At 53.7% G+C, this 131,205-nt stretch overlaps 3 protein-coding genes across 3 annotated transcripts in view; 2 read left to right on the forward strand and 1 right to left on the reverse strand.

Annotated features, from left to right (window-relative positions):
* The first annotated feature begins 38,739 nt into the window (after positions 1–38,739).
* On the forward strand, positions 38,740–39,915 carry LOC139240100 (relaxin-3 receptor 1-like). The gene has a single exon (XM_070868476.1). The coding sequence runs from the start codon at positions 38,740–38,742 to the stop codon at positions 39,913–39,915; it is 1,176 nt and encodes a 391-aa protein (XP_070724577.1).
* Positions 39,916–41,391: 1,476 nt separating this feature from the next.
* LOC139240101 (ankyrin repeat domain-containing protein 35-like) lies at positions 41,392–111,815 on the forward strand. Its single transcript, XM_070868477.1, has 14 exons — positions 41,392–41,542; positions 57,807–57,826; positions 71,431–71,561; positions 72,515–72,726; positions 76,553–76,617; positions 80,959–81,016; positions 83,728–83,798; positions 86,085–86,191; positions 89,398–89,579; positions 96,297–96,328; positions 97,922–100,351; positions 103,304–103,393; positions 105,576–105,641; positions 111,648–111,815. Exons 1-14 carry the CDS (start codon positions 41,392–41,394, stop codon positions 111,813–111,815), a joined length of 3,783 nt encoding a protein of 1,260 aa, XP_070724578.1.
* Positions 111,816–123,359: 11,544 nt separating this feature from the next.
* smg5 (SMG5 nonsense mediated mRNA decay factor) overlaps positions 123,360–131,205 on the reverse strand; it is a 62,103-nt gene continuing 54,257 nt past the window's right edge. The window contains exons 16-20 of the mRNA XM_070868478.1: positions 130,855–131,020; positions 129,997–130,087; positions 126,269–126,343; positions 125,422–125,560; positions 123,360–123,639 (exon numbers count right to left, since the gene is read on the reverse strand). Coding sequence (XP_070724579.1) covers positions 123,556–123,639; positions 125,422–125,560; positions 126,269–126,343; positions 129,997–130,087; positions 130,855–131,020 — 555 coding nt within the window. The 3' untranslated portion in view covers positions 123,360–123,555. The remainder of the gene's footprint in view (positions 123,640–125,421; positions 125,561–126,268; positions 126,344–129,996; positions 130,088–130,854; positions 131,021–131,205) is intronic.

Raw genomic sequence — 131,205 nt, forward strand, 5'->3', positions numbered from 1 at the left:
GTAATGACCTCTGCGATCGTTGAGCGTGTCAACGTGGGCGCCACTGGTCAGCAGATTGACGCACGTTCACCGACCGAGCCCACGCCCCGCCCACCCATTGCTATTACAAAAACAGAAAGTGCTGGTACGTCGGAGGAGGAGGCCCATTCAGCCCCTCGAGCCTGTTACACAGGAACAGGAGGAGGCCCATTCAGCCCCCTCGAGCCTGTTACACAGGAACAGGAGGAGGCCCGTTCAGCCCCTCGAGCCTGTTACACAGGAACAGGAGGAGGCCCATTCAGCCCCTCGAGCCTGTTACACAGGAACAGGAGGAGGCCCATTCAGCCCCTCGAGCCTGTTACACAGGAACAGGAGGAGGCCCATTCAGCCCCTCGAGCCTGTTACACAGGAACAGGAGGAGGCCCCTTCAGCCCCTCGAGCCTGTTACACAGGAACAGGAGGAGGCCCGTTCAGCCCCTCGAGCCTGTTACACAGGAACAGGAGGAGGCCCGTTCAGCCCCTCGAGCCTGTTACACAGGAACAGGAGGAGGCCCATTCAGCCCCTCGAGCCTGTTACACAGGAACAGGAGGAGGCCCATTCAGCCCCTCGAGCCTGTTACACAGGAACAGGAGGAGGCCCATTCAGCCCCTCGAGCCTGTTACACAGGGACAGGAAGAGGCCCATTCAGCCCCCTCGAGCCTGTTACACAGGAACAGGAGGAGGCCCATTCAGCCCCCTCGAGCCTGTTACACAGGAACACGTGGCCATTCAGCCCCTCGAGCCTGTTACACAGGAACAGGAGGCCATTCATTCCCTCGAGCCTGTTACACAGGAACAGGAGGCCATTCATTCCCTCGAGCCTGTTACACAGGAACAGGAGGCCATTCATTCCCTCAAGCCTGTTACACAGGAACAGGAGGAGGCCCATTCAGCCCCTCGAGCCTGTTACACAGGAACAGGAGGAGGCCCATTCAGCCCCTCGAGCCTGTTACACAGGAACAGGAGGAGGCCCATTCAGCCCCTCGAGCCTGTTACACAGGAACAGGAGGAGGCCCATTCAGCCCCTCGAGCCTGTTACACAGGAACAGGAGGAGGCCCATTCAGCCCCTCGAGCCTGTTACACAGGGACAGGAAGAGGCCCATTCAGCCCCCTCGAGCCTGTTACACAGGAACAGGAGGAGGCCCATTCAGCCCCCTCGAGCCTGTTACACAGGAACACGTGGCCATTCAGCCCCTCGAGCCTGTTACACAGGAACAGGAGGCCATTCATTCCCTCGAGCCTGTTACACAGGAACAGGAGGCCATTCATTCCCTCGAGCCTGTTACACAGGAACAGGAGGCCATTCATTCCCTCAAGCCTGTTACACAGGAACAGGAGGAGGCCCATTCAGCCCCTCGAGCCTGTTACACAGGAACAGGAGGAGGCCCATTCAGCCCCTCGAGCCTGTTACACAGGAACAGGAGGAGGCCCATTCAACCCCCTCGAGCCTGTTACACAGGAACAGGAGGCCATTCATTCCCTCGAGCCTGTTACACAGGAACAGGAGGCCATTCATTCCCTCGAGCATGTTACACAGGAACAGGAGGAGGCCCATTCAGCCCCTCGAGCCTGTTACACAGGAACAGGAGGAGGCCCATTCAGCCCCTCGAGCCTGTTACACAGGAACAGGAGGAGGCCCATTCAGCCCCTCGAGCCTGTTACACAGGAACAGGAGGAGGCCCATTCAGCCCCTCGAGCCTGTTACACAGGAACAGGAGGAGGCCATTCATTCCCTCGAGCCTGTTACACAGGAACAGGAGGAGGCCCATTCAGCCCCTCGAGCCTGATCTGCCATTCAGTGAGATCACAGCCGATCTGTATCCTAACCCCATTCACCCGCCTTGGCTCCCTGTCCCTAAATACCCTCGTCAAGCATAGCGCGTGGTACTGGACTCGGTAACCCAGAGGCCTGGACAAATCTCGGATACCCGAGTTCAAATCCCACTGCGGAATTTATTTTCAATTCATTAAATAAATCTGGATTTAAAGAGCGAGTGACTGTCAAACTACCGGTTTGTTGTTAAATACCCAACTGGTTTGCTCGTGTCCCTGAGGGAAGGAAATCTGCCCCCTTTACCCGGTCTGGCCGATTGGTGACTCCACAGACCCACAGCTACGTGGTTGACTCTTAACTGCCCTCTGAAATGGCCCAGCGAGACACTCGGTTGTACTAAAACAGCCACGACAAAGTCAGCGTTGTGTCTGGGAGCACCTTCGCCACACGGGACTGCAGCGGTTCAAGAAGGCGGCTCACCACCACCTTCTCAAGGGGCAATTAGGGATGGGCAGTACGGCGCCCCCTCAGTACTGCCCCTCCGACAGCGCAGTACGGCGCTCCCTCAGCACACCCCCTCCGACAGCGCAGTGCGGCGCTCCCTCAGCACCGCCCCTCCGACAGCGCAGTGCGGCGCTCCCTCAGCACCGCCCCTCCGACAGCGCAGTGCGGCGCTCCCTCAGCACCGCCCCTCCGACAGCGCAGTGCGGCGCTCCCTCAGCACACCCCCTCCGACAGCGCAGTGCGGCGCTCCCTCAGCACCGCCCCTCCGACAGCGCAGTGCGGCGCTCCCTCAGCACCGCCCCTCCGACAGCGCAGTGCGGCGCTCCCTCAGTACCGCCCCTTCTCGAGCAGCAATTCGGGGATGGGCAATAAAGGCCGGCCAACAACGCTCACATCCCATGAACGGATTTAAAAAATGATTATCTATCTGCAATGCGGAGTTACTCGTCGAGCTCGCGGCGGCTGTTATTTTGCGGGCCGCTGTGACTGCCCCAACCTCTTTGCGTTTCCCAATTCTTCTCCTGAATGGCCTCGGCTCTGAGTTTAATGTGTACAGCACCCCGCCCCCCTCTTTTTCCCCCCCCCCCCCCCGACCCACCAGGCCCCTTCCTCCCGCCCTTGTCCTCGACTTCCGCACTCTCCCGGTGGACAGCGGGACTTAGCGGGTCAGGAAACGTCTGTGGAGCGAGAAACCAAGTTGGCGTTTCGGGCCAGCATCCCTTTGACGGGTGGCTGGCTTGACCGGCTGAGTGTCTGTCCAGCATTTTCTGTCTTCATTTCTGATTTCCAGCATCTCCCCCCCCCCCCCGCCCCAGTTCTGTCCATTTGCTCCCTTTTCGATCCGCTGTGTTTGTATATTTTATAACGTGTCCTTTACTTGCTGTATACGGTTCTAAAATGTAGCCTGTTGTGTTGTAGCCATTGACTGTAAACCTGTATAACTCTGTATCCGCTACTTAAAGTGGCTTGTCCTTTTTTTTAAAAAAAAAACACACTGTTTTTTCTTTTTCTCGCCTGTTTTCACCCGTGGCTTTCTGAAACGCAGACTCTTCGTGGGGGGGAGGGTGGGCTGGGGAACGGGGTGGGGAGGGTGGGGTGTGGTGGAGGAAGGGGGGGGGCACCGCCGCCTCCGGTTACCCCGACCGGCCGTCGCGCGAGCCCAGACGGTGAACGGCGGCCGGCTATTCGACTGCATGAGGCGCACCGGAGCCGAGTCCCTCAGCCCTGCCCGTAACCCCCTGGCGTCCGCCCGCGTGCATTTTCCAGCAAGAGGAGAGGGGGTCGGTGGTTTGCGGCGGGTCGGGGGGGAGGGAGGGCGGGCGAATGCTGTAGCCGGTCTCGGTGCTCCTCCGCGCACACACCCACCCCTCCCCCCCCCCCAGGTTGAAGAGCACCGGGGCCAGTTGTAGCGTTTCCCCTCCTTTCCCCCACCACCGCTCCACTCCGACTTCCGGCCTCAGCTGAGACCCAGCGAACTCGGCCCAGATCAGGCTTCAAACACACAAGACGTTGGACTCCGTGCCTCTGTATCGAGCCATCCAGAGACCTGTAATAACGCAGTGGTGTCCATTCACTGTGTCAGGCAGGCAGTGAGTTGGACGCAGGCAGGACCCGCAGCAAACAGTCTATTTACAGCAGAGTTTGTTTAAACAGCACACTACAGCACAGTCTACAGAATCTATTTAAACAGTCTACAGAATCTATTTAAACAGTCTACAGAATCTATTTAACCAGTGCACTATAGCAAACAGTCCACAGAATCTATTTAAACACACTAAAGCAAGCAATCTACAGAATCTATTCAAACAGCAAACAGTCTGCAGAATCTATTTAAACAACACACTACAGCAGACAGTCTACAGAATCTATTTAAACAGCAAACCATCTAAGGAATCTATTTAAACAACAGTCAGTCTACAGAATCTATTTAAACAACAAGTCAATCTACAGAATCTATTTAAACAACAGTCAGTCTACAGAATGTATTTAAACAACAAGTCAGTCTACAGAATCTATTTAAACAACAGTCAGTCTACAGAATCTATTTAAACAACAAGTCAGTCTACAGAATCTATTTAAACAACAGTCAGTCTACAGAATCTATTTAAACAACAGTCAGTCTACAGAATGTATTTAAACAACAAGTCAGTCTACAGAATGTATTTAAACAACAAGTCAGTCTACAGAATCTATTTAAACAACAGTCAGTCTGCAGAATCTATTTAAAGAGCCCACTACAGCAGTCACTAATTACAAGGAGCCTCTACGAACCACAGCAAAACACAACTCCTGACCGAAACGGCAGCAATATCTCCCGATAACGGCGGCGATTTCTCTAGCGCGGGGGGGGTGGGGTAGGGAGGGGGTATAGTTAGACGATCCAAATGACGTGCGACACGACCGATCCCATTCACTCACAGTGATGCGGTCTTCAGGCGTGATTGACGGGGATATTACCCAATCGTCTCCATTCTGGCCGGGCCCAGTGGTGGCTCTACAGACAGCCACTGTTCTGTATGTATGCCGCGTGATCTTAGATTAGATTGTCGTCTTAATTAGCTTGCGTAAACATAAGAATTGGGAGTCGGCCATTCGGCCCCTCGAGCCCGCTCCGCCATTCAATGAGATCACGGCTGACCTTCGACCTCAACTCCACTTTCCCGCCCGATCCCTCGATACCCCTCGAGTCCAAAAATCTCTCGCTCTCAGCCTTGAATATACTCACCGACTGAGCCTCCACAGCCCTCTGGGGCAGAGAATTCCAACGATTCACCACCCTCTGAGTGAAGAAATTCCTCCTCATCTCAGTCCTCAATGGCCGAGCCCTTATCCTGAGACTGTGTGACCCCTGGTTCTAGACTCCCCAGCCCCGGGGGGAAACACCCTCCCTGCATCTATCCTGTCAATCCCTGTAAGAATGTTGTATGTTTCAATGAGATCACCTCTCATTCTTCTAAACTCCAGAGAGTATGGGCCCATTCTACTCAATCTCCTCATAGAACAACCGTCCCATCCCAGGAATCAGTCTGGTGAACTGGTTGCACTGTCTCCAAGGCAAGTATATCCTTCCTTAGATAAGGAGACCAGAACTGTGCGCAGTACTCCAGTTGTGGTCTCACCAAGGCCCTGTACAATTGTAGGAAGACTTCCTTACTCATACTCCAACCCCCTTGCAATAAAGGCCAACATGCCATTTGCCTTCCTTATAGCTCACTGTACCTGCATGCTAGGTTTCTGTGTTTCTTGCAGAAGGACACCTAAATCTCTCAACACCAACATTTTAAAGTTTCCCACCATTTAAAGAATATTCTGTTTTTTTTATTCTTCCTACCAAAGTGAATAACCTCCCATTTCCCTACATTATACTCCATCTGCCACCTTACTTCCCAATCGCGTAGTCTATCTATATCCCTTTACATTCGCTTTGTGTTCTCCTCACAGCTTACTGTCCCACCTAGCTTTGTATCATCGGAAAACCTGGCTACATTACACTTGGTCCCTTTCATCTAGGTCATTAATATCGATTGTAAATAGCTGAGTCCCCAGCACTGATCCCCTGCGGCACCCCACTAAATAGCTGAGTCCCCAGCACCGATCCCCTTCTGCGGCACCCCACTAAATAGCTGAGTCCCCAGCACTGATCCCCCCCCTGCGGCACCCCACTAAATAGCTGAGGCCCCAGCACTGATCCCCTTGCAGCACCCCACTAAATAGCTGAGGCCCCAGCACTGATCCCCCCCTGCGGCACCCCACTAAATAGCTGAGGCCCCAGCACTGATCCCCCCCTGCGGCACCCCACTAAATAGCTGAGGCCCCAGCACTGATCCCCTTCTGCGGCACCCCACTGAATAGCTGAGTCCCCAGCACTGATCCCCCCCTGCGGCACCCCACTAAATAGCTGAGGCCCCAGCACTGATCCCCTTCTGCGGCACCCCACTAAATAGCTGAGTCCCCAGCACTGATCCCCTTCTGCGGCACCCCACTAAATAGCTGAGTCCCCAGCACTGATCCCCCCCTGCGGCACCCCACTAAATAGCTGAGGCCCCAGCACTGATCCCCTTGCGGCACCCCACTAAATAGCTGAGTCCCCAGCACTGATCCCCCCCTGCGGCACCCCACTAAATAGCTGAGGCCCCAGCACTGATCCCCTTGCGGCACCCCACTAAATAGCTGAGGCCCCAGCACTGATCCCCCCCGGCGGCACCCCACTAAATAGCTGAGGCCCCAGCACTGATCCCCCCCTGCAGCACCCCACTAAATAGCTGAGGCCCCAGCACTGATCCCCTTCTGCGGCACCCCACTGAATAGCTGAGTCCCCAGCACTGATCCCCTTCTGCGGCACCCCACTAAATAGCTGAGTCCCCAGCACTGATCCCTGTGGCACCCCACTAAATAGCTGAGTCCCCAGCACTGATCCCTGTGGCACCCCACTAGTTGCATCCTGCCAACCTGAAAAAGGTCCGTTTATCCCGACTCTCTGTTTTCTGCCTGATAACCAATCCTCAGTCCATGCTGATACATTGCCTCCAATCCCATGAGCCTTTGTGCAATAACCTTGCGTGTGGCACCTTGACGAATGCCTTTTGCGATAGCTATTGTGCGTTCACTTGGCAAAGTCCAAGGCTACCCCTAGGCGCCTTTTAGCCCTGTCCAAGGCTACCCAGATGAGTGAAGGTGCCTTCTGCCGTCACAGCACTGAATAATACAGGCCAGAGGATCCCGAGTTTGAATCTCGTCCTCCGCTGGGTTGCCTGACGTCCGTGTGTAGGGAGGGCTACAGTTGGTCTCTGCGCCTTAGCTAACAAAAGAAATAGGAGCAGGAGTCGGCCATTCGGCCCCTCGAGCCTGCTCCGCCATTCAATACGATCGCGGCTGATCTTGGCCTCAACTCCACTTTCCTGCCTGTTCCCCATATCCCTCGATTCCCCTGTTGTTCAAAAATCTGTCTATCTCCGCCTTAAATATATTCAATGTCCCAGCCTCCACAGCTCTCTGGGGCAGAGAATTCCACAGATTTACAACCCTCTGAGAGAAGAAATTCCTCCTCCATCTCCGTGTTAAATGGGCGACTCCTTATTCTGAAACGATGCCCCCCAGTTCTCGATTCCCCCTCTCTGCACACACCCTGCCCAGCCAGTGAGAGAAAGGACCCGACAGACAATGACAGACCGATGAGCAGATCTGGTCCACCGAGTAATTCCAGGCCAGTCAGCCTAATCTCAGTGGTGGGGAAATTTATTGGACAAAATCCTGAAGGACAGGATAAATCTTCATTTGGAAAGACACGGATTAATCACAGACAGAAAGCACGGATTTGCTAATGGAAGGTCGTGTCTGACTAATTTGATTGAATTTCTCGAGGAGGTAACCAAGAGGGTTAATGAGGGAGCGCCGCACTGTCGGAGGGGCAGTACTGAGGGAGCGCCGCACTGTCGGAGGGGCAGTACTGAGGGAGCGCTGTACTGCGCTGTCGGAGGGGCGGTGCTGAGGGAGCGCCGTACTGTCGGAGGGGCGGTGCTGAGGGAGCGCCGCACTGTCCAAGGGGCGGTACTGAGGGAGTGCCGCACTGTCGGAGGTGCTGTCTTTCAGATGAGACATTAAACCGAGGCCCCGTCTGCCCTCTCGGGCGGATGTAAAAGATCCCGGGGCCACTATTGGAAGAAGAGCAGGGGGAGTTCTCCCCAGTGTCCTGGGCCCAATATTTATCCCTCAACCAACATCACTAAAAAACAGATGATCCGGGTCATTGTCACATCGCTGTGTGTGGGAGCTTGCTGTGCGCAAATTGAGCTGCCGCGTTTCCCACAATACAACAGTGACCACACTCCAAAAGTACTTCATTGGCTGTAAAACTCTTTGGGACGTCCGGTGGTCGTGAAAGGCGCTATATAAATTCCAGTCCTATTTCTTTACGAACTCCCCCCTCCACCCACAAGCGAGAACTATTAACATTTATTTTTACATGTACGGCGGAAATGCTCCATTCTGTACCGACTGTTGGTCTCGTTTACACCTGAATAAAAATCTGTATTTTTTTTTTAATAAACGCTTCTCGCATTTTTTCGTTGAATTAGTCTCCACGAAATCACCTCGGCGGGGGTGGGGGGAGGAGGACCTGCTGAGGTCTCATTACAGGGCAAGGGGTCGAGGGTCGGGCTACAGTCCAGAATGTCTGGCTCGGCCTCCTGTCCTTTCGGACGGAGATGGGAGAGTTGTTGTGATCGGGAACGCGCTGCCTGAAAGGTCGGTGGGAGCAGGTCCGATCGTGACTTTCGGCGAAACGTAGAAACTAGGAGCAGGAGTCGGCCATTCGGCCCCTCGAGCCTGCTCCGCCATTCAATATGATCATGGCTGATCCTCCATCTCAACACCATATTCCCGCTCTCTCCCCTTACCCCTTGATGCCTTTTGTGTCTAGAAATCTATCTATCTCCCTCTTAAATATATTCAGTGACTTGGCCTCCACAGCCTTCTGTGGTAGAGAATTCCACAGGTTCACCTCCCTCGGAGTGAGAACGTTTCTCCTCATCTCGCTCCTAGATTTCCTGCCCCGTATCCTGAGACTGTGTGGCCCCTTGTCCTAGACTTCCCAGCCCCGGGGGAACATCCTCCCCGCATCCAGTCTGTCCAACCCCGTCAGAATTGTATACGTTGCAATGAGATCCCCTCTCATTCTTCTAAACTCCAGTGAATACAGGCCCAGTCGACCCAATCTCTCCTCATACGACAGTCCTGCCATCCCAGGAATCAGTCTGGTGAACCTTCGCTGCACTCCCTCCGTGGCAAGTATATCCTTCCTTAGGTAAGGAGACCCAAACTGTGCACAGTACTCCAGGTGCGGTCTCACCAAGGCCCTGTATAACTGGAGTAAGACATCCTTGCTCCTGTACTCAAACCCTCTCGCAATGAAGGCCAACGTACCATTTGCCTTCCTAACTGCTTGCTGCACCGGCATGTTTGGCTTTCAATGACGGGTGTACAAGGACACCCAGGTCCCTCTGTACGTCGACACTTCCCGAGACGTCAGCATTTAAATAATACTTTGCCCTTGCCTGTTTCCTACCAAAGTGGATAACGTCACATTTATCCACGTCGCACTGTATCTGCCGGGTGTTTGCCCACTCACTCGCTAAATCGCCTCTCAAAATAGAATTGAATGTATAATTGAAGAGGGAAAAAAATTGGCAGGGCTTTGAGGAACGAACCATTGGGTCTAATTGGCTCGCTCTTTCAACGAACCAGCCGATGGGCCAAATGGCCTCCTCCTGTGCTGTTTGATTTCGCGACGCGTGCTCGTGTAGTAGCGACACTCTGCCTGCGGGTGGCAGCCTCGCGCCACCGACCTCCTGCCAAACATTCCCCACAGTCAAAGCAGTTTGGCGCTTCAGTGTTTCACTCCGGCCGACCCTGTTCCTCCTTTTCCTGGTCTGTCTTCCCAATTCAGTATCGGGAAGCCCGAAGCCATTGTCCTCGGTCCCCGCCACGAGCTGCGTTCCCCTAGCCACCGGCTTCATCCCTCCCCCCAACTCCTGTCTGAGGCTCTCCCAGACTGTTCGCAACCCGAGTGTCGTCTTTGATCCCTGAAAATGAGCTTGCGGCCACGTAACCGCGGCCGAACTAAAACCGCCTGTTTCCCCCTCCGTAACATCGCCCGTCTCCGCCCCCAGCCTCAGCTCATCCGCTGCTGAAGCCCTCGTCCGTGCCCTCGTTACCTCCAGACTCTGACTATTCCAACGCGCTGCGCTCCTGGCCGGCCTCCCACATTCTACCCGACGTAAACTCGAGGTGATCCAAATCTCGGTGTCGGAGGGGCGGTACTGAGGGAGCGCCGCACTGTCAGAGGGGCAGTACTGAGGGAGCACCGCACTGTCGGAGGGGCCGTACTGAGGGAGCGCCGCACTGTCAGAGGGGCAGTACTGAGGGAGCGCCGCACTGTCGGAGGGGCAGTACTGAGGGAGCGCCGAACTGTCGGAGGGGCAGTACTGAGGGAGTGCCACACTGTCAGAGGGGCAGTACTGAAGGCCACACTGTCGGAAGGGCAGTACTGAGGGAGCGCCACACTGTCGGAGGGTCGGTACTGAGGGAGCCCCACACTGTCGGAGGGGCAGTACCGAGGGAGCGCCGCACTGTCAGAGGGACGGTACTGAGGGAGTGCCGCATTGTCGGAGAGGCAGTACTGAGGGAGCGCCGCACTGTCGGAGGGGCAGTACTGAGGGAGCGCCACACTGTCGGAGGAGCAGTACTGAGGGAGCGCCGCACTGTCGGAGGGGCCGTACTGAGGGAGCGCCACACTGTCGGAGGAGCAGTACTGAGGGAGCGCCGCACTGTCGGAGGGGCCGTACTGAGGGAGCGCCGCACTGCAAATGTTTATTCCATATTCCACAACCGCACTCTGTCTTTAACAGCTGGATTTATAGAACGATACAGCACAGGAGGATCCCATTGGGCCCATGGAGCCCGTGCTGTGCCGGCTCTGTGACAGAGCGATCCAATCAGTCCCACTCCCCCCTGCTCTTTCCCCACAGCCCGGCACATTTCTCCCCGCCCAGTATTTACCCAATTCCCCCGTTTGAAAGTCCCGATTGAATCTGCTCCCACCGCCCTTTCAGGCAGCGCGTTCCCGATCACAACAACTCGCTGCGTCAAAACACATTCTCCCCATCTCCCCCTCTGGTTCTTTTGCCAAGGAGGAATTTCTTCACTCTCTGCCCCAGAGGGTTGTGGAAGCTCAGTCGTTGAGTATATTCAAGGCTGAGATCGATAGATTTTTGGACTCTCGGGGAATCGAGGAGATCGGGCGGGAAAGTGGAGCTGAGGTCGAAGATCAGCCGGGATCTCATTGAATGGCGGAGCAGGCTCGAGGGGCCGAATGGCCGACTCCTGCTCCTAGTTCTTATGTTCTTATCTTGAACCAGTGCACTCTGGTTACTGAGGAAGAGTGTTTGAAGACCAGGTCCTCAAATCCACCACCAAGCTCATGGTCTACAGGGCTGTAGTGATACCCGCCCTCCTGTATGGCTCAGAGACATGGACCATGTACAGTAGACACTTCCAGTCGCTGGAGAAATACCACCAACGCTGTCTCCGCAAGATCCTGCAAATCCCCCGGGAGGACAGACGCACCAACATTAGCGTCCTCGACCAGGCCAACATCCCCAGCATCGAAGCACTGACCACACTCGACCAGCTCCGCTGGGCAGGACCACATTGTCCGCATGCCCCCAGACACGAGACTCCCAAAGCGAGCGCTCTACTCGGAACTCCTTCACGGCAAACGAGCCAAAGGTGGGCAGAGGAAACGTTACAAGGGGCCACCCTCAAAGCCTCCCTGAAAAAAGTGCAACATCCCCCACCGACACCTGGGAGTCCCTGGGCCCAAAGACCAGTCCGCCCCTAAGTGGAGGAAGTGCATCCCGGGAGGGGCGCTGAGCACCTCGAGTCTCGTCGCCTGAGAGCATGCAGAAACCAAGCGCAGTCAGCGGAAGGAGCGTGCGGCAAACCTGTCCCACCCTCCCCTTCCTTCAACCACTGTCTGTCCCACCTGTGACAGGGGACCGTGGCTCTCGTATTGGACTGTTCAGCCACCTAACGAATGTTTAGAGTGGGAGCAAGTCTTCCTCGATTCCGAGGGACTGACCACGATGATGAGGATTCACTCCATCGAAAACCCCCTCCCCGATTTTGCTTAATTCCGCACTTTAATTGAAGCAGTGATGCGAATCGCTCCAAACTCCCTCAGCCCTTTGCCTGCGTGTCGTCTCGGTGATTCTAGCCAACCTGGTGCCAACAAGGCATTAAAGGAGGCGGATTGGGTTGATGGAGATAACTGCAAGCAGCACGTAGTCAGCTAATCACCCACTCCGCAATGTTATCAGAGAAAGGATTACCGAGGTTTAGTCAAACATTTTTTTCACCAACTTGCGGTGTGCAGTAACATCCTCTTCCAAACTGCACCCCCCCCGGCTCCTTAATCCGTCTGCTTTGTAGTCTCCCCACCATCTGGCAACTGTGTGCACAGATCGCCTTCTCTAAATAGTGCCGACTCGCTGTGACGTTCAATAAGTCTAATTAATTTTTCTCGATTGCACGGACCTCCGGCGTTTGTTTTTTGACAGGGTTTCAGCAGTCACAGCCTGCCTGTTTCCCCCCCCCCCCCCCCCACGAAATAACATCGTCCTCATCGGGATTTGACGTCAGGTGCCAGGGTCATAGAATCGGATAAATTTACAGCGCAGGAGGAGGCCATTACGGCCCATCGTGTCCCGCGCCGGCCGACAAAGAGCCGCCCCGGCCTAATCCCGCTTTCCCGCTCTCGGTCCGTAGCCCTGTGGGTTACGGCACTTCAGGTGCGCATCCACATGTGGTGAGGGTTTCTGCCTCTACCACCCTTTCGGGCAGCGAGTTCCCCCGCCCAGACCCCCACCACCCTCTGGGTGAAGACATTTCCCCTCAAATCCCCTCTAAACCTCTCCCCCCAATTACTTTCAATCCACGCCCCCTGGTTGTTGACCCCTCTGCCCAGGGGACACAGGTCCGTCCTATCCACTCTATCCAGGCCCCTCGTCATTTTATACACCTCAATCAGGTCTCCCCTCAGCCTCCTCTGTTCCAAATAAAACAACCCCAGCCTCTCCAATCTTTCCTCATCGCGAAAATTCTCCAGTCCAGGCAACTGCCTCAATTTCAAAATTCTAATTCTTGTTTACAAATCCCTCCATGTCCCTCGCCCCTCCCTATCTCTGTAATCTCCTCCAGCCCCACAACACCACCCCCTCCACCCCCGAGATGTCTGCACTCCTCCAATTCTGCTCTCCTGAGCATCCCCGATGATCGCTTCACAATTGGCAGCCGTGCCTCCAGCTCACTGTTGTAATGTGGGAAACGGAGCAGCCAATTTGCGCACAGCAAGCTCCCACACACAGCGATGTGATAATGACCCAGATCGTCTGTTTTAGTGATGTTGGTCGAGGGATAAATATTGGCCCCAGGACACCGGGGAGAACTCCCCCTGCTCTTCTTCCAATAGTGGCCCCGGCATCTTTTACATCCACCCGAGAGGGCAGACGGGGCCTCGGTTTAATGTCTCATCCGAAAGACCGCACCTCCAACAGTGCGATGCTCCCTCAGTACCACCCCTCCGACAGTGCGGTGCTCCCTCAGTACCGCCCCTCCGACAGTGCGGCGCTCCCTCAGTACTGCCCCTCCGACAGTGCGGCACTCCCTCAGTACTGCCCCTCCGACAGTGCGGCACTCCCTCAGTACTGCCCCTCTGCCAGAGCGGCGCTCCCTCAGTACTGCCCTTCCGACAGTGTGGCGCTCCCTCAGTACTGCCCCTCCGACAGTGCGGCACTCCCTCAGCACTGCCCCTCCAACAGTGCGGCGCTCCCTTAGTATTGCCCTTCCAACAGTGCGGCACTCCCTCAGCACTGCCCCTCCAATAGCGCAGTACGGCGCTCCCTCAATATTGCCCCTCCGACAGTGCGGCGCTCCCTCAGTACCGCCCCTCCGACAGTGCGGCGCTCCCTCAGTACCGCCCCTCCGACAGTGCGGCGCTCCCTCAGTACCGCCCCTCCGACAGTGCGCCGCTCCCTCAGTACTGCCCCTCCGACAGTGCGGCGCTCCCTCAGTACTGCCCCTCCGACAGTGCGGCGCTCCCTCAGTACCGTCCCTCCGACAGTGCGGCGCTCCCTCAGCACCACCCCTCCGACAATGCGGTGCTCCCTCAGTACTGCCCCTCCGACAGTGTGGCGCTCCCTCAGTACTGTCCCTCCGACAGTGCGGCGCTCCCTCAGTACCGCCCCTCTGACAGTGCGGCGCTCCCTCAGTACTGCCCCTCCGACAGTGCACCGCTCCCTCAGTACTGCCCCTCCAACAGTGCGGTGCTCCCTCAGTACTGCCCCTCCGACAGTGCGGCGCTCCCTCAGTACTGCTCCTCCGACAGTGCGGCGCTCCCTCAGTACTGCCCCTCCGACAGTGCGGTGCTCCCTCAGTACTGCCCCTCCGACAGTGCGGTGCTCCCTCAGTACTGCCCCTCCCACAGTGCGGCGCTCCCTCAGTACTGCACCTCCGACAGTGCGGCACTCCCTCAGTACTGCACTGGGAGTGCCAGCCTAGATTTACATTCTGAAGTTGCTGCAGTGGGACTCGAACCCATGACCTTCTGACCCAGAGGCGAGAGTGCTGCCCACTCTGGGTAAAGAAGTTTCTCCTGAATTCCCCATTGGGTACCTGGGTGACGATCTTATATCGATGGCCTCTAGTTATGCTCTTCCCCACAAGTGGAAACACTCTCTCTGTATCCACTCGATCAAAACCTTTCATCATTTTAAAGACCTCTGTTAGGTCACCCCTCAGCCTTTTTCCAGGAGATCTCATTCATGGGACGTGGAGCTTTGATCTGTCCGTCTTTTAACATTCCACTTTCCCGCAACTGTTAACATTATTCATAAACATTTATCACCGCTGCTGTTTACGGAAGAGGGCAGGAAAGATATATTTGCAGCTCATTCCCATCCTGTGATCCAGGAATAGGTTCTGTTGCAGGGTATAAATATTGACTCTCTCCCTCGGCTCCTTCAATATTGTCCTTCACAATTTGACAATATTTTCAGCAATGACACAAGCTGCAAAATCAATATTAATTTCACCGCGCCATCTGTAAGAGTCAACGGGTGGTGAATCTTTGGGATTCTCTGCCCCAGAGGGCTGTGGATGCTCAGTCGTTGAGTATGTTCAAGGCTGGGACCGATAGATTTTTGGACGCTCGGGGAATCGAGGGATGCTCAAGAGGGCAGAATTAGAGGAGCGCTGACTTCTCGAGGGGTGTTGTGGGGCTGGAGGAGGTTACAGAGATAGGGAGGGGCGAGGCCACAGAGGGATTTGTAAACAAGGATGAGAATTTTGAAATCGAGGCGTTGCTTAAGCGGTCAGCGAGCACAGGGGGTGATGGGTGAGCGGGACTCGGTGCGAGTTAGGACACGGGGGCAGCGAGCACAGGGGGTGATGGGTGAGCGGGACTCGGTGCGAGTTAGGACACGAGGGCAGCGAGCACAGGGGGTGATGGGTGAGTGGGACTCGGTGCGAGTTAGGACACGGGGGCAGCGAGCACAGGGGGTGATGGGTGAGCGGGACTCGGTGCGAGTTAGGACACGGGGGCAGCGAGCACAGGGGGTGATGGGTGAGCGGGACTCGGTGCGAGTTAGGACACGGGGGCAGCGAGCACAGGGGGTGATGGGTGAGCGGGACTCGGTGCGAGTTAGGACACGGGGGCAGCGAGCACAGGGGGTGATGGGTGAGCGGGACTCGGTGCGAGTTAGGACACGGGGCAGCGAGCACAGGGGGTGATGGGTGAGCGGGACTCGGTGCGAGTTAGGACACGGGGCAGCGAGCACAGCGGGTGATGGGTGAGCGGGACTCGGTGCGAGTTAGGACACGGGGTCAGCGAGCACTGCGGGTGATGGGTGAGTGGGACTCGGTGTGAGTTAGGACACGGGGTCAGCGAGCACAGCGGGTGATGGGTGAGCGGGACTCGGAGCGAGTTAGGACACGGACTCTAGGGAAATTAAGGGATCGGTTGGGAAAGTGAAGTTGAGGTCAATTAGACAGATTTTTGAATGATAAGGGAGTCGAGGGTTATGGGGAGCAAGCGGGGAAGTGGAGTTGAGACCAGGATCTCATTGAATGGTGGAACAGGCTCGAGGGGCCGAATGGCCGACTCCTGCTCCTAATTCTTATGTTCAATAGTCACCCTCCATATTTAAAAGAAAGATTTGCATTTCTATAGCGCCTTTCACGACTTCAGGACGTCCCCAAGCGCTTTACAGCCGAGAAGTTTATTTCGAAGTGTAGTCACTGTTGTATTGTGGGAAACGCAGCAGCCAATTTGCGCACAGCAAGCTCCCACACACAGCAATGTGATAATGACCCGGATCATCTGTTGTTGATTGAGGGATAAATATTGGACTCAGGACACCGGGGAGAACTCAAAATAGTGCCATGGGATCTTTTACATCCACCCGAGGGAGCAGACGGGGCCTCGGTTTTAACGTCTCATCCGAAAGATGGCACCTCCAACAGTGCAGCACTCCTTCAGTACTGCCCCTCCCACAGTGCGGTGCTCCCTCAGTACTGCCCCTCCCACAGTGCGGCGCTCCCTCAGTACTGCCCCTCCGACAGTGCACGCTCCCTCAGTACTGCCCCTCCCACAGTGCGGCGCTCCCTCAGTACTACCCTCCGACAGTGCGGCACTCCCTCAGTACTGCCCCTCCGACAGTGCAGTGCGGCGTTCCCTTAGTACTGCCCCTCCGACAGTGCGTCGCTCCCTCAGTACTACCCCTCCGACAGTGCATCGCTCCCTCAGTACCGCCCCTCCGACAGCGCAATACGGCGCTCCCTCAGTACTGCCCCTCTGACAGTACGGCGCTCCCTCAGTACCGTCCCTCTGACAGTGCGGCACTCCCTCAGCACTGCCCCTCCGACAGCGCAATACGGCACTCCCTCAGCACTGCCCCTCCGACAGTGCGGCGCTCCCTCAGTACCGCCCCTCTGACAGTGCGGCGCTCCCTCAGTACTGCCCCTCCGACAGTGCGGCGCTCCCTCAGTACTGCCCCTCCGACAGTGCGGCGCTCCCTCAGTACTGCCCCTCCGACAGTACGGCGCTCCCTCAGTACTGCCCCTCCGACAGTGCGGCGCTCCCTCAGTACTGCCCCTCCGACAGTGCGGCGCTCCCTCAGTACCGCCCCTCCGACAGCGCAATACGGCGCTCCCTCAGTACTGCCCCTCTGACAGTACGGCGCTCCCTCAGTACCGTCCCTCTGACAGTGCGGCACTCCCTCAGCACTGCCCCTCCGACAGCGCAATACGGCACTCCCTCAGCACTGCCCCTCCGACAGTGCAGCGCTCCCTCAGTACCGCCCCTCTGACAGTGCGGCGCTCCCTCAGTACTGCCCCTCCAACAGTGCGGCGCTCCCTCAGTACTGCCCCTCCGACAGTGCGGCGCTCCCTCAGTACTGCCCCTCCAACAGCGCAATATGGCGCTCCCTCAGTACCGCCCCTCCGACAGTGCGGCGCTCCCTCAGTACTGCCCCTCCGACAGTGCGGCGCTCCCTCAGTACCGCCCCTCCGACAGTGCAGCGCTCCCTCAGTACTGCCCCTCCGACAGTGCGGCGCTCCCTCAGTACTGCCCCTCCGACAGTACGGCGCTCCCTCAGTACTGCCCCTCCGACAGTGCGGCGCTCCCTCAGTACTGCCCCTCCGACAGTGCGGCGCTCCCTCAGTACCGCCCCTCCGACAGCGCAATACGGCGCTCCCTCAGTACTGCCCCTCTGACAGTACGGCGCTCCCTCAGTACCGTCCCTCTGACAGTGCGGCACTCCCTCAGCACTGCCCCTCCGACAGCGCAATACGGCACTCCCTCAGCACTGCCCCTCCGACAGTGCAGCGCTCCCTCAGTACCGCCCCTCTGACAGTGCGGCGCTCCCTCAGTACTGCCCCTCCAACAGTGCGGCGCTCCCTCAGTACTGCCCCTCCGACAGTGCGGCGCTCCCTCAGTACTGCCCCTCCAACAGCGCAATATGGCGCTCCCTCAGTACCGCCCCTCCGACAGTGCGGCGCTCCCTCAGTACTGCCCCTCCGACAGTGCGGCGCTCCCTCAGTACTGGCACTGGGAGCGTCAGCCTAGATTTTGTGCTCAAGTCTCTGGAGCGGGACTCAAACAGCTCTGACTCCAAGGCGAGAGTGCTGCGCACTGAGCCAGGCCTGACACACTGGGCTGGGCGGCAGCCTGATTTTAACAGTGTAAGCGTGTGAGCGAAGGGGGAATTAGCGTGAGATGTCGAAATCTCGACCCCCGATAAACGACTCAGACACCTTCAGCTCCGGCAGAAGTTTCTTTAATTCACTTGCTAGCAAGGGAAAGGTCACACTCGGTCAATTGTTAAGTGAACACCTCCGACATGGTACAGTTTCACGAGATATTCATACAGTAAAACCCAAGTTCTGGCCACTCCCTGTGTATTGGCTCTGTCTCGCAGTCAGTGAATACAGATGAAGAGTTAATTACTACATCCTTGTCCTGACATGGTTTCCAGATATTTCCTTTTGTCAGGGTTATCAGTTGGCCAGCCGGCCATTACTCGATGAGAGTGTGGTAATGGGCTATTACCTGCCTTGCATTGTGTCAGGATTGTCCAGTTTCCTGGTCAGTTATCTTTTTGCATCAAATGGATGAGGTCTGTACAAGAAATAATGGCTGGTGGTATGAGTACTTCGAAAAGGGTGGGGTGGAGTGGAACTGGTGTCGTATAGACAATAGGAGAGCACCATGGGGGGAGGGTACTTGTCTCAGCCGGACCTGCCTCCCAGCTGTCTGGTGGTTATCAGCCGTTTCAAGCCAGGTTTAGCTGTTTATGCAAACCGACTGCTTGTTTCAGAAATTCCTTGAAGGACCAGGACTCTATTTTGTTTTATATTAAAAAAGGACACAAAAATATCGTGTGGTATCAGCTTAGGTAAAAAATATATTTCCTTCGCACATTTCCCGCTTCCCGTTTGAGCACAGGAATCGTGGAGACGCTGTGGATGGAACATCTCTTCTCCTGGCCCTCCCTTCCTTATCTGCTTTCCGTTCCCTCTCCCTTTCCCCTTCCGTGCTGTCCGGCCCTGAAACCAAACAGCGGGCACAATAAGTTCTCCGCCCACGATCTTCTGCTGGCACATTTTTTGATCTGATGAGCAAATGTTGACAGAGGCTGCTCTCCGTGCCTAATCAATAATTGCAGCGCTGCAGTCTCCTGGGAACCGAGCAGGTTACACAGCCATAAATTGCGAGAGCACTAAGCGGCGACTGAATTCATTGCACCTGCCCCTTTGGAGCTTATCGAAGCATCCACAGTCCGGTGTGGTACCCGCCTCCTGCAAACAACAGGACCATTCGAGCCCATTCTGCCCTTCAATGGGGTCGTGGCCCCGATCTGTATCCTAACTCCGCCTACCCGCCTTGGTTCCATAACCCTTTACATCCAACAAAAAAATCTAGCGATCTCAGCTTTGACATTTTTCATTGAGCCCCCCCCAACCCCCTCCCAGGCCTCGACAGCTTTTTGGGGGGGGGGGGGCGGGGGAGAGAGAGTTCCAGGTTCCCACTAGCCTCTGTGTGAAGAATGGCTTCCTGACATCGCCCCTGAACGGCCTGGCTCTAATTTTAAGGTGATGCCCCCCTTGTTCTGGACTCTTCCCCCACCAGAGGAAACTGTCCCGCTCTCTCTCCACCCAATCAAAATCATCTTAAACTTGAAAGTAGGTGTGCAGGTACAGCAGGCAGTAAAGAAAGCAAATGGTATGTTGGCCTTCATAGCGAGAGGATTTGAGTATAGGAGCAGGGAGGTCTTGCTGCAGTTGTACAGGGCCTTGGTGAGGCCGCACCTTGAGTGTTGTGTTCAGTTTTGCTCCCCTAATCTGAGGAAGGACATTCTTGCTATTGAGGGAGTGCAGCAAAGGTTCATCACACTGATTCCCGGGACGGCAGGACTGACATATGAAGAAAGACTGGATCGACTAGGCTTATATTCACTGGAATTTAGAAGAATGAGAGGGGAATCCCATAGAAACATATCAAATTCTGATGGGACTGGACAGGTTAGATGCAGGAAGAATGTTCCCGATGTTGGGGAAGTCCAGAACCAGGGGTCACAGTCTAAGGATAAGGGGTAAGCCATTTAGGACCGAGATGAGGAGAAACTTCTTCACTCAGAGAATTGTGAACCTGTGGAATTCTCTACCACAGAGAGTTGTTGAGGCCAGTTCGTTGGATATATTCAAAAGGGAGTTAGATGTGGCCCTCATGGCTAAAGGGATCAAGAGGTATGGAGAGAAAGCAGGAATGGGGTACTGAAGTTGCATGATCAGCCATGATCATATTGAATGGTGGTGCAGGCTCGAAGGGTCGAATGGCCTACTCCTGCACCTATTTTCTATGTTTCTATGTTTCTAAACACCTCGATCAAATCACCCCTTAGTCTTCTACACTCGAGGGAACACAAGCTCAAACTGTCCTAATAATTTAACCCCTTTAGCACCTGGGTATGATTCTGGTGAATCTGCACTGTTGCCCCTCCGAGACCGATATACAGGGCTGATTCCTGGTCTACAGGGCTGTAGTGATACCCGCCCTCCTCTATGGCTCAGAGACATGGACCATGTACAGCAGACACCTCAAGTCGCTGGAGAAATATCACCAACGATGTCTCCGCAAGATCCTACAAATCCCCTGGGAGGACAGACGCACCAACGTTAGCGTCCTCGACCAGGCCCAACATCCCCAGCATCGAAGCACTGACCACACTCGACCAGCTCCGCTGGGCAGGGCCATATTGTCCGCACGTCCCCGACACGAGACTCCCAAAGCAAGCGCTCTACTCGGAACTCCTTCACGGCAAACGAGCCAAAGGTGGGCAGAGGAAACGTTACAAAGGACCACCCTCAAAGCCTCCCCTGATAAAGTGCAACATCCCCCACCGACACCTGGGAGTCCCTGGCCCAAAGACCAGTCCGCCCTCAGTGGAGGAAGTGCATCCGGGAGGGCGCTGAGCACCTCGAGTCTCGTCGCCGAGAGCGTGCAGAAACCAAGCGCAGGCAGCGGAAGGAGCATGCGGCAAACCAGTCCCACCCTCTCCTTCCCTCAACCACTGTCTGTCCCACCTGTGACAGGGACTGTGGTTCCCGTATTGGACTGTTCAGCCACCTAAGAACTCATTTTTGGTGTAACGTAGCCAAGTTTGCTGACGATACAAAGATGGGAGGAAGGGTAATGTGTGAGGAGGACATAAAGGGGCTGCAGGAGGACAGAGACAGGCTAAGTGAGTGGGCAGGAATTTGGCAGATGGAGTATGATGTTGGAATGTGTGAGGTCATGCACTTTGGCAGAAAAAAAATCAAAGAGCAAGTTATTATTTAAATGGAGAAAGATTGCAAAGTGCCGCAGTACAGCGGGACCTGGAGGTACTTGTGCATGAAACACAAAAGGTTAGTATGCAGGTACAGCAAGTGATCAGGAAGGCCAATGGAATCTTGGCCTTTATTGCAAAGGGGATGGAGTATAAAAGCAGGGAAGTCTTGCTACAGTTATACAGGGTATTGGTGAGGCGACACCTGGAATACTGCGTGCAGTTTTGGTTTCCATATTTACGAAAGGATATACTTGCCTTGGAGGCCGTTCAGAGAAGGTTCACTCGGTTGATCCCGGGGATGAGGGGGTTGACTTATGAGGAAAGGTTGAGTAGGTTGGGCCTCTACTCATTGGAATTCAGAAGAATGAGAGGTGATCTTATCGCAACGTGTAAGATTATGAGGGGGCTCGACAAGGTGGATGCAGAGAGGATGTTTCCACTGATGGGGGAGACTAGAACTAGGGGGTATGGTCTTAGAATAAGGGGCCGCCCATTTAAAACTGAGATGAGGAGGAATTTCTTCTCTCAGAGGGTTGTAAATCTGTGGAATTCGCTGCCTCAGAGAGCTGTGGAAGTTGGGACATTGGTATTGTATAGGGTTAATCACATGGGGTTAATTGTGATATTCCGACATTTACAGTGTGTTTCTGCTTCATGTCTCGTGGAATGTTGTTGATGCAGAGACAGAGAGAGAGAGACCTTGATGCGCACACCATCTTGTTTATGGGATGGTCGGTGCCTCGAGATCTCATGCTTTGTGGAAGACCAGCTGGGGCCTTAGAGATTAGGAGTTGGCCATAAGCCACATGCACCCATGTTTGTTCAATAGTATAAAGGAACAGAACTGTCCAGTAGCTCTTTGAACTTCACCTTGGACCGTGATTCGCGAGCAGTACCACAGAGTTCCCGACGGGCCGAAGGCCGTGAGCTTTATCGTATTTCTTCGTAAACTGTATTATGTTTCTTTTCTCTCAGTGAACGGTGTTTGATCTTTACTTCATTTGTCTTGTCTCTTACTTAACATTCATCCAGATCCCGATCCTGGGTCTATTATCATCGATCCAAAACATTTTGACGTCACGAACAGGATCTGGTAAAAAAAATGTTGAAGAGAAAAGACAAGAAGCAGTCTCCTCCTGCGGCGGAGAAGTATAGAATACCAGGGCGGGGCACGAGGGATGAGGGTTGTGGCTCTCTTGCCAATGTGCTAGCCCGGTTTGGACCCCTGCAACATTGGGATACGCTGTTATTGGAACAGAGCAAAGATAGAACCGTACCCCACGTGATACTGTCTCTCCTGGAGGAAGTGAGCTTCCCACAGGAGAAAAGTAGTCCCCCACAAATGGGATGGATTTTGTTTGACAGCCTTAAGGGCGATGTATAAACAACTTGGGGAAAGTGAGGCAGAAAACCTGCAGTTAAGAACAGCTGGTAAGGTTTTGGAAGGTCAAAACTCGACTCTGACTGGAGCGGTCCGCACGGCACAAGAACAGGCGGAGAAAGTCAATGCACAATCAGGAACTTTCACATGGCATCTCGCGACAGTACAAAATAAAATGAAAGCCAGGCGAGGGAAATGACAGATAGATCGGTCAAGGGTACGTGCACTGGGAGCTGGGCCCACTTGGGACCCGGCTCGTTCGGACGGAGACATCTGGTATTCCGCCGACTCAGAATATGAGTGGACCGATGGAGAGGGGGTGGTGGGGGGAAAACGGGAGGAAACTAAAGACCCTCCCCCATACGCTCCGGGCGCGGAAGCTAGACCCCTGATGACAAATAAGGCGAAACAGCAAGATGGGGGGAACAGCCGGTAACCACGAGAGGGGTGCGTGACTTCACCACCGGTGAGTTACAAGAAATAGGGTCTCGATTGGGCCAAAAGCCCGGGGGATCGTTGTCAGAATGGCTAACCCGGATTTGGGACCAGGGAGCATCAGGCGTAATGCTTAACCCCGAAGAGCTAACAAAAATGGGGACTATGACTACGGACCACCATATCACAGCAGTGATACAGAATGTCCGGGGCACAGGTTCGCTATGGGACATGGTTACTACAGGGGTCCGGCAAAAATATCCCTCTGCCGTTGATTGGGAAGAGGAGGTAAAACCTGGGAATACTATGGCGGAGGGTGCGATACAGTTACGCAACATGGCAACCCAGGGAGGAATATATCACCAACCATGTGGGGGGCCAGATCAGGAGCTCTTTACGGCAGGAATGTGGAGCAGGCTGATGGAGAGTGGCCCTCCTATGATGGGGGGTGCGTTCCTCGCATTATTGGGACCAGCCCAAGGGCAGTGGGTGGGGCACACTTGCCTATTGTTAGGACAGTTCGAGGACGCAGAAGATAGTGTGCGAGAGTCGGGAACGGCTAATGTAGAGGGGGATCGGGACCGGCGACAGGGTTCGATCTCTGGGAAAGGTACAGGGTCAGGAAAGACAAAAAAGAAAAGAATTACGCGGAGGGACATCTTCGCGGCTTTGCTGAAGGCAGGGGTCCCCAAGGGAAAAATTGATGGAATCCCAACAGGAGCGATGTATTCTATGTGGAAGCAACACTGAGTCCCGGGAACAGGGAAGGGTGAAAGGAGGGAGGTAAGGGAGACTAAGTCGGATAGCGATAAGTCTGCGGATGCTAGCCTATACCCCAACGTAGAAGAGCTGTGGAAGGCTAGTAATCCCCTCGACTAGGGGTGTGGCCGGGATCCGGGAGTACTCCCCATCAGAACCACATCAACCCAAGCTCCCGGGGATCTGAGGCCACACATTCCGATTACGATACATTGGCGGGGGCGGGGGGGAACATACAAAGAGATATGGCTTTATTGTCCATGGAAATCCTAGGAAACACACAGGGACCCGTGTGATGATTAATGGGTTCGGAGGGGCAGGAGCGCCCGCTGTCCAAACAACTATCAGTCTGGCGTTGGGAAATGGGTCCCGCGCTGGGTAACAGTCTTAATATCGGCAGTAAAGGAAGATATTATTGGGATGGACCTTTCAAAGGGAACCACACACAACACCTCGTTCGGGCGATTCTCATTCGGGATACGGGCGATCACCGTGATGGCAGGGGAAGCAAAGGGGGAACCAGTGGTAAAACCAGGGCCATCGCGTATAGTGACTATGAAACAGTACCGAATACCTGGGGGACACAAAGAAATAGGGGAAACCATACAAGGGCTCTTGGAGGTGGGTATCATTAGACATGCGGTGTCCCCCTACAATAGCCCGGTTTGGCCTGTGCAGAAACCCGACAAAAGTTGGAGGATGACTGTGGACTACCGACAACGGAACAAATGTGCCCCTCCCCTGGCAACCGCTGTCCCAGATGTAGTAACTATAACAGAGCGGACGTCTGAAGAAGGTGTGGAGTGGTATGCGGTAATCGACTTGGCCAAAGTCTTTATCTCCATTCCAATAGCGGAAGAATCCCAGGACCAGTTTGCATTCACTTGGGAAGGGAGGCAATACACGTTTAAAGGCCTACCTCAAGGTTACCTACATAGCCCTACCCTACGCCACGGATTGCTGGCCCGGGACCTGGACATGTGCCCATTGGCTCCGGAGGTCTCACTGGCACACTACATCGATGTTGTACTAATAAGGGGTCCCACCGAGGCAGTGGTGTCAGAAGCCCGAGCTACTTGAGTCCAACACATGCGAGACAGGGGCTGGGAGATAAATCCGAAGAAGGTGCAGGGCCCTAGCCAGACTGTCCAGTTTCTGGGGATCCAATGGTCTCGGGGTGAGCGCGTCATACCCGAGCCTGTGAAGAATAAAATTCAAGAAATGGCCACCTCCACGAATAAAAATGGAGACACAACGGTTTGTGGGACGACTGGGTTACTGGAGGAGACACATACCTCGCCTCACGATGTTATTAAAACCGCTGTATGCCGTAAGACAAAAAAAGGCCCACTTCGAGTGGGGAAAGGAACAACAGGTGGCTTTTGATGCAGCCAAAGAAGCCGTAACTCAAGCTTTACCCCTAGCCCCGCGAGTGCCTGGGCAGGCTTTTGAGCTCCAGGTATCCGTTACCAATGATACTACAGTATGGAGTTTGTGGTAGGTTCCACATGGCACCCGTATACCGTTAGGGTCTGGTCTAGAAAATTGACAGATACTGCTACTCATTACACTCCATTTGAGAAACAATTATTAGCAGGTTATTGGGCCCTGACAGAAACAGAAGGACAGACAGAGGACGACAAAGTCAGTTTAAGACCAGACCTACCCACATTATCCTGGGTGCTCTCAGAAAATGAGACACACTAGGTCGGGCGAGCGCAGCAAAGCTCCATAGTGCGCTGGAAATGGTATATCGCAGACCGAGCAAGTAAAGGGAAAAGAAAGAATCACCCGACTACATGAGCATGTGGCTGAATGCCCCACAAACAGCTGAGAGTGAACTTACGCAGCCGCCTGTCAGTTTAACCCAGGAGTCACCGATCTCCGGGGGCGTGTCTTTTGAACAGTTAACACCTGAAGAACGTAGCCATGCCTGGTTCACAGGTGGCTCAGCGGTCTGGCGAAACGGCCTTTGGCGATGGTGAGCCGCTGTCTTCAATCCAAAAACCCAGACAATTGAGCATGACTAGGGCGTGGGTGGCTCCAGCCAGCTAGCAGAACTAGCAGCTGTAGTCCTTGCGTTAGAAGAGGAACAGCAACAAGTACACATATATACTGACTCATGGGCAGTAGCCAATGGCATGGCGGGCTAAATGCGAAACTGGCATGAACATAACTGGCAAATAACTGGGGAAGACTTGTGGGGAAAGCACCTATGGGAACAAATATGGTCCAAAGCCCAGAAGATGAAAATAACTGTATATCATGTGGACGCTCACATGAAAAACACTTCAAAGACCTCGGAACATAACAACACCGTTGATAATATAGCCCGGGTACGGGCTGTCAAAGAGGCGGAAGAGGAAGAATGTGGCATAGGCAAGTGGGCCCACCACAAATCTGGACATTTAGGCATTCAGGGTACGATACAATGGGCACGAAATAGGGGGTTACATTTGACTACGGACGATGTTAAACAGATCATAAACACCTGTGAAATTTGTCAAGAGGTGAAGCAATTTCCCCTACAACGACAACCCGGTGCCCATATTAAGAGAGGGACTCAACCAGCACAAATATGGCAAGTTGATTATGTAGGACCTTTACCATTGCAACAACGGGTCCAATATTTGCTCACTGCTGTTGATTCCTATTCTGGACTTTTGATCGCTTATCCAGTGACTAAAGCGAATCAACAAAGTACGATTAAAGGACTGGAGAATTTAATCACATGCTACGGTGAGCCAGCAGAAGTACAGTCCGATAATGGGTCGCACTTCACAGGTCAAACAGTGCAACATTGGGCGGTAGACAACGGGATCTATTGGATGTTCCACATACCTTACTATCCGTAACCTGCAGGGTTAATAGAACGCATGAATGGACTACTTAAGCAACAGATTAAAATATTAACTCCCACTAACACATTGCAAGGGTGGTTAAAGGTCTTACCACAAGCAGTGCACAATCTGAATCACCGACCATTGCGGGGGGGAACTCCCATAAGCCACATGTTAGGCAAAGTTAGTGTCCCTACTATTGAAAAAGAAAATCAGGCTCAGGACACAGTTTGTGAAGGCGGAAAAGTGTGGGTGCAGTACCCCCAGAAACCCTTACAAGCAGGGGAAATCTTAGCCAAAGGAGAAGGAAACATTCAAAATAATGAAAGGGATAGACAAGATAGAGGCAGAGAGGTTGTTTCCACTGGTCGGGGAGACTAGAACTAAGGGGCACAGCCTCAAAATACGGGGGAGCCAATTTAAAACCGAGTTGAGAAGGAATTTCTTCTCCCAGAGGGTTGTGAATCTGTGGAATTCTCTGCCCAAGGAAGCAGTTGAGGCTAGCTCATTGAATGTATTCAAATCACAGATAGATAGATTTTTAAGCAATAAGGGAATTAAGGGTTACGGGGAGCGGGCGGGTAAGTGGAGCTGAGTCCACGGCCAGATCAGCCATGATCTTGTTGAATGGCGGAGCAGGCTCGAGGGGCTAGATGGCCTACTCCTGTTCCTAATTCTTATGAAACACTTATTGGGTGCTCCTGACTGGTCAAGATATTCCTGTCTGTGTTGACAAGGGTAAATTGACTAAACGGGGCTGAATTAATACACTTATGCATCCTCCCACAGGAATTGTGCCCAAAATGGCGACTTACCAACTCGTGCTGGCAAGTCTCTGTGTCTTGTTATCTGTGACTGTGCTACTTCCAACCTCAAACACAGCATGGGATGGCTGTATAGGGTGGCAGTTAGCGAACACTGATCGTACGCAAGACAATTTTACCTGTCCTTCCGGGCAAGCCTGCACTATAGGACACTGGAGCATCACTTGTGACGCATGCGGGTACTGGGGAGGCCCAGGACAGGTGCTATTAACAGTAAGCACGGAGGGCCAACATCACATTATCAATCAGGTGGGAAAAGATACGACAATGATATGCAATGTGCACTCCAATGTGTCGTTATTGCACAATGTCACGTGGTTAAGGCGTTGGGCCTGCAATATTACATCAAGCAATGACACTATGTCAGACGAAATAGAACAACAATTAAAGCAAATCTGAAAACGTTAGTGAGACAAAGGCGTGATATATTAGCCACAATATTAGGAGGCGTAGGAACAGGAATAGGAGCATTAAGCTCTATGGATATCGAGACCTTACAAAACAAAATACAAAAAGGTAGGGAGACTCACTGGAGATGCGATTCGATTGTGAAATGCATGGGACAGAGGTCTCACAGGACAGCTGTTTTCTAGTTGGCTGTCGGACGTAATGCGGTGGGAACACATAGATAAAACTACCCAAGAGATAGGGAGTGTCACCAGGCGACAACAAGAATTAGGTCATCACACACAATGCATGTTTGAAGAAGTAACCCGGCAACTATTAAGGGCCGAGTTAGAACGTATTGCCATGTCAGGACATGCAAATAGTTGGAGCAAAATATTCCACTTCGGCAACAGAAATCTAGGGGTAAAACCTGATATGCAACATAGACATTGTGATGACCAGGGGTGTAACTTTACTATGAGAATAGTCAATATCACAAAAACCAACATTTGGTGCCAGTTTATAGTGCGTCCCCACCTGCATGGCCAAAATCTGTGGGTACCCGAGTTCAAGGGTGGATGGATTGATGCTAGCAATAGAACTCACCAAGCTCTAGATTGTCAAATATGGCCTTTTGGTATGGTGTGCCCTTCACACACACCTGTGTTTGAACCATGCTCCCTACAGCATACAGCGAGGACATGTATTTGGACACTTGTACCATACAATGATACAATTTTACATGAAATTGGACAGAATCATGTTTGTATCACTAGTGTCTCGAACGAGGATGACATGGTTCCACATGAGGATTGGCTAACTATCAGAAAAATGGTTCATTGTCTGGTTGGCAATCAGTAACCAGTGGGGTGCCGCAGGGATCAGTGCTGGGACCCCAACTATTTACAATCTATATTAACGACTCGGAAGAAGGGACTGAGTGTAACGTAGCCAAGTTTGCTGACGATACAAAGATGGGAGGAAAAGTAATGTGTGAGGAGGACACGCAAAATCTGCAAAAGGACTATGACAGGCTAAGTGAGTGGGCAAACATTTAGCAGATGGAGTATAATGTTGGAAAGTGTGAGGTCATGCTTTGGCAGAAAAAAATCAAAGAACAAGTTATTATTTAAATGGAGAAAGATTGCAAAGTGCCGCAGTATAGCGGGACCTGGGGGTACTTGTACATGAAACACAATATATTCAAAAAGGAGTTAGATGTAGTCCTTACTACTAGAGGGATCAAGGGGTATGGCGAGAAAGCAGGAATGGGGTACTGAAGTTGCATGTTCAGCCATGAACTCATTGAATGGCGGTGCAGGCTCGAAGGGCCGAATGGCCTACTCCTGCACCTATTTTCTATGTTTCTATGTTTCTATCCCATTTATCTTGATGGTGTCCATAAAGATCTTCCTTTAAATGCTTGCTTTAAAGATGTGTATATCATGTATGACCTTCATTCTAAAAGGTCATATCGATTGGGACGATGGAAAAACATTGTGCGCCATCGCACCGTCCTAGGCATTACTAACCTTCCTCCCACTGTAGACCTAACTCGTTTAGCTCAATTTCTAAAAGATAATCAAAAGGTCACTGACGAACTGAGCAAACGAGGGCGTACTCTTCATACTCTGCAAGTTGCCATGAGTTACAGTGAAGGCGCCTTGGTCAGAGTTGCGACAACAGTCACTGACCTTACAGTACACCATTGGTGGAACATCTTTTACGGATGGTCCCCAAAAATATCCGCCGCTTTGAAGCTGTTAATACATCCTATCGTTGTTTTACTCATCGCGTTATTACTGATATTACTGCTCGTATGTATTCTTTGGTGTAGATTGCGGGCGTTGCTTGCGTATACTCAACCTGTAACTGATGCATTACGCCTTCAACTCGATTATATCACTTAGAATGTCTAAATATCAAGGGTGGATTGTGTTGTACAGGGTTAATCACATGGGGTTAATTATGATATTCCGACATTGTGGAAGAACTTTAGTTCACGATATAGGAAGGGGTTAAATTTCTCTCTTCCTTTTAGTAAGTTTAATTCTGTGCTGAGACTGCAGAATCCTGCAAGGCCAGAAAATACTTGATGTCTCTTCTTTGTTAGAAAAGAACAGATAACATGAAAGCTGTACATCTGGTATTTGTATATGTTAAGATACCCCCATTGACTGGACAAACTGATTTCTCTGATAAGAGGGGCTTTTAGTGATGATCTTGCTGACCCTCGAAAAGATTGAATAATGACGTGACAAGATACTGTTGGGCTGTGTAAACTGACCTTTGTGCCCTGTTTAGAATTGGTAATGTTCCTGAATAATGTAGGTGTCAATTGTAGAGATAAAATTCCTTTTTTTCTGTATAAAGATGGAACAAGTTTCTATAGAATTTCAGAGTACTGCCTTGGTAACGACCAAGCAGCTCTCCGAGATATCTCGCCTGTACATATTAAAGAATCTCTTGAAGCAAGACTCTGAAATCTCCGCTTGAGTTACTTTAACTTAGAAATTTCCTCGACAGACATTTACAGTGTGTTTCTGTTCCATGCCTCGTGGAATGTTGTTGATGCAGAGAGAGAGAGACCTTGATGCGCACACCATCTTGTTTATGGGACGGTCTCATGCTTTGTGAAAGAACAGCTGGGGCATTAGAGATTAGGAGTTGGCCGTAAGCAACATGCACCCCTGTTTGTTCAATAGTATAAAGGAACGGAACTGTCCAGTAGCTCTTTGAACTTCACCTTGGACTGTGATTCGCGAGCAGTACCACGGAGTTCCCGACGGGCCGAAGGCCGTGAGCTTTATCATATTTCTCTTTTCTTCGTAAACTGTATTATGTTTCTTTTCTCTCAGTAAACGGTGTTTTATCTTTACTTCATTTGTCTTGTCTCTTAGTTAACATTCATCCAGATCCCGAACCTGGGTCTATTATTATCGATCCAAAACAACATTAAATAAATTTAAGACAGAAATAGACAGTTTCTTTACCGAACAGGGGATAAAAGGTTACGGGGAACGGGCGGGGAAGTGGAGCTGAGTCCATGATCAGATCAGCCAGGATCGTATTGAATGGCGGAGCAGGCTCGAGGGGCCATATAGCCAATTCCTGCTCCTATTTCTTATGTTCTTATGATATGTTCCTCGATTTCAAGAGACTGATGGTGATATCCTTCCTGAGGTGCGGGTTCCAGAACTGAACGCAGTTACTCCCAGACAGGGTCTGACGGGAGCTTTTTTTAAGCTGTAGTAACTGCAGGTTGTGGCACAGACTGTGGCACTCGGTCACAATCAATCTGTTTGATACTTGAGACCTTCCAGGTTGTGCAACACGTGGAGATAACAATTCGATACTTTAAACCTGAAAATAACGTGCTCCAAGACTGTGCCTGTCTCACATGGAATCAATACCAGAAAGACTTATATTTATATAGCGCCTTTAACGTCCCAAGGCACGACACACGAGGTTTATAAAACAAAGTTTGACACTGGGTCACATAAGGAGACATTAGGGACAGGCGACCAAAAGCTGGGTCAAAGAGGTGGGTTTTAAGGAGCGTCTTGAAGGAGGATAGAGAGGCGGAGAGGTTTAGGGAGGGAGTTCCAGAGCTTGGGGCCCAGGCAGCTGAAGGCACGGCCACCGATGGTGGAGCGATGGAAATCGGGGGATGCTCAAGAGGGCAGAATTAGAGGAGTGCAGAGATCTCGGGGAGTTGTGGGGCTGGAGGAGGTTACAGAGATAGGGAGGGGTGTAGGGGCTGGAGGAGGTTACAGAGATAGGGAGGAGCGAGGCCATGGAGGGATTTGAAAAGAAGGATGAAAGTTTTTAAATCGAGGCGTTGCTTAACCGGGAGCCAATGTAGGTCAGCGAGCACAGGGGGTGATGGGTGAGCGGGACTCGGTGCGAGTTAGGACACGGGTCAGCGAGCACAGGGGGTGATGGGTGAGTGGGACTCGGTGTGCATTAGGACACGGGGTCAGCGAGCACAGGGGATGATGGGTGAGCGGGACTCAGTGCGAGTTAGGACACGGGTCAGCGAGCACAGGGGGTGATGGGTGAGTGGGACTCGGTGTGCATTAGGACACGGGGGCAGCGAGCACAGGGGGTGATGGGTGAGCGGGACTCGGTGCACGTTAGGACATGGGGCAGCGAGCACAGGGGGTGATGGGTGAGTGGGACTCAGTGTGCATTAGGACACGGGGGCAGCGATACAGGGGGTGATGGGTGAGCGGGACTCGGTGCGAGTTAGGACACGGGGCAGTGAGCACAGGGGGTGATGGGTGAGTGGGACTCGGTGCGAGTTAGGACACGGGGGCAGCGAGCACAGGGGGGTGATGGGTGAGCGGGACTTGGTGCCCATTAGGACATGGGGCAGCGAGCACAGGGGGTGATGGGTGAGTGGGACTCAGTGTGCATTAGGACACGGGGGCAGCGAGCACAGGGGGTGATGGGTGAGCGGGAATCGTTGCGAGTTAGGACACGGGGGCAGCCTTTATTAAATTCAGATCTCCCTCGAATGAATTTGTGCTTGATTTCTCTTTGCCAATTCAATTGAATTGAAGTCATTAATCAATGGGTTTTGTGTAGCTATAAGTTGAGTCATTGCAAAAACTAGAACAGTGAAGAGTGTGGGGTATATCAGAGAGTTACAGCGAGGGGTGTGGGGTATATCAGTGTTACAGTGAGAGGTGTGGGGTATATCAGAGAGTTACAGCGAGGGGTGTGGGGTATATCAGTGTTACAGTGAGAGGTGTGGGGTATATCAGAGAGTTACAGCGAGGGGTGTGGGGTATATCAGTGTTACAGTGAGAGATGTGGGGTATATCAGTGTGTTACAGTGAGGGGTGTGGGGTATATCAGTGTTGCAGTGAGGGGTGTGGGGTATATCAGTATTACAGTGAGAGGTGTGGGGTATATCAGTGTTACAGTGAGGGGTGTGGGTTATATCAGTGTTACAGTGAGGGGTGTGGGGTATATCAGTATTACAGTGATTGATGTGGGGTATATCAGTGTTAGTGAGGGGTGTGGGGTATATCAGTGTTACAGTGAGGGGTGTGGGGTATATCAGTGTTACAGTGAGAGATGTGGGGTATATCAGTGTTACAGTGAGAGATGTGGGCTATATCAGTGTTACAGTGAGGGGTGTGATGTATATCAGTGTTACAGTGAGGGGTGTGGGGTATATCAGTGTTACAGTAAGGGGTTTGGGGTATATCAGTGTTACAGTGAGGGGTGTGGGGTATATCAGTGTTACAGTGAGGGATGTGGGGTATATCGGTGTTACAGTGAGGGGTTTGGGGTATATCAGTGTTACAGTGAGGGGTGTGGGGTATATCAGTGTTACAGTGAGGGGTGTGGGTTATATCAGTGTTACAGTGAGGGATGTGGGGTATATCGGTGTTACAGTGAGGGGTTTGGGGTATATCAGTGTTACAGTGAGGGGTGTGGGGTATATCAGTGTTACAGTGAGGGGTGTGGGTTATATCAGTGTTACAGTGAGGGGTGTGGGTTATATCAATGTTACAGTGAGGGGTGTGGGGTATATCAGTGTTACAGTGAGTGGTGTGGGGTATGTCAGTGATACAGTGAGGGGTGTGGGGTATGTCAGTGTTACAGTGAGGGGTGTGGGGTATATCAGTGTTACAGTGAGGGGTGTGGAGTATGTCAGTGTTACAGTGAGGGTGTGGGGTATGTCAGTGTTACAGTGAGGGGTGTGGGGTATATCAGTGTTACAGTGAGTGGTGTGGGGTATGTCAGTGATACAGTGAGGGGTGTGGGGTATGTCAGTGTTACAGTGAGGGGTGTGGGTTATATCAGTGTTACAGTGAGTGGTGTGGGGTATGTCAGTGTTACAGTGAGGGGTGTGGGGTATATCAGTGTTACAGTGAGAGGTGTGGGTATATCGGTGTTACAGTGAGGGGTGTGGGGTATATCAGTAATACAGTGAGGGGTGTGAGTTATATCAGTGTTACAGTGAGGGGTGCGCGGTATATCAGTGTTACAGTGAGGATTGTGGGGTATGTCAGTGTTACAGTGAGGGGTGTGGGGTATATCAGTGTTACAGTGAGTGGTGTGGGGTATGTCAGTGTTACAGTGAGGGGTGTGGGGTATGTAATTGTTACAGTGAGGGGTGTGGGGTATATCAGTGTTACAGTGAGTGGTGTGGGGTATGTCAGTTCAGTGTTACAGTGAGGGGTGTGGGGTATATCAGTGTTACAGTGAGAGGTGTGGGTATATCGGTGTTACAGTAAGGGGTGTGGGTTATATCAGTGTTATAGTGAGGGGTGTGGGATATATCAGTGTTACAGTGAGGGGTGTGGGGTATATCAGTATTACAGTGAGGGGTGTCGGGTATATCAGTGTTACAGTGAGGGGTTTGGGGTATATCAGTGTTACAGTGAGAGGTTTGGGGTATGTCAGTGTTACAGTGAGGGGTTTGGGGTATATCAGTGTTACAGTGAGGGGTGCGCGGTATACACTACAATCATTTAAGTCACTTTCTAACTGTTCACCCAACTTGTATTTTCCACTCTCAAACTCTGTTTATAGTTCAGAATGAGACCATTCGGCCCAACATGTCCGTTCCAGTCAAATCTGGGCTGACACTCTCAGTGCAGTACTGAGGGAGTGCCGCACTGTCAGAGGGGCGGTATTGTGGGAGCGCCGCTCTGTCGGAGGGGCAGTGCTGAGGGAGCGCCGCACAGTCAGAGGGGCAGTACTGAGGGAGCGCCGCACTGTCGGAGGGGCAGTACTGAGGAACGCTGCACTGTCAGAGGGGCAGTACTGAGGAACACCGCACTGTCGGAGGGGCAGTACTGAGGGAGCGCCGCACTGTTGGAGGGGCAGTACTGAGGAATACCGCACTGTCGGAGGGGCAGTACTGAGGGAGCACCGCACTGTCGGAGGGGCAGTACTGAGGGAGTGCTGCACTGTCGGAGGGACAGTACTGAGGGAGTGCCACACTGTCAGAGGGGCAGTGCTGAGGGAGTGCCGCACTGTCGGAGGGGCAGTACTGAGGGAGCGCCGCACTGTCAGAGGGGCAGTACTGAGGGAGTGCCGCACTGTCGGAGGGGCAGTACTGAGGAACGTCACACTGTCGGAGGGGCAGTACTGAGGGAGTGCCGCACTGTCGGAGGGGCAGTACTGAGGGAGTGCCACACTGTCGGAGGGGCAGTACTGAGGAACGCCGCACTGTCGGAGGGGCAGCACTGAGGGAGCGTCGCACTGTCGGAGGGGCAGTGCTGAGGGAGCACCACACTGTCGGAGGGGCAGTACTGAGGGAGCACCACACTGTCGGAGGTGCTGTCTTTCAGACGAGACATTAAACCGAGGCCCCGTCTGCCGCCTCCAGTGAACGTAAAAGATCCCATGGCACTATTTTGAAGAAGAGCAGAGGGAGTTCTGCCAGTGCCCTGGGGCCGATATTTATCCCTCAATTAGCCATAACTAAAGCAGCTGATCTGGGTCATTATCACAGTGTTGTTTGTGGGAGCTTGCTGTGCGCAAATTGAGCTGCTGCATTTCCCACAGTACTACACTCCAAAAGTACTTCATTGGCTGTAAAGTGCTTTGAGACGTCCAGTGGCCGTGAAAGGCGCTATATGAATGCAAGTCTTTCTTTCTTTCAGTGCCACTCGCTCTCCTCTCTTCCCCATACCTTCCTCCAGTTAAATCATTCCATTTTCTCAGAACGGGTGCAGCGTTCTCTGCCTCAACTACTCCCCTGTGAAAATAATTTCATGTTACATCAACCCTCTGCAAAGAAATATCTCCTAACTTCACTCTCCTTGGTGACCAGTCTCTTGCCTATAACTCCCCAATCAGAAGAAATCATCGTTTCCTATCTATTCCATCATAAGAACATCAGAAATAGGAACAGGAGTTGGCCATTCGGCCCCTCGAGCCTGCTCCGCCATTCAATACGATCATGGCTGATCTGATCATGGACTCAGCTCCACTTCCCTGCCCGCTCCCCATAACCCTTCATTCCCTTATCGCTCAAAAATCTGTCTATCTCCACCTTAAATATATTCAATGTCCCAGCCTCCACTGCTCTCTGGGGCAGAGAATTCCACAGATTTACAACCCTCTGAGAGAAGAAATTTCTCCTCATCTCAGTTTTAAATGGGCGGCCCCTTATTCTGAGACCATGCCCCCTAGTTCTAGTCTCCCCCATCAGTGGAAACATCCTCTCTGCATCCACCTTGTCGAGCCCCCTCATTATCTTACATGTTTCGATAAGATCACCTCTCATTCTTCTGAACTCCAATGAGTATAGGCCCAACCTACTCAACCTATCCTCATAAGTCAACCCCCTCATCTCCGGAATCAACCGAGTGAACCTTCTCTGAACAGCCTCCAATGCAAGTATATCCCTCCTTAAATACGGAGACCAAAACTGCATGCAGTACTCTAGGTGTGGCCTCACCAATACCCTGTACAGTTGTAGCAGGACTTCCCTGCTTTTATACTCCATCCCCCTTGCAATAAAGGCCAAGATTCCACTGGCCTTCCTGATCACTTGCTGTACCTGCATACTAACTTTTTGTGTTTCATGCACAAGGACCCCTCAGGTCTCTCTGCACTGCAGCACTTTGCAATCTTTCTCCATTTAAATTGCAATTATAACCCTGCACAATTCCAAGCAACAACGCAACCCCTCTTGCAAGTCTCCCGAGTCTACAGTGGAAATGGTCCCAGTCTCTGATTAAATTGTAAAACTCCGAGAATTGACACCAGAACACAAAAACATTAGTCAGTCCAGGACAGAGAAGGTCCGGTTATAACGTGGCTATCACCTTGCAAGAAAGGCGTTCGATAACATTGTTCCCCGGCTGCACCTATTTCAGACAGTAGTACGGGAGAGTGGCTGAAATCTGAGATAAAGGTTATAAATCCCTCAATCTTGGCTGGCATCTCAAGACGCTTTCTGCTGTCGAGAGATTTAAAAAAAATAACAAATGCGCTTTCTGACAATACCTTCCTGCGCACGGCCAAGTTATCAGTGTGTAGCAGCCTCGCAGCAAATGATGGAGCAGCTATTTGCCCTCTCGGGTGCTCTGGTTTGGAGCTGAGCGTGAAAGTGGGGACTTGTCCAAGAGTGGGCTCCCCGCCCACCCGGCAGCGGAGAGAAAGAGGCGTTCACCGTGAGGAACGCCAGCACATTGAGGACTGTGCGAAGGAGGCATCGGACGCTTGAAGCAAAGGGCTCTCTCGCACCTCGCCCAGCGGGGGGGGGGAAGGAAGTCGAGGGGAGAGCGTCAGTGCTGAGGTGGACTTGAGTGCCTGGGAGACCCTGTGGTTTCAGCACCCTGGACGTCGCACCGCAGGGAGAGGTGCATGTTGTGGTCCTGAACTTCTAGGTACCCCTGTGGTTTCAGCCACCGTGGACAGCGCATTGGAAGAGAGGTGCATGTTAAGGTGGTCCTGAACATCTAGGCGCCCCTGTGGTTTCAGCACCCTGGACAGGGCACTGCAGGATAGGTGCATGTTGTGGTGGTCCTGAACTTCTAGGTACCCCTGTGGTTTCAGCACCCTGGACAGGGCACTGGAGGATAGGTGCATGTTAAGGTGGTCCTGAACTTCTAGGTACCCCTGTGGTTTCAGACCGTGGACAGCGCATTGGAGGAGAGGTGAATGTTAAGGTGGTCCTGAACTTCTAGGTACCCCTGTGGTTTCAGCACCCTGGACAGGGCACTGGAGGAGAGGTGCATGTTGTGGTCCTGAACATCTAGACACCCCTGTGGTTTCAGCACCCTGGACAGCGCACTGGAGGAGAGGTGCATGTTGTGGTCCTGAACATCTAGACACGCCTGTGGTTTCAGCACCCTGGACAGCGCATTTGAGGATAGGCGCATGTTGAGGTGGTCCTGAACATCTAGGCGCCCCTGTGGTTTCAGCACCCTGGACAGCTACTCTTTCCCGAGGTGAGACATTGGATCAGCCTTAAGAACTTTTACTTTGTGCACACCAGGGACTCACTAAAGCTCCCATCCGTAACCCCAACCCGGTTCCTGAACCTGCCCCTCCCCCCCCCCCCACCCACTTCCCACCCCTTCCCTCCTTCGAAGGGAGTCAAAGGAGACAACTCAGGATCAGGATACCGGGCACTCCGAGGTGCCCAGGCCCCTCCCGAGGGACGTCTAGAGCTCGGCCGCACCTGGACACTGCGTGAGTGCGTGCGTTGAGGCGGTGGGGGAAGACAGGAGCGAGCGAGGGTGACCGATTTCCTGCGAGGGCAGCGCGCACTGGAGACGCACAGATTCATCCCAAACCTTGCAATTCTGCAACTGTGCCGAGCGACTGGAGTGGAATCGACAGCCACGTTAATGCAAAGATGCAGAAGGGACGCGGCAGCCCAAGAAAACTACACAGCAGGCAGTCGGCCGACCTCAATCTGCTGAGAAATTAAGGACCAAATACTTGACGCAACGACCTACGCTCCCAGAACGAGTAATAAAAAGAAAGATTTGCATTGCTATAGTGCCTGTTGCAACCTCAGGGCCGTCCCAAAGTGCTTTACAGCCAATGAAGTGCATTTTTGAAGTGTAAGGGAGGAAATGCGGCAGCCAATTTGCGCACAGCAAGCTCCCACAAACAGCAATGAGGTAAAGAACCCAGATCTTTTTTTTTTGTGATATTTGGGTGAGGGATAAATATTGACCGCAGGACTCACCCCGCCCCCCACCCCCCTCCCATTACTCTTCTTCCAAATAGTGGCCTGGGATCTTTTGTATTCAACTGAGAGAGCGTTGGTTTAACGTCTCATCGGAATAAGGACTGTGGTATCTCAGGCCATTGTAGATGTCATTATCTCTGTGACTGGTTGCTCTTAATCGAAGGCTCGAATGTTGCTTTAGTTTGGTACAATGACGAGTGAGTTGGATTTTATCGATGAGGCAAATGACAGCTACTTAGTGACCCTGAACAGCACATTGCCCTTTGAACCGGGTGGTCTGGGTGCCCTCGGAGTGTTCGACACTGTCCTCCGAATCTTTGTGGCGCTTATGTATCTGGTGGTGTGCGCCGTGGGGCTTTTTGGGAACCTCCTGGTCCTGTACCTGATCCGGGCAGTCAACGGGCGCAACAAGTCGGCCATCGACTTCTTCGTCTTCAACCTGGCCCTCACCGATTTCCACTTTGTGCTGGTGCTGCCCTTCTGGGCGGCCGCCGTCGCCCTCGACCACAGCTGGCCCTTCGGCAACGCCATGTGCAAGCTGGTCCTCTTCGTCACCATGCTCAACATGTACGCCAGTGTCTTCTTCCTCACTGCCATGAGTGTCAGCCGCTACTGCTCGGTGGTGAGGACCCTGAGGCCGGGCCGGACCCCCCTCAGACCTTGCGCGGTGAAGTGGGTCTGCCTGGCCATCTGGCTGGTAGCCGGCATGGCCAGCTTACCCCCGACCATCTACTCCAAGACCATCAGCATTCAGGGCGAAGAGTTCTGCATCCAGAAATTCCCGGAGGGCCCTACTTTTCTGGCCCTCTATCACATTCAGAAGATCACGATGGGTCTAATAATGCCTCTGATAATCATATCTGTGTGCTATTTGTTGCTCTTAAACTTTCTACGGCGCCATAATTTAAATGCCAACAATCAAAAGCGACAATCCAAGGTTACCAAATCCATCATGATACTGGTGCTGACCTTCTTTCTCTGTTGGTTACCCAACCACGTCATCACCTTCTGGGGGGTTTTGGTGAAGTTGGAGCTGGTACACTGGACCAGGGCCTACTACATGGCCCACACCTACGTCCACCCACTAACCATCTGCCTGGCCTACACCAACAGCTGCATCAACCCCATCATCTACTGCCTGAGGAGGAAGGAGTTCAGGAAGTCCCTGAAGAACCTCTTCTGGAGAGCGTCCTCCATCAGCTACCCTTGGATGTGCCTCTCTGCCGCCTGCTACAGGGAGCATACCGAAGACAGCCAAGTTGCCATCCCCTTGAACCAAATGCACAGTCAACCGGAATCTGAGGTCCGCGGCAGAAGAGGTGACACAGTGCCCCGCACCACCACCAGTGTGGTACCAAAAAACTGATCAGCTCCGCTGGGCGGGCCACGTTGTCCGCATGCCAGAGACGAGACTCCCTAAGCAAGCGCTTTACTCGGAACTCCTTCACAGCAAACGAGCCAAAGGTGGGCAGGGGAAACGTTACAAGGGACACCCTCAAAGCCTCCCTGATAAAGTGCAACATCCCCACCGACACCTGGGAGTCCCTGGCCAAAGACCAGTCTGCCCTAAGTGGAGGAAGTGCATCCGGGAGGGCGCTGAGCACCTCGAGTCTCGTTGCCGAGAGCGTGCAGAAACCAAGCGCAGGCAGCGGAAGGAGCGTGCGGCAAACCAGTCCCACCCACCCTTTCCCTCAACGACTATCTGTCCCACCTGTGACCCAGGGATTGTGGTTCCTGTATTGGACTGTTCAGCCACCTAAGGACTCATGTTAAGAGTGGAAGCAAGTCTTCCTCGATTCCGTGGGACTGCCTACGACAATGAGGATGATGATGAGCAAAAAACTGATCCACACCTCCCAGGGGTGCCTAACGTATGGAATACATCTGTTGCTCAGTTAGACAGACGCACGGTGTACATTGTTGGGACAGAGAATTGCATAGAATGTACAAGCACAGAAACAAGCTATGCGGCTCAACTGGCCTGTGCCAGTGTTTATGCTCCACACAAGCCTCCTCCCATCCCTCTGCATCTCACCCCATCCTTTCTATTCCTTTCTCCTGTATATCTTTATCTAGCTCCCCCCTTAAGGGCATCCATATGCTTTGCCACAACTATTCCATGTGGTCGCGAGTTCAACATGTTATGGGGCCATGGAAACTTGTTTTCATAGAGTCAGTCAGGAAAAACTGTTTCCACTGGCAGGGAGGTTCGATGACCAGAGGACACACACTTAAGATAATCGGCAAAGGAACCAGAGGGGAAGATGAGGAGAATGTTTTTTCATGCAGCGAGCTGTTGTGATCAGGAACGCACTGCGCTGCCTGAAAGGACAGTGCGAGCAGATTCAATAGTGACTTTCAAAAGGGAATTCGATAAATATTGGAAGGGGTAAAGAATTGCAGTGCCCAGGGGAAAGAGTAAGGGGCGAGATGTGAGACTAATTTTTAGGAAGGATGGGAAGACCTTCTCGTTAACCGCTTCACTCTTGCTCCAACTCACTCGAGCGTACAAACCCTCGAAAATGTAAAGGTTGGACAGGCTTGGGTTGTTTTCTTTGGAACAGAGGAGGCTGAGGGGAGACCTTATTGAAGTGTACAGAATTATGAGGGGCCTGGATAGAGTGGATAGGACGGACCTGTTTCCCCTAGCAGAGGGGTCAACAACAAGGGGGCAGAGATTTAAAGTAATTGGTGGGAGGTTAAGAGGGGATTTGAGGGGAAATGTCTTCACCCAGAGGGTGGTGGGGGTCTGGGGTGGAACTCACTGCCTGAAAGGGTGGTAGAGGCAGAAACCCTGACCATATTTAAAAAGTACAGGCAACTCTTGATTATCCGTACACGGATGCAACGGGAAACCGCTGTAACGACATTTAAAATTCCGCGTGTGCACGCGCTGCTGCCTCTCGTGGCCGCCGCTGATGTCGGAGTCCGTTCAGCCCAGGAAGACATCGCGCTGGACAATCTCCTCCTCGAGACCACCTGCATGCATGCTGGTAATGTCCATCCTGAAGTGCCTTGTTACTGTTTGTAGCTGATTGCACAGTATTTATTCATTGAAGTTTTAACTTTATAATGTCGACTCGCTCCAACGGAGAAATCGTTTACCCGGCATCGCCCAATCCCCGAGGGACCCGGATAATTGAGAGTTGCCTGTACTTGGATGTGCGCTTGAACAGCTGTAACCTACAGGGCTACGGACCGAGAGCTGGAAAGTGGGATTAGGCTGGGTGGCTCTTTGTCGGCCGGCGCGGACACGATGGGCTGAATGGCCTCCTTCTGTGTCGTAATTTTCTATGATTCTACTCTATGATATCTCATTGCAATTTCAACATTCACTCCCTCCACCACTGCCGCACTGTGGCCGCAGTGTGCACCGTCTACAAGATGCACTGCGGCAACTCGCCAAGGCTTCTTCGGCAGCACCTCCCAAACCCGCGCCCTCTACCCGCCTAGAAGGACAAGGGCAGCAGGCGCATGGGAACACCACCACCTCCACGTTCCCCTCCCAGTCACACACCATCCTGACTTGGAAATATATCGGCCGTTCCTTCATCGTCGCTGGGTCACAATCCTGGAACTCCCTCCCTAACAGCACTGTGGGAGCACCTTCACCACACGGACTGCAGCGGTTCAAGAAGGCGGCTCACCACCACCTTCTCAAGGGGCAATTAGGGATGGACAATAAATGCCGGCCTTGCCAGTGACGCACACATCCCAGGAATGAATAATATTTTTTTTAATTATTAGCTTTAGTTACCAGTTAAATGATTAAGTTAACCAGTGCCGTGATTATGAGACACTCTGGTAATTTAAAAACAGATTCAGTTCCCTGATGGTACCGATAATCTGTCACACCTGTTATCCTGTCAGAAATATCTATCCTTCCGTCGATGTAAACCATGTAATGCTTCTATAAACGTATTTAGAAAAGAAACACTAATATTAACGGTGATTTTGGTAATCCACGTAACCTTTTAAATAGGCCTGTTATCAGTAAAGCATATAATGACGAACTGATGTACTATTCGATTGCTATTGTATGGAACTGATTGCATTATTAATACAGAGTCATTGTTACTAATGATTGTCTACTTGTTTGAATTCATTGGTGTTTCAAATCTTTCTATAAGCACCACTCCTCCACCACTAATAACAAAAAATACAATTTAGATTGGGGATTTGAATCCCAGAGGCACAAAAAAATCCAGACTGACACTCCAATGCAGTGCTGAGGGAGTGCCACACTGTCGAAGGGGCAGTACTGAGGGAGTGCCGCACTGTCAGAGGGCAGTACCGAGGGAGTGCAGCACTGTCGGAGGGGCAGTCCTGAGGTAGTGCTGCAGTGTCAGAGGGGCAGTACCAAGGGAGCGCCGCACTGTCGGAGGGGCCGTCTTTCGGATGAGACGTTAAACTGAGGTCCCATCTGCTCTCCCAAGTGGACGTAAAAGATCCCATGGCACTATTTCAAAGAAGAGCAGGGGGAGTTATCCCCGGTGTCCTGGGACCAATATTTATTCTTCAATCAATAGAACAAAAAAACAGATGATGTGGGTCATTATCACATTGTTGTTTGCGGGAGCTTGCTGTGCGCAATTGAGCTGCCGCATTTCCCACATTACAACAGTGACCACACTCCAAAAAGTACTTCATTGGTTGTAAAGCGCTTTGAGATATCCGGTAGTCGTGAAAGGCGCTATATAAATCCAAGTCTTTCTTTATTGGCGTTGAATGGCTAATTGGCTTGTATTTTGGTAGACCATCTCTAAGAATGAAAGTGTTTGCTAATTGATTCTGTGTATGTATAAATGTTAAAAGTGTAGATTATACGGGAAGGCCCGTCTGTGTTGAAACAAAAGGAATCAAAATGAAAGCCCCCACAGATGTCACATGGCTTTTGTCCTTTGTCTTAATTGGAAAGACATTTTAGCATAATCTAAAGAAGAGGTGAGTGGGCTAGTCCAAACAGCCACATATGTGAGGGGAGTCAATAAGGAACTGCCCTGGAACCAAGGTACAATAAGGAACTGCCCTGGAACCAAGGTACAATAAGGAACTGTCCTGGAACCAAGGTCCAATCATGAGGAGTATAAAGGACCCTGCAGCAACCGTTCGCTCTCGCTCTTGGACACATGGCACGAGACATCCCTGAAGACCAGCTAAACAGCAATCCATGTGTCCAACCAGCCAGCCAAAGGGAAGAAACTTATATCGTTTTTATTATAACCTCATCTGTTGTAACTAAATAACTGATTACTGCTGCTAATGTGCATGAATGTGTGTTTTTAATAAACTCTTCCAATTGTTTTGAAAGAATCGTCTCACTGTCAAATATAAGCCCAGAGAGATTTAGAAATGTTACAATCTGTAAGCTTCTGTTATTGGGGTAGATGAGTGCCCAAATGGGTTCGTACTCCTGAACCTTGGGTCACACCCATCCCAGATTGACTCTCTGTCTGCCTGTTGGCCTGGAAACTCCTGCATGAAATGTGTGCGGACAATCTCGATTATTGGGATAGGTTTAAGGGCTTTGATTCGGCACTGATTACCAATTTCATTCAGGAAGACTTGCATTTCTATCACGACCAGCGGACGTCCCAAAGTGCTTTACAGCCAATGCATCACTTTTGAAATGTAGTCACTGTTGTAATATGGGAAACACGGCTGCTTAATTTGCGCACAGCAAGCTCCCACAAACAGCAATGTGATAATGACCCTGATCATCTGTGTTTGTTAGGTTGATTGAGGGATAAATATTGGCCCCAGGACACCGGGGACAATTGGCGGACATGTCTATTTGCAACACCAAAGTTCTGATTGGTCACCTTGGATGACGAGGCCTGATTTCAGATGGGCCCCCTTGGAGGACAAGACACACCCAGCAGTTTCTCTGGAATTCGAGCCTGCCTGCCTAAGTAATCAAGTACTTTGCAAAGTGTAATTCGGGCCATTCTGATTGCCAGGCTCCAGACCGAATCGAGCTCACTTGGAGCAGACAGGGCTCACCCTCATGGATCAAGACCTTCTCCCAGCCCCTGCCAAAGTTTCTAGTGACCTCCCTCCCCCCGCCTCACTGAGTTCCTGATCTCCCCATGCCCCGCCCAAGTTCCTGACAACCTCCCCGCCCACCGAGCTCCTGACCTCTGCCCATGTTCCTGATATTCTCCCACTGCCCAAGTTCCTTCCCCCACAACCCCCACCCTGCCACCACCCCCGGGTTCATGACCTCCTCCCAACAAGTTCCTGGTCTTCTCTCCCCTCCCACCCCCCCCCTCCCCGCCCCTCCATAGATGGGGCACCTTGTGAGGGTCACACACGGTTGTTAACAGGTAAATAATTCGTGACAGGGTCGTGACTTGCGGGTTTCATCCAGTCCAATGATGTACCTTGCCGCACACACACCGAGCTTTCCGAGAAAACAACGATGTCTCGGCGGAGGAGAGGGGGGTTGTGGGGCGAGTGTGAACGGGGGGTTGGCGTTGGAAGGGTGTGATCCATCTTACAATCTGGATCAGGTGATCGCTCACATTCCACAACCTCCCCCATCTTTAGAACTGGTTCATGTTCTTCCCCCATCCACAGTGTACTCTTCGAACTCCTCACCACACGACCCTCGGGATTCCTGACCTTCTGCGCCCCCCCCCGGAGTTCTTGACCTTCTCCCCCCACTTTCTGACCTTTACCCCCAGTCCTGACCTTTCCCCCCCAGTTCATGACCTTCTCCCCTCCCCCTAGTTCCTGATCTCCCCTACCTTCCGACTCCCTCTCTCTCTCTCTCTGGTTATCTCCGCGCCCCCCCCCACTCCCCACTCCCCCGGCCAGCACAGATCCAGTGACGGACCTTCTCCCATGGATCCAAGGCCCACGCTGCACTGCAAGCCGCAACTGTGGGGTTACTGCACATGCGTGGCTCCGATATACCATGTGCCTACGCAGGAGGCCACAAAATGTTCATGCAGACAATCACTTTGATAACTCCCCTGCTCTTCTTCGAAGTAGTGGTCCACCTAAGAGGGCAGATGGGGGTCTCGGTTTAACCGACAGTGCGGCGCTCCCTCAGTACTGCCCCTCCGACAGTGCGGCGCTCCCTCAGTACTGCCCCTCCCACAGTGCGGCGCTCCCTCAGTACTGCCCCTCCGACAGTGCGGCGCTCCCTCAGTACTGCCCCTCCGACAGTGCGGCGCTCCCTCAGTACTGCCCCTCCGACAGTGCGGCGCTCCCTCAGTACTGCCCCTCCGACAGTGCGGCGCTCCCTCAGTACTGCCCCTCCGACAGTGCGGCACTCCCTCAGTACCGCCCCTCCGACAGCGCAGTACGGTGCTCCCTAGGTACCGCCCCTCCGACAGTGCGGCGCTCCCTCAGTACCGCCCCCTCCGACAGCGCTGAGCTCCCTCAGCACTGGGAGTGTCAGCCTAGATTTATGTGCTCAAGTCCCTGGAGTGGAACTCGAACCCACAACCTTCTGACTCAGAGGCGAGGGTGCTGCCCACTGAGCCACGGCGGACACTGATTCAGGATCACATTCCCCCTCCTGTCACACATCAGTGGCAGTTCTTGCGGACCTGACCCCATCGGGGGTAACGGCATTCAGTTCTGGGTTCCACACCTCAGGAAGGTTATGTCGGCTTCAGAGAGAGCGTGGGGCAGATTCACCTGTTGAGCACGCCCGACACGAGACTCCCAAAGCAAGCGCTCTACTCGGGAACTCTCCAGAACCATTCCTACAACAACCGCCTGAAGTTATATAGCGCCTTCATAAGGCTGACTTAAGGTTGAGCAGGTTGGGCCTGTACATGTTGGAGTTCAGAAGAATGAGAGCCGATCTTACTGAAACGTATAAGATTCTGAGGGGGCTGGACAGGGTAGATGCAGAGAGGATGTTTCCCCTCGTGGGGGAATCTAGAACTAGGGGGCACAGTTTTGGAATCAGGGGTCGCCCATTTAAGATGCAGATGAGGAGGAATTTCTTCTTGTAAATCTGTGGAATTCTCTGCCCCAGAGAGCTGTGGAGGCTGTGTCATTGAATATATTTAAGACAAAGAAAGACATATTTCTGAGCGATAAGGGAGTCGAGGGTTATGGGGAGCGGGCGGGGAAGTGGAGCTGAGTCCATGATCGGATCAGCCGCGATCTTATTGAAAGGCGGAGCAGGATCGAGGGGCCGAATGGCCGACTCCTGCTCCTATTTCGTATGTTCTTATGTTTCTTCTGTTCAGCGTAGCAACAAAAACAGCAGGAACGATCGCGAACAAAAGATTTTGCACCGAGCCGTGTAACATATTATTCCAGCCAATATTATTCCCTGAACCAATATCTCTAAATAAAAACAGATTATCACATGGCTGGTTGTGGGAGCTTGCTGTGCGCAAATCGGCTGCCGCGTTTCCCGCATCCCAACAGCGAGCGCACTTCAGAAAATGTATTTCATTGGCTGTGATGTGCTTTGAGGCAGCCTAAGGACGTGAAAGGCGCTATCGAAATGCGATCTCTTTTACTTTCTCTAGTTCAGTGCATGTTTTCATCAGCATCGTTTTATTCTCAAAGGTCCCAACATATCACAAATCGGAGCTGATTTATCGCAGACTGTTGCATAATAGCATAAATCACAGCCTCGTTGTGCTAATGACTTCACTATCCCAGCACGGACTGTGTATATAACATGTCTGGCTCTTCCAGAACTCACTTTCCCATCTCTAATTACGGCCATATTATGACAATGACTGTCTCAGGACTGGAACAGTCTGTCCTGTTACAAGCTTATGACCTTCCCCCCAACAGAAGGTCAGAAATGGGGATGTTCGCTGATTATTGCACAGTGTTTAGTCCATTCGCAACTCCTCAGATAATGGAGCAGTCCGTGCCCGCATGGAGCAAGACCTGGACAACATTCAGGCTTGGACTGATAAGTGGCAAGTAACATTCGCACCACACAAGTGCCAGGCAATGACCGTCTTCAACAAGCGAGAGTCTAACCACCTCCCCTTGACATTCTACGGCATTACCATCACCGAATCCCCCACCATCAACATCCTGGGGGTCACCATTGACCAGAAACCTAACTGGACCAGCCACATAAATACTGTGGCCACAAGAGCGGGTCAGAGGCTGGGTATTCTGCGCCGAGTGTCTCACCTCCTAGAAACATAGAAACATAGAAAATAGGTGCAGGAGCAGGCCATTCGGCCCTTCGAGCCTGCACCACCATTCAATATGATCATGGCTGATCATGCAACTTCAATACCCCATTCCTGCTTTCTCTGCATGCCCTTTGATCCCTTTAGCCGTAAGGGCTACATCTAACTCCATTTTGAATATATCCAACGAACTGGCCTCAACAACTCTCTGCAGTAGAGAATTCCACAGGTTCACAATTCTCTGAATGCAGAAGTTTCTCCTCATCTCGGTCCTAAATGGCTTATCCCTTATCCTTAGACTGTGACCCCTGTTCTGGGCTTCCCCAACATCGGGAACATTCTTCCTGCATCTAACCTGTCCAATCCCATCAGAATTTTATATGTTTCTATGAGATCCTCCCTCATTCTTCTGAACTCCAGTGAATATAAGTCTAGTCGATCCAGTCTTTCTTCATATGTCAGTCCTGCCATCCCGGAAATCAGTCTGGTGAACCTTTGCTGCACTCCCTCAATAGCAAGAATGTCCTTCCTCAGATTAGGAGACCAAAACTGTACACAATATTCCAGGTGTGGCCTCACCAAGACCCTGTACAACTGCAGTAAGACCTCCCTGCTCCTATACTCAAATCCTCTCGCTATGAAGGCCAACATGCCATTTGCCTTCTTCACTGCCTGCTGTTACCTGCATGCCAACTTTCAATGACTGACTGACTCCCCAAAGCCTTCCCACCATCTACAAGGCACAAGTCAGGAGTGTGATGGAACACTCTCCACTTGCCTGGAGGAGTTGCAGCTCCAACAACACTCGAGAAGCTCGACACCATCCAGGACAAAGCAGCCCGCTTGATCGGCACGCTACCCACCACCTTCAATACTCACTCCCTCCACCACCGGCGCCCCCTGGCTGCAGTGTGCACCGTCTACAAGATGCACTGCAGCAACTCGCCAAGGCTTCTTCAGCAGCACCTCCCAAACCCGCGACCTCTACCACCTAGAAGGTCAAGGGCAGCAGGCGCATGGGAACACCACCACCTCCACGTTCCCCTCCCAGTCACACACCATCCGACTTGGAAATATATCGGCCATTCCTTCATCGTCGCTGGGTCACAATCCTGGAACTCTCTCCCTAACAGCACTGTGGGAGAACATAATAAGAACATAAGAATTAGGAACAGGAGTAGGCCATCTAGCCCCTCGAGCCTGCTCCGCCATTCAACAAGATCATGGCTGATCTGGCCGTGGACTCAGCTCCACTTACCCGCCCTCTCCCCGTAACCCTTAATTCCCTTATTGGTTAAAAATCTATCTATCTGTGACTTGAATACATTCAATGAGCTAGCCTCAACTGCTTCCTTGGGCAGAGAATTCCACAGATTCACAACCCTCTGGGAGAAGTAATTCCTTCTCAACTCGGTTTTAAATTGGCTCCCCCGTATTTTGAGGCCATGACCCCTAGTTCTAGTCTCCCCGACCAGTGGAAACAACCTCTCTGCCTCGATCTTGTCTATCCCTTTCATTATTTTAAATGTTTCTATAAGATCACCCCTCATCCTTCTGAACTCCCAACGAGTAAAGACCCAGTCTACTCAATCTATCATCATAAGGTAACCCCCTCATCTCCAGAATCAGCCTAGTGAATCGTCTCTGTACCCGCTCCAAGGCTAGTATATCCTTCCTTAAGTAAGGAGCACCTTCACCACACGGACTGCAGTGGTTGAAGAAGGCTGTATAGCAGTGCATTACATCGAGCTTAACAATATTAAGTCAGTATTAATATCTTTGTATTCTGTGGGCGAGAGTCGAATGCACAGATTAAATTAGGTCGTCGAGATTTTGCAGGTTAATGTAATTTAAGAAGCATTGCAGAGTTTTTCGAAGAACTATAGGCAGTTTGGTGCCAACATGTCTACTTTTTCAAAAACAAAGTACTGCCGATGCGGGAATCTGAAATGAAAAAAAATGCTGGAAATAGACGCTGTCAATATTAATAAAACCAATGTTGATTTATCAGTGGCGTCCGAACCTATCTGATGAGTTCTGGTGAAAGGTCACAGACCCGAAATGTTAACTCTGTTTCTCTCTCCACAGATGCTCCCTGACCCATTGAGATTTCCAGCATGTCCTCTATACATTAACGTTGCTTTCATTCTGTTACAGTGTGATTGTCCATAACCCTGCAAAATTGTCTTAACTCCGACATAGATTAAACTTTCCAGTGAGCATCATCGTCATCATCATAGGCAGTCCCTCAGAATCGAGGAAGACTTGCTTCCACTCTTAAAATGAATCCTTAGGTGACTGAACAGCCCGATACGAGAGCCACAGTCCCTGTCACAGGTGGGACAGACAGTGGTTGAGGGAAGGGGAGGGTGGGACTGGTTTGCCACACGCTCCTTCCGCTGCCTGCGCTTGGTTTCTGCACGCTCTCGGCGACGAGACTCGAGGTGCTCAGCGCCCTCCCGGGATGCACTTCCTCCACTTAGGGCGGACTGGTCTTTGGGCCAGGGACTCCCAGGTGTCGGTGGGGATGTTGCACTTTATCAAGGGGAGGCTTTGAGGGTGGTCCCTTGTAACGTTTCCTCTGCCCACCTTTGTCTCGTTTGCCGTGAAGGAGTTCCGAGTAGAGCGCTCGCTTTGGGAGTCTCGTGTCTGGGCCATGCGGACAATGTGGCCCTGCCCAGCGGAGCTGGTCGAGTGCGGTCAGTGCTTCGATGCTGGGGATGTTGGGCCTGGTCGAGGACGCTAACGTTGGTGTGTCTGGCCTCCCAGGGGATTTGCAGGATTTTGCGGAGATCTTGGTGGTATTTCTCCAGCGACTTGAAGTGTCCATTTCCAGAGAGCAATGTGTTTATGTCACGCGCTATTACCACCTACTGATGCAGTGGCGTATGATGCATAAAGATCACATGACAATAATCTCACAATTGATAGATGTAGAACGAACCATGTGACATTTTCCATCCAGGTGTATCAATAGGCGAGCTTCCAGTAATTTTTTGGAACTCCATGCTGAGAACACTCCTGGATTAGAATTAAAGATAGTCCCGATGGATATCCTCCTAGTAAGTATATGGATGTATAATCTGTTTGTACTTTCTGTCAGTATTAATAAAACCCCACGTTGATTAATCACTGGAGTCTACATCTATCTGATTTGGATTAATCTGCTTTGATCTAATAGGAGTTCTTCACCTCTGAGTCGCAGTCTATATCACGCATGCTCCAGGAGTTCAGGTCCCGGGATGAAACGCAGCGAAACGACCCAAAGGAGCTTCACAGGAGCATAAATCAGACATCTTCATAGGCCCCTCGAACAAGGATGACAAGAGTTCACAGATGTTTCAATGAAGGACCCGATGTTCCAGTCCTGAACTCCAATCGAGAGGGCGGAAGATGCCTGTGGGTGGATTTTTTTAACGTGGGGTGGCCGTTGCACACCAGTCACCACACGGGCTTGACAGAGCGAGGTCTTGGTCCAGTGGCAAGGGTTAACCAGGACGACCGGAGACCAGCTCTGCTGCACGGACCCAGTGCGCGCACATATCGCACAGTGTGGGCTGGGCCCATGCTGCCCCTGGGCCCTCGCCTCTTCTGGGCCCCGTACCCTCATTTGTCGCACCTTCACCCACAATGTTCCAGGGCCTGTGCTCCAGCTCTATTTATAGCTCCGACCTGTGGTGGTGTTTCATGATGTTATAATAAAACCAGACATAATAAGACACCGAGCCGCATAAGGAGATATTAGGGACAGGCACTCAAAAGCTGGGTCAGAGAGGCATGTTTCAAGGCGCGTCTTAAAGGAGGAAAGAGGCGGACAGGTTTAGGGAGGGAGTTCCAGAGCTTGGGGCCTAGGCAACTGAAGGCACAGCCACCGATGGTGGAGCGATGGAAATTGGGGATGTGCAGGAGGGCAGAATTGGAGGAACGCAGAGATCGCAGGGGGTTGTAGGGCTGGAGGAGGTTAAAGAGATAGGGAGGGGTGTAGGGGCTAGAGGAGGTTACAGAGCTAGGGAGGGGTGTAAGGGCTGGAGGAGGTTACAGAGATAGGGAGGGGTGTAGGGGCTGGAGGAGGTTACAGAGATAGGGAGGGGTGTAGGGGCTGGAGGGGGTTACATAGCTAGGGAGGGGTGTAGGGGCTGGAGGGGGTTACAGAGATAGTGAGGGGTGTAGGGGCTGGAGGGGGTTACAGAGATAGGGAGGGGTGTAGGGGCTGGAGGGGGTTACAGAGATAGGGAGAGGTGTAGGGGCTGGAGGAGGTTACAGAGATAGGGAGGGGTGTAGGGGCTGGAGGAGGTTACAGAGATAGGGAGGGGTGTAGGGGCTGGAGGAGGTTACAGAGATAGTGAGGGGTGTAGGGGCTGGAGGAGGCTACAGAGATAGGGAGGGGTGTAGGGGCTGGAGGAGGTTACAGAGATAGGGAGGTGTGTAGGGGCTGGAGGAGGCTACAGAGATAGTGAGGGGTGTAGGGGCTGGAGGAGGTTACAGAGATAGGGAGGGGTGTAGGGGCTGGAGGAGGTTACAGAGATAGGGAGGGGTGTAGGGGCTGGAGGAGGTTACAGAGATAGGGAGGGGTGTAGGGGCTGGAGGAGGTTACAGAATCGGACGGGGCGGAGGGGCGCGAGGCCATGGAGAGATTTGATAAACAGCAAAAGCCATTGATGAGCCTCAGGAATAGTTCTGATTTGAGTTCCTGTTGCCGGCAGACATTTCTAATAAATAACCAGGGTACTTAGCGATAAAATGCAGCAGCGCGGTAAATAATGCTGCTCTTGATGTCACGTTAAATCGTGATTCTCGACATCTGTGATTTAACTTCATGTCAACGTGGTTTGTTAATTGGACCGTTAGTCCTCGTGGAATTACAATGTTGATGAGCTGAAACTGTTGGTCACTTTCGAACATATCTAGTGGACATGTCTGGGCACACGATGAAAATTACATTTTGGGCCACTTGATCGGAGAGTATGCTTCCAGGGGCACAGGAGGAGGCCAAATCTCGGGACTGGATTCCCAACATGACGTAAGAAACAGGAACAGGAGTCGGCCATTCGGCCCCTCGAGCCTGCTCCGCCATTCAATAAGATCACGGCTGACCTTCGACCTCAACTCCACTTTCCCGCCCGATCCCTCGATTCCCTTAATATCCAAAAATCTACCGATCTCCGCCTTGAATATACTCAATGACTGAGCCTCCACAGCCCTCTGGGGCAGAGAATTCCAAAGATTCACCACCCTCTGAGTGAAGAAATTCCTCCTCATCTCAGTCCTCAATGGCCGACCCCTTATCCTGAGACTCTGTGACCCCTGGTTCTAGACTCCCCAGCCCGGGGGGGAAACACCCTCCCTGCATCTACCCTGTCAAGCCCCCTCAGAATCTTGTGTTTCAATGAGATCATCTCTCGTTCTTCTAAACTCCAGAGAGCATCGGCCCAATCTACTCAATCTCTCCTCATAGGACAATCTTTATAAGGTTAATAGAACAACAACTGGCATTTATACAGCGCCTTTAATGTAGTAAAACGACCCAAGGTGCTTCACAGGAGCGTTAATCAAACAACATTTGACCCCCAGCCACACAGGGAGATATTGGGACAGGCGACCAAAAGCTGGGTCAAAGATGTCGGTTTTAAGGAGCATCTTAAAGGAGAGGGAGAGAGGCGGAGAGGTTTAGGGAGGGAGTTCCAGAGCTTGGGGCCCAGGCAGCTGAAGGCACGGCCACCAATGGTGGAGCGAGGGATATCGGGGGATGGGCAAGAGGGCAGAATTGGAGGAGCACAGAGATCTCGGCGGGGGAGTGTGTTGTGGGGCTGGGGGAGGTTACAGAGATAGGGAGGGGTGTAGGGGCTGGAGGGGGTTACAGAGATAGGGAGGAGTGTAGGAGCTGGAGGGGGTTACAGAGATAGGGAGGGGTGTAGGGGCTGGAGGGGGTTACAGAGATAGGGAGGAGTGTAGGAGATGGAGGGGGTTACAGAGATAGGGAGGGGTGTAGGGGCTGGAGGGGGTTACAGAGATAGGGAGGAGTGTAGGAGCTGGAGGGGGTTACATAGATAGGGAGGGGTGTAGGGGCTGGAGGGGGTTACAGAGATAGGGAGGGTTGTAGGGGCTGGAGGGGGTTACAGAGATAGGGAGGTGTGTAGGAGCTGGAGGAGGTTACAGAGATCGGGAGGGGTGTAGGAGCTGGAGAAGTTACAGAGATAGGGAAGTGGGGTGCGAGGGCCATGGAGGGATTTGAACATGAGAGGCAGAATTAAAAAATGGAGGCATTGCCAGACAGTGAGACAATGTAGGTCAGCGAGCACAGGGGGTGATTGGTGAGCAGGACTCGGTGCAAGTCAGGACACGGGGCAGCGAGCACAGGGGGTGATGGGTGAGCGGGACTCGGTGCGAGTTAGGATCACAGGGGCAGCGAGCACAGGGGGTGATGGGTGAGCGGGACTTGGTGCGAGTTAGGACACGGGGGCAGCGAGCACAGGGGGTGATGGGTGAGCAGGACTCGGTGCGAGTTAGGACACGGGGGCAGCAGAGCACAGGGGGTGATGGGTGAGCGGGACTCGGTGCGAGTTAGGACACGGGGTGAGTGAGCACAGGGGGTGATGGGTGAGCGAGACTCGGTGCGAGTTAGGACACGGGGGCAGTGAGCACAGTGGGTGATGGGTGAGCAGGACTCGGTGCGAGTTAGGACACGGGGGCAGCGAGCACAGGGGGTGATGGGTGAGCGGGACTCGGTGCGAGTTAGGACACGGGGGCAGCGAGCACAGGGGGTGATGGGTGAGCGGGACTCGGTGCGAGTTAGGACACGGGGTGAGTGAGCACAGGGGGTGATGGGTGAGCGGGACTCGGTGCGAGTTAGGACACGGGGTGAGTGAGCACAGGGGGTGATGGGTGAGTGGGACTCGGTGTGAGTTAGGACACGGGGGCAGCGAGCACAGGGGGTGATGGGTGAGCGGGACTCGGTGCGAGTTAGGACACGGGGTGAGTGAGCACAGGGGGTGATGGGTGAGCGGGACTCGGTGCGAGTTAGGACACGGGGGCAGCAGAGCACTGGATGAGCTGAGGTTTAGGGAGGGGCGAGTTGGGGGAGCGTTGGAATAGTCGAAGGACGGAGGTAACAAGGGCACGGGTTGGATGGCAAATGGTTGGAGCCATTAATGAGGCCAAGAACTGTCAAAAGATGCCTTATGAGTCTGGGGTTCAGTCAAGGACGATGATTAAACGCATGATTTGTTTGGGGGCAGCACCAGCTTCAAGGCGTCATAAGGACAACAGGAAGCCATTCGGCCCCTCAAATCTGTTCCACCATTCAATTGGATCACGGCTTATCCTAAATGTTAACACCCTTTGGTCCCCTAATCCTTAATACCCTTACCCAACAAAAAATCTACTCATCCCGATCAGATCAACTCAAATACCAGAATTAGATCACCCCTGAGTATCGTGTCAGCCATGGCGCAGTGGGTAACACTCTCGCCTCTAAGTCAGAAGGTCGTGAGTTCGAGTCCCACTCCAGGGACTTGAGCATAAAATCCAGGCTGACCCTCTCAATGCCAGTACTGAGGGAGCGCCGCACTGTCGGAGGGGCAGTACTGAGGGAGTGCCGCACTGTCGGAGGGGCGGTACTGAGGGAGAAGCAGGGATGAGGGTTTCAGCAGCAGATGAGCTGAGGCAGGGACGGAGACAGACAATGTTATGGAGGTGGAAGTAAGTGGGCTTGATGATGTAGACAAGTTTGCTGACGATACAAAGATGGGTGGGAGAGCAATGTGTGAAGAGGACACAAAAAATCTGCAAAAGGACAGAGACAGGCTAAGTGAGTGGGCAAAAATTTGGAGTATAATGTGGGACAGTGTGAGGTCATGCACTTTGTCAGAAAAAAATCAAAGAGCAAGTTATTATTTAAATGGAGAAAGATTGCAAAGTGCTGCAGTACAGCGGGACCTGGGGGTACTTGTGCATGAAACACAAAAGGATAGTATGCAGGTACAGCAAGTGATCAGGAAGGCCAATGGAATCTTGGCCTTTATTGCAAAGGGGATGGAGTATAAAAGCAGGGAAGTCCTGCTACAGTTATACAGGGTATTGGTGAGGCCACACCTGGAGTACTGCGTGCAGTTTTGGTTTCCATATTTACAAAAGGATATACTTACATTGGAGGCAGTTCAGAGAAGGTTCACTCGGTTGATTCCGGAGATGAGGGAGTTGACTTATGAGGAAAGGTTGAGTAGGTTGGACCTATACTCATTGGAGTTCAGAAGAATGAGAGGTGATCTTATTCAAACATATAAGATAATGAGGGGGCTCGACAAGGTGGATGCAGAGAGGATATTTCCACTCATAGGGGAAACTAAAACTAGGGGACATAGTCTCAGAATAAGGGGCCGCCCATTTAAAACTGAGATGAGGAGGAATTCCTTCTCTGAGAGGGTTGTAAATCTGTGGAATTCTCTGCCTCAGAGAGCTGTGGAGGCTGGGTCATTGAATATATTTAAGGTGGAGATACAGAATTTTGAGCGATAAGGGAGTGAAGGGTTATGGGGAGCGGGCGGGGAAGTGGAGCTGAGTCCATGATCGGATCAGCCATGATCGTATTGAATGGCGGAGCAGGCTCGAGGAGCCAGGTGGCCAACTCCTGCTCCTATTTCTTATGTTCTTATATGTGGCCGGAGAGCACAGCTCGGGGCCAAACATAACAGCAAGGTTGTGAAGAGTCTGGCTCGGCCTGAGACAGTGGGTGGTGTTGGGGTGACAAGACAACTTCTCATCTTCAAGGAGGACTCCCTGATATAAGGGACCGATGCCCGCCCGTATCCCCGCCCGTATAGCGACCACGGAATCACTCAGACGAAACCTCGGATCAACAATCTTTATTCAAGCATATGCAGGGGAAGGGTTGTGATGAACCTTTGAAATACAAGGGTTTCTACATGCACAGTTATACAGATTTTCGATGTGTGCGACACTCCTACAGAACTTCTATGACTACCGATTGGCCGACAGCTTATCAGCGGAGCTTCACTGATTCGTAAACCCTTTATCAGACTGGCTGCTGGTTGGTTCCCCAACCTGTCCAGCTCCCATCACATGTCAACCTTCTGGAATGTGTTGTTCTACAGTGACCACTTTGCCTCAGTTTCTTCTGACGTGTGGTTTAACTGTGCTTCTCATGGCCCGTTGAGCATCTGGTTTCTTATTTCTTCCTTTCCCACGAGCTCCAGCCATAACTATCTCTTTCTCATGAGTGCATCACACACAGTCCCTTGGAATCGAGGAAGACTTGCTTCCACTCTTAACATGAGTCCTTAGGTGGCTGAACAGTCCAATACGAGAGCCACAGTCCCTGTCACAGGTGGGACAGACAGTGGTTGAGGGAAGGGGAGGGTGGGACAGGTTTGCCGCACGCTCCTTCCGCTGCCTGCGCTTGGTTTCTGCACGCTCTCGGCGGCGAGACTCGAGGTGCTCAGCGCCCTCCCGGATGCACTTCCTCCACTTAGGGCGGACTGGTCTTTGGCCAGGGACTCTCAGGTGTCGATGGGGATGTTGCACTTTATCAGGGAGGCTTTGAGGGTGTCCCTTGTAACGTTTCCTCTGCCCACCTTTGTCTCGTTTGCCGTGAAGGAGTTCCGAGTAGAGCGCTTGCTTTGGGAGTCTCGTGTCGGGGACTTGCGGACAATGTGGCCCTGCCCAGCGGAGCTGGTCGAGTGTGGTCAGTGCTTCGATGCTGTGGATGTTGGGCCTGGTCGAGGACGCTAACGTTGGTGCGTCTGTCCTCCCGGGGGATTTGCAGGATCTTGCGGAGACATCGTTGGTGCTATTTCTCCAGTGACTTGAGGTGTCTACTGTACACGGTCCATGTCTCTGAGCCATACAGAAGGGCGGGTATCACTACAGCCCTGTAGACCATGAGCTTGGAGGCAGTTTTGAGGGCCTGGTCTTCAAACACTCTTTTCCTCAGGCGGCCGAAGGATGCACTTGCGCACTGGAGGCGGTGTTGAATCTCATTGTCGTTGTCTGCTCTTGTTGATAGTAGGCTCCAGTGCACACTCCGGATGGTGCAAGAGGGGAGTTGTTTAGCAGGGGAGCTCCCCGCTCAGAGAGCGCAATTGCTGCTACAATCTATTTTTCCCGACAGCTTACTCCCTGCTGTCCTTGGTAAGTGTTGTTCCCTTAAATGCACTGATTATGTTATTTCCTATCATTGTATATTAAAGTTCAACACAGTGTTTGGTTACTTAGGATGGTTCATTTACCATCATGCCTTGCTTCTTAGCCTTTCTTCATTCTAAAACCTATTTTATATAGAAACATAGAAACATAGAAAATAGGTGCAGGAGCAGGCCATTCAGCCCTTCTAGCCTGCACCGCCATTCAATGAGTTCATGGCTGAACATGAAACTTCAGTACCCCCTTCCTGCTTTCACGCCATACCCCTTGATCCCCCCGAGTAGTAAGGACTTCATCTAACTCCCTTTTGAATATATTTAGTGAATTGGCCTCAACTACTTTCTGTGGTAGAGAATTCCACAGGTTCACAACTCTCTGGGTGAAGAAGTTTCTCCTCATCTCGGTCCTAAATGGCTTACCCCTTATCCTTAGACTGTGACCCCTGGTTCTGGACTTCCCCAACATTGGGAACATTCTTCCTGCATCCAACCTGTCCAAACCCGTCAGAATTTTAAACGTTTCTATGAGGTCCCCTCTTCTGAACTCCAGTGAATACAAGCCCAGTTGATCCAGTCTCTCTTGATAGGTCAGTCCCACCATCCCGGGAATCAGTCTGGTGAATCTTCGCTGCACTCCCTCAATAGCAAGAATGTCTTTCCTCAAGTTAGGAGACCAAAACTGTACACAATACTCCAGGTGTGGCCTCACCAAGGCCCTGTACAACTGTAGCAACACCTCCCTGCCCCTGTACTCAAATCCCCTCGCTATGAAGGCCAACATGCCATTTGCTTTCTTAACCGCCTGCTGTACCTGCATGCCAACCTTCAATAACTGATGTACCATGACACCCAGGTCTCGTTGCACCTTCCCTTTTCCTAATCTGTCACCATTCAGATAATAGTCTGTCTCTCTGTTTTTACCACCAAAGTGGATAACCTCACATTTATCCACATTATACTTCATCTGCCACGCATTTGCCCACTCACCTAACCTATCCAAGTTACTCTGCAGCCTCATAGCATCCTCCTCGCAGCTCACACTGCCACCCAACTTAGTGTCATCCGCAAATTTGGAGATACTACATTTAATCCCCTCGTCTAAATCATTAATGTACAGTGTAAACAGCTGGGGCCCCAGCACAGAACCTTGTGGTACCCCACTAGTCACTGCCTGCCATTCTGAAAAGTACCCATTTACTCCTACTCTTTGCTTCCTGTCTGACAACCAGTTCTCAATCCACGTCAGCACACTACCCCCAATCCCATGTGCTTTAACTTTGCACATTAATCTCCTGTGTGGGACCTTGTCGAAAGCCTTCTGAAAGTCCAAATATACCACATCAACTGGTTCTCCTTTGTCCACTTTACTGGAAACATCCTCAAAAAATTCCAGAAGATTTGTCAAGCATGATCTCCCTTTCACAAATCCATGCTGACTTGGACCTATCATGTCACCATTTTCCAAATGCGCTGCTATGACATCCTTAATAATTGATTCCATCATTTTATCCACTACTGAGGTCAGGCTGACCGGTCTATAATTCCCTGCTTTCTCTCTCCCTCCTTTTTTAAAAAGTGGGGTTACATTGGCTACCCTCCACTCGATAGGAACTGATCCAGAGTCAATGGAATGTTGGAAAATGACTGTCAATGCATCCGCTATTTCCAAGGCCACCTCCTTAAGTACTCTGGGATACAGTCCATCAGGCCCTGGGGATTTATCGGCCTTCAATCCCATCAATTTCCCCAACACAATTTCCCGACTAATAAAGATTTCCCTCAGTTCCTCCTCCTTATTAGACCCTCTGACCCCTTTTATATCCGGAAGGTTGTTTGTGTCCTCCTTAGTGAATACTGAACCAAAGTACTTGTTCAATTGGTCTGCCATTTCTTTGTTCCCCGTTATGACTTCCCCTGATTCTGACTGCAGGGGACCTACGTTTGTCTTTACTAACCTTTTTCTCTTTACATACCTATAGAAACTTTTGCAATCCGCCTTAATGTTCCCTGCAAGCTTCTTCTCGTACTCCATTTTCCCTGCCCTAATCAAACTCTTTGTCCTCCTCTGCTGAGTTCTAAATTTCTCCCAGTCCCCAGGTTCGCTGCTATTTCTGGCCAATTTGTATGCCACTTCCTTGGCTTTAATGCTATCCCTGATTTCCCTAGATAGCCACGGTTGAGCCACCTTCCCTTTTTTATTTTTACGCCAGACAGGAATGTACAATTGTTGTAAGCGAGCGTTATAAGCGAGTTTTACAGACAATCTGTCAATAGGCGATTATATTACAATCCCTATCTTGAGGGGGATGAACTCACAACCTCCTGATACTGATAAGCCCTTTAACCTGGACCATTTTAAGTGTCCGATCAATTCACTACCTTCAGAGCGGCGAGCGGTGGCTCCTGGACAGCATGGCGGTGTACCGCGGCAAGGTACAGCGCGAGCGGGCGCAGGAGGGCGACAGCAGCGAAGAGCGACGTCCCCAAGGTCCAGGTCGGTGATTGGAGCGCGGGCAGGTACAGCAGGAGCGGCGAGAGACTGTAGAGGGGCGCGATCGGAGGCCCAGGGGCGACGACAGCTCTGGGCCCAGGGGCAGCACAGGGGCCCAGCCCACGCTGTGCGACATGTGCGCGCGCACTGGGTCCGTGCAGCAGAGCTGGTCTCCAGTCGTCCTGGTTAACCCTTGCCACTGGGACCAAGACCCAGCTCTGTCAAGCCCCGTGTGGTGGCTAGTGTGCAACAGGACACCCCACGTTAAAAAAATCCACCCACAGGCACCTTCCCACCCTTCAGGGTGTAGTTCGGGATCCGGAATATTAGGTCCTTCATTGAAACGCCTGTGAACTCATCCCTTTTTGGTGAGTCATCCTCGCTTCGAGGGACTGCCCATGATGGCGTTCAGTATCCACTTCAGTGACCATCTAACTTCAAATTTGGGGGCAATGCTTTACCCCCTTACAGGCGGGGCGAGGGATGCTGTTGAGGGCGAGGGGACAAGGTGTGTGCCCTTTAGTGGTCCGTCTGTCTCTGATCACCGCAAGTCATTATTTAAAAATAAATGGAACTGTTTTCTCCTCAAAGCCACGCTCCCTCGAACTAAAATTGGCTCCAGGCAGGAATCTAACCGCAGGAGGGTGAGGATGTTGGCCATTGTCAAGCTTCCTTTCACGCACGCTGGAGATTGGTTTCAATTTACCAAAGAATCCTGTTTTAAATTACTACCGAAACACAAGTTACTACACAAGTTCCGACAAGCTTAGCAAAGGTAAGACTTACATTTATATAGCGCCTTCCACAACCCCAGGATGTCCCAAAGCGCTTTGCAGCCAATGAAGTACTTTCGGAGCGTGCTCACTGTTGTATTGTGGGAAACGCGGCAGCTCAATTTGCGCACAGCAAGCTCCCACACACAGCGATGTGATAATGACCCGGATCATCTGTTTTTAGTGATGTTGGTTGAGGGATAGATATTGGGCCCGGGACACCGGGGAGAACTCCCCCTGCTCTTCTTCCAATAGTGGCCCCGGGATCTTTTACATCCACCCGAGAGGGCAGACGGGGCCTCGATATTAACGTCTCATCCGAAAGACGGCACCTCCGACTGTGCGGCGCTCCCTCAGTACCGCCCCTCCGACAGTGCGGCGCTCCCTCAGTACCGCCCCTCCGACAGTGCGGCGCTCCCTCAGCACTGCCCCTCCGACAGTGCGGCGCTCCCTCAGCACAGCCCCTCCGACAGTGCGGCGCTCCCTCAGTACTGCCCCTCCGACAGTGCGGCGCTCCCTCAGTACTGCCCCTCCAACAGTGCAGCGCTCCCTTAGTACTGCCCCTTCAACAGTGCGGCGCTCCCTCAGTACTGCCCCTCCGACAGTGCGGCGCTCCCTCAGTACTGCCCCTCCGACAGTGTGGCATTCCCTCAGTACTGCCCCTCCGACAGTGCGGCGCTCCCTCAGTACTGCCCCTCCAACAGTGCAGCGCTCCCTTAGTACTGCCCCTTCAACAGTGCGGCGCTCCCTCAGTACTGCCCCTCCGACAGTGCGGCGCTCCCTCAGTACTGCCCCTCCGACAGTGCGGCACTTCCTCAGTACTGCCCCTCCGACAGTGCGGCGCTCCCTCAGTAATGCCCCTCCGACAGTGCAGCGCTCCCTCAGTACTGCCCCTCCGACAGTGTGGCATTCCCTCAGTACTGCCCCTCCGACAGTGCGGCGCTCCCTCAGTACTGCCTTTGATTTTGTGCTCAGGTCTCTGGAGTGGGACTTGAATCCACAACCTTCTGACTCAGGCAAAAGATCTGCGAGGAACCTGGGAGTATTTTTAAATTCTGTCTACCATTCGTCTCCCTACAACCCTCACTAAAGGGAGCCTTTCTCTGTATCGAGCCCCGTGCTGCACCTGCCCTGGGAGTGTATGATGGGACAGTGTAGAGGGAGCTTTACTCTGTATCTAACCCCGTGCTGTACCTGCCCTGGGAGTGTTTGATGGGACAGTGTAGAGAGGGCTTTACTCTGTATCTAACCCCGTGCTGTACCTACCCTGGGAGTGTTTTATGGGACAGTGTAGAGGGAGCTTTACTTTGTATCTAACCCAGTGCTGTACCTGCCCTGGGAGTGTTTGATGGGACAGTGTAGAGGGAGCTTTACTCTGTATCTAACCCCCTGTACCTGCCCTGGGAGTGTTTGATGGGACAGTGTAGAGGGAGCTTTACTCTGTATCTAACCCCGTGCTATACCTGCCCTGGTTTACAGCACGGAAGGAGGCCATTCGGCCCATCGTCTCCGCGCCGACCTCTGGGTGAAGACATTTCCCCTCAAAACCCTCTAAACCTTCCCCCAATTACTTTAAATCTCTGCCCCCTGGTTGTTGACCCCTCTGCCTAGGGACATAGGTCCGTCCTATCCACTCTATCCAGGCCCCTCATCATTTTATACACCTCAATAAGGTCTCCCCTCAGCCTCCTCTGTTCCAAAGAAAACAACCCCAGCCCATCCAATCTTAACAGTTTCGAGGGTTTGTAGACTCGAGGGATTTGGAGCGGGAGTGAAGCGGTTAATGAGAAGGTTTGCGTTATATCTTTTCAGTCATGTCTCTAGCTGTCTCGCTCTCTCACTCTCTTACTCAATTTTCCAAGCATTTGGATTATGTGTGCACCAACCGGGTCTGTTACAAACACGGGGCCTGCCCTGACTCGCTGATGTCACACCTTGAGGCCTCTCACATAGAAACATAGAAAACATAGAAACATAGAAAATAGGTGCAGGAGCAGGCCATTCGGCCCTTCGAGCCTGCACCACCATTCAATATGATCATGGCTGATCATGCAACTTCAGTCCCCCATTCCTGCTTTCTCTCCATACCCCTTGATCTCTTTAGCCGTTCGAGTGACACAGGAACAGGTGGCCCATTCAGCCCCTGGAGCCTGTTACACAGGAACAGGCCCATTCAGCGCCTGGAGCCTGTTACACAGGAACAGGAGGAGGCCTTTCAGCTCCTCGAACCTGTTACACAGGGACAGGAGGAGGCCCATTCAGCTCTTGAACAAGTGCTGTTTCTGCAGCCGCGAGTCTGCTGATTATTCAACCGGGTGTGCATCACAGCCTGTTACAAAGAAACAGGAGCTCCATACTGCGCTGTCGGAGGGGCGGTGCTGAGGGAGCGCCGTACTGCACTGTCGGAGGGGCAGTGCTGAGGGAGCGCCGCACTGTCGGAGGGGCAGTGCTGAGGGAGCGCCACACTGTCGGAGGGGCAGTGCTGAGGGAGCGCCACACTGTCGGAGGGGCAGTACTGAGGGAGCGCCACACTGTCGGAGGGGCAGTGCTGAGGGAGCGCCACACTGTCGGAGGGGCAGTACTGAGGGAGCGGCGCACTGTCGGAGGGGCAGTGCTGAGGGAGCGCCACACTGTCGGAGGGGCAGTGCTGAGGGAGCGCCACACTGTCGGAGGAGCAGTACTGAGGGAGCGCCGCACTGTCAGAGGGGCAGTGCTGAGGGAGCGCCGCACTGTCGGAGGGGCAGTACTGAGGGAGCGCCACACTGTCGGAGGGGCAGTGCTGAGGGAGCCCCGCACTGTCCGAGGGGCAGTACTGAGGGAGCCCCGCACTGTCGGAGGGGCAGTACTGAGGGAGCCCCGCACTGTCGGAGGGGCAGTACTGAGGGAGCGCCACACTGTCGGAGGGGCAGTGCTGAGGGAGCGCCGCACTGTCGGAGGGGCAGTACTGAGGGAGCCCCGCACTGTCGGAGGGGCAGTACTGAGGGAGCGCCGCACTGTCGGAGGGGCACTATTTTGGATGACACATTAAACCGAGGCCCCGTCTGCCCTCGTGAAAGATCCCGGGGCCACTATTGGAAGAAGAGCAGCGGGAGTTCTCCCCGGTGTCCTGGGGCCAATATTTATCCCCCCAGCAGCTTTGCTAAAAGCGCCGATCCATTAATTATCGGCTTGTTTATACACGCTTGACACCGACGCGAACATTCGCGCGCTTACACGCTCACGCACGCGCTGCCAAGGCCCCTGGCACCGGAGGCAGCAGGGAGGGGAAGAATGAAAGGGAGAGAGGTAACCATGGCAGCGTCGCCCAGCAACCTGCCACAGAGCAGCGCCGGACAAAAGGCCGAAATGTCGGCCAGGAGCCTTGAGTTTCAAACCACACAAGAGGCCTGTTCGCCCGGGGGCCGGAGGGAAGGTGCAGGAACAAAATCTTTTCAACAAACAGGCACAATTCCCTGAGCTATGGCGAGGCGAAGTCTCCCAGGGCCGAATATCCCCGCAGGCTCACAAAGGGGAGCGGTGAGGCAGCGCAGACCAACGTCACAGGGCCCAGGCTGGGTGGAGATTGCTTTTGACGTGTAAAGCAATGAAGGAAAGGGCTTTGCACATACATAGCACCCGTTCACCTCCAAACGTCCCAAAGTGCCTCACAGCCCATGAAGCACCATTTTTTGGAGTGCAGTCGCTGTTGTAATGTGGGAAACGCATTATTCGCTCAATTGACGCACAGCAAGCTCCCACAGACCGCAATTTTTTTTCCGTGATGTTGATTAAGGGATAAATATTGGCCCCAGGACACCGGGGAGAACTCCCCCTGCTCTTCTTCCAATAGTGGCCCCGCGATCTTTTACATCCACCCGAGAGGGCAGACGGGGCCTCGGTTTTAACGTTTCAACCGAAAGACGGCCCCTCCGACAGTGCGGCACTCCCTCAGTACCGCCCCTCCGACAGTGCGGCGCTCCCTCAGTACCGACCCTCTGACAGTGCGGCGCTCCCTCAGTACCGCCCCTCCGACAGTGCGGCGCTCCCTCAGTACCGCCCCTCCAACAGTGCGGCGCTCCCTCAGTACCTCCCCTCCGACAGCGCAGTACGGCACTCCCGCAGTGCCTCCCCTCCGACAGCACAGTACGGCGCTCCCTCAGTGCCTCCCCTCCGACAGCACAGTACGCGCTCCCTCAGTACCTCCCCTCCGACAGCGCAGTACGCGCTCCCTCAGTACCTCCCCTCCGACAGCACAGTACGCGCTCCCTCAGTACCTCCCCTCCGACAGCACAGTACGCGCTCCCTCAGTACCTCCCCTCCGACAGCGCAGTACGGCGCTCCCTCAGTGCCTCCCCTCCGACAGCGCAGTACGGCGCTCCCTCAGTACCTCCCCTCCGACAGCGCAGTACGGCGCTCCCTCAGCACCGCCCCTCCGACAGCGCAGTGCGGCGCTCCCTCAGCACCGCCCCTCCGACAGCGCAGTGCGGCGCTCCCTCAGCGACGGCGCGGTGGGTGTGCGCCTGGATTAGGGGGGCTCAGCACTCTGGAGCGGGGCCACCAGCCCCACAAGCCGCCTGACCCCGAGGCGCGAGAGCCGCCGGGGACCTTGGGAGTATTCCTTGTGTGTGTGTTGTTTTGCAAGAATCTTCGCCGGTAGAAAAGGGTGAGTCAGCGAGACGTGCCTTGGCGTGTCGGAGCCCAAAGACAGCTTTGCGACGGAGTGCGTTGGTGCGGTGTGTTGTGTCGTGTTGTGTGTGATCAAGTCGGCCCGCGGAGCGCCTCGGGCAAAGACAGCAGAGAAAGCCAAGCAGCAGCAAGCACTTCGCCAGAGAGGGCTGTGCTGTGCTAAACCTCCCTGCTCAACCAGGGGGAGCGAAACTAAACTACTTTGTGCGTTGCAACGAGAGCACCCTCCCCCCTCCCCCCCCCCCGGTCATACCCCCACCCCCTCCCCGTGCCCCGGGAGCTGTGACCCCCAGCTCCACTCACACCTCTGCCCCCCCCCCCACCCACCCCCTCCTCCTCCCCTGTTCCCTCGCCACAGGCTTTCAACTTGCAACAATCCTTGGCACTCAGGGCTTCTCCGATCCAGGGGGAAGAAATCAGCCTGCCGTTCCCAATTTCTGACAGGACGTCGGCTCCGAGAGACAACATGAAACGGATTTTCTCCTGCTCCCCGGCGCCAAGGATTCCCGTACGTATTCAACCCTGATTTTTTTTTTTTTAAAACCCCCCCGCCAACCTCCGCCCCGTCCGGAAGTCCGCCAGTCATAGAATCGGAGAAAGTTAGGGGGTCGGGATTTCGGTGCCGCCGATCTTGCGGCAGTGTCAAGCGCCCGAGCTCCGATTTCAGCGGCGGCCGTTAACCGCGGGCTCCAACCGCCAGACACAGGCAAAGGAGAGAGGTCGGCGCTAAACGCTAGGGCATGAAATATCACCACGGGCAGTCCCTCGGAATCGAGGAAGACTTGCTTCCACTCCTGAAGTGAGTTCTTCGGTGGCTGAACAGTCCAATACGAGAGCCACAGTCCCCTGTCACAGGTGGGACAGACAGTGGTTGAGGGAAGGGGAGGCTGGGACTGGTTTGCCGCACGCTCCTTCCGCTGCCTGCGCTTGGTTTCTGCACGCTCTCGGCGACGAGACTCGAGGTGCTCAGCGCCCTCCCCGATGCACTTCCTCCACTTGGGGCGGACTGGTCTTTGGGCCCAGGGACTCCCAGGTGTCGGTGGGGATGTTGCACTTTATCAGGGAGGCTTTGAGGGTGACCCTTGTAACGTTTCCTCTGCCCACCTTTGGCTCGTTTGCCGTGGAGGAGTTCCGAGTAGAGCGCTTGCTTTGGGGAGTCTCGTGTCTGGGGGGCATGCGGACAATGTTGCCCGCCCAGCAGAGCTGGTCGAGTGTGGTCAGTGCTTCGATGCTGGGGATGTTGGGCCTGGTCGAGGACGCTAACGTTGGTGCGTCTGTCCTCCCAGGGGATTTGCAGGATCTTGCGGAGACATTGTTGGTGGTATTTCTCCAGCGACTTGAAGTGTCTACTGTACATGGTCCATGTCTCTGAGCCATACAGGAGGGCGGGTATCACTACAGCCCTGTAGACCATGAGCTTGGTGGCAGATTTGAGGGCCTGGTCTTCAAACACTCTTTTCTTGAGGTGGCCGAAGGATGCACTGGCGCACTGTAGGCGGTGTTGATTCTCATCGTCGATGTCTGCTCTTGTTAATAAGAGGCTCCCGAGGTATGGGAAATAAGAACATAAGAACATAAGAATTAGGAACAGCAGTAGGCCATCTAGCCCCTCGAGCCGGCTCTGCCATTCAACAAGATCATGGCTGATCTGGCCGTGGACTCAGCTCCACTTACCCGCCCTCTCCCCGTAACCCTTAATTCCCTTATTGGTTAAAAATCTATCTATCTGTGACTTGAATACATTCAATGAGCCAGCCTCAACTGCTTCCTTGGGCAGAGAATTCCACAGATTCACAACCCTCTGGGAGAAGAAATTCCTTCTCAACTCGGTTTTAAATTGGCTCCCCCGTAATTTGAGGCTGTGCCCCCTAGTTCTAGTCTCCCCGACCAGTGGAAACAACCTCTCTGCCTCTACCTTGTCTATCCCTTTCATTATTTTAAATGTTTCTATAAGATCACCCCTCATCCTTCTCAACTCCAATGAGTAAAGACCCAGTCTGCTCAATCTATCATCATAAGGTAACCCCCTCATCTCCGGAATCAGCCTAGTGAATCGTCTCTGTACCCCCTCCAAAGCCAGTATATCCTTCCTTAAGTAAGGTGACCAAAACTGCACACAGTACTCCAGGTGCGGCCTCACCAATACCCTGCACAGTTGCAGCAGGACCTCCCTGCTTTTGTACTCCATCCCTCTCGCAATGAAGACCAACATTCCATTCGCCTTCCTGATTACCTGCTGCACCTGCAAATTAACTTTTTGGGATTCTTGCACAAGGACCCCCAGGTCCCTCTGCACCGCAGCATGTTGTAATTTCTCCCCATTCAAATAATATTCCCTTTTATTATTTTTTTTCCCAAGGTGGATGACCTCACATTTTCCGACACTGTATTCCATCTGCCAAACCTTAGCCCATTCGCTTAACCTATCTAAATCTCTTTGCAGCCTCTCTCTGTCCTCTACACAACCCGCTATCCCACTAATCTTTGTGTCATCTGCAAATTTTGTTACACTACACTCTGTCCCCTCTTCCAGGTCATCTATGTATATTGTAAACAGTTGTGGTCCCAGCACCGATCCCTGTGGCACACCACTAACCACCGATTTCCAACCTGAAAAGGACCCATTTATCCCGACTCTGCTTTCTGTTAGCCAGCCAATTCTCGATCCATGCTAATACATTTCCTCTGACTCCGCGTACCTTTATCTTCTGCAGTAGCCTTTTGTGTGGCACCTTATCGAATGACACTTGGAAATCTAAATACACCACATCCATCGGTACACCTCCATCCACCATGCTTGTTATATCCTCAAAGAATTCCAGTAAATTAGTTAAGCATGATTTCCCCGTCATGAATCCATGTTGCGTCTGCTTGATTGCACTATTCCTATCTAGATGTCCCCCTATTTCTTCCTTAATGATAGCTTCAAGCATTTTCCCCACTACAGATGTTAAACTAACCGGTCTTTTGTCTGCACCCTTTTTTAAACAGAGGTGTTACATTAGCTGCTTTCCAATCCGCTGGTACCTCCCCAGAGTCCAGAGAATTTTGGTAGATTATAACGAATGCATCTGCTATAACTTCTGCTATCTCTTTTAATACCCTGGGATGCATTTCATCAGGACCAGGTGACTTGTCTACCTTGAGATCCATTAGCCTGTCCAGCACTACCCCCCTCGTGATAGTAATTGTCTCAAGGTCCTCCCTTCCTACATCCCCGTGACCAGCAATTTTTGGCATGGTTTTTGTGTCTTCCACTGTGAAGACCGAAGCAAAATAATTGTTTAAGGTCTCAGCCATTTCCACATTTCCCATTATTAAATCCCCCTTCTCATCTTCTAATGGACCAACATTTACTTTAGTCACTCTCTTCCGTTTTATATATCGGTAAAAGCTTTTACTATCTGTTTTTATGTTTTGCGCAAGTTTACTTTCGTAATCTATCTTTCCTTTCTTTATTGCTTTCTTAGTCATTCTTTGCTGTCATTTAAAATTTTCCCAACCTTCTAGTTTCCCACTAACCTTGGCCACCTTATACGCATTGGTTTTTAATTTGATACTCTCCTTTATTTCCTTGGTTATCCACGGCTGGTTATCCCTTCTCTTACCGCCCTTCTTTTTCACTGGAATATATTTTTGTTGAGCACTATGAAAGAGCTCCTGAAAAGTCCTCCACTGTTCCTCAATTGTGCCACCGTTTAGTCTGTGTTCCCAGTCTACTTTAGCCAATTCTGCCCTCATCCCACTGTAGTCCCCTTTGTTTAAGCATAGTAAGCTCGTTTGAGACACTACTTCCTCACTCTCAATCTGTATTACAAATTCAACCATACTGTGATCACTCATTCCGAGAGGATCTTTTACTAGGAGATCGTTTATTATTCCTGTCTCATTACACAGGACCAGATCTAAGATAGCTTGCTCCCTTGTAGGTTCTGCAACATACTGTTCTAAGAAACAATCCCGTATGCATTCTATGAATTCCTCCTCCAGGCTACCCCGTGCGATTTGATTTGACCAATCGATATGTAGGTTAAAATGCCCCATGATTACTGCCGTTCCTTTTTCACATGCCTCCAGTATTCCCTTGATTATTGTCCGCCCCACTGTGAAGTTATTATTTGGGGGCCTATAAACCACGCCCACCAGTGACTTTTTTCCCCAGACTATCTCTAATTTCCACCCACAATGATTCAACATTTTGTTCATTAGAGCCAATATCATCTCTCACAACTGCCCTGATATCATCCTTTATTAACAGAGCTACCCCATCTTCTTTCCCTTCTTGTCTATCTTTCTGAATTGTGCTTATGTTTTTCCTACCAAAGTGGATAACTTCACATTTATCCACGTTAAACTACATTTGCCATCCATGTGTTTGCCCACTCACCCAACCTATCTACATCACCTTGCAGTGTCTTTGCATCCTCCTCACAACTCCCACTCCCACCTAGTTTTGTTTTGTCAGCAAACTTGGAAATATTACGTTTGGTTCGCTCATCCAAATCATTGATATATATTGTGAATAGCTGGGGCCCCAGCACTGATCCCTGTGGTACTCCACTAGTCACCGCCTGCCACTCTGAAAAATACCCGTTTATTTCTACTCTCCGGTTCCTGTAAGTTAACCGATTTTCAATCCATGCCAATATATTACCCCAGTCCGATGTGCTTTAATTTTGCACACGAACCTCTTATGAAGGGCGGGACGGGCTGGAGTGGTTCTGAATGGCCGACTGATGTTCCCCAGAGCCAGCCTGTCTCTACGAGAGGTTTGAGAGAGAATTGGCACCGAGGATTTCCGAATTGGTCCTCACCCTAACTCTACCCTAATCCCTAACCCTAAGTCTAACCCTAACCTAACCGTAACCCCGAAACCTAACCTCTAACCTTAACCATAAACCTAAACCTAACCTGTAACCCCTAACCCCAAACCCTAACCCCTAACCCTAAACCCGAACCCTAAACCCTAACCCCTAACCCCTAACCTAAACCCGAAACCTAACCTGTAACCCCTAATCCTAACCCCTAACCCTAACCCTTACTCCTAGCCCTAAACCTAACCCCTAACCCTAACCCCTAGCCCTAAACCTAACCCCCAACCCTAACCCCTAACCCTAACCCTTACTCCTAGCCCTAAACCTAACCCCTAACCCTAACTCCTAGCCCTAACCCTAACCCAACCCGAACCATACCCTAATCCCGAACCCTAAGTCCAACCCTAACCCTAACCCCTAACCTTAACCTTAACCCTAAACCGAACCTGTAACCCCTACCCTCTGACCCTAACCCCTACCCCTAACCCCGAACCCTAACCCCAACACCGAGCCCTAAACCTAACCGCTAACCCTAACCCCTAAAGCTAACCCCAACCCTAACCCCTAACCCTAACCCCTAACCCCTAACCCCAATCCCAACTCTTAGCCCTAAACCTAACCCCTAACCCTAACCCTAACACTAACCCTAACCCTAACCCTAACCTCTAACCCTAACGCCTACCCCTAACCCCGAACCCTAACCCCTAACCCTAACCCCTAACCCTAACTCCTAGCCCTAAACCTAACCGCTAACCCTAACCCTAACCGCTAACCCTAACCCTAACGCTAACCCCAACCCTAACCCTTAACCCTAACCCCTAACCCCCGCTTTCTCCTCTTCTTCCAACAGGCGGTGAAATGGAACAAGACCGACAAGAAACTGCTGAGCGCGGTGGACCAGGGGGACACGGGCATGATCCGGACACTCCTCCTCAAGGGCGCCGTCAACCCGACCAAGCTGGACCCCGAGGGGACGTCATCGTGAGTCTCGAGCCGGCGGGAACGCTTTATACCAAAGGGTCGAGGGTTGTGACGGGGTTGGGTCACACCCAGGCGCTGTGTGCGGGGACGGAAGGGGGGTGTGGGTGTCTCCAGACAAGGGTCTCCCCAAACGCTGGAGACTAGAACTAGGGGGCATCATCTCAGAATAAGGGGCCGCCCATTTAAAACTGAGATGAGGAGAAATTTCTTTTCTCAGAGGGTTGTAAATCTGTGGAATTCGCTGCCTCAGAGAGCTGTGGAGGCTGGGACATTGAATAAATTTAAGACAGAGATAGACAGTTTCTTAACCGATAAGGGGGCGGGCAGGGAAGTGGAGCTGAGTCCATGATCGGATGAGCCATGATCGTATTAAATGGCGGAGCAGGCTCGAGGGGCCGAATGGCCGACTCCTGCTCCTATTTCTTATGTTCTTAAGGTCACTGGGAGCGGGGCAGAGAAGGTGCCAACTCATTTCGCACAGGTCAACCACAGCAACCTGCGTTTATATAGCGCCTTTAATGTAGCAAAACGCCCCACGCCAGTCCACGGGAGCCATGATCAGGCGACGTTCGACAGCGAGCCACATGAGGAGATATCAGGACAGGTGAGCAAAAGCTGGGCCAAAGAGGGAGGTGTTAAGGAGCGTCTTAAAAAGGAGGAGAGAGAGGCGGAGAGGTTTAGGGAGGGAGTTCCAGAGCTTGGGGCCCAGGCAGCTGAAGGCACGGCCACCGATGGTGGAGCGATGGAAATCGGGGGATGTTCAAGACGGCAGAATTGGAGGAGTGCGGAGATCTCGTGGGGTTGGAGGAGGTTACAGAGATCGGGAGGGGTATAGGCGTTGGAGCAGGTGACGAATTCTCCCTTTCCTGACAACCAACGCCCTGGTTTCCCACCCATGCCCTCTGGCAAACACTTTGTCTAGCAGACCTTTCATCTCCGTCATTTCTCTCCAGGTTCCACCGAGCCGCTTCCAGAGGCGCCGCCGACTGCTTGGACCTCATGCTGACGCACGGCATGGATGTAAACGCACGAGATTTCGAAGGTGAATTGGAGAAATCGTGGGCCTCTGCCCAACTGAGGCTAAAAACCCTCATCTCTGCCTCCATTACCTCCAGACTTGACTATTCCAACGCACTCCTGGCCGGCCTCCCACATTCTACCCGACGTAAACTCGAGGTGATCCAAAACTCGGCTGCCCCAGTGTCCTAACTCGCACCGAGTCCCGCTCAACCATCGCCCCCTGTGCTCGCTGTCCCCGTGTCCTAACTCGCACCGAGTCCCGCTCACCCATCACCCCCTGTGCTCGCTGTCCCCGTGTCCTAACTCGCACCGAGCCCCGCTCACCCATCACCCCCTGTATTCGCTGTCCCCGTGTCCTAACTCGCACCGAGTCCCACTCACCCATCACCCCCTGTGCTCGCTGCCCCCCTGTCCTAACTCGCACCGAGTCCCGCTCACCCATCATCCCCTGTGCTCACTGCCCCCCTGTCCTAACTCGCACCGAGTCCCGCTCACCCATCACCCCCTGTGCTCGCTGTCCCCGTGTCCTAACTCGCACCGAGCCCCGCTCACCCATCACCCCCTGTATTCGCTGTCCCCGTGTCCTAACTCGCACCGAGTCCCACTCACCCATCACCCCCTGTGCTCGCTGCCCCCCTGTCCTAACTCGCACCGAGTCCCGCTCACCCATCATCCCCTGTGCTCACTGCCCCCCTGTCCTAACTCGCACCGAGTCCCACTCACCCATCACCCCCTGTGCCTGCTGCCCCGTGTCCTAACTCGCACCAAGTCCCGCTCACCCATCACCCCCTGTGCTCGCTGCCCCCATGTCCTAACTCGCACCGAGTCCCGCTCACCCATCACCCCCTGTGCTCGCTGGCCCCGTGTCCTAACTTGCACCGAGTCCCACTCACCCATCATCCCCTGTGCTCGCTGCCCCCATGTCCTAACTCGCACCGAGTCCCGCTCACCCATCACCCCCTGTGCTCGCTGGCCCTGTGTCCTAACTTGCACCGAGTCCCACTCACCCACCACCCCTGTGCTCGCTGCCCCCGTGTCCTAACTCGCACCGAGTCCCACTCACCCATCACCCCCTGTGCTCGCTGCTCCCGTGTCCTAACTCGCACCGAGTCCCGCTCACCCATCACCCCCTGTGCTCGCTGACCTACATTGGCTCCCGGTTAAGCAACACGTGAATTTCAAAATTCTCATTCTTGATTACAAATCCCTCCATGGCCTCGCCCCTTCCTATCTCTGTAACCTCCTCCAGCCCCTACACCCCTCCCTATCTCTGTAACCTCCTCCAGCCCCTACACCCCTCCCTATCTCTGTAACCTCCTCCAGCCCCTACACCCCTCCCTATCTCTGTAACCTCCTCCAGCCCCTACACCCCTCCCTATCTCTGTAACCTCCTCCAGCCCCTACACCCCTCCCTATCTCTGTAACCTCCTCCAACCCCTACACCCCTCCATATCTCTGTAACCTCCTCCAGCCCCTACACCCTTCCCTATCTCTGTAACCTCCTCCAGCCCCTACACCCCTCCCTATCTCTGTAACCTCCTCCAACCCCTACACCCCTCCTTATCTCTGTAACCTCCTCCAACCCCTACACCCCTCCCTATCTCTAACCTCCTCCAGCCCCTACACCCCTCCCTATCTCTGTAACCTCCTCCAGCCCCTACACCCCTCCCTATCTCTGTAACCTCCTCCAACCCCTACACCCCTCCCTATCTCTCTAACCTCCTCCAGCCCTACAACCCCCTGAAATCTCTGCATTCCTCCGATTCTACCCTCTTGAACATCCCTGATTGTAATCACTCCACCATCGGTGGCCGTGCCTTCAGCTGCCTGGGCCCCAAGCTCCAGAACTCTCTCCCTAAACCTCTCCCCCTCTCTCTCCTCCTTTAAGACGCTCCTTAAAACTTCCCTCTTTGACCCAGCTTTTGGTCACCTATCCCAGTATCTCCCGGTGTGGCTCGATGACGCTCCTGTGAAGCACCTTGGAACATTTCACTACATTAATGGCGCTGTAATAAATGCTAACTGGCGTTGGTACGACAGGAGGTTACAGACAGGCTGTTGGAATGGACGGACACGAGGCAGTGAAATTTGTCGCAGAGCAGTGTGAATTGATTCATTTCATAGGAAGAATGAGGAGAGACAATATAGACTAAAGGGTACAATTTTAAAGGGGGTGAAGGAACAGAGAGACCCAGGAGAGGGGGGTATCATCATCATAGGCAGTCCCTCTGAATCGAGGAAGACTTGCTTTCACTCTTAAAGTGAGTCCTTAGGTGGCTGAACAGCCCAAAACAAGAGCCACAGTCCCTGTCCCAGGTGGGACAGACAGTGGTTGAGGGAAGGGGAGGGTGGGACTGGTTTGCCACACGCTCCTTCCGCTGCCTGCGCTTGGTTTCTGCACACTCTCGGCGACGAGACTCGAGGTGCTCAGCGCCCTCCCGGATGCACTTCCTCCACTGAGGGCGGACTGGTCTTTGGCCAGGGACTCCCAGGTGTCGGTGGGGATGTTGCACTTTATCAGGGACTCTTTGAGGGGGTGTATGTGGACAAATCATTGAAACATAAGAACATAAGAACATAAGAACAGGAGTAGGCCATCTAGCCCCTCGAGCCTGCTCCGCCATTCAACAAGATCATGGCTGATTTGGCCGTGGACTCAGCTCCACTTACCCGCCCGCTCCCCGTAACCCTTAATTCCCTTATTGGTTAAAAATCTATCTATCTGTGATTTGAATACATTCAATGAGCTAGCCTCAACTGCTTCCTTGGGCAGAGAATTCCACAGATTCACAACCCTCTGGGAGAAGAAATTCCTTCTCAACTCGGTTTTAAATTGGCTCCCCCGTATTTTGAGGCTGTACCCCCTAGTCTCCCCGACCAGTGGAAACAACCTCTCTGCTTCTATCTTGTCTATCCCTTTCATTATTTAAAATGTTTCTATAAGATCACCCCTCATCCTTCTGAACTCCAACGAGTAAAGACCCAGTCTACTCAATCTATCATCATAAGGTAACCCCCTCATCTCCGGAATCAGCCTAGTGAATCGTCTCTGTACCCACTCCAAAGCCAGTATATCCTTCCTTAAGTAAGGTGACCAAAACTGCACACAGTACTCCAGGTGCGGCCTCACCAATACCCTGTACAGTTGCAGCAGGACCTCCCTGCTTTTGTACTCCATCCCTCTCGCAATGAAGGCCAACATTCCATTCGCCTTCCTGATTACCTGCTGCACCTGCAAACTAACTTTTTGGGAATCATGCACAAGGACCCCCAGGTCCCTCTGCACCGTAGCATGTTGTAATTTCTCCCCATTCAAATAATATTCCCTTTTACTGTTTTTTTTCCCCCCAAGGTGGATGACCTCACACTTTCCGACACTGTATTCCATCTGCCAAACCTTAGCCCATTCGCTTAACCTATCCAAATCTCTTTGCAGCCTCTCTGTGTCCTCTACACAACCCGCTTTCCCACTAATCTTAGTGTCATCTGCAAATTTTGTTACACTACACTCTGTCCCCTCTTCCAGGTCATCAAAGTGGCAGGGCAGGTTGAGAAAGGTGTTTTGAAAAAGCAAATGGTAGCCCTGGCTTTATTAAGAGAGGCACAATGTACAAAGGCTGATTGGTTGAGTATATTCAAGACAGAGAGCAATAGAGTTTTGGATATTAAAGGAATCGAGGGATCGGGCGAGAAAGTGGAGTTGAGGTCGAAGATCAGCTACGATCTCATTGAATGGCGGAGCAGGCTCGAGGGGCCGAATGGCCGACTCCTGCTCCTGATCCTTACGCTAAGAGTTAACAAGTGGCGATATCAGCAGGTTTTCTCTGCCCAGTACCGTATCTGGAGATCGGTGGAACGATTGCAGACACATCTCCCGTTAAGCCCCGTAAGTCTAGGTCACACCGTGGGTCACGGGGCCCGCTGTTTCCGACTCCCTCGACGGCCTTTCTGACGGCATCTTCCCTTCGCAGGTTGCACCGGTCTCCACCTGGCTGTCAGGAACTCCCAACTGGACTGCGTGAGGAGGCTCTTAAAGGTAATTTTCGTCCGTGGCGTTCCCTTGTCACTGGGGAACCCCCCTGTCCCCTTCCCCCGCCTCTTGCCATTGGCCGATGGTGGTGGTGCAGTGTACCCTGTGACTCCAGCCCCACACCTTACCCCATCTGGGCCTACACGTGACTCCAGCCCCAAACCTTACCCCATCTGGGCCTACACGTGATTCCAGGCCCACACATTATACAATCTGGGCCTACACGTGACTCCAGCCCCACACCTTACACAATGTGGGCCTACACGTGACTCCAGCCCCACACCTTACACAATCTGGGCCTACACGTGACTCCAGGCCCACACCTTACCCCGTCTGGGCCTACACGTGGCTCCAGCCCCACACCTTACACAATCTGGGCCTACACGTGACTCCAGCCCCACACCTTACACAATCTGGGCCTACACGTGACTCCAGGCCCATACCTTACCCTGTCTGGGCCTACACGTGACTCCAGCCCCAAACCTTACCCCATCTGGGCCTACACGTGACTCCAGCCCCACACATTACACAATGTGGGCCTACACGTGACTCCAGCCCCACACCTTACACAATCTGGGCCTACACGTGACTCCAGGCCCACACCTTACCCCGTCTGGGCCTACACGTGGCTCCAGCCCCACACCTTACACAATCTGGGCCTACACGTGACTCCAGCCCCACACCTTACACAATCTGGGCCTACACGTGACTCCAGGCCCATACCTTACCCTGTCTGGGCCTACACGTGACTCCAGCCCCAAACCTTACCCCATCTGGGCCTACACGTGACTCCAGCCCCACACATTACACAATGTGGGCCTACACGTGACTCCAGCCCCACACCTTACACAATCTGGGCCTACACGTGACTCCAGACCCACACCTTACCCCGTCTGGGCCTACACGTGGCTCCAGCCCCACACCTTACACAATCTGGGCCTACACGTGACTCCAGCCCCACACCTTAGACAATCTGGGCCTACACGTGACTCCAGGCCCATACCTTACCCTGTCTGGGCCTACACGTGACTCCAGCCCCAAACCTTACCCCATCTGGGCCTACACGTGACTCCAGCCCCACACCTTACACAATCTGGGCCTACACGTGACTCTAGCCCCACACCTTACACAATCTGGGCCTACACGTGACTTCAGGCCCACGTGGGAGCACCACCATCTCCACATTCCCCTCCCAGTCACACACCGAATTGGAAATATATCGGCCGTTCCTTCATCGTCGCTGGGTCACAATCCTGGAACTCCCTCTCTAACAGCACTGTGGGAGCACCTTCACCACGTGGACTGCAGCGGTTCAAGAAGGCGGCTCACCACCACCTTCTCGAGGGGCGATTGGGGACGGGCAATAAATGCCGGCCTTGCCAGCGACGCCCACATCCCAGGAACGAATGTTTTTTTTAACGTTCCAGATTCCCACTAACCTTTTGTGTGAAGAAGTGCTTCCTGACATCACCACTGAACGGCCTGGATCTAATTCTAAGGTGATGCCCCCTTGTTCTGGATCCCCCCCCCACCAGAGGAAATCGTTCTCTCTCGATCCACCCTAGCAAACCCTTTAATCATCTTAAACACCTCGATTGGATCGCCCGTTAATACTCGAGGGAATACAGGCCTAGTCGGTGCATCGGATATTGGGAGCGCCTTTCAAATCGTTCGTGATTTTAACCCCTCACCTCCGACCCCCATCACCCTCGCCCCACTCCGTTCCCAGGGGTGGGTGAGAAACATAGAAATTTACAGCGCAGAAGGAGGCCATTTCGGCCCATCGTGTCCCGTGCCGGCCGACAAAGAGCCACCCAGCCTAATCCCACTTTCCAGCTCTCGGTCCGTAGCCCTGTAGGTTACATATAAACCAGTGAACAATGTCGGAAAGGCAAAGAGCACCCAGCCCAACCAGTCCGCCCCACACAACTGCGACACCCCTTACACTGAAACATTCTACACTCCACCCCAACTGGAGCCACGTGATCCCCTGGGAGAGGCAAAAACCAGATTAAAAACCCCGGCCAATTTAGGGAGGAAAAATCTGGGAAAATTCCTCTCCGATCCATCCAGGCGATCGACACTAATCCAGGAGATCACCCTGGCCGTATTCAATTCCCTGCAGTACTTACTGTTATATCTGCTCCGTCCAACAAAAGGTCATCCAGTCTAATCCCAATGACCAGCTCTAGGTCCGTAACCCTGCAGGTTACTGCACTTCAAGTGCCCATCCAACCATCTCTTAAAAGTGATGAGGGTTTCTGCATCCACCATTCTTCCAGGCAGCGAGTTCCAGATCCCCACAACCCTCTGCGTAAAGAAGCCCCCCCCCCTCAAATCCCCTCTAAACCTTCCACCAACCACCTTAAAACTATTCCCCCCTCGTAATAGACCCCACCACCAATGGAAATAGGCCCTTACTATCCACTATGGGTATGGAGAGAAAGCAGGAATGGGGTACTGAAATTGCATGATCAGCCGTGATCATATTGAATGGTGGTGCAGGCTCGAAGGGCCGAATGGCCTGCTCCTGCACCTATTTTCTATGTTTCTATGTCCAGGCCTCTCAAAATTGTGTACATCATCATCATCATCATAGGCAGTCCCTCGGAATCGAGGAAGACTTGCTTCCACTCTTAAATGAGTCCTTAGGTGGCTGAACAGCCCAATACGAGAGCCACAGTCCCTGTCACAGGTGGGACAGACAGTGGTAGAGGGAAGGGGAGGGTGGGACTAGTTTGCCACACGCTCCTTCCGCTGCCTGCGCTCTCGGCGACGAGACTCGAGGTGCTCAGCGCCCTCCCGGATCCACCTCCTCCACCTCGGGCGGACTGGTCTTTGGGCCAGGGACTCCCAGGTGTCGGTGGGGATGTTGCACTTTATCAGGGTGGGCTTTGAGGGTGGTCCCTTGTAACGTTTCCTCTGCCCACCTTTGGCCCGTTTTCCATGAAGGAGTTCCGAGTAGAGCGCTCGCTTTGGGAGTCTCGTGTCGGGGGCGTGCGGACAATGTGGCCCTGCCCAGCGGAGCTGGTCGAGTGTGGTCAGTGCTTCGATGCTGGGGGTGTTGGCCTGGTCGAGGACGCTAACGTTGGTGCGTCTGTCCTCCCGGGGGATTTGCAGGATCTTGCGGAGACATCGGAGGCTTTCCCTAAAACCCCTCAAACGCCCGATTGACCGCTGAGAAACACCGCTAATGATCGGTCAGTAACGCTGGCGAGAATTTCCGTTTTTACGTTTAAAATCATTAAAACTAATCGCCCGGCGAGAAAGTGGGCCCTGCACACTCATTGCCAGCAGTTTTCTCAGCAGTTAAGTGGAAACTTAGTAACATGGGCGGTCATTACCCAAATGTACGGCAAGTATTTAAAATTTAGTCCAAGGCTGCGGTTGGGCCTAGCGAGGGGCGAGTATTTTTTTTTAATTTCAATTAAACAAAACCGTACAAACCATTCCCAACACTCTTTTATACCTAACCACCCGTTTTAAAATTAAAGAAAAATAAATTAAATAACCTGGAACTGACCTTTCTTTGCAGGCCCCCCCGTTACAGCCCTATTCAAGCAGCTTTTACAGCGTGGGTCTCTCGGCAATCTGGACATAAGAACATCAGAAGCAGGAGCAGGAGTCGGCCATTCGGCCCCTCGAGCCTGCTCCGCCATTCAATACGATCATGGCTGATCTGATCATGGACTCAGCTCCACTTCCCTGTCCGCTCCCCATAACCCTTCACTCCCTTATCGCTCAAAAATCTGTCTATCTGTGTCTTAAATTTATTCAATGTCCCGGCTTCCACAGCTCTCTGCCAATTCCACAGATTTACAACCCTCTCAGAGAAGAAATTCCTCCTCATCTCAGTTTTAAATGGGCGGCCCCTTATTCTAAGACCATGCCCCCTAGTTCTAGTCTCCCCCCTCAGTGGAAACATCCTCTCTGTATCCACCTTGTCGAGCCCCCTCATAATCTGATACGTTTCGATAAGATCACCTCTCATTCTTCTGAATTCCAATGAGTAGAGGCCCAACCTCCTCAACCTTTCCTCATAAGTCAACCCCCTCATCCCCGGAATCAACCCGAGTGAACCTTCTCTGAACTGCCCCCAAAGCAAGTATATCCTTTCGTAAATATGGAGACCAAAACTGCACGCAGTACTCCAGGTGTGGCCTCACCAATACCCTGTATAACTGTAGCAAGACTTCCCTGCTTTTATACTCCATCCCCTTTGCAATAAAGGCCAAGATTCCATTGGCCTTCCTGATCACTTGCTGTACCTGCATACTAACCTTTTGTGTTTCATGCACCCGGAGAGGAAGCCATGCCTAACAATTCCTTTCTTTCTTCGATACACAGTACGATGCCGCAGTGCAGGAGACAGACCTTCAAGGCCGAACAGCTTTGCACTGTGCAGGTGAGTGAGCAATAACTGGAACACTCTGCACTCCCTCGGGGTCCTTGGAGCCTATTGTACCGCAACAAAATGATCCATTCCGCCCCGCCGCTCCGTGCCGGGGTTTATGCTCCACTCCAGCCTCCTCCCCACCCTCTCCATCTCATCCCATCCCCATATCCTCCTATTCCTTCCTCCCTCATGTGTTTATCCAGCTCCAAGTTTTCAGATGACACTAAGCTGGGTGGCGGTGTGAGCTGTGAGGAGGATGCTAGGAGGCTGCAGGGTGACTTGGACAGGTTAGGTGAGTGGGCAAATGCATGGCAGATGCAGTATAATGTGGATAAATGTGCGGTTATGCGCTTTGGGGGTAAAAACATGAAGGCAGAATATTATCTGAATGGTGACAGATTAGGAAAAGAGGAGGTGCAACGAGACCTGGGTGTCATGGTTCATCAGTCATTGAAAGTTGGCATGCAGGTACAGCAGGCAGTGAAGAAGGCAAATGGTATGTTGGCCTTCATAGCGAGAGGATTTGAGTATAGGAGCAGGGAGGTCTTACTGCAGTTGTACAGGGCCTTCATGATGCCTCACCTGAAATATTGTGTTCAGTTTTGGTCTCCTAAAGTGAGGAAGGACATTCTTGCTATTGAGGGAGTGCAGCGAAGGTTCACCAGACTGATTCCCGGGATGGCAGGACTGACATATGAAGAAAGACTGGATCGACTAGGCTTATATTCAATAGATTTTAGAAGAATGAGAGGGGATCTCATAGAAACATATAAAATTCTGACAGGATTGGACAGGCAAGATGCAGGAAGAATGTTCCCGATGTTGAGGAAGTCCAGAACCAGGAGTCACAGTCTAAGGATAAGGGGTAAGCCATTTGGGACCGAGATGAGGAGAAACTTCTTCACTCAAAGAATTGTGAACCTGTGGAATTCTCTACCGCAGAAAGTTGTTGAGGCCAGTTCGTTAGATATATTCAAAAGGGAGTTAGATGTGACTCTTAGGGCTAAAGGGATCAAGGGGTATGGAGAGAAAGCAGGAAGGGGTACTAAGGGAATGATCAGCCATGATCATATTGAATGGCGGTGCAGGCTCGAAGGGCCGAATGGCCTACTCCTGCACCTATTTTCTATGTTTCTATGTTTCTAATCTCTTCAGCATCTCCCACCATCTCATCATCATGGGCAGTCCCTTGAAATCGAGGAAGACTTGCTTCCACTCAAAGTGAGTTCTCAGGTGACTGAACAGTCCAATATGGGAGCCACAGTCCCTGTCACAGGTGGGACAGACGGTGGTTGAGGGAAGGGGAGGGTGGGACTGGTTTGCCGCACGCTCCTTCCGCTGCCTGCGCTTGGTTTCTGCACGCTCTCGGCGACGAGACTCGAGGTGCTCAGTGCCCTCCCGGATGCACTTCCTCCACTTAGTGCGGACTGGTCTTTGGGCCCAGGGACTCCCAGGTGTCGGTGGGGATGTCGCACTTTATCAGGGAGGCTTTGAGGGTGGTCCCTTGTAACGTTTCCTCTGCCCACCTTTGGCTCGTTTGCCGTGAAGGAGTTCCGAGTAGAGCGCTTGCTTTGGGAGTCTACAAGGCACAAGTCAGGAGTGCGATGGAACACTCTCCACTTGCCTGGAGGAGTTGCAGCTCCAACAACACTCGAGAAGCTCGACACCATCCAGGACAAAGCAGCCCGCTCGATCGACACGCTACCCACCACCTTCAACACTCACTCCCTCCACCACCGGCGCCCCCTGGCTGCAGTGTGCACCGTCTACAAGGTGCACCGCGGCAACTCGCCAAGGCTTCTTCGGCAGCACCTCCCAGACCCGCGCCCTCTACCCCCTAGAAGGACAAGGGCAGCAGGCGCATGGGAACACCACCACCTCCACATTCCCCTCCCAGTCACACACCATCCCGACTTGGAAATATATCGGCCGTTCCTTCATCGTCGCTGGGTCACAATCCTGGAACTCCCTCCCTAACAGCACTGTGGGAGCACCTTCACCACACGGACTGCAGCGGTTCAAGAAGGCGGCTCACCACCACCTTCTCAAGGGGTAATTAGGGATGGGCAGTGCGGCGCTCCCTCAGTACCGCCCCTCCGACAGTGCAGCGCTCCCTCAGTACCTCCCCTCCGACAACGCAGTACGGCGCTCCCTCAGTACTGCCCCTCCGACAGTGCGGCGCTCCCTCAGTACTGCCCCTCCGACAGTGCGGCGCTCCCTCAGTACTGCCCCTCCGACAGTACGGCGCTCCCTCAGTACTGCCCCTCCGACAGTGCGACACTCCTCAGTACTGCCCCTCCGACAGTGCGGTGCTCCCTCAGTACTGCCCCTCCGACAGTGCGGCGCTCCCTCAGTACTGCCCCTCCGACAGTGCGGCGCTCCCTCAGTACTGCCCCTCCGACAGTGCGGCGCTCCCTCAGTACTGCCCCTCCGACAGTGCGACACTCCTCAGTACTGCCCCTCCGACAGTGCGGTGCTCCCTCAGTACTGCCCCTCCGACAGTGCGGCGCTCCCTCAGTACTCCCCCTCCGACAGTGCGGCGCTCCCTCAGTACCCGCCCCTCCGATAATGCAGCGCTCCCTCAGTACTGCCCCTCCGACAGTGCGGTGCTCCCTCAGTACTGCCCTGCGAGTGTCGGCCTGGATGATGGGCTCGAGTCTGTGGAGTGGGACTCGAACACTGTGACTGAGTTGCTGACATGTCTGTCTCTCTCTCACCAGCGATATCGGGCTGTGTCTCCAGTGGGGAGCTGCTCTGTGCCCACGGGGCCTCGGCTGACACTTTGGATAACGTGAGTACAGATACTCAATGCACATCCCATAATTCTGGGTGCTGCCCATGGCAACGGGTTGTTGTTCGACTCAAGGCACGGTGGAAGATGTGTTGTTTGGGGTGTGGACAGTTGTGGCGTGACTAGATCTACGATAGACTGGTTTGAACACAGGCTGCATTCCTGCCTTCCCCGATCCGCCTCGACCTCTCACATCAAACACCTCCCTCGCTCACTGCACTGTCTACACTGCCTCTCCTCACAGCCCACACTCATACACAGAGCGGGAACTACCTATTCGAGGGGGAGGGGGGAGGGAGGGGTGGGGGCGAGGGGGAGGGAGAGAGAGGGGGGAGAGGGGAGAGGGGAGAGGAGGAGAGGGGAGACAGAGGGAGAGGAGGAGAGGGGGAGAGGGAGAGAGGGGGAGAGGAGGAGAGGGGGAGAGGAGGAGAGGAGGAGAGGAGGAGAGGAGGAGAGGTGGAGAGGTGGAGAGGGAGAGGGAGAGGGAGAGGGAGAGGGAGGGGAGCGAGAGGAGGGGGAAGAGAGGGGGAGTCGGGGAGAGGGGGAGCGAGAGAGGGAGAGATGGAAAGGGGAGAGGGGAGAGAGGGGAGAGAGGGAGAGAGACAGCGAGAGAGGGGGAGGGAGAGAGGGAGAGGGGGGAGATGGAGGGAAGATGGATAGAGGCAGTGGGAAGGGGGGAGGAGGGAGGGGGAGAGGAGAGAGGGAGGGAAATGGAGAGGGAGAGGGAGGGGCGAGGAGAGGAGGGGTAGTGGGGTAAGTTACTCCCACAGGCCCGCTGTGAACACCCCCACCGTCCCACAGAGACCCAAACCCGCCATCGATGTCCCGGCCCCTAACACAATCAGACTCTCACATTCTCTCTCTGCTGCCCAAAACCGCAGACGTGGAATGTCCCACCGACCAGCATCCCCTGCCGAGAAATCCCAGATAACCATCGGATCGCAAACATTCCCCGGGCAACGGCCCCTTGCCGCACAGGACAGGCCCTCTCAGGCCCAAGGCTGGCTTCGAGACACACCGTCTCTCCAACACTGTCGGAGGGGCGGTACTGAGGGAGTGCCGCACTGTCGGAGGGGCAGTACTGAGGGAGCCCCGCACTGTCGGAGGGGCGGTACTGAGGGAGCGCCGCACTGTCGGAGGGGCGGTACTGAGGGAGTGCCGCACTGTCGGAGGGGCAGTGCTGAGGGAGTGCCGCACTGTCGGAGGGGCGGTACTGAGGGAGTGCCGCACTGTCGAAGGGGCAGTACTGAGGGTGTGCTGCACTGTCAGAGGAGCAGTACTTCGCATGAGATGTTAAACCGAGGCCCCGTCTGCCCTCTCGGGTGGATGTAAAAGATCCCATGGCCACTATTGGAAGAAGAGCAGGGGGAGTTCTCTCTCTCTCTCTCACACACACACTCTCACTCACAGACACAAACTCTCACACAAGCTCCCACTCCCTCTCACACAAATACACACTCTCTCACACACTCACTCTCTCTCTCTCTCTCTCTCTCACACACTCTCTCTCTCTCCTCTCTCTCTCACCCTCTCTCCTCACCCTCTCTCTCTCTCACACTCTCTCTCTCACACCTCTCTCACACACGCACTCTCTCTCTCACTCTCTCTCTCACACTCCCTCTCTCTCACACACTCATTCTCTCTCTCACACTCTCACACACTCCCTCTCTCTCTCGCTCTCTCTCACACACTCCCTCTCTCGCTCTCTCTCACACACGCCCTATCTCTCTCACTCTCTCTCACACACTCCCTCTCTCTCTCTCACTCTCTCTCACACACTCCATCTCTCTCTCTCTCTCACACACTCCATCTCTCACTCTCTCTCTCACACACTCCATCTCTCTCTCTCTCACTCTCTCTCGCACACACACACACTCTCTCACACACACACACTCTCTCTCTCTCACTCTCACACACGCCCTCTCTCTCTCTCTCACACTCTTTCACACACACTCTCTCTCTCTCTCTCTCTCTCTCACATACTCCCTCTCTCACACACACTCTCCCTCACTCTCTCTCTCTCACTCTCATGCCCTCTCTCTGTCACACTCTTTCACACACTCACTCTCTCTCTCACTCTCTCAAACACACACTCACTCTCTCTCTCTCACACATGCCCTCTCTTTCTCACACTCATGCCCTGTCTCACTCTCTCTCTCTCACACACTCTCTCTCTCTCTCTCTCTCTCACACACACAGGGCCGCGGTGTCACCACCTCTACAAGCCTCGTGCCCCCTGACCTGCCCCCCGCCCCAGCGATTGACCTACTGCTTGTTGTGTTGCAGGAGAGTCGGACGCCGCTGATGTTGGCCGCCCGCCTCGGCCGCCCCGAAATCTGCCGACTGCTCATCGCCCGTGGAGCCGCCATTAACACCACCGACTCCAAACACAAGTACGCAAACTCCCGGGGACACGGGAAGGAGAGAAAGACTCAAGTTTATACAGCACCTTTCACCAGCTCAGGACATCCCAAAACACTTCACAGCCAATGAAGTACCAGTGAAGTGTTGTAATGTGGGAAACGCGGCAAACAATTAGTGCACAGCAAGCTCCCACAGGAACCTTCTGCACCCGTGGGTTTGGTGATTATCCAGTGACCCGTACTGTACCTGCCCTGGGAGTGTTTGATGGGACAGTGTAGAGGGAGCTTTACTCTGTATCTAACCCCCTGTACCTGTCCTGGGAGTGTTTGATGGGACAGTGTAGAGGGAGCTTTACTCTGTATCTAACCCCGTGCTGTACCTGTCCTGGGAGAGTTTGATGGGACAGTGTAGAGGGAGCTTTACTCTGTATCTAACCCCGTGCTGTACCTGTCCTGGGCAGTGTAGAGGGAGCTTTACACTGTATCTAACCCCGTGCTGTACCTGCCCTGGGAGTGTTTGATGGGACAGTGTAGAGGGAGCTTTACTCTGTATCTAACCCCGTGCTGTACCTTCCCTGGGAGTGTTTGATGGGACAGTGTAGAGGGAGCTTTACTCTGTATCTAACCCCCTGTACCTGCCCTGGGAGTGTTTGATGGGACAGTGTAGAGGGAGCTTTACTCTGTATCTAACCCCCTGTACCTGCCCTGGGAGTGTTTGATCGGACAGTGTAGAGGGAGCTTTACTCTGTATCTAACCCCGTGCTGTACCTGCCCTGGGAGTGTTTGATGGGACAGTGTAGGGGGAGCTTTACTCTGTATCTAACCCTGTGCTGTACCTGCCCTGGGAGTGTTTGATGGGACAGTGTAGAGGGAGCTTTACTCTGTATCTAACCCCGTGCTGTACCTGTCCTGGGAGTGTTTGATGGGACAGTGTAGAGGGAGCTTTACTCTGTATCTAACCCCCTGTACCTGCCCTGGGAGTGTTTGATGGGACAGTGTAGAGGGAGCTTTACTCTGTATCTAACCCCCTGTACCTGCCCTGGGAGTGTTTGATGGTTACACTGGGTGACATCACTGGAGGGGTTGGTGTCGGGACGGTGGGAGGGGAAAAGAATTAATGTTGGGACTCTGCAAACACACAGCATCGAAACAGTTTGGTAGCAAATACTTCCCCGTCCGGCAATGCCTCGATTTCAAAATTCTCATATTTGTTTTCAAATCCCTCCAGCCCCTACACCCCTCCCTATCTCTGTAACCTCCTCCAGCCCCTACACCCCTCCCTATCTCTGTAACCTCCTCCAGCCCCTACACCCCTCCCTATCTCTGTAACCTCCTCCAGCCCATACACCCCTCCCTATCTCTGTAACCTCCTCCAGCCCCTCCACCCCTCCCTATCTCTGTAACCCCCTCCAGCCGCTACACCCCTCCCTATCTCTGTAACCTCCTCCAGCCCCTACACCCCTCCCTATCTCTGTAACCCCCTCCAGCCCCTACACCCCTCCCTATCTCTGTAACCTCCTCCAGCCCCTATACCCCTCCCTATCTCTGTAACCTCCTCCAGCCCCTACACCCCTCCCTATCTCTGTAACCCCCTCCAGCCCCTACACCCCTCCCTAGCTCTCTAACCTCCTCCAGCCCCACAACTTTCTGAGATGTCTTCGCTCCTCTAATTCTGCTCTCTTGAGCATCCATGATTATAATCGCTCCACCATCGGTGGCCGTGCCTTCAGCTGCCTGGGCCCCAAGCTCTGGAATTCCCTCCCTAAACCTATCCGCCTCTCTCCCCTCCTTCAAGACGCTCCTTAAAACCTCCCTCTTTGTCTGTCCTGATATCTGCCTGTGTGGCTCGGTGTAAAAAACTGTCCATTAATCGCTCCTGTGAAGCACCTTGGGACGTTTTACTACGTTATAGGCGCTATATAAATGCAACTTGTTGAGATCAGAAACATACAAGATTCTTACATGGCTTGACAGGGTAGATGCAGGGAGTGTGTTTCCCCCGGGCTGGGGAGTCTAGAACCAGGGGTCACACAGTCTCAGGATAAGGGGTCGGCCATTGAGGACTGAGATGAGGAGGAATTTCTTCACTCAGAGGGTGGTGAATCTTTGGAATTCTCTGCCCCAGAGGGCTGTGGAGGCTCAGTCGTTGAGTATATTCAAGGCAGAGGGTGTGATATCTGCTTACAACATCATAAACACACACACGTTACAAGTTAGCTTCAGTGTATGAGGCAACTTCTATTGTGTTTCCAGCACTGTCGGAGGGGCAGTACTGAGCGACAGTGCGATGCTCCCGCAGTACTGCCCCTCCGACAGTGCGGCACTCCCTCAATACTGCCCCTCCGACAGTGCGGCACTCCCTCAGTACCGCCCCTCCGACAGTGCGGCACTCCCTCAATACTGCCCCTCCGACAGTGCGGCGCTCCCTCAGTACTGCCCCTCCGACAGTGCGGCACTCCCTCAATACTGCCCCTCGGACAGTGCGGCACTCCCTCGGTACTGCCCCTCAGACAGTGCGGCGCTCCCTCAGTACCACCCCTCCGACAGTGCGGCGCTCCCTCAGTACTGCCCCTCCGACAGTGCGGCACTGTCTCAGTACTGCCTCTCCGAAAGTGCGGCGTTCCCTCAGTACCGTCCCTCCGACAGTGCGGCACTCCCTCAGTACTGCCCCTCGGACAGTGCGGCGCTCCCTCAGTACCACCCCTCCGACAGTGCGGCGCTCCCTCAGTACTGCCCCTCCGACAGTGCGGCACTCTCTCAGTACTGCCCCTCGGACAGTGCGGCGCTCCCTCAGTACCACCCCTCCGACAGTGCGGCGCTCCCTCAGTACTGCCCCTCCGACAGTGCGGCACTCTCTCAGTACTGCCTCTCCGAAAGTGCGGCGCTCCCTCAGTACCGTCCCTCCGACAGTGCGGCGCTCCCTCAGTACTGCCCGTCCGACAGTACGGCGCTCCCTCAATACTGCCCCTCCGACAGCGCAGTGCGGCGCTCCCTCAGTACCGCCCCTCCACTGCATTACCATAGTAGTCCACTACGTGGAGCTCTTGTACGAGAGCGATAGATTTTTTGGATATTAAGGGAATCGAGGGATCGGGCGGGCAGGGGGAGTTGAGGTCGTAGATCAGCCGTGACCGCATCGAAAGTCGGAGCAGGCTCGAGGGACCGAAAGGCCGACTCCTGCTCCTAATTCTGACGAAAGCGGGGCAATATTAAACTCTGTCTCTCGCTCTCTCTAGATCCGCCCTGATACTCGCTTGTGAGAGCGACTGCCCGGAGGTGGCGGAGATTTTGCTGACGGCGGGCGCGGACGTGGGCCTGACGGACAAGTCGGGCAGCAGTGCCCGTCAGTACGGGCTGCAGTCGAAAAACGAGCAGATGCGCGCTCTCCTGCGAGCGAGCGACACCCCCATCGTCTCAGGTCAGGTCCAAATCGTCGGGTGTTTTCACTCTCTCTCTCTCCGGGGCTCGCCCCTCTGCTCCCCGGGGTAGGGAGGGGGGGGGGGGGAGGGGAGGGTGCCAAGTCCCACCTGTTGCTCTGCACCCTACGCCTACCCCGATTTGAGGATTTGAGTATAGGAGCAGGGAGGTCTTACTGCAGTTGTACAGGGCCTTGGTGAGGCCACACCTGGAGTATTGTGTGCAGTTTTGGTCTCCTAATCTGAGGAAGGACGTTCTTGCTATTGAGGGAGTGCAGCGAAGGTTCACCAGACTGATTCCCGGGATGGCAGGACTGACATATGAGGAGAGACTGGATCGACTGGGCCTGTATTCACTGGAGTTTAGAAGAACATAAGAATTAGGAACAGGAGTAGGCCATCTAGCCCCTCGAGCCTGCTCCGCCATTCAACAAGATCCATGGCTGATCTGGCCGTGGACTCAGCTCCACTTACCCGCCCGCTCCCCGTAACCCTTAATTCCCTTATTGGTTAAAAATCTATCTATCTGTGACTTGAATACATTCAATGAGCTAGCCTCAACTGCTTCCTTGGGCAGAGAATTCCACAAATTCACAACCCTCTGGGAGAAGAAATTCCTTCACAACTCGGTTTTAAATTGACTCCCCCGTATTTTGAGGCTGTGCCCCCTAGTTCTAGTCTCCCCGACCAGTGGAAACAACCTCTCTGCCTCTATCTTGTCTATCCCTTTCATTATTTTAAATGTTTCTATAAGATCCCCCCTCATCCTTCTGAACTCCAACGAGTAAAGACCCAGTCTGCTCAATCTATCATCATAAGGAATGAGAGGGGATCTCAAAGAAACACATAAAATTCTTGGTCCAAAGGCTCCAAGCTCAAGCACAGCTTCCGATCAGCTTTTGGGAGGGTGGGGTGGATGGGCTTACATCACGCATGCACGGCAGGGGCAGGGGCAGGGGCAGGGGGAGTATCAGATGAGCCTAGGTGCCGCTAGAATTAAATGTCCCAGAGCAAAGGCCACAGCTCACCCTCAGTCAAAATGCAATTACAACCAGGAGAGGCGAGAGAACACTTACGTGTAACCTCTTCAAAACTTTCTTCAAAACTTATTCATTCCCGGGATGTGGGCGTCGCTGGCATTTATTGCCCGTCCCTAATTGCCCCGTGAGAAGGTGGTGGTGAGCCGCCTTCTTGAACCGCTGCAGTCCGTGTGGTGAAGGTGCTCCCACAGTGCTGTTCGGGAGGGAGTTCCAGGATTGTGACCCAGCGACGATGAAGGAACGGCCGATATATTTCCAAGTCGGGATGGTGTGTGACTGGGAGGGGAACGTGGAGGTGGTGGTGTTCCCATGCGCCTGCTGCCCTTGTCCTTCTAGGCGGTAGAGGTCGCTATAACTACCTGCCCCTATCCAACAATGGTCCCCATACCCGTTCTCTATCCAACTGTCTGCATTTATATAGCGCCTTTCACGACCACCGGACGTCTCAAAGCGCTTCACATACAATGAAGTACTTTTCGGAGCGTGGTCACTGTTGTATTGTGGGAAACGCGGCAGCTCAATTAGCGCACAGCAAGCTCCCACACACAGCGCTGTGATAATGACCCGGATCATCTGTTTTTTTTATTGTTGATTCATGTATACAATATTGGCCCCAGGACACCGGGGAGAACTCCCCCTGCTCTTCTTCCAAATACTGCCCCGGGATCTTTTACGTCCACCTGAGAGGGCAGACGGGGCCTCGGTTTGACGTCTCATCCAAAAGACGGCCCCTCCGACAGTGCGGCGCTCCCTCAGTACTGCCCCTCCGACAGTGCGGCGCTCCCTCAGTACCGCCCCTCCGACAGTGCGGTGCTCCCTCAGTACCGCCCCTCCGACAGTGCAGCACTCCGACAGTGCGGCGCTCCCTCAGTACTGCCCCTCCGACAGTGCGGCGCTCCCTCAGTACCGCCCCTCCGACAATGCGACGCTCCCTCAGTACCGCCCCTCCAACAGTGCGGCACTCCCTCAGTCCTGCACATGGAATGGTCAGCCTGGCTTATGTGTTCGGGTCCCTGGAGTGGGACTTGAACCCACAACCTTCTGACTCTGAGGCGGGTGTGCTGCCCACTGAGCCACAGCTGACACTCTAGGGTCTCCCTATGTGGTCCCCATGCAGCTAGACAGGATGATCTGGTGGGAAATCAGAAGATACCGCTGCCACTTCTAGGACTTTACACCAACAAAGTTCGCACCTCCCCCAGAAGGGGTGTAAACAAACCATCTTTCGCGAGGCATAGAATACAAGAGCAGGGAGGTTATGCTTGAACTGCATAGAACACTGGTTAGGCCACAGCTGGAGTACTGCGTGCAGTTCTGGTCACATTACAGGAAAGATGAGATTGCACTGGAGAGGGTTCACAGGAGATTTACCAGGATGTTGCACTGGAGAGGGTACAGAGGAGATTTACCAGGATGTTGCACTAGAGAGGGTACAGAGGAGATTTACCAGGATGTTGCACTAGAGAGGGTACAGAGGAGATTTACCAGGATGTTGCACTGGAGAGGGTACAGAGGAGATTTACCAGGATGTTGCACTAGAGAGGGTACAGAGGAGATTTACCAGGATGTTGCACTGGAGAGGGTACAGAGGAGATTTACCAGGATGTTGCACTAGAGAGGGTACAGAGGAGATTTACCAGGATGTTGCACTAGAGAGCGTACAGAGGAGATTTACCAGGATGTTGCACTAGAGAGGGTACAGAGGAGATTTACCAGTATGTTGCACTAGAGAGGGTACAGAGGAGATTTACCAGGATGTTGCACTGGAGAGGGTACAGAGGAGATTTACCAGGATGTTGCACTAGAGAGGGTTCAGAGGAGATTTACCAGGATGTTGCACTAGAGAGGGTATAGAGGAGATTTACCAGGATGTTGCACTGGAGAGGGTACAGAGGAGATTTACCAGGATGTTGCACTAGAGAGGGTACAGAGGAGATTTACCAGGATGTTGCACTGGAGAGGGTACAGAGGAGATTTACCAGGATGTTGCACTAGAGAGGGTACAGAGGAGATTTACCAGGATGTTGCACTAGAGAGCGTACAGAGGAGATTTACCAGGATGTTGCACTGGAGAGGGTACAGAGGAGATTTACCAGGATATTGCACTAGAGAGGGTACAGAGGAGATTTACCAGGATGTTGCACTAGAGAGGGTGCAGAGGAGATTTACCAGGATGTTGCACAGGAGAGGGTTCACAGGAGATTTACCAGGATGTTGCACTGGAGAGGGTACAGAGGACATTTACCAGGATGTTGCACTGGAGAGGGTATAGAGGAGATTTACCAGGATGTTGCACTGGAGAGGGTACATAGGAGATTTACCAGGATGTTGCACTAGAGAGGGTACAGAGGAGATTTACCAGGATGTTGCACTCGAGAGGGTACAGAGGAGATTTACCAGGACGTTGCACTGGAGAGGGTACAGAGGAGATTTACCAGGATGTTGCACTCGAGAGCGTACAGAGGAGATTTACCAGGATGTTGCACTGGAGAGGGTACAGAGGAGATTTACCAGGATGTTGCACTGGAGAGGGTACAGAGGAGATTTACCAGAATGTTGCACTAGAGAGGGTACAGAGGAGATTTACCTGGATGTTGCACTAGAGAGGGTACAGAGGAGATTTACCAGGATGTTGCACGAGAGAGGGTACAGAGGAGATTTACCAGAATGTTGCACTGGAGAGGGTACAGAGGAGATTTACCAGGATATTGCACTAGAGAGCGTACAGAGGAGATTTACCAGGATGTTGCACTGGAGAGGGTACAGAGGAGATTTACCAGGATGTTGCACTCGAGAGGGTACAGAGGAGATTTACCAGGATGTTGCACTCGGGAGGGTACAGAGGAGATTTACCAGGATGTTGCACTAGAGAGAGTACAGAGGAGATTTACGAGGATGTTGCCAGGTCTGGAGAATTTTAGCGATGAGGAAAGATTGGATAGGCTGGGGTTGTTTTCTTTGGAACAGAGGAGGCTGAGGGGAGACTTGATTGAGGTGTATAAAATGATGAGGGGCCTGGATAGAGTGGATAGGACGGACCTGTGTCCCTTGGCAGAGGGGTCAACAACCAGGGGGCAGAGATTGAAAGTAATTGGTAGGAGGTTTAGAGGGGATTTGAGGGGCAATGTCTTCACCCAGAGGGTGGTGGGGGCCTGGGGCGGAACTCACTGCCTGAAAGGGTGGTAGAGGCAGAAACCCTCACCACATTTGGATGTGCACTTGAAGTGCCGTAACCTACAGGGCTACGGACCAAAAGCTGGAAAGTGGGATTAGGCTGGGTGGCTCTTGGTCGGCCAGCGTGGACACGATGGGCCGAATGGCCTCCTCTCGTGCTGTAAACTTCTGATTCTATGATATTGGATAAGAAAAAATGCATAAAATCTGAAGGGAAAGTGGTTCATGGCTAAAATATGTCCCTCGTAGCATTTGTTCCTGGAAATAACAGATAACAGCCCAATAAAAGTGTAAACATACGAGAACTTGTGCTCCAATCCCGGTGATCCCAGCAAAGGGCGATTAAAAATAGCTCCTTCTCTCTCGCAAACGCTCACAGAGACCAAGGATACAGTCAGCTGCCCCCAGGCTCAGTCAAAGCCATACAATTATACAACCCGCTCTGCCCAAACACAGTCTGCACCCTCATCCCCACTCGGGCTCCTGCTAAAGTCCATCTATTGCCAGCCGTGGCCCAGTGAGCAGCTCCCTCGCCTCTGAGTCAGAAGGTTGTGGGTTCGAGTCCCAGTGTCAGAGCTGAGGGAGCGCCGCACTGCGCTGTCGGAGGGGCAGTACTGAGGGAGCGCCGTACTGCGCTGTCGGAGGGGCAGTACTGAGGGAGCGCCGTACTGCGCTGATGGAGGGACAGTACTGAGGGAGCGCCGTACTGCGCTGTTGGAGGGGCAGTACTGAGGGAGCACCGTACTGCGCTGTCAGAGGGGCAGTACTGAGGGAGCGCCGTACTGCACTGTCGGAGGGGCAGTACTGAGGGAGCGCCGTACTGCGCTGTTCGTAAATTGGCCGATGCTTTTGCCACATTACAACAGTGACTACACTCCAAAAAAAGTACTTCATTGGCTGTAAAGCGCTTTCGGATGTCATGAGGTGGTTAAAGGAGCTATATAATAGCAAGTCCTTTCCTGATCTGTGGGGTTGGGTTATGTTCTCTGAGCTGTCTTGCCTGAATCACTTGGTAGCTTCAGGAGGTCGAAGGTCAGCCCCTGGGCAGATGGCCTGCTCCTCCTAGTTGCCGGCTGACAGGCCGTGTAGACAATAATTCACTTTATTACATTATGGCCTGTCTGGCCCCCTCATATCTTCATTACCAGTCAGTGTTGCCGTGGCAACCCTGCTAAATTTAGGCCTGATAAGCCTTTGGGGCCTGGACGGATTAATTTATTTCAATTTGATCTCCGTAATAAAGTGCCACTGGCCTGCCAACAGAGAAAAGCATTTTCTGTCACACCCTCATCATCGGCTGCTCCTCGGGGTCGAGGAAGACATGTTTCCACATTGAAAACCAGTTTGCAGGTGACCGATGAACGCCTTTTAAAGGGTGGATCACGCCCGTGCGTGAATTCTTGTAACGTGGGGTGGCCGTTGCTCACCAGCCACCACACGGGCTTGACCGAGCTAGGCCTTGGTCCCGTGGCAAGGGTTGACCAGGACGATTATAGACCAGGCTTCGCCGCTCGTGTCTAATGCGCGCACACAAACTCAAACATACTCCATCCCACAGGACCTCTCTCTACGGGGCATTCATAGTCCGCAATGTGAGCTTCGCTATTGGCCCGTGCTGCACCTTCCCTTGGTCTTGTCCACCTCTGGACCCCGACCTCTCCACTTCCGACCTTTAGATCTCGCCGCTTCTGCCCTCCGACAGCGCATTGCGGCACTCCCTCAGCACCGCCCCTCCGACAGCGCAGTACGGAGCTCCCTCAGTACCACCCCTCCGACAGCGCAGTACGGCGCTCCCTCAGTACCGCCCCTCCGACAGCGCAGTACGGCGCTCCCTCAGTACCGCCCCTCCGACAGCGCAGTACGGAGCTCCCTCAGTACCACCCCTCCGACAGCGCAGTACGGCGCTCCCTCAGTACAGCCCCTCCGACAGCGCAGTACGGCGCTCCCTCAGTACTGTCCCTCCGACAGCGCAGTACGGAGCTCCCTCAGTACAGCCCCTCCGACAGCGCAGTACGGCGCTCCCTCAGTACTGTCCCTCCGACAGCGCAGTACGGAGCTCCCTCAGTACCGCCCCACCGACAGCGCAGTACGGCGCTCCCTCAGTACCGCCCCTCTGACAGTATGGCGCTCCCTCAGTACCGCCCCTCTGACAGTACGGCGCTCCCTCAGTACCGCCCCTCTGACAGTACGGCGCTCCCTCAGCACTGCACTGGGAGTATCAGTCTGGATTACGTGCTCAAGTCCCTGAAGTGGGACTCGAACCCACGACCCTCTGACTCGGAGGCGAGGGGGCTGCCCACTGAGTCACAGCTGATACCAATTGCAAAGTAGTTCTGTTCCAGGTCAAAGAGTAAAGCGGGAGATCCAACAATGGAGGACCATTGCGTGGGGGAACCATCTTTGAACAGCGGGGGTCCCTACCGACAATGGAAATGCTCGGTTCAACCAATTAGCTTTGACCGTTACACAATATTGTTTCCTAATGCGTTTAATGTTGCTTTTCAGAACCTGGCCATACGGACAAGAACTATGGGCAGGTAGGTGAACACTACAACTACACCTTGTCTTTCTATCTCACCCTAACTCATCCCAAAGCGCTTTACAGGAGGGTAAATCAGATTCAAATCTGACTTCGAGCCACATAAGGAGATATTAGGGCAGGTGACCAAAAGCTGGGTCAAAGAGGTCGGTTTTAAGGAGGAGGAGAGCGAGGCGGAGAGGTTTAGGGAGGGAGCTCCAGAGCTTGGGGCCCAGGCAGCTGAAGGCATGGCCACCGATGGTGGAGCGATGGAAATCGGGGGGGTGCGCAGGAGGGCAGAATTAGAGGAGCGCGGAGATCGCGGAGGGTTGTAGAGCTGGGGGAGGTTACAGAGATAGGGAGGGGTGTAGGGGTTGGAGGAGGTTACAGAGATAGGGAGGGGTGTAGGGGCTGGAGGAGGTTACAGAGATAGGGAGGGGTGTAGGGGCTGGAGGAGGTTACAGAGATAGGGAGCGGTGTAGAGGCTTGAGGGGGTTACAGAGATAGGGAGGGGTGTAGGGACTGGAGGAGGTTACAGAGATAGGGAGTGGTGTAGGGGCTCGAGGAGGTTACAGAGATAGGGAGGGGTGTAGGGGCTGGAAGAAGTTATAGAGATAGGGAGTGGTGTAGGGGCTTGAGGGGGTTACAGAGATAGGGAGGGGTGTAGGGGCTGGAGGAGGTTACAGAGATAGGGAGGGGTGTAGGGGCTGGGGGAGGTTACAGAGATAGGGAGGAGTGTAGGGGCTGGAGGAGGTTACAGAGATAGGGAGGAGTGTAGGGACTGGAGGGGGTTACAGATAGGGAGGGGTGTAGGGGCTGGAGGAGGTTTCAGATAGAGAGGGGTGTAGTGGCTGGAGGAGGTTACAGAGATAGGGAAGGGTGTAGGGGCTGGAGGGGGTTACAGAGATAGGGAGGGGTGTAGGGGCTGGAGGAGGTTACAGAGATAGGGAAGGGTGTAGGGGTTGGAGCGGGTTACAGAGATAGGGAGGGGTGTAGGGGCTGGAGGAGGTTACAGAGATAGCGAGGGGTGTACGGGGTGGGGGAGGTTACAGAGATAGCGAGGGGTGTAGGGGCTGGAGGAGGTTACAGAGATAGGGAAGAGTGTAGGGGCTGGGGGAGGTTACAGAGATCGGGAGGGGTGTAGGGGCTGGAGGAGGTTACAGAGATAGGGAGGGGTGTAGGGGCTGGAGGAGGTTACAGAGATAGGGAGGAGTGTAGGGGCTGGGGGAGGTTACAGAGATAGGGAGGGGTGTAGTGGCTGGGGGAGGTTACAGAGATAGGGAGGGGTGTAGGGGCTGGGGGAGGTTACAGAGATAGGGAGGGGTGTAGGGGCTGGGGGAGGTTACAGAGATAGGGAGGGGTGTAGGGACTGGAGGAGGTTACAGAGATCGGTAGGGGTGTAGGAGGTTACAGAGATAGGGAGGGGTGTAGGGCTCAGACTTTGAGTATAAGCAAGACAGAGATCGACAGATTTCTGGATATTGAGGGAATCGAGGGATCGGGTGGAGTTGAGGTCGAAGATCAGCCGTGATGTCACTGAATGGCGGAGCAGGCTCGAGGGGCCGAATGGCCGGCTCCTGCTCCTAATTCCGATGTGCTTGTGTTCTTCCAGGAACCAACCGATGTACCTGAAAGTTCCACCCCGCGGACTCCGCCTGCCGTCAGCCTGCCGGGTCTTCGGAGCAAGGGGCCGGTGGAGCTGGAGCTGAGCGCGATCGGCGACAGGCTGGAGGGAGACGAGAGGGAGGAGGAGGAGGAGGAGGAGGAGGAGAGCAAGGTTCGGCAGGAGCTGGCCAGGACCATATCGGAGTGCAACTCGCTGGCAGAGGAGTACGAGGGGATGAAGCGACAGATGAACCGGAGGCTGAGGATCTTCCTGCAGCCGGGGGAGGAAGCAGGGGTCTCCCCCACGGGCGACGATCGTCAGGGGATGGACCTCATGGAGGTGGACCTTCTGCTGGAGATCCTGGGCCAGCAACTCGGAGCGCTGAGGGAAGACCTGGACCGGACAAAGAAGGAGAACCGGCGACTCCAGGAGCAGGTCAGGAGGCAGAGTTGGGAGAGGGCATCAGCGGGAGCAGAGGCGGACGGTTCGCCTGCCAAGCCCGGCGCTGACGTCAAGCGGCTCCGGGAGGAAGTGGACCAGCTGGCGGAGGAGAAGAGGCTGTCGGAGAGAAGGTTCACGGAGCTCGAAGGCCACCTGGACAACATGCGGGCGGTCATGGGTCAGTACCAGAGCCGCAAGCGCTCGCAGGGCCGGCAGATTGAGGAGCTGGAGGCGCAGGCGGCGGAGCTGGCCGGCCACAACGAGGAGTACGCCGCCCTGGTGAGGAGCCTGCAGGAGGAACTCGAGGGCCGAGGGCCGGGCGACGGCGCCCGCCGGCAGGAGGCGGGCCTCGTGGCACTGGTCCACGAGCTGCGGGAGCAGAAGGAGGACATCTCCAGGCAGAAGGAAGAGTTGGGAAGGGAGGTGAAGAGCCTGAGGGGCCGCATGCAGGCCGACTTCGTTCCTTTGGAGGTCCACCACGAGACCACGGCCTCCTGGAAGAACGTGGTGCTGCACCTGCAGGAGGCGACGCAGGAGATCGAGCGCCGGTTGGCCCGCCTGCAGGTGCAGGAGGAGCAGCTCCGAGGGGAGAACCGGAGGCTGAGGGGTCGGGGGCGGGAGGCGGAACTGGGGACCGTGGCTGTGGCCGAGCTGGAGGAGCGGGCCAGGCCTCGGGGGGCAGTGTCGGGCCTCCGAGGGGAACCGGGCGAGGCGAGGAGCAAACTCGACAAGAGCGGCGAGGGGGTCAAGCAGCAGGAGGCGGAGAACGTCCAGGCCAAGGACAGCCTGGGCCAGAGGCGCTCCCAGCTCACCTCCTTCAGGATCGGGGAAGGGGCGATGGGCTCCTCGCCGAGCCCCGTCTCGGATCTCCGGAGCGAGCTTCCCGCCGAACAGCGGGATCGGGACGGAGACCCCAGGGTGGGCCAGAACAACGATGGCCGCCAAGAGCCGGACCGCGTCCAGGCATCTCCCAGCGAGCCCCGGGTAGAGGGAAGCGGAAAGGGTTTGGCCGAGGAAGAGGCGGCGAGGTCGGAGGAGGAGGAGGAGGAGGAGGACAACGAGAGGGTGACGGAGGAGATGAATGCTCCTCGGGGCCAGCTGTGGACGGGGCCCAGGTCGGAGGCGAGGTGCAGGGAGCTGGAGGGTTCGATCGAAGGGCTGAAGGCGAAGATCTCCGAACTGACCGTGGGGCTGGCCGAGGCCAAACGGGAAGCGCACGGGCTCCGGCGAAAATCGCGGGCGGGGCGGGATGAGCCACGGCCCCTCGGGCAAGGGGTGAAGACAGCGAGCCGACAGGAGGGAGAGGGGACACGGGCAGAGAGCTCGGCCGTCGACAGGACCTCGGGTCTTCAGCGGCAGGCGGGAGACCCGGAAGAAAGTTACCAGATGGCGCGGAAGGGCGAAGACCTCCCGCAGGAGGCCAACGGCCAACAACGCGAGGACCTCGCGGCCCTGCGGCAAGGCCTCATCCCCTGGCAAGAGCACGAGGATCTGAAAGACTCGTTCAGGAGGGAGCGCGTAGAGCAGCAGCGGCTTCGAGGCGAGCTCGTCGCGGAGCGGGAGGCGCTCCGCGGAGACCTGGCCCGGCTGACATCAGACGCCGGGCAGGCCGAGGCGGAGGGTCGGCGGCTGGAGGTCGAGGGGCTGCGGAGGCAGCTGGAGCGCGAGGCCTCGGCAACGGCCGCCCTTCGGGACAGGGAGTGCCAGCTCCTCGAGGAGTGGGAGGAGAGGCGGGCCTCGCTGGAAGCCCGGGCGCGAGGACTGGGCGAGAATTTGAAGAGGGCGGCGGATGCCCGCGATGATGCCCGCCGAGAGCTGGCGCGGGCGGAGGGGGAGCTCGCGGCGGAGAGGCGACAGAGCGTGGAGAAGGTGGGCGTTGCGGACAAGCAGCTGGAGGACCTGAGGCTCGAGTACGTCCAGTTAGAAGAGACCCTGGGAGACCTTCAGGAGGAGGCGAAGAGCTACTCAGAGTCCTGCTTTGAGAAAGAGGAACAGGTGAGATTATTTATAAGCGTTGCTGTAGGTGTCGGACTTGCCTCAGTGGGCAGCACCCTCGCCTCGGAGTCAGAAGGTTGTGGGTTCGAGCCCCACTCGAGGGACTGGAGCACAAGCGTCTAGGTTGACACCAATACAGTACTGAGGGAGCGCCGTACTGTGCTGTCGGAGGGGCGGTGCTGAGGGAGCGCCGTACTGCAATGTCGGAGGGGCAGTACTGAGGGAGTGCCGTACTGCGCTGTCGGAGGGGCGGTGCTGAGGGAGCGCCGTACTGCGCTGTCGGAGGGGCAGTGCTGAGGGAGTGCCGTACTGCGCTGTCGGAGGGGCAGTGCTGAGGGAGTGCCGTACTGCGCTGTCGGAGGGGCAGTACTGAGGGAGCGCCGTACTGCGCTGTCGGAGGGGCGGTACTGAGGGAGGGTCGCAATGTCAGAGGAGCAGTACTGAGGGAGCGCCGTACTGCGCTGTCGGAGGGGCAGTACTGAGGGAGCACCGCACTATCGGAGGGGCGGTACTGAGGGAGTGCCGTACTGCGCTGTCGGAGGGGCAGTACTGAGGGAGCGCCGTACTGCGCTGTTGGAGGGGCAGTAGTGAGGGAACGCCGTACTGCGCTGTCGGAGGGGCAGTACTGAGGGAACGCCGCACTGTCGGAGGGGCAGTACTGAGGGAGCGCCGTACTGTCGGAGGGGCGGTACTGAGGGAGCGCCGCACTGTCGGAGGGGCGGTACTGAGGGAGCGCCGCACTGTCGGAGGGGCGGTACTGAGGGAGCGCCGTACTGTCGGAGGGGCAGTACTGAGGGAGCGCCGCACTGTCGGAGGGGCGGTACTGAGGGAGCGCCGCACTGTCGGAGGGGCGGTACTGAGGGAGTGCCGTACTGCGTTGTCGGAGGGGCAGTACTGAGGGAGCACCGCACTGTCGGAGGGGCGGTACTGAGGGAGCGCCGCACTGCGCTGTCGGAGGGGCAGTACTGAGGGAGCTCCGTACTGCGCTGTCGGAGGGGCGGTACTGAGGGAGCACCGTACTGCGCTGTCGGGGGGGCAGTACTGAGGGAGCGCCGTACTGCGCTGTCGGAGGGGCGGTACTGAGGGAGTGCCGCACTGTCGGAGGGGCGGTACTGAGGGAGCACCGCACTGTCGGAGGGGCGGTACTGAGGGAGTGCCGTTCTGCGTTGTCGGAGGGGCAGTACTGAGGGAGCACCGCACTGTCGGAGGGGCGGTACTGAGGGAGTGCCGTACTGCGCTGTCGGAGGGGCAGTACTGAGGGAGCGCCGTACTGCGCTGTTGGAGGGGCAGTAGTGAGGGAACGCCGTACTGCGCTGTTGGAGGGGCAGTAGTGAGGGAACGCTGCACTGTCGGAGGGGCAGTACTGAGGGAGCGCAGCACTGTCGGAGGGGCGGTACTGAGGGAGTGCCGCACTGTCGGAGGGGCGGTACTGAGGGAGCGCCGCACTGTCGGAGGGGCGGTACTGAGGGAGTGCCGCACTGTCGGAGGGGCGGTACTGAGGGAGCGCCGCACTGTCGGAGGGGCCACCTTTTGGATGCGATGTTAGATTGAGGCCACAGTAGCAGAGTGGTTATGTTATGGGACCAGTAATCCCTGGACTAATGATCCACAGGCCCGAGTTCAAATCCCACCAGGGCAGCTGGGGAATTTAAATTCAGTTAATTAAATTAAGCTGAAGTAAAAAGCGAGTCAGTAATGGTGGCCATGAAACTATCAGTTGGTCACAACAAACCCACTAATGTCCTTTACAAAAGCAACCTGTATTTATAGAATGCCTTTAACATAGTAAAACCATCCCGAAACCGTTCACAGGAGTATTATAAGACAGAAGTTTAATCTGGGACGAATAAGGAGATATTAGGGACAGGCGACCAAAAGCTGGGTCAAAGAGGGAGGGTGTAGGGGCTGGAGGAGGTTATAGAGATAGGGAGGGGTGTAGGGGCTGGAGGAGGTTATAGAGATAGGGAGGGGTGTAGGGGCTGGAGGAGGTTACAGAGATAGGGAGGGGTGTAGGGACTGGAGGAGGTTACAGAGATAGGGAGGGGTGTAGGGGTTGGAGGAGTTTAGAGGGGATTTGCAGACGTGGCTGAGAATTTTCGGCTGAGGACAGGATTAAGCTCGGCTGTGATGCCCTCTTTGGTTGAATTTCCTGCCTGAAGAATGCCCGCTGGGGTGAGGCAAAGGTGCTCCCTCAGTACTGTCCCTCCGACAGTGCGGCACTCCCTCAGTACTGCCCCTCCGACAGCGCAGTATGGCGCTCCCTCAGTACTGCCCCTCCGACAGCGCAGTACGGCGCTCCCTCAGTACCACCCCTCTGACAGTGCGGCACTCCCTCAGTACTGCCCCTCCGACAGTGCGGCGCTCCCTCAGTACTGCCCCTCCGACAGCGCAGTATGGCGCTCCCTCAGTACTGCCCCTCCGACAGCGCAGTACGGCGCTCCCTCAGGACCACCCCTCCGACAGTGCGGCACTCCCTCAGTACCACCCCTCCGACAGTACGGCGCTCCCTCAGTACCACCCCTCCGACAGTGCGGCACTCCCTCAGTACTGCCCCTCCGACAGCGCAGTATGGCGCTCCCTCAATACTGTCCCCACTTGACAGCACAGTACGGCGCTCCCTCTGTACTGCCCCTCCGACACTGCGGCACTCCCTCAGCACTGCACTGGGAGTGTCAGCCTAAGTTTTTTGTGCTCAAGTGGGACTTGAACCCACAACCTTCTGACTCAGAGGCGAGTGTGTTGCCCACTGAGCCACGGTTAACACAGTTGGAATAGCTGGAGTCTAGAGGTAACAAAGGCACGGATAGGGGTTCCAGCAACAGACGAGCTGGGGCAGGGGCGGAGAGGGGCGATGTTACGGAGGTGGGAGCAAGCGGTTTTGGTGATGGAGAGGAGATGGGGGTCAGAAGCCTCGCAGAATAATTCTATCCTTCTATCACGCCCTTCCTTCAGTTTCAGGAAATGATGAACGACATCGAGAGGCTCGAACACGAAAGGGAGAAATTTCAGCTTCAGACTGAGTGCATGGAGCAAAGACTCAAGGTTAGTCCAAGAAATATTGATAGTGGAGTGAATAAATGTATCAATTTGTGATATATTAAATATCTTCGACCTCCCATTATAAATCCCTATGTCAACATTTGTCCTGGAGACCGTCACACTGTAATTACACCGCCCTGCCACTAGAGGTGCTGCAGCCCCCACTAGAGGTGGGCAGGTGTAATAACAGCGTAATGGGCACATTCTGTTAACATGGGAATTTATATTGGCAATGTAATATTAATGACTGAATGAATTGACTTTATGAATTGCGTCTACACAGCCAGATTCAAGTTCCCCTCGCTCCCTCCCCATACCAATCCCACTCTTCTTTAAGCCCACACTGGTTCTGCACCCCCCCCCACCCCCAGGCCACAACCCATAATTCACTTCCTGTTATCACGATTTTATCATCACGCTTCGTACGTCAATGTTTAATATAGTACTGAGGGAGTGCCGCACTGTCGGAGGGGCGGTACTGAGGGAGTGCCGTGCTGTCGGAGGGGCAGTACTGAGGGAGTGCCGCACTGTCGGAGGGGCAGTACTGAGGGAGCGCCGCGCTGGCGGAGGGGCAGTACTGAGGGAGTGCCGCACTGTCGGAGGGGCAGTACTGAGGGAGTGCCGCGCTGTCGGAGGGGCAGTACTGAGGGAGCGCCGTGCTGTCGGAGGGGCAGTACTGAGGGAGTGCCGCGCTGTCGGAGGGGCAGTACTGAGGGAGCGCCGCGCTGTCGGAGGGGCGGTACCAAGGGAGTGCCGCGCAGTCGGAGGGGCGGTGCTGAGGGAGTGCTGCACTGTCGGAGGGGCGGTGCTGAGGGAGTGCCGCACTGTCGGAGGGGCGGTACTGAGGGAGCACCGCACTGTCGGAGGGGCAGTACTGAGGGAGTGCCGCACTGTCGGAGGGGCGGTACTATGGGAGCGCCACACTGTCGGAGGGACGATGCCGAGGGAGTGCCGCACTGTCGGAGGGGCGGTACTGAGGGAGCGCCACACTGTCGGAGGGGCGGTACTGAGGGAGCGCCGCACTGTCGGAGGGGCGGTACTGAGGGAGCGCCGCAATGTCGGAGGGGCGGTACTGAGGGAGCGCCGCACTGTCGGAGGGGCGATGCCGAGGGAGTGCCGCACTGTCGGAGGGGCAGTACTAAGGGAGCGCCGCACTGTCGGAGGGGCGATGCCGAGGGAGTGCCGCACTGTCGGAGGGGCAGTACTGAGGGAGCGCCGCGCTGTCGGAGGGGCGGTACTGAGGGAGCGCCGCACTGTCGGAGGGGCGATGCCGAGGGAGTGCCGCACTGTCGGAGGGGCAGTACTGAGGGAGCGCCGCGCTGTCGGAGGGGCGGTACTGAGGGAGTGCCGCGCTGTCGGAGGGGCGATGCCGAGGGAGCGCCGCGCAGTCGGAGGGGCGGTACTGAGGGAGTGCTGCACTGTCGGAGGGGCAGTACCGAGGGAGCGCCGCACTGTCGGAGGGGCAGTACCGAGGGAGCGCCGTGCTGTCGGAGGGGCGGTACTGAGGGAGCGCCGCACTGTCGGAGGGGCAGTACCGAGGGAGCGCCGCACTGTCGGAGGGGCAGTACTGAGGGAGTGCCGCGCTGTCGGAGGGGCAGTACCGAGGGAGTGCCGTGCTGTCGGAGGGGCGGTACTGAGGGAATGCCGCACTGTCGGAGGGGCAGTACTGAGGGAGCGCCGCACTGTCGGAGGGGCAGTGCTGAGGGAGCGCCGTGCTGTCGGAGGGGTGGTACTGAGGGAGTGCCGCACTGTCGGAGGGGCCGTCTTTCAGATGAGACGTTCAACCGAGGCCCCGTCTGCCCTCTCGGGTGGATGTAAAAGATCCCGGGGCCACTATTGGAAGAAGAGCAGGGGGATTAATCCCCGGTGTCCTGGGGCCAATATTTATACCTCAACCAACATCACTAAAGCAGATGATCCGGGTCATTATCACATCGCTGTGTGTGGGAGCTTGCTGTGCGCAAATTGAGCTGCCGCGTTTCCCACAATACAACAGTGGCCACACTTTAATTTAAAAAATACTTCATTGGCTGTATAGCGCTTTGGGACATCCTGAAGAAGTGAAAGGCTTTTCGTTTGACCACACAGTTGCGCTGGTAACCAATTGGGGAAACCGGAGTCCGCTAGCGGCCAGAACGGCTCTCGTGCGGCAAGTTTTGAATTGTTTCCTAATCTCTTGTTCTAGGAGGCGGAGAGACAGCACGAGCAAGTGATCGCCATCTATCGAGCGCACCTACTCAGTGCTGCCCAGGTAAGTAGCTTGCAAGATGGAATCGGTTTCGATCTGACCAGCCCAGAGAGATTTGGGTCAAGTACTGGGCGGAGGCTTCTTTCGGACGAACACCTCCGACCCGGGAATTTTTTACGAAAGTACCCGATGGTCCGCGAGGTGCCTGCAATTGCGCCATCTCTTCCCGCGCTGCGCAACGCGCTCCCGTCCTCTAGGTCCCCACGCAGATGGTGCAGTCACGTGTGACTGCTCAACCAATCAGTCCTCCTGTGTGTCTCAGAGACATGGACCATGTACAGTAGACACCTCAAGTCGCTGGAGAAATACCACCAACGATGTCTCCGCAAGATCCTACAAATCCCCCGGGAGGACAGACGCACCAACATTAGCGTCCTCGACCAGGCCAACATCCCCAGCATCGAAGCACTGACCACACTCGACCAGCTCCACTGGGCAGGGCCACATTGTCCACATGCCCCCCAGACACGAGACTCCCAAAGCGAGCGCTCTACTCGGAACTCCTTCACGGCAAACGAGCCAAAGGTGGGCAGAGGAAACGTTACAAGGGACCACCCTCAAAGCCTCCCTGATAAAGTGCAACATCCCCACCGACACCTGGGAGTCCCTGGCCCAAAGACCAGTCCGCCCTAAGTGGAGGAAGTGCATCCGGGAGGGGCGCTGAGCACCTCGAGTCTCGTCGCCGAGAGCGTGCAGAAACCAAGCGCAGGCAGCGGAAGGAGCGTGCGGCAAACCAGTCCCACCCTCCCCTTCCCTCAACGTCTGTCTGTCCCACCTGTGATAGGGACTGTGGTTCTCGTATTGAACTGTTCAGCCACCTAAGGACTCATTTTAAGAGTGGAAGCAAGTCTTCCTCGATTCCGAGGGACTGCCTATGATGATTATCGCATTAATAGCAACGAGAGCTCCGTATCTACGAGTTCTCATTGCTATTAAGAAAAAACCCTAAACACAACTTAAAAAATAAAAAACACACCTCGCATATTTAACATTAATTTAAATTAAAGTTAATAAAAGTGTTAGAAAAAAATATTTTATGGATTTGTAAGAAGTTTTGTAATTGGGGTTAAAAATAAACTTAGTGAGCGGGGTTTTTAAACATAAAAATGTGTTGTTAAATTTTATTTTTACATGCATTTTTTATAGGTTTTAAAACTCTTACGCTGTTAAAAGTAGGTTACACTGTTCCATCAAACACTCCCAGGGCAGGTACAGCCCTTCTGAAAAGGGAGGGTGAACAGTCAGTTGTCGTGGTGCACATTGGTACCAACGATATAGGTAAAAAAAAAGGGATGAGGTCCTACGAGACGAATTTAAGGAGCTAGGAGCTAAATTAAAAAGTAGGGACCTCAAAAGTAGTAATCTCAGGATTGCTACCAGTGCCACGTGCTAGTCAGAGTAGGAATCGCAGGATAGCGCAGATGAATATGTGGCTTGAGCAGTGGTGCAGCAGGGAGAGATTCAAATTCCTGGGGCATTGGAACCGGTTCTGGGGAAGGTGGGACCAGTACAAATAGGACGGTCTGCACCTGGGCAGGACCGGAACCAATGTCCGAGGGGGAGTGTTTGCTAGTGCTGTTGAGGAGGAGTTAAACTAATATGGCAGGGGGATGGGAACCGATGCAGGTAGACAGAGGGAAACAAAAAGAAGACAAAAGCAAAAGACAGAAAGGAGATGAGTAAAAGTGGAGGGCAGAGAAACCAAAGGCAAAAAACAAAAAGGGCCACTGAGTATAAAGAGGCTGCAGGAGGGGTCAAAACTAAAAATCATGGTTTAAAAACTAGTATTAAAATACTCTACCTAAACGCGCGCAGCATTCGAAATAAAGTAAACGAGTTGACGGCACAAATCATTACAAATGGGTATGATTTGGTGGCCATTACAGAAACGTGGTTGCAGGGTGGCCAAGACCGGGAATTAAACATACAGGGGTATCTGACAATTCGGAAAGATAGACAAGAAGGGAAAGGAGGTGGGGTAGCTCTGTTAATAAAGGATGATATCAGGGCAGTTGTGAGAGATGATATTGGCTATAATGAACAAAATGTTGAATCATTGTGGGTGGAGATTAGAGATAGTAAGGGGGAAAAGTCACTGGTGGGTGTAGTTTATAGGCCCCCAAATAATAACTTCACGGTGGGGAGGGCAATAATCAAGGGAATAATGGAGGCATGTGAAAAAGGAACGGCAGTAATCATGGGGGATTTTAACCTACATATCGATTGGTCAAATCAAATCGCACGGGGTAGCCTGGAGGAGGAATTCATAGAATGCATATGGGATTGTTTCTTAGAACAGTTATGTTGCAGAACCTACAAGGGAGCAAGCTATCATAGATCTGGTCCTATGTAATGAGACAGGAAGAATAAACGATCTCCTAGTAAAAGATCCTCTCGGAATGAGTGATCACAATATGGTTGAATTTGGAATACAGATTGAGGATGAGGAAGTAGTGTCTCAAACGAGCGTACTATGCTTAAAAAAGGGGGACTACAGTGAGATGTGGGCAGAGTTGGCTAACGTAGACTGCAAACACGGACTAAACGGTGGCACAATTGAGGAACAGTGGAGGACTTTTAAGGAGCTCTTTCATAGTGCTCAACAAAAATATATTCCAGTGAAAAAGAAGGGCGGTAAGAGAAGGGATAACCAGCCGTGGATAACCAAGGAAATAAAGGAGAGTATCAAATTAAAAACCAATGCGTATAAGGTGGCCAAGGTCAGTGGGAAACTAGCAGATTGGGAAAATTTTAAACGACAGCAAAGAATGACTAAGAAAGCAATAAAGAAAGGAAAGATAGATTACGAAAGTAAACTTGCGCAAAACATAAAAACGGATAGTAAAAGCTTTTACACATATATAAAACGGAAAAGAGTGACTAAAGTAAATGTTGGTCCCTTAGAAGATGAAAAGGGGGATTTAATAATGGGAAATGTGGAAATGGCTGAGACCTTAAACAATTATTTTGCTTCGGTTTTCACAGTGGAAGACACAAAAACCATGCCAAAAATTGCTGGTCACAGGAATGTGGGAAGGGAGGACCTTGAGACAATCACTATCACTAGGGGGGTAGTGCTGGACAGGCTAATGGGACTCAAGGTAGACAAGTCCCCTGGTCCTGATGAAATGCATCTCAGCGTATTAAAAGAGATGGTGGAAGTTATAGCAGATGCATTCGTTATAATCTACCAAAATTCTCTGGACTCTGGGGAGGTACCAGCGGATTGGAAAGCAGCTAATGTAACGCCTCTGTTTAAAAAAGGGGGCAGACAAAAGGCAGGTAACTATAGGCCGGTTAGTTTAACATCTGTAGTGGGGAAAATGCTTGAAACTATCATTAAGGAAGAAATAGCGGGACATCGAGATAGGAACAGTGCAATCAAGCAGACCCAGCATGGATTCATGAATTGGAAATCATGGTTAACTAATTTACTAGAATTCTTTGAGGATATAACGAGCATGGTGGATAGAGGTGTACCGATGGATGTGGTGTATTTAGATTTTCAAAAGGCATTCGATAAGGTGCCACACAAAAGGTTACTGCAGAAGATAGAGGTACGCGGAGTCAGAGGAAATGTATTAGCATGGATCGAGAATTGGCTGGCGAACAGAAAGCAGAGAGTCGGGATAAATGGGTCCTTTTCGGGTTGGAAATCGGTGGATAGTGGTGTGCCACAGGGATCGGTGCTGGGACCACAACTGTTTACAATATACATAGATGACCTGGAAGAGGGGACAGAGTGTAGTGTAACAAAATTTGCAGATGACACTAAGATTAGTGGGAAAGCAGGTTGTGTAGAGGACACAGAGAGGCTGCAAAGAGATTTAGATAGGTTAAGCGAATGGGCTAAGGTTTGGCAGATGGAATACAATGTCGGAAAGTGTGAGGTCATCCACCTTGGGAAAAAAAACAGGAAAAGGGAATATTATTTGAATGGGGAAAAATTACAACATGCTGCGGTGCAGAGGGACCTGGGGGTCCTTGTGCATGAATCCCAAAAAGTTAGTTTGCAGGTGCAGCAGGTAATCAGGAAGGCGAATGGAATGTTGGCCTTCATTGCGAGAGGGATGGAGTACAAAAGCAGGGAGGTCCTGCTGCAATTGTACAGGGTATTGGTGAGGCCGCACCTGGAGTACTGCGTGCAGTTTTGGTCACCTTACTTAAGGAAGGATACTTTGGAGGGGTACAGAGACGATTCACGAGGCTGATTCCGGAGATGAGGGGTTTACCTTATGATGATAGATTGAGTAGACTGGGTCTTTACTCGTTGGAGTTCAGAAGGATGAGGGGTGATCTTATAGAAACATTTAAAATAATGAAAGGGATAGACAAGATAGAGGCAGAGAGGTTGTTTCCACTGGTCGGGGAGACTAGAACTAGGGGGCACAGCCTCAAAATACGGGGAGCCAATTTAAAACCGAGTTGAGAAGGAATTTCTTCTCCCAGAGGGTTGTGAATCTGTGGAATTCTCTGCCCAAGGAAGCAGTTGAGGCTAGCTCATTGAATGTATTCAAATCACAGATAGATAGATTTTTAACCAATAAGGGAATTAAGGGTTACAGGGAGCGGGCGGGTAAGTGGAGCTGAGTCCACGGCCAGATCAGCCATGATCTCGTTGAATGGCGGAGCAGGCTCGAGGGGCTAGATGGCCTACTCCTGTTCCTAATTCTTATGTTCTTATGTTCTAAGCATGGAGTTAGATACAGAGTAAAGCTCCCTCTGCACTGTCCCATCAAACACTCCCAGGGCAGGTACAGCACGGGGTTAGATACAGAGTAAAGCTCCCTCTGCACTGTCCCATCAAACACTCCCAGGGCAGGTACAGCACGGGGTTAGATACAGAGTAAAGCTCCCTCTGCACTGTCCCATCAAACACTCCCAGGGCAGGTACAGGGGGTTAGATACAGAGTAAAGCTCCCTCTACACTGTCCCATCAAACACTCCCAGGGCAGGTAGAGGGGGTTAGATAAAGAGTAAAGCTCCCTCTGCACTGTCCCATCAAACACTCCCAGGGCAGGTACAGCACGGGGTTAGATATAGAGTAAAGCTCCCTCTGCACTGTCCCATCAAACACTCCCAGGGCAGGTACAGCACGGGGTTAGATACAGAGTAAAGCTCCCTCTACACTGTCCCATCAAACACTCCCAGGGCAGGTTCAGCACGGGGTTAGATACAGAGTAAAGCTCCCTCTACACTGTCCCATCAAACACTCCCAGGGCAGGTACAGGGGGTTAGATACAGAGTAAAGCTCCCTCTACACTGTCCCATCAAACACCCCCAGAGCAGGTACAGGGGGTTAGATACAGAGTAAAGCTCCCTCTACACTGTCCCATCAAACACTCCCAGGGCAGGTACAGGGGGTTAGATACAGAGTAAAGCTCCCGCTACACTGTCCCATCACACACTCCCAGGGCAGGTACAGGGGGTTAGATACAGAGTAAAGCTCCCTCGACACTGTCCCATCAAACACTCCCAGGGCAGGTACAGGGGGTTAGATACAGAGTAAAGCTCCCTCTACACTGTCCCATCAAACACTCCCAGGGCAGGTACAGGGGGTTAGATACAGAGTAAAGCTCCCTCTACACTGTCCCATCAAACACTCCCAGGGCAGGTACAGGGGGTTAGATACAGAGTAAAGCTCCCTCTACACTGTCCCATCAAACACTCCCAGGGCAGGTACAGCACAGGGTTAGATACAGAGTAAAGCTCCCTCTACACTGTCCCATCAAACACTCCCAGGGCAGGTACAGGGGGTTAGATACAGAGTAAAGCTCCCTCTGCACTGTCCCATCACACACTCCCAGGGCAGGTAGAGGGGGTTAGATACAGAGTAAAACTTATGGTCATCTGTCCCAATATCTCCTTGGGTGGCTCGATGTCGTTATTAGTTTGGGATGTTTTTACTGGGTTAAAGACGCAGTATAAACACACTATTGTTTGGTGAGCAATTGGGGAGGCCTTGGGACCTGTCGAGTGGGGAATGAACCCTCTGATCCTTTGTTTCAGGGAGTGATGGACCAGGAGGTGTACTGGGTGCTGATGAGGATCTGGAAAATGCAGCAAGGGCAGGTTCTCTGGCGGGAGGAGAGAGGGGCCGAGCTGCGATCCAGCGCGCAGCACGCAGAGCTCAGCCACGGCAAGGGCAGCGTGCTCGCTGAAGACCAACTGGGCTAGGGCTTGACCTGTGCCCGAACAACACTATGCCCCTTCGAGCAAGCTTCCTGGTTAGCATCAGTGAACAGAGACTTCCCCCATGGAAAACCCCACCCTGCCTTCACAGCGGGCCCAGAGGGGTACTTGGACGTGAAGAAAAGACGTGCATTCATATAGCACCTTTCACGACCAGCGGACGTCCCAAAGCACTATACAGCAGTTTGGAAGTATCGTCACTGTTGTAATGTGGGAAACGCAGCAGCCAATTTGCACACAGCAAGCTCCCACAAAAAACAATGTGATAATGACCCGGATCATCTGTTTTTTTTTGTGATGTTGATTGAGGGATAAATATTGGTCCCAGGACCCTGGGGAGAACTCTTCGAAAGAGTGCCTTTTATGTCCATGCGATGCTCCCTCAGTACCGCCCCTCCAACAGTGCGGCACTGCCTCAGTACTGCCCCTCCGACAGTGCGATGCTCCCTCAGTACTGCCCCTCCGACAGTGTGGCATTCCCTCAGTACTACCTCTCCGACAGTACGGCGCTCCCTCAGTACTGCCCCTCCGACAGTGCGGCGCTCCCTCAGTACTGTCCCTCCGACAGTGCGACGCTCCCTCAGTACTGCCCCTCCGACCGTGTGGCATTCCCTCAGTACTGCCCCTCTGACAGTACGGCGCTCCCTCAGTACTGCCCCTCCGACAGTGCGGCGCTCCCTCAGTACCGCCCCTCCGACAGTGTGGCATTCCCTCAGTACTACCCCTCCGACAGTACGGCGCTCCCTCAGTACTGCCCCTCCGACAGTGTGGCATTCCCTCAGTACTGCCCCTCCGACAGTGCGGCGCTCCCTCAGTACTGCCCCTCTGACAGTACGGCGCTCCCTCAGTACTGCCCCTCCGACAGTGCGGCGCTCCCTCAGTACCGCCCCTCCGACAGTGCGGCGCTCCCTCAGTACCGTCCCTCCGACAGTGCGGCGCTCCCTCAGTACCGCCCCTCCGACATTGCGGCGCTCCCTCAGCACTGCCCCTCCGACAGTGTGGCACTCCCTCAGTACTGCCCCTCCGACATTGCGGCGCTCCCTCAGTACTGCCCCTCCGACAGTGCGGCGCTCCCTCAGTACTGCCCCTCCGACAGTGCGGCGCTCCCTCAGTACCGTCCCTCCGACAGTGCGGCGCTCCCTCAGTACTGCCCCTCCGACAGTGCGGCGCTCCCTCAGTACAGCCCCTCCGACAGTGCGGCGCTCCCTCAGTACCGCCCCTCCGACAGTGCGGCGCTCCCTCAGCACTGCCCCTCCGACAGTACTGCCCCTGCGACAGTGCAGTGCGGCGCTCCCTCAGCACTGCTTGGAGTGTCAGCCTGGATTTATGTGCTCAAGTCGCTGGAGCGGAGGCAAGAGCCGTGAATTATGTGGCTATCCAGGTCAGATTTGAACGTGGGACTTGCCAGCCGTATACATCACAATAATATTCCAGCAGAATTTTAGCCATATGTCCTTGTGGGGGGAGGGGGGAATGCAGGGTTATGGGGAAAGAGCACGGCGGAGAGGGACTAATTTGAGCACTTTCATAGAGGCAGTACAGGCCCGATGGGCCGAACGCCCTCCTCCTGTATTGTATAATGCTGTCCACCCCTTTGGGGAGAAGTCCCATTGACGTTGGAAACGTGATGCTTTGGTGCCCTCTATTGGTCGTTCACAGAATGATACAGCACAGAACCTGGGCTCATTGTGCCTCTGCCTTTGCGATTCAAACACTCACGGGACTCGCTCATTTCCCCACCAACCTGCACACCCAAAGACAGAGCCATTTCAAGCAGAGGGACCGGGCCACAGAGCGAACTCTACTTGAAGAAAATTGGATTGCTGTTACTCAAAGTACCGGCGATTTAGACGAAGGAATTGAGTGTAATATCTCCAAGTTTGCAGATGACACTAAGCTGGGTGGCGGTGTGAACTGTGAGGAGGACGCTAAGAGGCTGCAGGGTGACTTGGACAGGTTAGGTGAGTGGGCAAATGCATGGCAGATGCAGTATAATGTGGATAAATGTGAGGTTATCCACTTTAGGGGCAAAAACAGGAAGGCAGAATATTATCTGAATGGCAGCAGATTAGGAAAAGGGGAGGTGCAACGAGACCTGGGTGTCATGGTTCATCAGTCATTGAAAGTTGGCATGCAGATACAGCAGGCGGTGAAGGCAAATGGTATGTTGGCCTTCATAGCGAGAGGATTTGAGTACAGGAGCAGGGAGGTCTTACTGCAGTTGTACAGGGCCTTGGTGAGGCCCCACCTGGAATATTGTGTTCAGTTTTGGTCTCCTAATCTGAGGAAGGACATTCTTGCGGGAGTTCAGCGAAGGTTCACCAGACTGATTCCTGGATGACAGGACTGACATATGAGGAGAGACTGGATCGACTGGGCCTGTATTCACTGGAGTTTAGAAGGATGAGAGGGGGATCTTATAGAAACATATAAAATTCTGACGGGACTGGACAGGTTAGATGCAGGAAGAATGTTCCTGATGTTGGGGAAGTCCAGAACCAGGGGTCACAGTCTAAGGATAAGGGGTAAGCCATTTAGGACCGAGATGAGGAGAAACTTCTTCACTCAGAGAGTGGTGAACCTGTGGAATTCTCTACCACAGAAAGTTGTTGAGACCAGTTCGTTAGATATATTCAAAAGGGAGTTAGATGTGGCCCTTACGGCTAAAGGGATCAAGGGGTATGGAGAGAAAGCAGGAATGGGGTACTGAGGGGAATGATCAGCCATGATATTATTGAATGGTGGTGCAGGCTCGAAGGGCCGAATGGCCTACTCCTGCACCTATTTTCTGTGTTTCTCTGAACTTCGGAACAGGAGGAGGCCACTCAGCCCCTCGAGCCTGGTCTGCCATTCAATGAGATCGCTGCTGATCTCCAACCTAACTCCATCCATCCGCCTTTGGCCCATATCCCTCAATACCTTCGGTTAACAAAACTCTGTCGATCGCACAGATTTCAAATTAACAATTGATCTAGCATTGATCTGTTTGCGGAAGAGAGCTCCAAACCTCTACCACCCTTTGTGTGTAGAAGTGTTTCCTAATCTCACTCACGAAAGGTCTGGCTTTTAGACTGCTCCCCCTGGTCCTGAACTCCCCAAGCAGCTGAAATATGTTTCTATCTACCCTATTTCTAACTTCCACTAAATCATCCCTTAAACTTCAAAACTCCAGGAACTTGTTGAGGGAGTTGAGAGGGGAATGAAGACCGAGAAAGACTTACATTTATATAGCGCCTTTCACAACCACCGGACGTCCCAAAGCGCTTTACAGCCAATGAAGTACTTTTGGAGTGTGGCCACTGTTGTATTGTGGGAAACGCGGCAGCCAATTTGCGCACAGCAAGCTCCCACACACAGCAATGTGATAATGACCCCAGATAATGTTTTTTTTTTATGTCATTGTCAATTGAGGGATAAATATTGGCCCCAGGACACCGGGGAGAACTCCCCCTGCTCCTCTTCAAAATAGTGCCGTGGGATCTTTTACGTCTACTTGAGAGGGCAGACGGGGCCTCGGTTTAACGTCTCATCCGAAAGGCAGCATCTCCGACAGTGCAGCGCTCCCTCAGTACTGCCCCTCCGACAGTGCAGCGCTCCCTCAGTACCGCCCCTCCGACAGTGCGGCACTCCCGCAGTACTGCCCCTCCGACAGTGCGGCGCTCCCTCAGTACTGCCCCTCCGACAGTGCACCGCTCCCTCAGTACCGCCCCTCCGACAGTGCGCCGCTCCCTCAGCACCGCCTCTCCGACAATGCGGCGCTCCCTCAGTACTGCCTCTCCGACAATGCGGCGCTCCCTCAGTGCTGCCCCTGACAGTGTGGCACTCCCTCAGCACCGCAACCTAGATTTTTTTGTGCTCAAGTCTCTGGAGTGGGACATGAACCCACAACCTTCTGACTCAGGGACGAGTGCACTACCCACTGAGCCACGGCTGTCAAAGAGAATTTTTACGCAACAAGTGGTTAGGGTTTGGAACACGCTGCCCGATAAGATGGTGGATACAGATTTAATAGCAACTTCTCAAAAAGGGAATTGGATAACTACTTGGGAGAAAAAATTGCAGTGATGTGGGGAAAGAGCGGGGTGGGGGGAAAGAGTAGGACGAACTGGATTTCTCTTCAAAAGAGCCGACACGGAGTCGATGGCCAATTGGCCTCCTCCTGTGCTCTACAAGTCTACGACTGTGTGTGGGTCTAGCTGGTGTGACATGAGATCGGAGAAGAACAATTCTCGCTCACCTATTTCCTCCTCTCCCGGGTTGGGGGTGGCTCCACGGGCATTGCTGGATCTCCAGTTCCTCTCAGAGAGGCCATTCTTCACCAGAGCCCCCGCATGCTATTCGGCCATGGGAGCATCACAACTCAGTCAAATCTGGTTCTTGGAGGTGGGGCATCACCACTCCTGCTTCTTTTGATTGTGAAACTTATTGGAAAACCTTTGCTATCCGCCTCTCCCCGCCCCTTACTCACCCCCTCCCGACCCTTAACGTCAGGACGTCGAGATGACACTTCATAAAATCACTGGCTGTGTCCAATATTGGGTTGCACACTTTTGGAAGGATGTCAAGGTCTTGGGAGAGGGTGCGGAGGAGAGTTACTGGAAGGGTACCAGGGGACAAGGGACTGCAGTTATTTAGAGACTGGAGAAGCTAGGATTGTTCACCTTAGAGCAGAGATGGTTAAAGGGGAGATTTGGTAGAGAAGTTGAAAATTATGAGGTGCTTTGATAAGAATAAATCATAGGCAGTCCCTCGGAATCGAGGAAGACTTGCTTCCACTCTTAAAATGAGTCCTTAGGTGGCTGAACAGCCCGATACGAGAGCCACAGTCCCTGTCACAGGTGGGACAGACAGTGGTTGAGGGAAGGGAGGGTGGGACTGGTTTGCCGCACGCTCCTTCCGCTGCCTGCGCTTGGTTTCTGCACGCTCTCGGCGACGAGACTCGAGGTGCTCAGCGCCCTCCCAGATGCTCTTCCTCCATTTAGGGCGGACTGGTCTTTGGCCAGGGACTCCCAGGTTTCGGTGGGGATGTTGCATTTAATCAGGGAGGCTTGGAGGGTGGTCCCTGTAACGTTTCCTCTGCCCACCTTTGGTTTATTTGCCGCAAAAGGAGTTCCGAGTAGAACACTTGCTCTGTGAGCCTTGTGTCGGGGCATGCGGACGATGTGGCCTGCCCAGCGGAGCTCATCGAGTGTGGTCAGTGCTGGGGATGTTGGCCTGGTCAAGGACGCCAATGTTGGTGCGTCTGTCCTCCCAGGGGATTTGCAGGATCTTGCGGAGACATCGTTGGTGGTATTTCTCCAGCGACTTGAGGTGTACATGGTCCATGGTGGGAAAGTCGTTAACCGGAGGGACACAGATTTAAGGTGACTGGCCAAAGAACCAGAGGGGGGAAGACGAGGAGAATGTGTTTTTACGCAGCGAGTTGTTGTGATCTGGAACGCGCTGCCTGAAATGGCGGTGGGAGCAGATTCGATACAGTGCAGTAACTTTCAAAAAGGGAACTGGATAAATACTTGACGGGGAAACATTTGCCGGGCTGTGGGCAAAGAGCAGGGGGAGTGGGACTGATTGGATCGTTCTGTCACAGAGCCGGCACAGGAACGATGGGCTGAACGGCCCCGTCCCACGCTGTAAGATTCTGCGCTCGTTGCTGCTGGGAGCAAAGAGAAAGGACTTCAATGTAATGCTTGCTTGAGGGTTCATTTTACATTATAGAAAACTGGCTGGGTCTTGGGAGGGAGCAGGAATCCAGACCGATTCTCCTGACCCACCCCACATCCCTAGCTGTAACACCCTGGTGCTAAGTACGCTGAGATCAGGAGCTTGGGGGATACAGTCCCTCTGGTGACAACCATCGGGGCAGGGATGGCCAAAGGACTGGGCAGGTCGACTGTCAAAGGTCAGGGGTGAATCCTGCCAGGTAACCTTTCAAAGATCAAATCGATTTTCCAAAGCAGCGTGGTTACTGTCACAAAGAGGTTCTTTGCACTCAAATAAAAATTTATTTTAACGATTTGTCCTGTTCATTTTACCTCTGATCAGCTTTCACCATGACTGCACCAACGTGGGAAACGCGGCAGCTCGATTTGCGCACAGCAAGCTCCCACAAACAGCATTGTGATATTGACCCAGATCATCTGTTCTTGTTATGTTCTGATATTTATCGCTCAATCACCATAAGAAATAGGAGCAGGAGTCGGCCATACGGCCCCTCGAGCCTGCTCCGCCATTTAATACGATCATGGCTGATCCGATCATGGACTCAGCTCCACTTCCCTGCCCGCCCCCTTATCCCCTTATCGGTTAAGAAACTGTCTATATTTGTCTTAAATATATTCAATGTCCCGGCTTCCACAGCTCTCTGAGGCAGCGAATTCCACAGATTTACAACCCTAAGAAATTACTCCTCATATCAGTTTTAAATGGGCGGCCCCTTATTCTAAGACCATGCCCTCTAGTTCTAGTCTCCCCCATCAGTGGAAACATCCTCTCTGCATCCACCTTGTCAAGCCCCCTCATAATCTTATATGTTTCGATACGATCACCTCTCATTCTTCTGAATTCCAATGAGTAGAGGCCCAACCTACTCAACCTTTCCTCATAAGACAACCCCCTCATCCCCTGAATCAACCGAGTGAACCTTCTCTGAACTGCCTCCAAAGCAAGTATATCCTTTCGTAAATATGGAAACCAAAACTGCACGCAGTATTACGGGTGTGGCCTCACCAATACCCTATATAACTGGAGCAAGACTTCCCTGCTTTTATACTCCATCGCCTCTGCAATAAAGGCCAAGATTCCATTGACCTTCCTGATCACTTGCTGTACCTGCATACTAACCTTTTGTGTTTCATGCACAAGTACCCCCAGGTCCCGCTGTACTGTGGCACTTTGCAATCTTTCTCCATTTAAATAACTTGCTCTTTGGTTTTTTTCTGCCAAAGTGCATGACCTCACACTTTCCAACATTATACTCTATCTGCCAAATTTTTGCCCACTCACTTTGCCTGTCTATGGCCTTTTCCAGCTTTTTTGTGTCCTCCTCACACATTGCTTTTCCTCTCATCTTTGTATCGCCAGCAAACTTGGCTACGTTACACTCAGTCCCTTCTTCCAAGTCATTAATGTAGATTGTAAATAGTTGGGGTCCCAGCACTGATCCTTGCGGCACCCCACTGGTTACTGATTGCCAACCAGAGAATGACCCATTTATCCCGACTCTCCGTTTTCTGTTAGTTAGCCAATCCTCCCCAACCTCGTGAACTTTTGTCTTGTGCAGTAACCTTTTGTGTGGCACCTTGTCAAATGCTTTCTGGAAGTCCAAATACACCACATCCACTGGTTGGTTCCCCTTTATCCACCCTGTTCATTACATCCTCAAAGAATTCCAGCAAATTTGTCAAACATGACTTCCCCTTCATAAATCCATGCTGACTCTGCCTGACCCAATTTTGCTTTTCCAAATCTCCTGTTACTGCTTCTTTAATAATGGACTCCAACATTTTCCCAACCACAGATGTTAGGCTAACTGGTCTATAGTTTCCTGCTTTATGTCTGCCTCCTTTTTTAAATAGGGGCGTTACATTTGCAGTTTTCCAATCTGCTGGGACCTCCCCAGAATCCAGGGAATTTTGGTAAATTACAACCAATGCATCCACAATCCCTGCCGCTACTTCTCTTAAGACCCTAGGATATTGGCCCCAGGACACCAGGGAGAACTCCACCTGCTCTTCTTCTCATAGTGGACATGAGTTCTTTTACATCTACTGGAGAGCAGACTTAGTTTAACATCCTATCCGTAAGTGCAGTGCTCCCTCAGTACCGCCCCTCCGACAGTGCGGCACTCCCTCAGTACTGCCCATCCGATAGTCCGTCGCTCCCTCAGTACTGCCTCTCCGATAGTCCGTCGCTCCCTCAGTACTGCCCCTCCGACAGTGCGGTGCTCCCTCAGTACTGCCCCTCCGACAGTGCGGTGCTCCCTCAGTACTGCCCCTCCGACAGTGCGGCGCTCCCTCAGTACCGCCCCTCTGATAGTCCGCCGCTCCCTCAGTACTGCCCCTCCGACAGTGCGGCGCTCCCTCAGTACTGCCCCTCCGACAGTGCGGTGCTCCCTCAGTACTGCCCCTCCGACAGTGCGGTGCTCCCTCAGTACTGCCCCTCCGACAGTCCGACGCTCCTTCAGTACTGCCCCTCCGATAGTTCGGCGCTCCCTTAGTACTGCCCCTCCGACAGTGCGGCGCTCCCTCAGTACCGCCCCTCCGACACTCCCTCAGTACCGCCCCTCCGACAGTGCGGCGCTCCCTCAGTACCGCCCCTCCGACAGTGCGGCGCTCCCTCAGTACCGCCCCTCCGATAGTCCGGTGCTCCCTCAGCACCGGCACTGGGCGTGTCGGCCTGGAGTATGGAGACATGCTTGAACCCACGACCTTCTGACTCCGAGAAAGAACGACAAACAGAGGCCGCGAGATACCCAGAAGACACAAAAACAACTGATCAAGAGGCATGTGTTCCTTCCCACAATAATTCCAAGATTTTATTACCCATTCATCCCAGGAGGGAAATCGAAGGCTTCTTGCGTTTTTTTTGTTTTAAATTACGTTTTCGAGAAACACGTTTTTAAAATCATCTTTTCTAGAAGAATGAAAACTGAAATGATATTTCCGTCAGAACACATTGAACACACAGCGCAGTGCAGTCAGTGAGTAAACCCTCAGATATAGCCCACCCGCTGGGCACAGACAGTGCTGGAGCGGCATTGGCATCACAGCCCAGTAGCCAGGCCCACCCCTGCGGCAATTCACCCGCAGGGAGACCCTACCCCACAGCCCTGGCCACAAGCTCCAAACACCACCCACACTCCGGGCACAAACATCACAACGGCAGAAATAACACCCATGCAGGAGTGTACACCGACACAGAACGTCACAGCGATAAACCCCCTGCTCTCGTCGTCTCCCCTCAACCCACCTCTTCTCTTGGCCCCCCCCCCCTCTCCCATTCCTCCCTGGCCCCACCTCTCCCATTCCTCCCTGGCCCCCCCCTCTCCCATTCCTCCCTGGCCCCCCCTCTCCCATTCCTCCCTGGCCCCCCCCTCTCCCATTCCTCCCTGGCCCCCCCCTCTCCCATTCCTCCCTGGCCCCCCCTCTCCCATTCCTCCCTGGCCCCCCCTCTCCCATTCCTCCCTGGCCCCCCCCTCTCCCATTCCTCCCTGGCCCCCCCTCTCCCATTCCTCCCTGGCCCCCCCCTCTCCCATTCCTCACTGGCTCCCCCTCTCCCATTCCTCCCTCTCCCATTCCTCCCTGCACCCCCCCCTCTCCCATTCCTCCCTGGCCCCCCCCCTCCCATTCCTCCCTGGCCCCCCCCTCTCCCATTCCTCCCTGGCCCCCCCTCTCCCATTCCTCACTGGCTCCCCCTCTCCCATTCCTCCCTCTCCCATTCCTCCCTGCCCCCCCCTCTCCCATTCCTCCCTGGCCCCCCCTCTCCCATTCCTCCCTGGCCCCCCCTCTCCCATTCCTCCCTGGCCCCCCCTCTCCCATTCCTCCCTGGCCCCTCCCTCTCCCATTCCTCCCTGGCCATCCCTCCCATTCCTCCCTGGCCCCCCCCTCTCCCATTCCTCCATGGCCCCCCCTCTCCCATTCCTCCCTGGCTCCCCCTCTCCCATTCCTCCCTGGCCCCCCCCTCTCCCATTCCTCCTTGGCCCCCCCTCTCCCATTCCTCCCTGGCCCCCCCTCTCCCATTCCTCCCTGGCCCCCCCCCCTCCCATTCCTCCCTGGCCCCCCCCTCTCCCATTCCTCCATGACCCCCCCTCTCCCATTCCTCCATGGCCCCCCCTCTCCCATTCCTCCCTGGCCCCCCCCACTCTCCCATTCCTCACTGGCCCCCCCCTCTCCCATTCCTCCCTGGCTCCCCTCCCTGCACTCACCCACCCCCCCACTCTCTCCCAACACCCCTGCCCCCCACTTCTCCTCCTCTCCCACGCCCCCAATCTCCCACTACCACCGCGTACCTCCCCACCCCCGCTCTCTTCCCCCATCATCTCCCTCCCCATTTCACCGCACCCGTTCCCCGGCACGCTCTCCCCACCCCACGTGCTGTCTCTCTCTCTCTCCCTGCCCATTCTCTCCTCCCTCCCCCCCCCACACACACACACACACACACACACACACACGTGCTCTCCTACTCCCTCCCACACTCTCTCTCTCTCTCTGCCCATTCTCCCCCCCACACCTCTACTCCCCCCCACACTCTCTCTCCTCCTCCCTGCTCACGTGCGCCCCCACTTTCTCACCCAAGCAGCAAGAGCCGGGCGCTCAGGGCTGCTGCCGGACCAGAGCCTTGAATACCAATCCTGGGGGAGGTGGTGACGGGAGGGGGAGAGAGAGACAGAATTACACAGGGACGGTTTTTTCGTACACTGGGCGCGGGAACCCATTGGGTCGCTTCGCGGCACCAGACCGGGGAGGTGGGGAGGGGGTGGGGGTGGGGGGGGGAATCCTACGAAAGGGGAGCCACTGGTGTACAGACTGAAGCACCCCCCCCCCACCCCCTCAAACACCGATTCCCTCTCCCCTCCCTCATTCACACTCCCCATTTCCTTTCCCCCTCACTTTCCCTCCCTCCCGATTCCTTCTGCCCCTCCCTTTGCCCTCCTTCCCCAACACCTCCAATTCCTCCCCCTCCTCATTCCCTCCCTCTCTTCCCACCCACTTGCCTTCCTTTCCTCCCCTCCCCCGTCCAGACCACCCACCCTCCTCCTCCTCTCTTCCCTCCCCACCTTGGCTTCCCTCCCTCCCCCTCCCCCGGCCCCCTTACCTGCCCTCCCTCCCTCCCTCCCCCAGCACCAAAGCCAACGACCAGCACTGAGCGGCAGACGATTCACACAAGCGGGAAGCAGCACTCGCCTGGGTAACGCAACATGGAACAGAAAACGGAGAGAGGGGCGCGCAACGGAGGAGCAGCTGGGGGGGGGGGGGGGGGGCAGAGAGGGGGAAGGGTCGGGGTCAGCACGTTATTACCTGCCGGGCCGCGTTGGCGGGGCGGGTTAAACGCGGGCGGTTCGGCAAGCGGGCGGGACAACGCGCCAGGCCCGGGGGGGGGGCCAGCCGAGAGACGCCCGGGGAAAAAAAGAAGGGGGGGGGGGGGGAAAGAGAGAGAGAGAGAGAGAGAGAGAGATAGCGCGCGAGAGAAGCGAGAGCGAGAGACAGAGGTTCTCTCTCCACACAGAAGCCCGCCCTCTGGAACAGGAGCCAAACAATGGCGGGAGAAGCAACCAAGAGGGGGCGGGGGGGGGGGGGGGGGTGGGGGGGAGATTAACCCACCATTGCCCGCTTCGAAAGCCCCGGGGCACAGGGGTAAGTCGGTCGGTGGGCAGAGACACATCCACCACCCCCACCAGGTGGCTTTATTCCCCCTTCCCCGCCCACCCCGTGACTTGGCTCGTTCGTGCGTTTGAAACGAGGGTCAAAAAGGAATCCTGCTTTTTTTTTTTAATTCCTTCCCTCTTTTTTTTCGCGTAAATTTTTTTTTAAAAAAAAAGAATGTTTCCCCTCTCGGGTGTGGGGCCTGGCGGCCCGCGTTTGTTGAGGTGCGGATTAGCGCGTCAGGTCGTGGCAGAACAGCACCGGGCAGGCCCAACCGGCTCCGATCAGACACCTTTGCCGTGTTTTATTCTTGGTGGAGAGGCTTCTTCCGAGGTCGTGACCCCCTTTGTCGCCCTCCACCGCCTTCAACCCATCTCCTTCCACTGCCGGTAGAAATCCAGGATGTTTCTGATGTCCACGCCGGTGGTGTGGGCCGCCTGCAGCGCAGCCTGAGGAGGGACGGAGAGGGGTAAATTAATCTCCGCGCTGATTCGCTGGTCATCCAACGCTCCGTGAGGAGAGACAGGGGAGAGAGGGAGCGAGAGAGGGAGAGAGGGAGAGAGTGAGAGAGTGAGAGAGTGAGAGAGTGAGAGAGTGAGAGAGTGAGAGAGTGAGAGAGTGAGAGAGTGAGAGAGTGAGAGAGTGAGAGAGTGAGAGAGTGAGAGAGTGAGAGAGTGAGAGAGTGAGAGAGAGAGGGAGAGAGGGAGAGAGGGAGAGAGGGAGGGGGAGAGCGAGAGCGAGAGCGAGAGAGCGAGAGCGAGAGCGAGAGCGAGAGCGAGAGCGAGAGCGAGAGCGAGAGAGCGAGAGGGCGAGAGGGAGAGGGCGAGAGGGCGAGAGGGCGAGAGGGCGAGAGGGCGAGAGGGCGAGAGGGCGAGAGGGCGAGAGGGCGAGAGGGCGAGAGGGCGAGAGGGCGAGAGGGCGAGAGGGCGAGAGGGCGAGAGGGCGAGAGAGCGAGAGCGAGAGCGAGAGCGAGAGCGAGAGCGAGAGCGAGAGCGAGAGAGCGAGAGAGCGAGAGCGAGAGCGAGAGCGAGAGAGCGAGAGCGAGAGCGAGAGCGAGAGCGAGAGAGCGAGAGCGAGAGGGAGAGAGCGAGAGGGAGAGAGCGAGAGGGAGAGAGCGAGAGGGAGAGAGCGAGAGGGAGAGCGCGAGAGGGAGAGCGCGAGAGGGCGAGGGCGAGAGGGAGAGGGCGAGAGGGAGAGGGAGAGAGCGAGAGGGAGAGAGCGAGAGGGAGAGAGCGAGAGGGAGAGAGCGAGAGGGAGAGAGCGAGAGGGAGAGAGCGAGAGGGAGAGAGCGAGAGGGAGAGAGCGAGAGGGAGAGAGCGAGAGGGAGAGAGCGAGAGGGAGAGAGCGAGAGGGAGAGAGCGAGAGGGAGAGAGCGAGAGGGAGAGAGCGAGAGGGAGAGAGCGAGAGGGAGAGAGCGAGAGGGAGAGAGCGAGAGGGAGAGAGCGAGAGGGAGAGAGCGAGAGGGAGAGAGCGAGAGGGAGAGAGCGAGAGGGAGAGAGCGAGAGGGAGAGAGCGAGAGGGAGAGAGCGAGAGGGAGAGAGCGAGAGGGAGAGAGCGAGAGGGAGAGAGCGAGAGGGAGAGAGCGAGAGGGAGAGAGCGAGAGGGAGAGAGCGAGAGGGAGAGAGCGAGAGGGAGAGAGCGAGAGGGAGAGAGCGAGAGGGAGAGAGCGAGAGGGAGAGAGCGAGAGGGAGAGAGCGAGAGGGAGAGAGCGAGAGGGAGAGAGCGAGAGGGAGAGAGCGAGAGGGAGAGAGCGAGAGGGAGAGAGCGAGAGGGAGAGAGCGAGAGGGAGAGAGCGAGAGGGAGAGAGCGAGAGGGAGAGAGCGAGAGGGAGAGATGGAGAGAGAGACAGATGGAGAGAGAGACAGATGGAGAGAGAGGGACAGATGGAGAGACAGATGGAGAGAGAGACAGATGGAGAGAGAGACAGATGGAGAGAGAGACAGATGGAGAGAGACAGATGGAGAGAGAGAGACAGAGAGAGACGGAGAGAGACAGAGAGAGAGAGAGACGGAGAGAGAGAGAGAGAGAGAGAGAGGGACGGAGAGAGAGAGAGAGAGAGAGAGAGAGACGGAGAGAGAGAGAGAGAGAGAGAGACGGAGAGAGAGAGAAAGACGGAGAGAAAGAGACGGAGAGAGAGAGACAGACGGAGAGACAGACGGAGAGAGAGAGAGAGAGAGAGAGAGAGAGAGAGAGAGGAGAGATAAGGTTAGTGTTATTCGAAGGCAAGTGACCTGTACATGTCCAGAGAGCTTTCCAGGTTCATCCGGCGAGAATTCCGTCAGGATAGTGACCATTCCCGCCACCTCCTCCTCCCCACTGCCCTGAGAAACGGTCAGTTGCTTGCAGCTGTCCAGGATTTTGTACAAGTGCCTGCAATGAGAACGCAGGTTTGGAGAGTAAAGAAAGAAAGAGACAGACATTCATCTCGACAGCTCCTTTCCCCACCTCAGGACGACCTGAAGCGCCTTACAGCCACTGACATTACTGTTCTTGGAGCGTGGTCACTGTTGTAATGTGGGAAACGCGGCAGCTCAATTTGCGCACAGCAAGCTCCCACACACAGCAATGTGATAAGAACCAGATCATCTGTTTTAGTGATGTTGGTTGAGGGATAAATATTGGCCCCAGGACACCGGGGAGAACTCCCCCTGCTCTTCTTCCAATAGTGGCCCCGGGATCTTTTACATCCACCAGAGAGGGCAGACGGGGCCTCGGTTTAACGTCTCATCCGCAAGACGGCACCTCCGACAGTGCGGCGCTCCCTCAGTACCGCCCCTCCGACGCTCCCTCAGTACCGCCCCACCGACAGTGCGGCGCTCCCTCAGTACTGCCCCTCCGACAGTGCGGCGCTCCCTCAGTACCGCCCCTCCGACAGCGCGGCGCTCCCTCAGTACTGCCCCTCCCACAATGCGGCGCTCCCTCAGTACGGCACTCCCTCAGTACTGCCCCTCCGACAGCGCGGCGCTCCCTCAGTACTGCCCCTCCGACAGTGGTAGTGGCGGGGCGGGAGGGCTGTGGAGGCGTTACTCACTCCGCAAGTCTCGGTTTCAGTCCTGGCGTAAGCCCAGCGTGACTTACCATGCATCGAGATCCTGCCGCTTCAGCTTATGCCTCTCCACTGTCCTGCCAGTATCGCGCTGGCATCGGATGTACCTGCGCCAAAAATGTCTCGTCAGTCAAATCCGTCAGCACAGTATTTATCTTTGCTGCTCTACGATTAATAACATCCTACATCTGCCCGCACTTCCCGTCTACAAATCTTGACCTTTTTCCCGCTTTCGAAATTCCAATGTCCACCTTTACAGTGGAAAATGGCTATGTAAACATCACGCTGTAACTACGCCCTCCTGCCAGTGGGGGCACTGTAGCGCCTCAATATGGAGTCTCCCAACCCTCCAGCTGGCACAGTGCAGAAATTCCTCCCGAGTATCTGTTATTCTATATATAAACCCCCCGAACACCTCGGTTAGATTCCAGCCTGTAACTCACTCCCGGGTATCCGTTATTCTATATATAAACCCCCCGAATCCCTCGATTAGATCCCAGCCTGTAACTCACTCCCGGGTATCTGTTATTCTATATATATATATATATAAACCCCCCGAATCCCTCGATTAGATCCCAGCCTGTAACTCACTCCTGGGTATCTGTTATTCTATATATAAATATATATATAAACCCCCCGAACCCCTCGATTAGATCCCAGCCTGTAACTCACTCCCGGGTATCTGTTATTCTATATATAACCCCCCCATACCCCTCGATTAGATTCCAGCCTGTAACTCACTCCCGGGTATCCGTTATTCTATATATAAACCCCGCCGAACCCCTCAATTAGATTCCAGCCTGTAACTCACTCCCGGGTAGCCGTTATTCTGTATTTAAACCCCCCGAACCACTCGATTAGATTCCAGCCTGTAACTCACTCCCGGGTAGCCGTTATTCTATATATAAACCCCCCCCGAACTCCTTGATTAGATTCCAGCCTGTAACTCACTCCCGGGTATCCATTATTCTATATATAAACCCTCCGAACACCTCGGTTAGATTCCAGCCTGTAACTCACTCCCGGGTATCCGTTATTCTATATATAAACCCCCCGAACCCCTCGATTAGATCCCAGCCTGTAACTCACTCCCGGGTATCCGTTATTCTATATATAAACCCCCCGAACCACCTGATTAGATTCCAGCCTGTAACTCACTCCCGGGTATCCGTTATTCTATATATAAACCACCCGAACCCCTCGATTAGATTCCAGCCTGTAACTCATTCCCGGGTATCCGTTATTCTATATATAAACCCCCCGAATCCCCCGATTAGATCCCAGCCTGAAACTCACTCCCGGGTATTCGTTATTCTATATATAAACCACCCGAACCCCTCGATTAGATTCCAGCCTGTAACTCATTCCCGGGTATCCGTTATTCTATATATAAACCCCCCGAATCCCCCGATTAGATCCCAGCCTGAAACTCACTCCCGGGTATTCGTTATTCTATATATAAACCCTCCCGAACACCTCGGTTAGATTCCAGCCTGTAACTCACTCCCGGGTATCCGTTATTCTATATATAAACCCCCCGAATCCCTCGATTAGATCCCAGCCTGTTACTCACTCCCGGGTATCTGTTATTCTATATATATATATATATATATATATATAAACCCCCCGAACCCCTCGATTAGATCCCAGCCTGTAACTCACTCCCGGGTATCTGTTATTCTATATATAACCCCCCCCGAACCCCTCGATTAGATTCCAGCCTGTAATTCACTCCCGGGTATCCGTTATTCTATATATAAACCCCCCGAATCCCTCGATTAGATCCCAGCCTGTAACTCACTCCCGGGTATCTGTTATTCTATATATATATATATATATATATATATAAACCCCCCGAATCCCTCAATTAGATCCCAGCCTGTAACTCACTCCTGGGTATCTGTTATTCTATATATATATATATATATATATAAACCCCCCGAACCCCTCGATTAGATCCCAGCCTGTAACTCACTCCCGGGTATCTGTTATTCTATATATAACCCCCGCAAACCCCTCGATTAGATTCCAGCCTGTAACTCACTCCCGGCTATCCGTTATTCTATATATAAACCCCCCCGAACCCCTCAATTAGATTCCAGCCTATAACTCACTCCCGCGTATTCGTTATTCTATATATAAACCCTCCCGAACACCTCGGTTAGATTCCAGCCTGTAACTCACTCCCGGGTATCCGTTATTCTATATATAAACCCCCCGAATCCCTCGATTAGATCCCAGCCTGTAACTCACTCCCGGGTATTCGTTATTCTATATATAAACCCTCCCGAACACCTCGGCTAGATTCCAGCCTGTAACTCACTCCCGGGTATCCGTTATTCTATATATAAACCCCCCGAATCCCTCGATTAGATCCCAGCCTGTAACTCACTCCCGGGTATCCGTTATTCTATATATAAACCCCCCGAATCCCTCGATTAGATCCCAGCCTGTAACTCACTCCCGGGTATCTGTTATTCTATATATATATATATATATATATATATATAAACCCCCCGAACCCCTCGATTAGATCCCAGCCTGTAACTCACTCCCGGGTATCTGTTATTCTATATATAACCCCCCCCGAACCCCTCGATTAGATTCCAGCCTGTAAATCACTCCCGGCTATACGTTATTCTATATATAAACCCCCCCGAACACCTCAATTAGATTCCAGCCTGTAACTCACTCCCGGGTATCTGTTATTCTATATATGAACCCCTCGATTAGATCCCAGCCTTTAACTCACTCCCGGGTAGCCGTTATTCTATATATAAACCCGCCGAAGCCCTCGGTTAGATTCCAGCCTGTAACTCACTCCCGGGTATCCGTTATTCTATATATAAACCCCCCGAACCCCTCGATTAGATTCCAGCCTGTAACTCACTCCCAGGTATCCGTTATTCTATATATAAACCCCCCGAACCCCTCGATTAGATCCCAGCCTGTAACTCACTCCCGGGTATCTGTTATTCTGTATATAAACCCCCCGAACCACTCGATTAGATTCCAGCCTGTTACTCACTCGCGGGTATCCATTATTTTATATATAAACCCCCCCCCCCTCAACGTCTCGATTAGATTCCAGCCTGTAACTCACTCCCGGGTATCCGTTATTCTATATATAAAACCCCCGAACCCCTCGATTAGATCCCAGCCTTTAACTCTAGACTGTCTCGAAGTAGGGGGCATACTCTCAGGATAAAGGTCAGCCACTTAGGACGGAGGTGGGGAGGAATTTCTTCGTTCTGGGCTGTGGGTGTCACTGTGGACAAGGCCAGCAGTAATTGCCCATCTATAAGGGCCACAGTGCGCCGGTGGTGGAGGGAGTGAATGTTGAAGGTGGTGGATGGGGTGCCGATCGAGCGGGCCGCTTTGTCCCGGATGGTGTCGAGCTTCTCGAGTGTTGTTGGAGCCGCAACTCATCCAGGCAAGTGGGGAGTGTTCCATCACACTCCTGCCTTGGGCTTTGTGTATCTGCGGAACTGTCTACCCGCAGAGGGCTGTGGATGCTGAAGCGTTGAGTGTATCAGAGGCCGAGATGGATAGATTTTGGGAGTCTCGGGGGTTCGAGGGATATGGGGAGGGGGCGGGGAAAGTGGAGTTGCTGTTGGAGATGAGCCGTGATCTCATTGAATGGCGGAGCGGGTTCGAGGGGCCCAATGGCCGATTCCTGCTCCTCCTGTAAACCCAGCGCCCGTTCCAATGACTTCACCCAACACCTCGTGTCCACTTGGCCGCACACGCTGGTTCTTACCGGTTTCCCTTCTTAAATTCGGACTCCAGGAACCGGATGGCATCTCGTGCTCCCGAGTTCTCCTTCTTCAAGAAATCCAGCCCGTCGATTACTGCAGGGACGACAGGAGCACAGGAGGTCAGGGGTCAGCCCAACCCACTGCCAGGAAGGCCAACTGCCCATCGCGGTGAGGCTACAACTGGGGTATTTCAGCACCTAACGCTCCCAGGGCAGGTACAGGGGGTTAGATACAGAGTAAAGCTCCCTCTACACTGTCCCATCAAACACTCCCAGGGCAGGTACAGGGGGTTAGATACAGAGTAAAGCTTCCTCTACACTGTCCCATCAAACACTCCCAGGGCAGGTACAGCACGGGGTTAGATACAGAGTAAAGCTCCCTCTACACTGCCCCATCAAACACTCCCAGGGCAGGTACAGGGGGTTAGATACAGAGTAAAGCTCCCTCTACACTGTCCCATCAAACACTCCCAGGGCAGGTACAGCACGGGGTTAGATAGAGAGTAAAGCTCTCTCTACACTGTCCCATCAAACACTCCCAGGGCAGGTACAGCACGGGGTTAGATACAGAGTAAAGCTCCCTCTACACTGTCCCATCCAACACTCCCAGGGCACTGTAACCAACATCACTAAAACCGATGATCTGGGCCATTATCACATTGCTGTGTGTGGGAGCTTGCTGTGCACAAATTGAGCTGCCGCGTTTCCCACAATACAACAGTGACCACACTCCAAAACAAGTGCTTTATTGGCTGCGAAGCTCCTCGCGATGTCCTAACATTTTGCGCAGTTCCCGTGGGCACGGATGCAAATTGTTCACGCACCGAGACACGCGCGATGGGCAGACCCGCGGGCACCTACCCGTCCGCGGGATGATGATGATGAAGCGCCCGCTGTTGGCCAGGTGCCGGATGTGGGCCAGCTGCTGGCAGATGGCCTGGGTGTTGGGGATCAGGTACGGAGACATGGTCGACTGGCTCTTCGGCTGCTGCAGGCTTCCTTCCAACTGAGACACTTCCAGCTGTGGGAGGAGGGAGGAGAGAGGGAGTGGGGGGGGGCAGGGGGAGAGAGGAGGGAGGGGGAGGAAGGAGAGAGAGAGGGAGGGGGAGAGAAGAGAGGGAGGGGGAGAGAAGAGAGGGAGGGGGAGAGAAGAGAGGGAGGGGGAGAGAAGAGAATACTATCCTGAGAGAAGAGGGGAGGGGGAGAGAAGAG

Source organism: Pristiophorus japonicus, chromosome 30 (genome assembly GCF_044704955.1).
Source record: "Pristiophorus japonicus isolate sPriJap1 chromosome 30, sPriJap1.hap1, whole genome shotgun sequence".
Classification (NCBI taxonomy): domain Eukaryota; kingdom Metazoa; phylum Chordata; class Chondrichthyes; family Pristiophoridae; genus Pristiophorus; species Pristiophorus japonicus.

Bases quoted from the DNA above. Each gene is read 5' to 3' on its own strand.
- LOC139240100 (XM_070868476.1), top strand. From the start codon at position 38,740: ATGACGAGTGAGTTGGATTTTATCGATGAGGCAAATGACAGCTACTTA.
- LOC139240101 (XM_070868477.1), top strand. From the start codon at position 41,392: ATGCAACGGGAAACCGCTGTAACGACATTTAAAATTCCGCGTGTGCAC. The intron at 71,562-72,514 runs GTGAGTCTCGAG...ATTTCTCTCCAG, and splicing joins GACCCCGAGGGGACGTCATC to GTTCCACCGAGCCGCTTCCA. The intron at 86,192-89,397 runs GTACGCAAACTC...CGCTCTCTCTAG, and splicing joins ACCACCGACTCCAAACACAA to ATCCGCCCTGATACTCGCTT.